We start from the raw sequence: 144,179 nt of genomic DNA on the forward strand, positions 1-144,179 counted from the left end.
AAGTAAGTGCTGTAATATAACTAGCAGGAGACAAGTAATAATTGAGGTAAGTTTGGAGACATTACCTTATTTAATCATTAAATTAATACATATTTTTGTTGTATCTCTTTTCGGTGTAGTAATTTGTAGACAGCCCTAAGCACTCGTCTAACTGCAGGTAGCAGCAGCTATCAGAAGAGAGCAGGCAAGTGTTCATAAACTTCTGGTGTACTTACAAACTTTCCAATCCATCGTTTTATGAGAGCATAACCTATTTGTACTAGTGTAGACCTTTGGTATCATTTCGGGCATTATTAGTGGGGTCATTTACGAGATACAAACGTGGGTCCATTAGCCCCGCGCTAAGCTACTCAGCGGCTAACGCTACTCTACGCTAACTCGCCCAATGTTAGACCCAGGTGAAAAAAGCTTCTGGGGGGGTGTTTGGCTCGAGGTCATGGTGCAAAGGACCCTAGGGTAAATTACTCCGAACCATCACTTTAAGTACACATTCAAGCAGGGGGGGGGGTACCCAAAAAGATGCTGGAATGAATAGCTGTGGATGTGGGGAGGGGCCCGTAGAAAATGCCTTTCTACAGGGCCCAGAATTTAGAGCTACGCCCCTGCATTCATGGTACCTGTACTTTACTTGAGTCTTTTCTTTTCGTGCCACTTTCTACTTCTACTCCGCTACATTTCAGAGAGAAATATTGTGCTTTTTACTCCACTACATTCATCTGACAGCTTTAGTTACTTTACACATTAAGATATCTGCATACAAAACACATGCAGCCACTGTTGCTCTTGGGGGAATCGATGGATCTTTGTAAATTATAGAGTGTGGTCTAGACCTACTCCATCTGTAAAGTGTCTCGAGATAACTCTTGTTATGATTTGATACTATAAATAAAATTGAATGGAATTGAATTAATTTATAAAATACGATGTTTTATTAAAAATCAAACTACCCAACAATATATTTACAGAACAGTTTGGATCGATTCCAGTTTCTAAAATGGGAGTTTTTTTTTCTGCATTGAGCACTTTTACTTTTAATACTTTAAGTACATTTTCCTGATGATACTTACATACTTTAACTTAAATAACATTTTCAATGCAGGGCTTTTACTTGTAGTGTTTTTACAGTGTGGTATTAACACTTTTACTTAAGCAAAGGATCTGATGAATACTTCTTCCACCACAGCCTGTGTATCTTTGTGTGTGTGTAATTGGGTTTGTGCTTCATATTTCCTTTCTTCTCTCTTTCTCCCCGCAAGCACAAAACTAGGGTGGAGCTGTAGCCGTTGACCTCAGAACTGCAGCGTCCTGCAGACAGCGTCTAAGCCGGAGATTATCCCTGACAGCGGCCCCGAGGAGAGGAGCCGTAACGACCATAATGATGATGGAAGATGCTGTAAAACTCTGACAGGTAGAGAGGGATTTCTGAAAGCCAAATGGTCCAGTTTTAGCCTAGAAATCTAGACGCACCCTATCGACAGAAAATGTCATTTGCAGCCAGGGTCAGTCTAACAACTCTCCGTTGGCTTGCGAGCTGGAAAAAACAAACTCTAGCCGGGCCAATCACATCGTGTATAGAGTCGCTGGGCGGTTAAGATAAGGACGGCAGAGTTGCGACCAAGGGGGTAAGCTTCCCTTCAGAACTCGAGCCATCTATGGCGCCATTTTGTTGCTACCTGGCCATCACCTCCTGTTAGCATTCCGCTGACCGCCATTTTTTTTTTTACGTCACTTTGACAGTGAATAACTTTATATCTGAAGCGTTTAAAGACTCTATTTGTCCGTTGTTTATTTCTAAAGAAACACGACAATGTATAAAAGGCTCCATTACCTTGTACCTCACGTTATGGCTCCGTAGCAGACGTTTTTATAAAAATAGGCTAACGATTGTGTCATAACCACGCGACTTACTGTCGCACAGTAGAGGAATTACCGTATAGTACAGGAGAAGCTCGCAGGCAGTTTCGAATTACGTTAGCTGTTTAGGTTTAATTACTAATGTTAACTAGCATGTTAGTTAGCAATAATTAGCCTGTGCTTATGTTATCTCCTTACATATACCTACACTCTCCATCTCTGTAAGATTGGGAATGATTGAGATTTCTCTTGCGCACAGCTACCAGAAGACTTACAACTTTCAGACACGTTGCTCACGCCACATTCATACGTTGTTTCCGTCAGTTGGAGGTCGCGCTGTAAAGCGCATCACCGGAAAAGTGCTTCTAATATCCTTCACTGGTCTCCGTCCAGAGCAACGGGGTCTATTGGTCCATTATATATATGTCAATGGTTGCGACGGCTCCGTGTGAATTCCCTGCTACTTGAAAACAAAGAAGATGGCTGCTGCTGATGGAGAACAACGGTCTTTGGAATCGGCTTTGGCCGCGACCCTGGAAGACTTGGAGTTCAGCTTTTCTTTGAGAAAAGAACAAAGAACGGCTCTGAAGTCGTTTTTAATAAAGGAAGATGTGTTCAGAGTTTTGACGACCGGATACGGCAAAAGTTTAATCTATCAACTAGCTTCTCTTCCTTTTTCATTGCTCTGCCTGGTTGTAGCGCTATCCTATTGCGTGCAGAGGGAATTTGAAAGACAACCGTTTATCCCGCCCCTCGGATTGAGCCCTGCCAACGGTGATTTCCCAGACCCAACATCTGGATGTGGGTCTGGCTTGTCAGGCTAGTCCCGTTTTCCTTTGAGTTCCAATAATAAGCAGGGGTGCCTGGCACTAGGGCTGGGTACCGAATTTGAGTATCGAAAAACGCCTCGTCATTCAATACCCAATTTCAAAACCTAACGAGTAAATCTCATCAGCGTCAGTGAGCCAATGAGCATGCAGCATGCTTCTACCGAGTTCTAATGATGTCTGTGATTGGCTGTTTTGCGTTACACGTCGTGGAGCACGCAGGAAAAACTGTAGGCCTACGTTACACAGAGACGGGACTCATGTAGTAGGAGCTGAACCATACACTAAAAGATTTGTAATTTCTTTTTGTTTAATAAAATTGGTATCGAAAACAGTATTGTTTAGGAAACGGTATCGAAAGTCACGGTATTGGTACTGGTATCGAACATTTTTTAACGATATTCAGCACTAACTGACACCCTTTCAACGTAATTTTTAAAAAACGTTATGCTACTGCGCTGCATTTTAACATCACTTTGGACCATCTAGTCATCTAGATCAGTTGTTCCCGAACTTTTTTCCTTGGCGCCCCCCTTACTCATGTCTAAGAAAATCTGAGCCCCCCCATCGAAACCGAAGTTGAGGTAACTCTCGAGATAGAGCCTTACTTTCTTTTTTAATACAGAGGAGTTATCAGCACTGTTACGTTTCTCCGCCACGTTTCATTCATAAAACAGTGATGCCGTGGCGGCAGGAAAAACGAGGATACAACAAAATATATAGTTTTCATACAGACTTTTATATACATTATATATTCTAGTGTATTATCATAATTTGTTTAACATAACATATATTTTTTTTTCCTCAACCTCAAACCAGATAAAGACTTGTGCCCCTCCTGTAATCTTTGCCGCCCCCCCTGGGGGTGCCCGGACCCCAGGTTGGGAACCACTGATCTAGATCACGATGCTGTGATATTCCTAGAGCAGAACTCCTTAGCTCACAATAGATTAACACAGACTTACTCTTTATATGTTACAATTATATTCTTTAGGCTAAAATTGCCCCTGGTTTTAAGTAAGCCTTTATGCTGATGTATCGCTGAAAAAGAAAACAACATACAATTTTCCCCACACCCGTACCCACGCATGTATTCTTCCAAAGACTACTCTATGTCAGCAATCCTGACCGTTACTCCACTGAGGCCAGCTCTGTTTTGGAAAGACGTCATCACCCAAATGATTGCTGCTGACGATCCCCTTCTCATCTAATAATAGTCACTAATATTATTTTTGCTGCCTAATTGGCCGGGAAATGAAACAACACTGATATGGATTTCCTGCTCTCCCCTCTTTCATTGAATAAATGTTGGCGACCTGCACAAAAGATAGAGCAAAAGAAAATGAAAAGAGAGCGCTAACGAGCATAATTAGCGTAGCCACAGTTAGATCTGGTTATTCCTGTGTGTCTGAGGCTCGATGGGCCTAATTAGCTCAACGGTCAGGAAATGCCTCTCTAAATGAGCTTTCATGCTCTGCCAGCCAAGGGCGTAGGTTTTGTTTTCAACATTGGAGGGGTACTCTCCCACTTACATTTTGAGTGTCAAACACGTGGATGGTTCCATACAACCTTTACTCTTCACAGGTAAAATAAATGATCAGTTCACTACTTTTATTGAATTTGGGTGTTTTATCTAATTTTATAGAATTTTGAAAAGAAAACAAATCAAAAAAACGTTGAAAAAAAGTGACAAAAATGTTGGGAAAAGCTTCAAAAGCGTGCTGGAAAAAAATCGACAAAAACATTTAAAAATATTGCTGAAAAAAATCGACAAAAACATCAAAGAAATCGAAAAAAACAAAAAGTTGTGTGGGCGACAGGAAGCCAACACAAGGGTTAATGTAAAGGAAATAACTAGTCTCCCGTATTGTTCCAAACTTTCTTCATATTACAAACATCACCCGTGTTTCTGGATGGTTTTTTTCTAGGATTCATGGAAACATCTTAACAACAAATCTGGTAGAGAAATGAAACCTCGTTAAAGCCAGATGCTCCAAAGTTTTAATATAAACATAAAAGACATTGTATGACGATGTAGCACACAAGTACACGTGGTTCTTGTTTTCCGAACATGTTTTGAGCCCCCTGAACGGTTATTTTGACCTCATATTGTTTTGAAGGGGACAAATCTACTTCTTTTAAATATTGAGAGGGACATATCCCCTGGATTTTTTTGTATATAAGGATTTTGAGAAACGCTTTTACAGTGCTATAACTAATTATGTCATAATTTGTGGGAAGTCTTACAGAAAAAAGTAAGTAGTTCAGTAGTTTAAAAGTCAGCATCCAGAACTGAAAGAATTTCTGTTTCTGCTTTGACTTGTGGTAGCTAAAACAATATTTTTCACCACCCGTCTTTCTCAGTTAAACTCTACTCTACATAATTCACTGTTCATGACAAATATGTTTAATAGAGTTCAGAAAAGAGCAGGAAGCGTGCAGTGTCCTGTTTAAGCCTCTTCTGGAACTTTTCTCTGTTTCTTTGTGCTGAGGGAGGACAGGATGATAGATAGAGAGATCTTCGCTTTTACAGGAAAGGGTGATCAGATATTTTAATTTGACAGTAATTCATTATCCTTCCACTAAAAATATTCTGCTGAGTAAAGGTGCATTTAAAAGGACAAATCCTCCTGGCTACCACTCTTTGGCGAGTGGTGTGTGATTTATGGCTCACACACACACACACACACGCGCACACACACACACACACACGCTCACGCTCACACACACACACGCTCACGCTCACACACACACACACACACACACACACACAAATACATACACGCACACACACACGCTCACGCTCACACACAGGCTCACACGCACAAACACACACGCTCACGCACGCACGCATGCACGCACATGCACACACACACACACACACACACACATTACACACACACACACACACACACTAACCCCTACTGTTCACACACAGAATAAACTTGATCGATGATTTAAACACACGCTCATGCACTTAAAAAAAAAAGCCCATCCCACTTTACATTTTTTGTCTGAGAAAATTGCAACACTAAAAAGAAAACATAAATCAGGGCAAGAATGGACAGAGAGGTGAAAGAATAGGCATCAAACTATCTCTTTTTTCCATTTCTTATCATCTATCAAACACACCAGACGTGGGGGCAAAACCAAGGAATCCCCCTGTCCTTTGTCAAAGAGAGGACAAGGTTAGGCCTGTTCTCACTGCCTGCGTTGGGCAGTAATCATGCGGGGCGATTGGACCGATGCCCTGCAGGCGCTGCCGAAAATGAAACACACTCCTTTAGGTTCCACCGTCTCGGGTAAAACAGGAGAGTTTGCCCTGAGGGGGCAGTTGCAGTAGTAATTCTTCAGGTGCATGCAAAGTGTTGACTCAAGTGCTTTGAATAAACTGCGCACCGTATTGCTGGAAGGACGGCTGTCGTCCCAAACTGTGGATGACAAATAGTTTGTTGGACACATAGTGTTCAGTTTTACTAAAGTTGTACCAGTTACATGTAATCAAATGTAATGTAAAGTGTGGGGGGGAGGGGGGCGGCCTCTGGGTCACCCAGTAAGAGCCTTTGCCCCATGTTGGCTGAGTCCTGCAGCGGCGCGGGTTGGAATCCGACCTGCTGACCTTTGCTGCGTGTCATCCCCCATCTCTCTCCCCCTTTCATGTCTATCCACTGTCACTTCATAATAAAGGGAAAAGTCCCAAAAAAATAATCTACAAAAAAAAAAACAAAAACAACAAAACCAAAAAAGAATTATCAGCTAAATCTACAGCTCTCTGTGTTTTATAGCCGATTTTAGCACATTTTGTGGGACATATATTGTGTGGTTCAGTCTATCAGCCCTCATCATGACTCAGCACTCATTGAGTTTGTCCTGGTTTGCCAAACAAATGCATGCTGATTTCAGTCCAGCCCACTCTGCTCATATAATACACAACCTCAGTTTGTTTGCTTTCTGCTGCCACTTTGTCTGGTTTTGTAATTGATCAATGATAGCCTGAATAGTTTTCGATCCCTCAGTGGAATATTTTAAAACTCTGAATCAGTGTATTACTTCTAATTTAGATTTGAAGTGATTTCAGGAAATAAGGGGAGAGATATTTGGTCCCAGGATGGACTTAAAGCTTTAGTGCGTAACTTTTTGATATTATTGACCGTCCATTACATTCTAGCCATTGCCAAATGAGTTGCTACAAATCTAATTAAGACTATCGGCTCCACACAACTCTCTGTGGATCTCTCAGTGTGACTATGTTCAGAAGATTGTGGCGTCCGGTGACTTTCCCGCGCAGAAACTGGAGTGAAGATAATGACCTCTTCTGAAGAGTCAATCATGTTTTTTAAATCCTCCGTGTCCTCCTTGGCTACTAGCAACTGCATGGAGGAGGGGTGTGGGTGGTGCACGGTCACGGAAGACTTGTATCATGTGGACGCGCCGACAGTTTTGTTGTCATTACTTAATTCCTCAGGGGGGAGACAGAAACTACGCACTATAGCTTTAAACTGGGGACGTTGCAACTTATGGTCAATGCTATAAAACCTTAATAGGTGTATTTTCAGTGTCTGAGTAACTGAAATCTTTAAACTTATACTGGAATCAACAGTGAGTTACATTGACATTAATCTTATCATGTCACTTTATGTCAACATGTTTTATGTGGGGGCTGTCCCAAACCCTCTTGTATGGAGCTAAATCTGGACCACATTTTGATCATTTGAAAAAAAAAAGCTAAAATTGAAACTGAAAGATCAAATATATGAACTGAGACCAAAACTTGATCTTTCAGTGCAATTTCTTTTCTTCAAATGATGAAAACATTTAGCCCCAGATTTGGCTTTCTGGAGGGTCTCAAACACGGCTGCTGTTGAAAAAAAACAGCTGATTTCGTCTCTTTGCTAAATGGATACCTCATTCCAACCCAAAAGTTAGTTATTTAAATATACTAATGAATTCTCTTCTGCACATGTAATAGCTGAGTCCCAATCCCAAACACGTGTTCACATTTCCATTTCTACTGTGTGAGTTTGAATGGGTGTTAAACAATAGAGCTGGAACAGTCTAGATCAGGGATCTTCAGCAGGGGGCCCGGGACCCCTATGGGGTCCTCAGAGTCAATGCAGGTTTTTTTTTTATTAAAAAATGAAAAAGTCCTAAACTGAATCCAACATATTATTAGCAAACATAAATTCCCACTGATGATACGTTTACTGGCCCATAGGTAAGGTAGCCATCCACAGATACAGTTCATCCTAAGGATTCACTGTGCCACATGTATGTTTAACATTAAAACATAATTCATAAAATCATGCCAACAATTATTAGGCTATTTTAATAGCTTAGTATTCTATGCAAATAACGTATATATAACAACACATTCTCACTCCCATTGCGTAAAATACGGACGCTTGGTCAGGAGCCTTTGGCGTTGTTATTGACGCTAAAAATCTCGGCGTCACTTCTGACCCAGTTAGGTTAAGGAAAAGATGGTGGGTGGGCTTATAAAAGGTACGTTTCCGTGACACACGGTGGGTTTAGGAAAAGAAGAACGGGACAGTTGGGTTTAGGAAAAGAAGAACAGGACAGTTGGGTTTAGGTAAAGAAGAACGGGACAGTTGGGTTTAGGAAAAGAAGAACGGGACAGTTGGGTTTAGGTAAAGAAGAACGGGACAGTTGGGTTTAGTTAAAGAAGAACGGGACAGTTGGGTTTAGATAAAAAAGAACGGGACAGTTGGGTTTAGGTAAAGAAGAACGGGACAGTTGGGTTTAGGAAAAGAAGAACTGGACAGTTGGGTTTAGGAAAAGAAGAACAGGACAGTTGGGTTTAGGAAAAGAAGAACGGGACAGTTGGGTTTAGATAAAGAAGAACGGGACAGTTGGGTTTAGGAAAAGAAGAACTGGACAGTTGGGTTTAGGAAAAGAAGAACAGGACAGTTGGGTTTAGGTAAAGAAGAACGGGACAGTTGGGTTTAGGAAAAGAAGAACGGGACAGTTGGGTTTAGGTAAAGAAGAACGGGACAGTTGGGTTTAGGTAAAGAAGAACGGGACAGTTGGGTTTAGGAAAAGAAGAACGGGACAGTTGGGTTTAGGTAAAGAAGAACGGGACAGTTGGGTTTAGGAAAAGAAGAACGGGACAGTTGGGTTTAGTTAAAGAAGAACGGGACAGTTGGGTTTAGATAAAGAAGAACAGGACAGTTGGGTTTAGATAAAGAAGAACGGGACAGTTGGGTTTAGGAAAAGAAGAAGGGACAGTTGGGTTTAGGAAAAGAAGAACAGGACAGTTGGGTTTAGGTAAAGAAGAACGGGACAGTTGGGTTTAGGAAAAGAAGAACGGGACAGTTGGGTTTAGGTAAAGAAGAACGGACAGTTGGGTTTAGGTAAAGAAGAACGGGACAGTTGGGTTTAGGAAAAGAAGAACGGGACAGTTGGTTAGTTAGGTAAAAAAGAACGGGAGAATTGGGTTTAGGAAAAGAAGAACGGGACAGTTGGGTTTAGTTAAAGAAGAACGGGACAGTTGGGTTTAGGTAAAGAAGAACGGGACAGTTGGGTTTAGGTAAAGAAGAACGGGACAGTTGGGTTTAGGTAAAGAAGAACGGGACAGTTGGGTTTATGTAAAGAAGAACAGGACAGTTGGGTTTAGGAAACCTAACATGTAGGATATGAACTGCGGTCTCTGTTGTTTGATCCATCCATAGCCTGGTCCTACCAGACCTCAATGTCATCGTTCTCAGCCACTCCCTCTGTTCGCTAGCCTAGAAATCTAGATGCACCCTATCGGCAGCAAATGTAATTTGCAGCCAGGGGGTCTAGCAACTCTCCGTTGGCTTGCGAGCTGGAAAAGCCAAACTCTAGCCGGGCCAATCACATCGTGTATAGAGTCGGTGGGCGGGCTTAACATAATGACGGCAGAGTTGCGACAGTTACGCGTGAATTCCCTGCTACTTGAAAACAAAGAAGATGGCTGCTGCTGCTGGCGACCCAACATCTTGATGTGGGTCTGGCTTGTCTGTTCGCTGATTGGACCGCCAAATATTTGGCCGGAGAAAACCCGCGAATATACCGAAAACCCAGACGGAAAGGAAAATGAAAATTGAGCGGAAGTATATGAAAATTTCCATACTACTCGCTAAAAAAACCCGTTGAAGACCCCTGGTCTAGAAGAAAGTTCCCGCCGTCTGTCAGATAAACTAAGGTGAGGTTTTCCCCTCAGGGTCCAGTTGTCATGGAAAGTTTGGTGACGTGTGAAGTCAGCCTTAATGACAGGGTGCTGCTGCTGGTCCAAAACTAAACCCTGACCCAGCTATCTAACATGGCCACGGGGCAGGCAGCGCTGAGGGGGGGGGAGCAGGGCCGGAGCGGGGGGTCATCTGGGGCTCCAGTCTTGAATGTTTTCTCAACAGCACCGAATCTTTGAGGGTTTTAAAATAACTTCTACTTTGTGTCATTTCCCCTCAGTCTCTCATGTCTGGACCGACAAATCAATGCAACAACCCTACCTATGTTATGTAACTCAAAAACTAGAGACATCAGACCGTTTCTGTCTCTCGTTAGGTGTCAGGACTGAAAATGAGTCATCCTCAACATTTGTTGTGTTCTGGTTTCAGAATAAGGAAGACAATCAGAGAACAATAAGATAAAAGATAGGATGTGAATGAGAAAAAGCAACAAAAACGTTGAAAAAAGTGACAAAAACTGTGAAAAGCGGCAAAAGACCAAAAGGAACAACCTTGAAAGCATCCAGAAAAGCGACAAAAACATCGAAAAAAGCATCAAAAACAAATATGTTGAAAAAATGACACAAACGTTGAAAAAACTGACCAATAAAAGCTAAAGAAATCGAAAAAAGTGACAAAAATGGTGACAAAAAAATAGAACGTTACAACCATCATGTTTTTCCAAAATGATGTACAGATTTTTAGGCGTTCTTTTATCAAACGGCTAGAAAATAAATGCATGTATATCTATCTGTTTATAAGGTCTGGCTCTGCCCCTGCAGGGGAGTAAAGCCCCTCTCCTCCTAAATGCCACAGGCCGTGTTCAGGGTGAGAAGAAAGACAGAGAAAGGTATAAAAGACAATAGACGGGGACAAGGTTAGATGTGAAAGGGAGACATGCACAGATAAAGGAAGAGGGTGGAGAAGGGGAAGAGGATTGGGGGGGGGGTAGGGAGATAAAACGGGAGGAGATGGGAGGAGAAGTGAAAGCAGGAGGAGGGATTACAGAAGGCAGCATCTGTTGGAACTTAATTATTAACAATGGCCTTTGTCTGCTAAAATAATGTTTAGTTAAGTTATTAGGATTTACACAACAGCTGTGGATTCATATTTAATGATAATGCATTTGGGACGCTGAAACATAGCATATTATTTATTATTTATTATTAGGCCATTAGACATGAAAGTGGCTTAATGTTTAAAAAACAGTTAGTCTTAGTCTGCCACTGAACATGCTCCTCTGTTATGTTGTTGTGTTTAAGGACACTCACACTTTCTGAGAAGTACATCCATTTTTTCCAAATAACCATTGGTGATAACTTCAAGCTTTTGAAAAAATTATGAAATTAACAAATAAGCACTTCACAATTCCTATGATGAAGGTAAGTTTCGAATGTCTGCAAGCGGATTTGTGCACCGCGTTTCACACCAGCATGAACAGAAACCAGCGGCTCCGTGGAAAAACAAAAAGGAAATCAATCCAAATTGAATTTGGAAAATGTGCAGTGGTGTGAAAATAAATCCAGATAAATTAGATGATGACCTCAGCCATGTTTGGTCGTTTAAAGCTTCAAGCAGCGTGACACTGCATTTCACTTGACAAAGCACACAGCAGATTCTCCTCTGCTCTTTCTCTTTCTCGTTTCTCTCAGGGCCCTATTTTAATGATCTAAGTGCACGGCGCAGGTGCGTTTAGGGCGTGTCCAAATCCACTTTTGCTACTTTGACGGTGGAAAACAAGGGTCCGTGCGCCGGGCGCATGGTTCTAAAGGGTTGTACTTGGTGTCTTCATTAATTCATAGGTGTGTTTTGGAAGCATAAAAAAAAAAAAAAAAAAACAGAAATAATTTTTTTTTTTTTTTTTAAAAGGGGGGGGGGTTTTTTGGGGTGGTTGTTTTTTTTTTTTTTTGTTTTTTTTTTTTTTTTTTTTTTTTTTTTTTTGTTGGGGTGTTTTTTTTTTTTTTAACAAGCATAGTGTATGCTCTGTGTATAAGCCTAGGCACATTTTACTAATTTGCTGTTAAAATAACAATGAAATGCTGCGCTATTGACTTTAGACCAGGTTTTTGTTGGTCAATGGTGCGATCACTTCCCGCTGTGGGCGCACAGATGGGCGCAGGTGCATTTGCTATTTAAACGACGTGGGCGCTGGACAGGAAATTGACAACTGTGTGGGTCTTAAAGGTCCCATGGCATGAAAATTTCACTTTATGAGGTTTTTTAACATTAATATGCGTTCCCCCAGCCTGCCTATGGTCCCCCAGTGGCTAGAAATGGCGATAGGTGTAAACCGAGCCCTGGGTATCCTGCTCTACCTTTGAGAAAATGAAAGCTCAGATGGACCGATCTGGAATCTTCTCCTTATGAGGTCATAAGGAGCAAGGTTACCTCCCCTTTCTCTGCTTTGCTCACCCAGAGAATTTGGCCCACCCATGAGAGAGAGACATCATGGCTTTCAAATGAGCAAAGTGGCAGTTGGTCAAGGCCACACCCCTCCACCTTGCCCCCCCCTCTCTCCTCCTCAATAGCTACAGACACAGAAATGGCACATCCTAAGGAAAGCTCATTGTGGGACTGGCTCTAGTGGCTGTAATTCTGCACCAAGGCTGAATTTCGGGAAAGAGACTTCAGATACAGTATTAGGGGACCACTAAGGTCTATATAAAAGAGACTTCAGATACAGTATTAGGGGACCACTAAGGTCTATATAAAAGAGACTTCAGATACAGTATTAGGGGACCACTAAGGTCTATATAAAAGAGACTTCAGATACAGTATTAGGGGACCACTAAGGTCTATATAAAAGAGACTTCAGATACAGTATTAGGGGACCACTAAGGTCTATATAAAAGAGACTTCAGATACAGTATTAGGGGACCACTAAGGTCTATATAAAAGAGACTTCAGATACAGTATTAGGGGACCACTAAGGCCTATATAAAAGAGACTTCAGATACAGTATTAGGGGCCACTAAGGTCTATATAAAAGAGACTTCAGATACAGTATTAGGGGACCACTAAGGTCTATATAAAAGAGACTTCAGATACAGTATTAGGGGACCACTAAGGCCTATATAAAAGAGACTTCAGATACAGTATTAGGGGACCACTAAGGCCTATATAAAAGAGACTTCAGATACAGTATTAGGGGACCTTTAAACTAGCAAAGACACTTGCGTCGGGCTTTGCGCTGCACTGCGCCGGGTGCAAGATAGGGCCCTGAGGCTACATCTACACTACTACGTTTTGGTTTAAAAACAAATATACTTTGCTACGTTAACGCCTTGCGCCCCCACACCACTCTGGGATGTACCCTCTGTGTGTGGTTTTGGAGTCGTTAAACAGATATCTGTGGAGGGCAGCTTGTCTTTCACTGCCTCAGCAGTACGTTACAACCTCACACCCCCTAAACCCCCCTAAAATAGAAAGGTACTGATTCAATTTACTAATTTATTGCAGACCCTGTCGTTGCTGTTCAAACTGGTAAACTTACTGCACACAGTAACAGGGGGATTCCATCTTTCCTCTCCTGCTCTATAGCTTTTCCACTCTCCCCCCTTTCTCTCTCTCTCTCTCTCTCTCTTTCTGTTTAATCCGCCTTTTGGCAACCACTGGAACAGATAAGTGTGCACCACAGAGAGGTCTATTGAGAGAAGAGAGGGTTCATTGTGGCTGAACTGGGGGCCATTTAGGAATTAAGAGGGGACAAGTTGCATCGCTGCATAACATTCTTCGAGAGAGACATAGATTGTAAAACTCTCTGATGTGCTACAGTATAACCCTCTTCGACTTTATCAAGTGTTCATGTTACATCTCTCTCTCTGAGATGAAGCTAAGGACTTTTATCTGAATGCCTTTTTGAGTAGATCTCTCCCTTTCTGTCCCTCTTCCTTTAAATGATACATGGGTCTTATTTTTCTAGCTTTGGTTATCTACTAGCAGTTAGAACAAAAATCACTCAAGTGATTGCTGAGACCTGGAAATATTGGTTGGTTGCATGTCATACCCCTCTCTCCATCTCCCAGTTTCCTAGATACAGATAGTTACCTATCTATATCTCTACTGTCATTATCAAAAATAAAATGCTAAAAACTAGGGTTGGGTACCGAAACGCGGTGCCAATAGGGCACCGGTTCCGACATAAACGGTAGTAACAAGACCGAATAAGAAGGAACATTTCGGAGCCTGACTTATTTTTTTTCCGAAGCATCGCTGCGTAGGACGCTACGTTACCGTTAGCTAGTAGCTGGATTAAACACAATGGTTAAAAATGCTGACAGCTAACAGTCTGACTGCAGCTGCCATTGTCAGAAAAACAACACAGACGGTGCGTTCACTTGAAACTCGCCAGCCTTGTGGTGCATTCTAAGTTATTGTAAAATACCCTTTTCCCATCTGGTGCTTGTTTTTGTCGTTTAACAGCAATTTACTGGTGAAATAAGTCATTTTTGTAAATTATTGTCTTTACATTATTAATCAATCATTTAATTTTGACCATATGGCCTCAGCAATAAACAAGCCGTTCTGTCGCCATCTGTGGTTTTGTGCTCCTTTTTTATATTATATACATTAAAAATATATTATATATATTTCGGTTCAGGCACGATTTAGGCACCGTTTTAAAAGTATCGGAAAAAGCCCAAACAATACCCAACCCTAAATATACTGTTAGAATAAATCCTGTATAAATGAGATCCAAGTTTTAATGATTTTGAATTATCTTTAACCCTTGTGTTGTCTTCCCGTAGACCGTGAACTTGTTGTCCTTCTGGGTCAAAATAGAAAATGAACTTTTTTTGGCGCTTTTGACACTTTTTAAAAATAAAAACACAGAAATGATCAATCATTTGGACTAATAGTTAAGATCAGAGGATGTTAAGTGAATGCTATAAAATTGAATAAAACACCATTCAATGGAAGGTATGATTAATTTTACCTGTGAAGAATGTTTTATGCCTTCCATGCATCCATGTTATTTTGGGGGCAATTTGGTTGAAATTAACCCATATTTCTGATATAAAAAACTTTGAAAACGGGTCAAATTTGACCCGAGGATAACACAAGGGCTAAGGTAACAAACACCTCCTCTACCAATGTCCTACTTACTGTTATCTTGCTCTTTAAAGTAAAAAGGAAGGTAGCTTTGCATCTTTTCTTTTTTTAAGATAATTTTTTGGTTGCTTTTTTCACCTTTATTTGTGATAGGACAGCTAGGTGAGAAAGGGGAGAGAGAGAGAAAGGGGGAAGACATGCAGGAAATCGTCACAGGTCGAATTTGAACCCTGGACCTCTGTGTCGAGGCATAAACCTCTCAGTACATGTGCACCTGCTCTACCACTGACCCAACCCGGCCACTTTGTATCTTTTCTTTAAAGTTGGACAACCTTGGCTTGAATGGCATTCTTATCTATGCAACTCACAGCTCTGAGACAGATTAAGTTGTGCAAGTGGAAGGCCCCCAGGTATAGCACGGAGGATCAGTGCTTTGCTAGCTCTTCTTTAAATAAGAAAAGTGACAGAAAGGGGGAGAGGGAGAGGGAGGGGAGAGGTGCAGCGATAGAGGGATGCGTGTGTTGAATACTGTACATTAGGAGCAACGGAGATGCAGAGAGACAGACGGATGAATGGGAGGAAATGGAGAGAGCAAAAGATGGGAGCCAGACAGCCCAGTCTGACAATAAGGAGGAGGACCATGACAGCATGGAGCCATCTGGGATCAGCCTGTTGCTACACACACACACACACACACACACACACACACACACACACACACACACACACACACACACACACACACACACACACACACACACACACGTGCACGCACACACACACATACACACACACAATTTTTTTTTTTATTACATTACATTTCATTTAGCAGATGCTTTTATCCAAAGTGACTTCCAATAAGTGCATTTTTGCTTTGTTTCTACAAATGTGAGAACAATATGTCTCGCAAATGTGCAAGATTTGCGTTTGCTAAGTTAACTGACATGGTTACACTTTACTTGAAGGTATCTACATGAAAGTGACATGACACTGTCAGGAACGTGTCATAAACATTATAAACAAGTCATAAACCTTTATGACATAACACTTCTTTTAGTGTCATTTGGTTTTTGTCACGACAAGTTAGGGTTAGAGTTAGGGTTCATGTGTCATGACTTTGTCATGACAGTGTCATGTGTTCATGACAGTGTCATGTCACTCTTATGTAGATACCTTCAAGTGAAGTGTTACCACTGACACATTGAATGCAGTCACCACAGTTTCCTCTTGGGGTTACCACAGCTCCCAGTGACTCATCATCAGTTTGGAAATAAAGGGTCACTCTCCCTTCATACTAATGGACGGTATCCACTCTGACTCAGAGTCTGACTGCCAACTGGTCACTCTGCCACGTAGACGTCCTGCATGATTCATAAGAATCAAGACGATCTGGTGTTGATTTACCAGAGCTAACAGCGGGTGTAAACATGCTCAGGCTGCTCCTAATGCAAAATACATTAGTTAAATGGCATTTCCTTTTGTTTTCTGTGATGTGTGCGTGCTTTGTCTCTCTCTGTCTTTCTCTCCCTGTCTCCTTCAGGTGTTTCTGTCTACTATTGACTGTCCAAGAAAGAAGAAATGCCAACATTTTCTAACAGAAAGTTAGAGGATACCAGTGTCCCCATTTCTCCCCCGTATGAACCCCTCCAGTTTGACTCAGAGGAAGTGCAGGCTGAGTTAAGGGTAGCCGAGGGACACAGCTGTGTCTGAGCACTGGCTGGGAATTCAGCCGGCTCAAAGCCCGGTGATATCACCAGCTCTCTTCACAAGAGCATTTGCCAACATCTTCCCATCTCATGTCCCCATCTGTTATGATGCGCTGCAGACACATGGAAAAAGCTGCAATGCTGCTTTACGTAAGTAACAAGATCAAATGAATAGCTAATTAATATGTGCCAATAATTCGGAAAGTGCATATAACCATGTTTTGCTTACATTATTTGGGAATATTTTCCACATGTAATAGACATTCTCATAGAGTTTTTTTTCATCAGTGTTTTATCAAATGTAGCTATGATACTGGGTTAGTTTGTGACAACCACCCAAGTCATCAAAAACTGTCTAAAAGCTATACGTGCTTGATCATTCGTAAGTGCTTGAAAATCAAACAAACAGGGATGTCTCATATCAACTGAAGTTCATCCAATCACGGTAATTAAACCTACCTACAGTACACATGCACGTGCACTGCAGCCCTGATCTCCGGAGGAGCTGTGTGTGAGGACGCAAATGTCTGAATCAGTTGGGGCGGACATTAAACCGCCTTTACTCTGCCGCCGTCCCCGAGTACAAAGTCTGTGTAATGTCCGATTGAGCCCAAAGTGTAAAGAGAGCAGCTCAGTCCACACAGAATTCCCGAGATGGGAGAAAACGTGCTCTGCTTTATTGGCATTTATTTAAACCAATCACAATCGCCGCTGCAAAATAGCCTCGGGAAGGAACTTGTTCTGGTGGAACGTGTACGTTCAAACAACCTGATCTCACGGAATTCCGTAAAATGAACACGGCCCCTTAACTCAAAATCTGTGGCAGTCTCACGGAATCGCCGAAATTTCCGTGATGGGCCCACGGAAGAATTCTGTGAAATGAATGCGACCCCTTAAGTTAAGGAAAAGGTCGTGGGTGGGCTTACGTTTCCATGACACGCGGGACAACAACGGGACTGTTGGGTTTAGGAAAAGAAGAACGGGACAGTTGAGTTTAGGAAAAGAAGAACGGGATGGTTGGGTTTAGGAAAAGAAGAACAGGATGGTTGGGTTTAGGAAAAGAAGAACGGGATGGTTGGGTTTAGGAAAAGAAGAACAGGATGGTTGGGTTTAGGAAAAGAAGAACGGGATGGTTGGGTTTAGGAAAAGAAGAATGGGATGGTAAGGGTTTAGGAAACGTGACACGCGGGACACAATCCCAGGTCTCCTGGGTGAAAGTCCTGTTTTGTTTGACCCCCATCCACCACCCCAACCAACCTCCCTATGCGGATTTTCAGGATTTCATACTACTCGCTACCGTAGTCGCTCTTAATTCTACATCATCATCATTCCGTGCCACCACCACGTAATGCGGTGTTAACAGTTCGTGATCATTTCATGGAATTCTGTGAGACCAGGCTGGTTCAAAAGTTCTTTTATTTGTGAACACAAAACTCAGATTGGTCACAATCGTCATGGGCGGCGCTAAGCGCCGGACAGAGCCACGGTGCCTCTGCTAAATAGCCTCGGGAAGGAACTTGTTTTGGTGGAACGTGTGTACGTTCAAAAGTAGTTTTAGTCGTGTAACAGAAAACTCAGATTGGACAGATAGTCTAGCTAGCTGTCTGGATTTATCCTGCAGAGATCTGAGGAGCAGTTAACCATAGTCCTCACAAATCCACCGGAGGTTAGAACGCCAATACAAAGAAAGAGGAAGGTGACGGACATCCGGCCGAAAAGAATGAAATTGGGTAGAATTTCCTGCAGCAACGGAGCAATCCCTGAAGTGGAACGTCGTGGATATAGACTACAGTGTATATAACCTCAGGAACATGTTTCAGGTTTCACACAGACTCAAAGTCAAAGTCAAAGTATCTTTATTAGTCTCCCTAAGGAGAAATTCGTTTTGGACACAGAAAGAAGTTGCTGCAAGAGTAACAACAGAGACACACATCAAACACAGGGTTAAAACAATTAGAAAAACAAATGTACATTGAACATCTAGGCTACTCAAATAGCTGTGCAAATTACAATGATGAGTGAGTGCTCTAAACAAATGCAAGTGTAACAGAGGGGAAGTTGCACAACTTCCTACTGCAGCATGATTGAATCTATTTTCAAAATGCTGTTGTCATAGCACCGTGTGATATATTTTTTGTTCAGTTTTGAAATGTTAATTTTTGTAGTGTACACATTGGACATTGTTTCTTAGTTACCAAACAAGCCAAAAAGTCACGTGTCACATTTTCCCCTGAAGTAATGAGTCTTTAGAAAACCATCTAGCACCTGCTACTGAGCTTTCAGTTCAGCTGCATGGACTTCCTCAGCAGTAAATTCACTGCTCTGTCAGCTGCAACACACCCACACATTGTTCAGACTTCCCAGCGGCCGCAGTCACTGGACCCTGTGTGTGTGTGTGTGTGTGTGTGTGTGTGTGTGTGTGTGTGTGTGTGTGTGTGTGTGTGTGTGTGTGTGTGTGTGTGTGTGTGTGTGTGTGTGTGTGTGTGTGTGTGTGTGTGTGTGTGTGTGTGTGTGTAAAATTCCCAAGATGGAGTTGATGTAAAATTTTAGGGGTTGGAAGAAAAAAATGCATAGTTTTGCAGCGATTTAAAAAAATGTGTGTGTTGAATACTGTACATTAGGAGCAATGGAGATGCAGAAAGACAGATGGATAAATGGGAGGAAATGGAGAGAGCAAAAGATGGGAGCCAGACAGCCCAGTCTGACAATAAGGAGGAGGACCATGACAGCATGGAGCCATCTGGGATCAGCCTGGTGCTACACACACACACACACACACACACACACACACACACACACACACACCCTTTTTTGTATTACATTACAGACGCTTTTATCCAAAGTGACTTCCAATAAATTGGAAAAAAATAGATTTTTTTGCAGCAATTTTTAAAATCAATTCTATTCCTCAGAATCGATATTTTTTATTTTTTTTATTTTTCAATGACTTACCTAAATATTTTGTGGTCCCCTAATACTGTATCTGAAGTCTCTTTTATATAGACCTTAGTGGTCGCCTAATACTGTATCTGAAGTCTCTTTTATATAGACCTTAGTGGTCCCCTAATACTGTATCTGAAGTCTCTTTTATATAGACCTTAGTGGTCCCCTAATACTGTATCTGAAGTCTCTTTTATATAGACCTTAGTGGTCCCCTAATACTGTATCTAAAGTCTCTTTTATATAGACCTTAGTGGTCCCCTAATACTGTATCTGAAGTCTCTTTTATATAGACCTTAGTGGTCCCCTAATACTGTATCTGAAGTCTCTTTTATATAGACCTTAGTGGTCCCCTAATACTGTATCTGAAGTCTCTTTTATATAGACCTCAGTGGTCCCCTAATACTGTATCTGAAGTCTCTTTTATATAGACCTTAGTGGTCCCCTAATACTGTATCTGAAGTCTCTTTTATATAGGCCTTAGTGGTCCCCTAATATTGTATCTAAAGTCTCTTTCCCGAAATTCAGCCTTGGTGCAGAATTACCAAATTACCAAATGGGCCAAATTCTCTGGGCGGCCAAAGCAGAGTAAGGGGAGGTAACCTTTCCCCTTATGACCTCATAAGGAGAAGATTCCAGATTGGCCCATCTGAGCTTTCATTTTCTCAAAGGCAGAGCAGATACCCAGGGCTCAGTTTACACCTATCACCATTTCTAGCCACTGGGGGACCATAGGCAGGCTGGGGGAACTCATATTAATGTTAAAAAACCTCATAAAGTGACATTTTCATGCCCTGGGACCTTTAAACCTTCTGTCATTTTTCCTTTCTCTCCAAAATCCTTGAACTTTTAGTATGTGACAAATTACTAGAGCGGCATGCTTTGAACAACCTTTTTGAGACAAGGACTATTGATCACACATAGCCCATGTGCAAATGAAATCTCCAGTCCACTGTCTTTGGACTGTGGGAGGAAATCAGAACACGTAAAGGAAAACCTCTTGGACTCAAGAAGAACATGCAAACCCAACTCTGAAAAAGCAAAGTGAAACCTGGGACCTTCCTACTGAGAGGCAACAGTGCAAACAACAAGGTGAGCAGAAAGGCTCAGGCGCACACACACACACACACACACACACACACACACACACACACACACACACACACACAACACACACACACAGAGCACTCTTTATGCCTCATTACACACTAAGATGTATGTATACTGTAAATCATGTGCACACATTTGAAGAGAGTAACATACAGTGAATACATGCTCATCATTAATGTGGCCCTTTCCTTGCTCTGCAGCAGGGACATCTGGACACCAGTGATGTGAAGACCCGGTGGAAAGCCGAACCTGATATTTGGCTCTGCGTATTTCTGTCTCTTTGTGATGTGGACATACATCTGTGTGTCTCTGCCCAGCCTATTCATAGAACGACCACTTCAGCAGTCTTGAGGGGCCTCCCATCGAGACTGACACATGGTTACAGGATTTAGCGTGCTCCTCTTTCTCCGTCCATTTCTCCATCTATCCGCCCATTCCTTCATTCACCTTAGCTTTCTATATTTGAACGCCTTCTATTTACTGAGTTCTCTTACTGTAACTTCCAAACTAGCCTGAGTCTCCTGCTTTCCCACACTTTGTTGCCAGATCTGTCTCTACAGCGCTGTGGAGTAAGGTCTGCCTCCAATGCTGAAACGCTCTGGGTTGTTTGCATTTCTTTTAAACCAATCACAATCGCCTTGGGCGGCGCTAAGCTCCGGACGCAGCGACGGTGGCGCTGCAAAGTAGTCTTGGTGTGTGTCTTGTCGTGGTGGAACATTTGCACCCCGCAAAAGAAAACGCCAAAAACAATATTAAATGAAGTTAACTGTACAGTAACTTGAGCTATTTAAATGAGCTGATACATGGTTAAACCTCAATAGCTCTTACCAGTGTATCTCTGTGTGTACTTGGTCCACAGCAATCCCACCAATCGGTCCCAAAATGTCCCAATTAGAGAGGAAATCCCCTAAACATATTCTTTGTAAATCTTTACAATCATTCCCTGAAAGAGCCAAGCTGGCCGGCTTGATGCACAATCCAAATTTTCTTCTTCTACGTTCCATTTTCAGTGCGTAGCTTGCTAGCTCGAAGTTCGTGTTGTTTACCGTAACTTTTTACGGATTTTGAGAATGGCAACACACCGAGCAGGAGGTGAGGGGAAAATGTACTTCCGTTGATCCAGACTAGTATACGGACTGACCCCTTGCTGCCGAAAAGATGCCCACCTTTGCCAAGTGGGAAAGTTGTTATAGAAGAAAGGGCAACCCACCCGCTGCCCTTGTGGGATCATGTGTTGTGTCAACACGGTCTCTCAGATTAGTGCCAGCTGATCCGTGGTGCAGAACAGTGCAGATAGGTGGACTCACAGAGGGAGAGTGCCCACAGCTTTTCCTCTGCCAATTGTAGAGAAGAAACAACACAGAGACGGGTGTCTGCATGCCAGCTTCCTGCCATCAGATTAAGCCAGTCTGGCACGCACTGATAGGCTGGGCTGGATCCACTGACTGTGAACAGCAGCCGTGCACAGCTGTGAGCGACTCTCTCTCTGCTGAGGTCTCATTTGAGCACTTCAAAACATGAGACTTCATAGGAAATCAAACCAAAGGCTGCAACACAAATCAGTTCAGATGCAATCAGTAACTTACTGAAGGAAAGGAGGGGCATGATGTCTTCCTTTACAACAGTTAGTGGCCAAGTGAGGACACAGAGCCACATTACAGTAAACATAGTCTCGCATTGCCAGACCTTTCTCCACAGCTCTACGGAGGAAGGTCTGGCTAGTCCACACACCATTCCTGGATGGGAGAAAAAAAGTGCTCTGGTTTATTGGCATTTCTTTAAACCAATGACAATTGTCTTGGGCGGTGCTAAGCCTCGGATGGAGCCACGGTGCCGCTGCAAAATAGCCTCGGGAAGGAACTTGTTTTGGTTTGGAGAAAACTCAGATTGGACAGATAGTCTAGCTAGCTGTCTGGATTTACGCTGCAGAGATCTGAGGAGCAGTTAACCATAGTCCTCAGAAACCCACCGGAGGTTAGAATTACAACACAAAGAAAGAGGAAGGTAACGGACATCCGGCCTAAAATGAAGGACACGCGGCCAAATTTCTGGCGGCAACTGAACAATCCCGTTGTCGATATAGACTACATAAAACATCAACAAAGTGTTAAAGGGGCCAACCACTGATTTCACACATCAGTTTACTGGCTATTAGCAGAACAAAACAAAATCTGCTGATTTTCTGATGATGATCCAGAATTAATTTGACTGTTTTTTTCTGAGGAATCTTTCGTCCCCTTTCTGTGTGGGGCTGGTCATTAGAAGTACTGTTAAGTCTATGGAAACTTGTGCAATGTCTTTTGTGGCTCTGGAAGGAGCTGTCTGGGAATGTCATAGTGATGTAAGTAGGGTTGTCTTGATGTGGAGACTAAGGTCTGATTTATGGTTCTGTGTTGAATCTATGCCGTAGGTACGCGTAGATACAGTCCCTACGCCTTAGCGCTACCCTTCCAGAAATGTAACTTCACGTACCGGCTCTGCTTCTCTTAAAGAGATACCCTAACTCTAGAAAGCCACACAAGTATAAATTCTCACAACGACGTAGGCCAGTGGGGGCCTTAGGGGAATTACTGGAATTGTTGGGTCTTTGTAATTATAGAGTGTGGTCTAGACCTACTCTATCTGTAAAGCATCTTGAGATAACTATTGTTATGATTTGATGCTATAAATAAAACTGAATTGAATTGGTATCCAAACCTTTTTACGTCTAGGACGCCTCCACTGACACTAATTAGTCCACGTATCCCCATTTGATAAGATTTTCTCCCAGGGTCTAACACCCCCTGGAAGCCCCTTCTCACCCCTGGGGGTCCCTGGGCCCCCATTTTCGGATCCATTGACGTAGGCCACGGCATAGGACACTTACGTAACTGGCACTACCATAAATCAGCCTTAAGAATGTGTAACAGGGGACGACCTCTATCTCACCCAGTAGAGCGTGCGTCCCATGTGGGTCCTTTGCAGTGGCCCGGGTTCGAATCCGACCTGCATATAATCTTGGCACTAAAAGTCAGAATATGTTGGCCTCTTTTGCACAAATTTTTACCATTGCTTTTTTCAATCTGTCTTGCAAGTAGCGAAACTTTATGAAACAGTAATGCTTAATTGTTGCAGTATTCCTTTAAGTACATCAAACAGAGTAGAACTCATTCGGTTGCACCTGCTGCACTGCTACCGTGGAAGCAGTGTCGACGCGTATCTGCTCATAGTTAGTGACCTTTGACCCCTGGTGGTCAGCAGATGGAGGGGTGCCTCAGACACAAGATTACTTCAGCCACACCTGCTGCTGGGCCACAAAGGGTCGCAGCCTCCTGTCTCCCTCCACCTCTGGAAATAGACCCTGTTGCTACAGAAGTTATGTAAGTCCCTGCTTTGTTGAGTGCTTGACTAATGAGCACATAAGGTAAGAGATGTGTAATATGTATATCTCATGTATATTTCTTTGTGAATGTCCCACCTCTTCCTTCATGCAGTCTAGTTTGGTGAGTCTTTCTCTGTGGTGGACTAAAGTGCATAACTGCATCCACATTCCAAGAAAGTAATCGTTTAATGTAGATCCCATTTGGTTTGCCTGCCTATGTTTGCAGCACTGTGTTGGCCGAGTTAAGGCTACGTCTAAACAGCTACGTTTTCATTTTTAGGCGGCGTTTTGAGACAAAAACGATCTCCGTCCACACAAGAGTTTTATCTCCAGTGGCAGAACTAATCTCTGTCCATATTAACACGTCTGACAACACACATCACATGACCATTTGCATACGGGAGGACGCAGATATTCTGACGTTACAGACTACAAAGCAACCCCTGGCGTTTTCAAACCACTAGTATTTCCAAATGTCTCCGTTTTAGGGGCTCGGAAACGCCGGAGTAGTGTGGACACGAGGCGTCAACGTACTAAAAGATATTCGTTTTTTTTAAACCATTGTAGAAGTGTGGCTGTAGCTTAAGCCAAACAATTTGGAAGGAGATCAGAATTAATACACATGGGGGCCAAGAGAAGGAAACACCAGGAAAGTGGTGTTGGAGGGTTAAGAAAGTGCTGAGACGTAGAGGAGCCAGCTGTCATTCAAAGATCCCCACTGTGTTACCGCTCCAATTCAGCCAGTCAGCAGCTCCACAGCCTCTGGACGAAATTAATACCTTCTTGTGTGATTTGATTTGAGCATAGATATAAGGACTAAAAAGAGAGAGGGGAATTACTACAGCACATATAAAGCTAAAAATTCTGATTATTGAAAGAACGTGACAGAAGTGCAGAGAAGCATGTGATGTTTCAATGAAGAGAGGAGGCACGTGTTACTAAAAGAACAATATTCCATACTTTAATATCATCTCTGGCAGGCATTAGCTGTATTAAATAGACATATATTGCTTTCCAGTTTTCAGTTCACATTTAAGCATGTAACTTTATTCCAGTCAACGAGCGTCAAAACAATCGTAATCTGACTGTCCTGTTAATACCCAGGCAAACAGAATGGGAAGCCATTATTATTTACATGAGATACAAAAATATATTTCCCCAAAAAAAAGAAGCTCTATAAAATTACAAATATATTTCAATTATAAAAAGCCATTTTTTAAATACTCTTTCAGCTCAAGTTTGGGATGAGGGAGTGTAGCCTGGCCTGTGTGGTGGTTTGTGAATCTGACAATACATTTCCCCAGTGACTTTTTGCAGGATATACAGTATATCGCCACATTTTCATTCCTCACAACATTTCATGGAGTCCATTACATCATGGCTGCTGAAGTATTCTTGTCCTCAGGTTCCCTAGAATTATTTTTGACCCTTCTTGCAGTCCTTACAGCCCAGGAGCCAGGTGGCCTGGAGTTAGTGGAGCTGGGTTAACTGGGCTAGACCTGAAGCCGTGGTGGAGCCACTTTGGAAGTTTGCTGTGCCATCCAGCTGTATCCTGTTGGGTGGTTTTTCTGTGTGTGGGGGGGGGGGGCGGCTTAGCGCATGCAAGCCGTTGACGGGGGTCCAGACAGGCACTCCCTCATGGCTACACTCCAAGATGACTGTGAGCCTCCGTGTCACATGCCTAAGAAGAGACAGAGACAGACATGATTAGAACTGGACTGCCTGGCTCCTTTGCTTGCCAGCTCTATTCTCAGAGCGGCGGACGTTCTGGTTTACGGGCTGGTCATCGTAAACACCGGTGGCCCTAATAAACACACCATTCTCCGGGGCTAACAGGGGGCTGGCTGACTGCCCCGGCTGGCTGACTGCATGTCCAGAGCGACTAGACGCCTGCGAGCTCTGAAAGACGGACATTCAGTGGCCAAAACACAGAACAGAGCCGGGCGGTTGAAGGAATTATAAAAAATAAAATAAAAAATGGAAATAAAGAAAGCGTTTCAACTCCTACTTCTGTGTCATTCCATTCCTGACATTTACAGTTGGAATTTCAGCCCAGGTTCGCACCAGCACACATTCCTTATACTTGGATGCAAGTTCAAACACTCGCAAGCCTCGGAGTAAAGAAAGAAAAAGGTCCAACACAAATGAACCATGTCCGTCTATTACAACGCCCCCTTTTGCATTCTTAAGTTACGCGGCTCGAGGAGAGAAGGACGGGATAAAATTGAAAAACCCAGAGTTCACAGATTGCATGGTGTTGGTTGCAGCACTTTCTGGTGAAAAGGGATACGCTGCCTTTCTCTCCAGCGTAACCCCAGAGGCCTCACGGTCCACATAACATGCCCCGGCTCCGTCGCAGTCCCGACACATCCTCGTTTCTTAGAAACCTAAGGGGAGTGCCTCCTGTGTCACTTTATGAGTGGTCGTTAGCATAGCTGACACAGGGAACAAACGCTGCCGCTAATCCCCGAGTAGCGGGCAGCGCCAGCACATGGGCTAATTCATCAGGGGTTCTGACAGCTAGCTTGCATTAGCACTTACCCTCTAATGTCCTGTCAAGGTCTGCAATGAAGTCCTCCAGTTCCTTAGTGTCGCCCAGTTTGGCTGCAAGGGAGAGAAAGAGATTTAGACTGCACACTGCAAACCTCTGATGTACATGTACAGCTAAAATCTCACAGTCTCTTTCTGGTTTAATGTTATACAGGATCATACTGTAAATGGCAATGCATTTTGGGAGAAAATATTAATATTACATCGCTATCTGCGATTGTTACAGATGACAGGTATTTACTGTTAATATGCAGTCCCAACCCAGTAGACAATGCATCTTGGGAAAATAAAGGATAAGGCAGGAATTACACTGCAGCCAGTATATTACTGTAAATTTACAGTGAAAGTTTTATGGTGTAGGAGCCAAAGTTAACTAAAAATAGGGTTGAGTTGTGACTATATGACTATATTATTAGTTATTGTCTGTTAACGTACGGGTCAGCAGTTGCAGAGTTTCAGACTCACAAAAAAATCTCACATACTGGGCGCCTGGGAGGCGCACCTGGTAGAGTGGGCGCCCTAATACAGAGGCTCAGTCCTTGCCGCAGCGGCCGCGGGTTCGGTTCTGACCTGCGGCCCTTTGCTGCATGTCATTCCCCCTCTCTCTCCCCTTTCATGTCTAAGCTGTCCTGTCAAATAAAGGCCTAAAATGCCACAAAAAAAATCTCCCATACTGTTTTAGCCTACTAAATTTCACAAGCAGCCTTAAAAGAAAATTCTGACTTTAACCCACAGTCTATGCTTTAACCTCACAATACTGAATTTAAACCCAGAGACTTCATTCTCAGCATTCTGACTTTTAACTCAGAACTCAAATACATTTTTCATATGTAGCCCTAATCCTCTTTTGTAGACATCTATTCTCTGGTTCCGCAAATGCAAACTAATAAACGAAAGAGGTGGAAATAAATGTGGGAATGATTCAAGACCAATCCTGCCTACTGCTAACATTCTGACATGGATTTAAGTTGAATTTTGCCACATCATAAGACAGCAAATAAAACTGTGAGATTGATGGTTCTGCATGCCTTACATTATATGATTTATTCTTTGTAATACAGAGTAATTACAGAGATTTGAATCTGTCTGCGGCCCCGGGCTTTGCCACAGTAAATAAACCTGTATTTATTTCATTATTTATTTTTTATTTTTTTGCAATGCAACAAGTCACAGTTGTGTGTGTGCGTCCAAGCATAACGGGGTGTAGCTCACGTTTTGGTGACATAAGAGGAGGTGAGCTGGTGGCAGGGGAGAGCACGGTGGGGGAGTTCAGCCTCTCATCGCTGAAGCTGAAGCTGTTCCTGTTGAGCGACTCTGCACCTGTCAGTAAAAAAAAAAGAAAAAAAGAGAGAGAAAAGAAAATTTGATTAGGTGAGTGTTCACTTTTCGGGGTACCCCCCCCCCCCCACGTAACACACGCAAATGTGATCTGTGTCAGTGGAGCAGCTTCAGGGTGTAGCATTCTCCTCTAATGACAGCCTTCCTCTATGGCCTGTCACACACGTGCATGTGCTTGTATTTGGACACACAGGGGTGTGTATACCAGCGGTGGAAGAAGTATCCAGATCCTTTACTTAAGGAAAAGTATTAATACCACACTGGAAAGAAATACTCTTTACAAGTAAAAGGCATGCAGTGAAAATGTTACTTAAGTAAAAGTATGTGAGTATCATCAGGAAAATGTACTTAAAGTATTAAAAGGAAAAGTAATGCAGAAAAATCCTCACATTTAAGAAACTGGAAACGATAAAACATCGTATTTTCTAAACTACATGTGTTTTGTGTACAGCAATCTCAATTTGTAAAGTAACTAGTAACTAAAGCTGTCAGATGAATGTAGTGGAGTAAAAAGTACAATATTTCTCTCTGAAATGTAGTGGAAAAGACTCAAGCAAAGTACTTCAACATTTGTGCTTAAGTACAGCACTTGAGTAAATGTACTTAGTTACATTCCACATCTGGCGTATACACAAACACATACTTGGACAAAGGCAAAGTTCCATAAGCAGACGTTTTTTTTTTTGCTCTGCTACACTGGATAACACCAAAGCAAAAAAAAAAAGTGTAACTTGAACTCAGCGACTAAATCTCACTTAGTGACAGCAATATAACAGGTTGTCCTGGGCAGAGAGCTCTCTGAAGCCGTGCAACTCTTCCCTCCGACACGTTTAGACTCTGATATCCGAGCAGGGCACGGTCTTGTTCGGTCTCCAACGTACCACCCAAACTCTAAACGCATGGTTACATAAATGACATAATGGCCACTTTGATTCTGCCAGATCCATATTTCAAGCCACCACATAGCAACACATTTTCCGCTGTCTGGTAAGAAATAGAGGAAGGGAAAAGTAGGGCTGCAACTAAGGATTATTTTCATCGTCGATCAATCTTTCGATTACTATAAAATGTCAGAAAACGGTGAAAAATGGCGATCAGCGTTTCCCAAAAAGCCCATTATGACGTCCTCAAATGTCTCGTTTTGTCCACAACTCAAAGATATTCTGTTTACTGTCACAGAGGAGAGAAGGAACTAGAAACATATTCACACATTTGAGAAGCTGGAATCTGAGAATTTATAAATTTTTTTCATTAAAGAAATTACTCAAACCGTATAATCCATAATCAAAAAAGTTGGGAATAATTGTATAGTTGACAACTCATGGATTGATCGAGAAGGAAGTGGAGACTCTTTCTGCAGCTAGACTCTTGAATGACAGGATAGAATTGGGCTTGTCTATCTGACTTCATTCATTCAAAAAAAACTGTCGAATGAATTCAGTGGTGTAGTCTAATGTATTGTAGTAGGTATACTGTACTGTATATAAATATATTGGCCTATATATATATATATATATGGGCCAGAATCTGCCTTTGGGGAAGGGGGCCATATCATAGTGGGGGGTCTGGGTGTCCTCCCCCAGGGTTATTTTGAGCATCTATGACTTCATTTCCTGCATTCGGATAACTTTTATTCACCAATTTGCGGAGGAAATCCCTTTATTTAGCCTATGTGAAGAAGAAAAACACAGATGACAATTCAAAATATATCAAAAATATAATGTAAAGTACGTTGTTGCGTGTCATTGGGCATTTTGAAGTGGATATATGGAAATCCTGGAGCTTTCTTAGTGGGTATATCTGCATATACCTGCGTATCACCTAGACTACACCGCTGAATGAATTGTAGATTCTCTGAGTGTGAAGTTTGTGTGACATAACGAAAGATTATGGAGCACTTAAAGCTGTCCTTGTCTGTCTCGCTCGTCTGTGCAGATCTCTGGTGGACCTTAACAATGTCTCAGATGTCGACCACTTACCCCCCCCTCACAAACACACACACACACACACACACACACACACACACACACACACACACACACACACACACTCTGGGATCTGTACCACTCCCACCTCTCAGCACTGTGAACACAAAGCGGGAGATAGGAGACACCACACACAACGGTCCGGCCTCACACACACACACACACACACACACACACACACACACACACACACACCAAAATGTACCTATTTGTCCTCTAGAAAGTTTGTTTTAATGGATAAGGCTGAAGATATTCTATAGTAGCTTATTGTTAACAAAGCCTTTGGATAAATCAACAGTTAGTGACTCCACTATCAAGTACTGCATGTGTAGCCAAAGTCTGATATCGCTTTGAGCTATAGCTTCATGAGCCATTATGTTGCACTGGGTAACATGTTCCTACATTATGGTGAACAATGGGCTGTCTTAAATTCAAATGCGTATGAGTCTGCAGCTGAAAATAGTCCCCGTCAGATTGACTCCTTTTTGAGTAATATTTGCCAAAAAAACTACAGTGCCCAGCTGTTTTGGGAAATGACTGAGCCTTTAAAAAGATTTAATTATGCATGTGTGAGCCATTTTTCAAGATTTACAGCTGTATTAGGAGACGAATGGGCTGAGAGCACACACGCACGCATGGACACACGGACACACACACACACGCACAGAGCTGTGGCCTTAACATGACTTGACATTTCTCAGTTTTTATTTCTGCTCTTATATTCTGTTCTGTTATTCACACTCTGGCTCTTCTGCCGTCTTTCTGTGTCTCTGCCCCCCTGCTCAAACATGGACGCTCTAGCGTGGACCTATAAGACCCTGTGTCATTTATCTGCACGCCAGTTCGCCAGTCTGTCCATCCATCACGCTGCAACACAATGGGTTGTCCCTGCGTGGGACAGGTCCCTCTTCATTAGACTGCCATGGAGAGGGCAGAGCTCATGCAGGAATCTGATCCCCAGAGCAAATCAGCAAGCTCATTAGCACCACAGACAGAGGTTCCAACAACTTCCCCTGCTTTTATTACATAATGGTCCTCAGTGGCAATGTGGTAAATACATAAATGCATAATAACTGAGGTTCCAGTGGGTTTGTGAGAGCGTCATCAGTGCCCACGATGTTTTGTATAGAGCTGCAACGATGATTTTTTTAGTTTCTTCTCTCCTCTGTGACAGTACACTGGATATCTTTTGAGTTGTGGACAAAACGAGACATTTTAGGACGTCATCTCCGGCTTTGGGGAAACCCTGATCCACATTTTTTTTAACCATTTTCCTGACATTTTATAGACCAAACAACTAATCGATTAATGGAGAAAGTAATCGACAGATTTATCGACACTGAAAATAATCGTTAGACGCAGCCCTGGTTTAGAAATGACCAAAATTAGTGTGTGAATCTCTCTGGAATGTGACTAAAAGGCAGTCTGCATTTCCCCCGGAAATGCCTTTCCAGAAAACTGAAGACCTTAAAGATCTTTCCACATCTTCCCCATGGACGTCCCAACCCACTCAACACGTGTCTGTCTGGGAAACTCTCTTTGCTCATGGGGGGAGCTGAAGCATATTTTTCTCTCTGCGTATCAGCATATGATCACATTTTGGGTAAGAGGCTGCCCGAGGCCAGCTCTCCAGCTGGGGAAGCGCACTTTTAAAAAAAAAAAGACTGTTAGAGAAATAAAGTAACGCACAACAGTAAAACTTTAGAGAAGCAGCCACAATGGGGGGGCAGGTGTGCCAAGATATGCAGCGGTAGCTTAATCTGACGCCCAAATCTCTGGACTTTGATCAAGGATCTCTCTCGCTCTCGCTCTCTCTCTCTCTCTTTCTTTCTCTCTGTGTGTGCGTTCATGTGCGAGCATGCATGGATGGATGCATGCATGGGCCGCAGTTTGCCGATAACAGTAACAGAAAGAAGTTATAAGACTTCTAGAAAAACGTTCTTGCGACTGTATCTCACGTCAAAGTTGGGAAAAATCCTTCAGACTGACAGCCATAAGTGACTAGATGCAGAAAACAAAACCATAACTCATAACTACAACATGTCAGAGCCTGATCTCCATTGGAGTCATAGTTTGTGAAAAAAATCTGAGACTTTTTATTGGACAATTTTAAGCTCCAGTCTGGAACCGTCCCTGGTTTTAAGACTCCTAGATGTATCTCCATGACTTTTATTGATCCATGATACAGATCATAGGGAGTTTATCAGTTTTATTTTTGTATTATAATGATTTGTATGGTTTGAAACATTTTACATTTTACAGTTTTCTTTTCTTGATTTTTAACTATCAATATTGCATCCATATTTGAACTGTCTTAGTGTGCATTAGTCCACTTTTTTAATCTTTTTTTTTTGGTCTGCTGTTTTACAATCACTCTGCAGCCCTTTGAATTGAATGTCGTTATGTGTGAAAGGTGCTATCAGCGGTGTAGTCTAGGTGATACGCAGGTATACACAGTATAGCCACTAAGAAAGCTCCAGGATTTCCATATACCCACTTAAAAATGCCCAATGACACGCAACAACATACTTTCCATTATATTTTTGATATATTCTCAATTGTCATCTGTGTTTGTCCTCTTCGCATAGGCTAAATAAAGGGATTTCCACAGTAAATGGGTGCATTAAAGTGTATCCGAATACAGGAAATGAAGTCATAGATGCTCAAAACTTCCCTGGGGGAGAACACCCAGACCCCCCACTATGATATGCCCCCAAAAAATGCAAATTCTGGCCAATACTGTATACAGAACAGTTCACGTCCACACGTACCACACGTAGGCTACTAGGCCTAAGGGCCTAGACTACACCACTGGGTGCTATGTAAATTAAGCTCGATTGAAGTGCCCTATTTGTCATTGCATGGTCCAAGGAGAATATTTTGACAATATTTTTGTTGTCACGCCCAGGAGAGCTTTACGGACAACATGATGCTTCCTAAAATCTGCTGAATATACATTTTGATATTTTGGTCACCGACTCACTTTCGGAGTCGCTGATGCCGCTGTCGCTGACGCTCGCGCTGCTCCTCCTCTTCATGGTCTTGAGGTGCTCGTCGTACCGAAAGTGTCGCTTCTCCACCGGGGACGTGAAGTCCTCCATCACCGCGTCGAACTCGCACAGCACGTCGCTCAGGTCCTCCTCGTTGGCCAGCTTCGCTGCAAGAGAAACAAAAAAAAAAAACACGGAGAAAAAACAGGGACATTAAGAGAGGCATTTTTGGATCGACTGTTAACTTTTCTATGGTCTTAATTATGTGGCTATGTGATAGTGAAAAGTATTGCGATAGCCTATAAATAGGCTAAAAACATTCAACAAAATAGTTCCTATTGTAATAAAATATTCCTACATTAATGTTATTGGAGCTGTAGAGTCTCATAGGCTGCCAATTACAAAAAAACTCATGTTTGGGAAGGCTATAAGATTATATGACTCGAGAAGTAGTAGTGGTGAAAAGTATTGCAAAATAATAATAAAAAAAAACAACATAAAAATGCATTTATAATAAAATATTTCCTACTGGAATATTGTAATTGAATATCCCTACAGGGATGTTATTGGAGTACGAAGTGACAAATAACAGCAAGCAAGTGTTATTATGCTACAAATAAAGATATTTTGAGAACAAACTCATATTTACCTTGAGGTTTCAGCTTTGGAGACTTCATTATTCCAGTAATCAGGTTGGAGATGATCCGAAATCTGTTATATATGTTAAATAAATAATAATGTACTGTATGTCCGTCAGTGTAAAGTCCCACTAGGTCCGGCTGTGTGTACAACTCCTGCAGGTCCTGAACTAACCCTCGAGCCCGAGGACTGCCGCCTTATATCAGCCCTACTCAGAGGGGGCGGGGCGTGTGTGTGTGTGTGTGTGTGTGTGTGTGTGCGCGCCAGTGTTTTTGTGCGTGTGGGTGTGGGCGTGTGCCGCGTGTGTGCGCTCTCGTGTGTGTGGGTGTGTGTGTGTGTGTCTGTCTGTGTATGTGTGTGTGTGTGTGTGGGTGTGTGTGTGCGCCCATGTTTGTGTGTGTGTGTGTGTGTGTGTGCCGTGTGTGTTTACGTGCGTGTGTGCGTGCACGCGCGCAGTGACCAATAAAAGTTGTCCTGGTAGCAGTTACACCCCCCTGACGTCTCCCTCATAAAAGTATGTTTGTAAACAAGTCGTGTGCCGCCTGCCAGGCAGAGCTGAGAGATCCAGAGATATTAATAATCATGACCCAGTGCTGGTCATGTTGTATCACCAGGCAGATCATGCCAGGGCGAGACCAAACTGGGACTGATGACAGACACATCATTTAGGAACCAACCGTTTCTGCACTATTGATTGTTTTTTTATTGATATGTAAGTTATATAACTAAACTAACTGAATGTTCTCTCTGTAGCTGTGGTGGAGTGTAAAACACAGCGTCGTCCTAACAACCATTTTAAGTTGCCAGTACAATAATTTTACTTCATATCAGAAGCAAACATTGTTCTTCTCTTATACTCTTAAGCAGTGGTAGAATGCAACTGAGTACATTTACTCAAGTGCTGTACTTAAGTACAAATGTTGAGGTACTTGTACTTTACTTGAGTCTTTTCTCTTTTCATGTCACTTTCTACTTGTACTCCGCTACATTTCAGAGAGAAATATTGTACTTTTTACTCCACTACATTGATCTGACAGCTTTAGTTACTTTACACATTAAGAATTGTTCACACAAAACACATGTAGTTTATACAATATTATGTTTTTTTATAATTTAAACTATCCAACAATATAACGGCCAGCTGAAATGATTAGAACGTTAATCACATATGTGAGGATTTTTCTGCATTGGGTACTTTTACTTGCAATACTTTAACTACACTGTCCTGACGATACTTACATACTTTTACTTAAAGGCCCAGTGTGTAACGTGTGTAGTTGTTCATTATCAAAATCTGTGTAGCCCGTTCACAAACTTGTCCTTTTTCATGAATATTTACCGCCACCATCAATTCCAAGTATTCCTTTTGGCTTGAAATTTTACATTTGTGTACGCATGAACTGGGGTAGACGCTCCATATTGAAATACGGTAGCTGGTAAGGGACATACAGGACATACTGCTCCACCTTTCACGTTTTCTCTGTCACATGATAAACTCACAGCTGCTGCTAATGCTGCTAATGGGTATCGTAGCTTCCTGCCCCCCGGCAAGTTTGAAGAAGGAAACATGGAGGACCACACGTATTCAAAATCCAAATTTCAGGAACAGGAGTCTTCTTCTTCGACCCAGAAAAAAGAAAAAGGATATTGAAAAGAGCAAGAGAGCGGCTTTTTGAAGGGTGAAGGCTACCGTAGCTGTAATACGTACTGTGAACCACGTGGCGAGAGAGAGCTGATTGCGATATTTGATCTCAACGCTAGATGGGAGAAATTCCTACACACTGGACCTTTAAGTAACATTTTCAATGCAGGACTTTTACTTATAGCAGAGTATTTTTACAGTGTGGTATTAGTACATTTACTAAAGTAAAGGATTTGAATACTCCTTCCACCACTGTTTACTGTTTACATCAAAAGCATCTTCTCTGATAGGCTACTCTCTGAGTAAAAGAACAGCAACATGTGCTCATCAGCCAACAGGTAAAAGCAGGGTCGGAGCCAGACGTTGTAAACATCAGGGGGACCCACCCCGGGGGGGGGGTTCTTTCCCAGCACAAGCAGCTATACGTACACTTTTAAAGCCATTTGAGATAGTAGAATGCCTAAAAATCTGTAATCTTTTTCAGAAAACCATGACAGCTGCCACAGGAAAAAAAACCTACATCCTGTTTTATATCTAATTGTTCTCCAACTGTCTTCTTCATTCTGAAACCAGAACACAACAACTGTTGCCACCTAAAGAGAGGCAAACATTATCGGATGTTACTATTTTTAAGGTACATACTGTAACATAAGTGGGGTAGGAATTTGGCGTAAAGAGCATTACTAATCTTGAACCCTATTTTTGTTACACTATGCTGGAGTAGAGTTCAGTTCACACAACACCATGAATGTTTAGCTGACAAGTCAGCTGGATCCATCCCATGATAATCTGGGCTGCTTTAATTGTAAATCAAGGATCCCCCAAAAGAATATATATTAGATATATAGCCTACGCCATACGCCATATTAGATTTCTTAATAGCATAATAGTAATGTGGAACAGGTGAGAGAATTTTGAAACCCTAAAGAACCTGATCGTCTGCAAAGGCGAAGTCAGAGCGACATCTGGTGGTGATCTGCCACAATCGCATCTGATGTTTTCAGCCTTTGGATTGCTTTGTTGAGTGGTGGAGTGATTTTTATTTCGCACAAAATGCTCGGAAAAACAAATAGTTTAATAGACAAAACAATCTCAACTCATTGCATGCCCTTTCCTCTTCCATAAAGTTTCTTCATCCTACTATGGATGTAATTTAACTCTGGTACCGCTAAGAATTTAAAATTTTTCCCCCATTGGGGATCAATAAAACACTACACACAGGCCTGAAATACACAAAAATATGCTCAGGTCCTTAGGAGTGGGCTGCGACTGCTAAACAGAAGGGTTTGGTGACTTGCTCAAGAGCACCTTGGCAGTGCCCAGGAGGTGAACTGGCATCTCTCCAGCTACCAGTCTACTTCGGTCCGTATGGGGGCGACCCTCCAGTTCCCAACCCAACTCCCTACAGACTGAGCTACTGCCACCCTAAAGAAGCTGTGCACTGTCCCTGTCAAGTCAGGTCAATACGTAAAGAAATTGTTACTTTTGCAGATTCAGATTATTATTATTATTATTAATATTATTATTATTACAAAATGTGAATCAACTAATACATTCTGATGTATTATTATAGGTTAAGCTACCCACGAGTAAAAGAAGACGTTAGAATGAGCTCCACCTTTACCAGCTGCAACATTAAACAGATGAACACATTAAGGCATCACTGTAATTCAGTGATATGTACAGTGCTTCTTAAACATTTGTTTTTTCAAATAATGTACCACCTTTGAACTATGTTTTATCCAAGTACCCACTGACCTGCACAAAACAATTTTTGTTAGAAATCAAAAGCCTCACTATATAAAGAGGCACAATACAGCGCCATCAGTGTCTGATTTACAAAACAATATTGTAACTGAAAAAAACACTTAAATGCTACATTGTAAATGTTTAGAATCACTAAATGTATTAATATTATTTTAGGAATTATGCATGATGATTTTTGTTTTTATTAAAAAATCTCACATACCCCCTGCAGTACTCCATAGTACCCCCTATTTGAGAAACACTGATATAATACAGTATATATGATTCTGAAACGGGCCATTCTGCATGATGAGTACTTTTGTTTTCAGTTCTTTTAAGTATATTTTGATGCTAATACTTTTGTACTTAGATTATAGTAAGATTTTGAATACAAAATTATTTTTAAATTATAGTGTTGCGACTTTTACTAAAGTAAAAGGTCTGAATACTTCTTCCACCACTGATTTTGCCTTGATGTAGTTGTACTTCCCCCCCTCTTGACCACCATATATTATTTTGTAGAATATTGTTTGTCTTTTGTTTAGATGTATTGTCTTGATTCTCAGCCGTGAAGCGAAAGTAGGCCTACTCCCAAAGCAGTCGACACCATCTTATTAACCTGTACTGCGGCTGTTAATATTGTATCAAGATCTCCATCCATTTCATTTTTTTGTGTGTCATTGTTGCTTGCTGGAGGAAGATGGCTCTAATCGGTTTTGCTTGGCTGCGTTTTGTTGCTTGCATGGCTCCCCGTACTGAATGTGGATACTGTTGATGTGTGGAACTGTACTAATGTCTTGCTTCTTCCTGTCACTCTGCATGGCTTCTTGAGAAAGCTTCTTTTTTTATTAAGATTATTTTTGGGGTCTTTTCCCCTTTATTTGATAGTGACAGTGGATAGACAGGAAAGGTCGGAGAGAGATGGGGAATGACATGCAGCAAAGGGCCGCAGGTCGGACTCGAACCCGGGCCGCACACTCTTACTGGGTGAGCTAGAGGTTGCCCCAGAAAGCTTATTTTTTGCTCTAGCTGTCGTTATGGTGTCTTATTGTCTCCTGTCTGTACATTTTAACCTGTACTAAAGTCTTATCACACTGACATGAAGATATTTAGTCATAGCCCCGATCTTCTGCTAAGGCGACATCTGGTGGTTTGCTGTCACAAATGCATCTGATGTTTGCAGCCTTTGAATTAGTCATACCCAGTGGTGGAAGAAGTACTTAGGTCATTTTTTACTTAAGTAAAAGTACTAATACCATAGCCTGGTCCTACCAGCCTCTGGTCCATTTTATTTGTACAGAGAGTCTGGCCACTCTCCACTGACAAGTGTTAACTTCCTTGAAGACGTGTACTCTGTTGAAGTTTAAAACTATTGGATCAGCCCAGAGCCACTCTGGTAGCCTGGCTCCACTCTCCTACGTACTGTCTGGTAGGACCAGGCTAACAAGAGGTGAGACGACAACAAGTATCGGCTTAGCATCCCTAGCGTTAGTCTTAGCCAACTCCTTCACCACTAACGGAGAGAGCTGTAAAATCAAACTGTTCCCTGGATATTCGGAAGCGTTGCCACAACGGAACGCATCCTTCTCCGCCGCCATTACGGAACTACAACTCAAACTAGCGCACGTCATGACCTCAACGTCATCGTTCTCAGCCACTCCCTCTGTTCGCTGATTGGACCGCCAAATATTTGGCCGGAGAAAACCCAAGAAAATGCCGCAAACCCAGACCAAAAAAGTCCTGCATTGAAAATGTTAAAGTAAAAGTATGTAAGTATCATCAGGAAAATGTACTTAAAGTATTAAAAGTAAAAGAACTCAATGCAGAAATATCCACACATTTTAGGAACTGGAAATAAAACAATGCGTTGAAAAGGTAAAAAAATGTTGATTAATGTGCGTTGTCCTTTATAAATGAAATAATTGAAATGAAATGAAATTTCCCCCTTTAGGACCACCATATAGTATTTTTGTAGCATATCGGCTTGGTGTTACTTGTTTCTCAGACGTGAATCGACAGTACTCCCAGACAGCCAGTCGTCCAATGCAGCTACCTGGGAGTGGATTTGTCTTCCCAGATCAGCAGCACGCAGGGCAGCCATGCTGAGACTTTCACACCTCCGGTGCCCAGTTTCACATGATCAGCATTTGGATAAACACACCATGTGTTTGCAGCTGCACGTGTCTGTTGATTCAGGAGGCCCCAAGGTGCTGCTTAACGAGGGGCCTCGGCCTCAGCAAAGGTGCTAAAAGTGACACCTTCGAGACACCATGAGAAGATATCAGTCAGTGCGTTCACATGCACTGCAGTAATCGGGGTATGGTCTTATAGTGCGTTCCATTTGTACTCGGAAGTCGGATTTTTAGGAGGTCAAAGTGGGAAACACGCCCCCTGACCTCGGATATCCGAGTTCGGAACTTGGTGTCAGTGTTGTCGGTACACGATCCGTTCTGCCTGCACGATCCGTTCTGCACATGCGCAAGATAATACTGTTTTACCGAGGATACGACCTGCACGATCTGTTCCACGCTAGCCTCCACTGGGAAGCTAACGTTAGTTTAGCTAACAGCTAATTCGGCTAACTGCTAGCTGACAGCTAGATTCAGTCTAAAATAACGTTAAGTCAACCTTAATGGGAGAAGCAGGCTACAGCTACATTAAGACTTTACAGTAATAACATTAAAGACAAATATTGAGTGATTGTATTTTAAATGAGCACAAGTAAAGTAGAACTGACGTAACAGCTGTTATATATTTTAACGTTTATTTTCAAGTTTTATTTTGAGGGTCTTTTAAAGTTATTACATGCTGTCTCAGCTAGCGGTTAGCCGAATTAGCAGAACGGATCGTGTACCGACAAGTGTCACTACCCGATGTGAGTAGAGTGCCGATGTGAGTCGCCCATGCTCAGATTCAAACAGTTTACGGCATAACGTGTCATACCCGATGTTAGCCGAGTCAGACCGGCTCTGGTCGAGTGCAGATGTGAGTCGCGCATGCTCAGATTTAAACGGTTTACGGCATAACGTGTTCATGCTGAAATTTGTGAAATCCGTAAAATAATAAACTTTTCTCCTTACGTACAATAACAAAAGATGGAAATCGTTTCAAAAACGTTTTAGCCATCTATGATTGTTTGATTGCTAATGTTAGCTCAAAACGCCGTTAGCATCTCGTAGGCTACTTGTCGCAAAGTGACGCATGCGCAGCTCACATCTGCACTCTACTCACATCGGGTAGTGACACTAGTCAGCCTGTGCGGTCCATTAAACTCGGAACTCAGAAGCCGAAGCTGGGAATGACGTCACACCCGAGTTGAATGCGTTCCATTTACAAGTCAGATTTTCATTATGGATTTTCATTGTTTTCATTAGCTCCAGCCAGGTTAGCCATTGTTAGCAATGGCAGTTTATAACAATGCATTACGCTGCTTTATGTGCATACAAACAGCATAACATGTCCACAGATGAGTTGGACAGGACTGCGTGTACGACTGATTTAGTGAGACACAAATAACACAGAAGTGCTCACAACTGTATGTTACTACAGCTTTCACAAGTGTTGATGCACGGAGCAGCCATGTTGGATTTTGAGCTCAGTAGAAATCTGGCCCCATCAGTAGATGGCGCTCTTTCAACACACAACAGGGCTTTTCTTCCGGTTGACCAATGTCAAAATTACACCGACTGGCTACTAAATTAGTAAAAATGTAGTACACTCATACTTTGGATACCGAGACAAACAGAATCAAAAATGAATTCATACCCATTCGTACCCATACATCACTAAGACTGACAATGAGAAAGTAAGAATGGTAATTATTTTTATTAAAAAATAAATTACATCTGTACCTACATATTTACATTCATTTATAGTCATTTCTGATGTCATATATCAGCTTAAAAATGCAACTAGTATTTCAAAAACTGTTGCAAATAACAAATAACTGTTGACAAAAGGGTTAAGGGTTAAATTCATGCGTACTGCACTTACCACTGAGTTTTATAACTAATTTAACTGGGCATATATTTGTATAATAAAAGCACTTTGCACATAGGATGAGTTTGACATGACTAAGAAATAAATGTATATTTGCGTTTGCCTGCACACAAGGGCTCTGATTTATAGGGATGTGACGAAGCATTGTGAATTGGTTAAATCATTATAAATGTGTAAAGATTATAACCGAATCAAATGCAGTTTTAGTGTCTTTTAAAAAGAGAACACGTCACTTACACTACATGAGTAATGTTTCAGTCTGCATGTGCATGGTTGATTTCGTATAGGTGTGTGTGTGTGCGTGTGTGTGTGTGTGTTTGTGTGTGTGTGTGCCTGTGTGTGTGTGCGTGCCTGCGTGTGTGCGTGTCACTCAAAGTCACAGCCCAGTAGTTCTATTCTCATAGTGATGGAGTTCATCCAGCTTATTGGGATGATTCGGATGAAGCGGGAGAAAATAGGAGGGTAGATGTAGTTTTTCACGTGGTCGTTGTTATTGGTATTTCCCAAAAAAGTCTGGATTTGGTGAGAGAGAGAGAGAGAGAGAGAGAGAGAGAGAGAGAGAGAGAGAGAGAGAGAGAGAGAGAGAGAGAGAGAGAGAGAGAGAGAGACAGACATTGGTTAGAATCACTTCTCTTGTCCACTCACACACACTCGTGTTGACGTTCCACTTCCGGGATTGCTCCGGTACCGCAGGAAATAATAATGAAATGCATTTCCCATGTGGTTTAGCCACCCCTCACCTTGGAAGGGATGCTCTCATCATCTGTGTACTGCTTCCAGTGGATCCCATTGTTGCTGTACTGCAGAGCGTAGGACATGACGTACATCTCTTTCCCCAGAGACTTGGCTCCTTGCGTCATGATACCTGTGATCTTCTTAATTGTGGGAAGCTCCACCTGAAGCCACTGGTTCATGTTCCCATGCTGCGGAACAGACAGAGAGAGAGAGAGAGAGAGAGAGAGAGAGAGAGAGAAAAGAGAGAGAAGGTTTGACTTGTAGGATGCCTTTATGACCCACTGAAGGAATTTGGGTAATATTTTATTTACTGGGGCTGCTCGACTATATAACAACCATTTCTTGTTTGACTTTTGGAAAGATGATTTAAATGTTGCCTGACTTAGTTTAGCCTTCGGTAGGAGAAAGTGAGCGTGTCATTCAGAACACAAGACAAAATAAGAGTTTACTTACTGAACTGTAATGTAATTGTTAAGGAGGGTTCAGTTTTAGAGGTTGATTGCCATCGTCATGGGCCATCGGTCAGAATGCATGATTAAGCCAAAGAGAAGTTCAGTCCATTCAATGAAGATTTATTTAACAAAAGGGGGTGAGGCAAATGATAACGTAACAGAACAGACCAGACCAGACCAGACCAGACCAGACACACGTGGGTTGGAGAATCAGCTGCCGCCCCATGTGAAGGTGTAGAAAAGACGGACTGAGAGGGACGGCAGTCTTTAAATAAGGAGTGAACAGGTGAACTCAATCAGATAATTAGGGTGGAAACAAAAGCCAATCAGTGGCGATGACAGGGGAGGAAAGGAAGTGAGGTAGGTGTAGAAAGCAAGTGCCAAAATAAGATAAAAAATAGGGATATTTAGTACAGTAATGAAGTACGTTTTTTTTCTGATCGTTCGGAGCGGAAATCAAAATCCTGAGCAAAATTTGATCAACTGCACAGGCATACAATTCACACGTTTTCAAGGGTTTTTAGGGGCTGCTGGGTGTGGGTATACTGCTAGCAGGTCACTCAGATCCTGTGTTACAGGAACATAACATTCTACCTGATGCTTACTAGGAATTTAAATTAATTCATTTTGATCTGTCATGTCAGTTTTAGGATTTGTACCTTGGCCTGCCATGCATTGATGGTTCCCTGTGTGTTGAGGCGTGCCAGAGAGGCTCTCCAGGGTCCAGAGTACCAGCTGGTAGCTGTGGAGCTGGCTGTGATTCGATGGTCTTCTATCAGTCTGCTCTCCATCCCCAGAGGCACAGAGCAACCTGACACAGGAGATTAGAAAGGTCACATTTACAGAAACCCCAACTCTGTGTCACTACTGGAGGACATACTGTGTGTACGCTAGGGCTGGGTATCGGAACTCAGTACCTTTAAGGCAGTAGTGTCAAGCTAAACCTCACTGGAAAATGAGAATCACATCAAGGGCCAGACATGTATAGTTTGTGGACATGCTTTTATTTAGAAAAAGTCAAATATCTTTGAGTCTTCTCACTCACAGTTTGGTCGACACAAACCCCTAAAAAAGTCAGCGAAAAAATTCTTTAGCCATCATAGAAAAAAGTGGCAAAAAAGGTCGAAAAAAGCAACAACAAAAAAACGTTGGCAGAAAAGTGGGAAAAAAAAAATCGCCAAAAGCGTCTGCAAAAGTGACAGAAAACAGAAAGCAGGCTGAAATTTATTGTGACCCTAAATTGATATGCAGGCCTGATCAGAATCTGCGAGGGGCCTTGAGTTTGACACATATGCTTTAAGGTATCGACCAAAATAACCCAGTATCAAGTAATATCGAAACTTCTCTAGTCAAACAATACCTGCATTTATTAACTTTTGTACCCAGGTCTAGAAAAAAAAATGCAGACAATCACTGCAAGCGTTCTTTGACTGAATGCGACGTGTGATTGGCCCACTACGGCAGCAGCTGCAACCCATACAGTGTAGTGTGGTGAAGTTGAGCGTGGCAGTATTTGACTGAGTATCAGTTTAACAGACCGAGATGCCACCAAAACGTTCGAAAAGTATGGCTTTACTACACGTTTGTCTGTGGCCTCTGATAAAAATAGTTTTTTTTTCAAATTTCAAATGAAGTATTCTTATTGGTATCTGTGTCACTAGGGGTTTAAGAAAAAAAACAATACACTTGAGTATCGCAATATTTTATTTTGCAATACTGTATCAATTTTCAAAAAGGCAATATCGATTTTTGCAGCTGTAGCTATGGCTGAACTTTGGCCAACTTTAGCATATAAACATTAGCTCACTAAGAACCTGGGAACCACAATCCCAAACTGGCAGTTTGATTTTCTCTGTACTGAATTGTTTACCTAAAGTAAACTTCTTTGACTTTTATGAACATCATGTCTTCTTTTTAATATTAGTTTTTCTAAAATTATACTTAAAAAAAATACCAATATATCGCCTTACGCACAGTATCGAAATATATTGCAATATATTGAATCGTGACCCATGTATCGTGATACGTATCGTATTGCCAAATTCTTGCCAATACACAGCCCTATGTGTCACTTTAAAGGAGAATTCTGGTCAATTTCAACACGTAGCTCTGTTGTTTGTAAATTTAGATTGCTGTTAGTAGCGAGAAAAATGAAAACAATCGGTGTTGCCTACACCGTGTTATCCTCCTGTTATCCTAGCGTTAGCACCCAGAACACTGAAACGGGGCAAGTTTTAAATGTGCTTTTAGCCTCTTAACATGTTCGATATGTCATTACAAGTGCCTACCCATGTGAAGTGATTCCTTCCGAGTGAACACAGTGAATCTGACTGCAGTAGATGTGAAAGAAATGCATACAATTTCTGCTAATTCAGCTCTGTTTAGTTCCGGTGTTGAGACGGCAAGATGAGTGCTTAGGGACCGTCTACAAACTACAACACCGAAAAGAGATACAAAAATATTTCAAAAAATAGGCATATGCTTATTTTTTTTAAAGTAAGTGCTGTAGTACAACTAGCAAGTTATAATTGAGGTAAGTTTGGAGACACTACCTTATTTAATCATTAAATTAACAAATATTTTTTTGTGTCTGTTTTCGGTGTAGTGTGTTTGTAGACGGTCCCGAAGCACTCGTCTTGCCGTCTCCACACCGGAACTAAACAGAGCTGAATTAGCAGAAATTGTATGCATTTCTTTCACATCTACTGCAGTCAGATTCACTGTGTTCACTCGGAAGGAATCACTTCACATGGGTAGGCACTTATAATTACATTTTGAGGCTAAAAGCACGTTTAAAACCTGCCCGGTTTCAGCCTCCTGGGTGCTAACGCTAACAGGAGGATAACACTGTGTAGGCAACAACAATTGTTTTCGTTTTTCTCGCTACTGACAGCACTCCACATTTACAAACAACGTTACAACGCTACGTGTTGAAATCGACCGGAATTTTCCTTTTAGGGTTTCCGGTACTGGTATTGTACATTCTTTCAAATTTTGCCTAACAGCTGGAACACACCAGGCGTGCAAGTGTTGCGTAGCGTAAATACGTGCCTGATCTTGTGCCTGGCCATTCATACCAGACGCGTATTTCTACGCGCCGGTCACAAAGTCACAATGTTTAAAATCGCAATAATATCGTATCGTGACGTGAGTATCATGATGTTATCGTATCGTGAGGCCTCTGGTGATTTCCACCCCGTAGTGGCTGGTGAACAATTTACAAAACCAAGAATGTGTGAAATAAATACTGAGGTTCCAGATAATATTTGACACCAATTTAGCCACTCAGCGCCGAAAAAACACAGTAGAGTAGAATCCAAAAGCGGATTATGCATATTTTGCGAATTTGAAAAAAATTAACGAATTCCACGGCACGCACGTGTACAGTAACAGTAACATCTTACCGTCGAGCTCACAGCCGTAGAACTCCATGCGGACTGTGGCTTTGCCGTACCATTCGATGGGATGGAGCCTGATAAAGCGTCCAACCACAGGAGGAAAGAAGGTGCTTTTCTTTTCCTCGTAGGCTTCCTGGTTCCCAGAGAATATCTGGTGAAAGAGGGAGGGGCAGACAAATGGTGATCACACACTCTTCTCTCTTAGTTTGTATCTGGTGGCGTTGGCATTGATCAAAAGCGATCAAACTTCTCCCACCTTCCTGAGGTCCCTGCTGTCGCCCTTATAGAAGATCCACTTCTGGCGGTCGGTGCTGTAGGAGATAGCGTACTTGACCACATATTGGGAATATAACATCTGCCTGGCTCCCTGTGTGGCCACCTGGCTGATTACAACTGGCCGCTGGAAGTCCACCTGTGCAGGGGGAAGTCCACAGGTAGCAGAATGTTTTATATATATATATATATATATATATATATATATATATGAGAATGAGTGTGAATGAGAAAGGGTGTTCAAACTTTTGACTGGTACTGTACATTAACAAAACAAATAATTCAAAAGTTGAACTCTTCACTTCCCCGTCCCTCCCTTACAAATATATTTATATATTTATATATATATTTATATATTTATTTATATATATATATTTATATATTTATATATATATATTATATTATGAAAATATAATCAAGCACGCACGCACGCTAGCACGCACGTACGCACACACACTTCCAACATTGACAACACATACCTGAATCCAGCTCTTGTTCTGCTCTGTGCTCCATGCGTTGACTGTACCCCGATTGTTCAATCTGGCAAGATGGGGCTTCCAGGATCCTTCAAATATGGAAATATTGTCATTCCTCCTGTGACATTTATAGCAATAATTCATTGTCAACTATTAAATTAAACGCCAACTATTTTGATAATCGAATAGACGGTTTCAGCCATTTTTTTTAATCCATTTTAAATTCTCTGATTCTAGCTTGTTAAATGTGAATATCTTCTAGTTCCTTCTCTCCTCTGTGACAGTAAACTGAATATCTTTGAGTTGTGGACAAAACGAGACATTTGAGGACGTCATCTCGGGCTTTTTGGGAAACACGGATCGACATTTTTCGCCATTTCCTGACATTTTATAGACCAAACAAACAATAAATAATAATCGACAGATTAATCGACAACGAACATAGTCGTTAGCTGCAGCCCTATACAATAATTCCAAAAGTCATTGTGATTACCTCTAGTGTTGATCGCTGTGATCTGGTTGTCTTTCACACTGCCTGATTCCAAACCCAGCGGACGGTAGCACTCTTGGAGGAAACATGATATAATATCTCAATATAAAAGCACAACATAACAGTATGTCTAAATGCTGCAGGGTCTTAGTACCATTATCTAGAACCAGAAAGAGGGTCTGCATGCCCTTCTGTTGGTTGAAACCAACTTCCGTCTCCAGCTGCCACAGGCCAGGTTTGGATGGAAACATCTCCAGAGTAGCGAAGCTCCCTGAAAGACAGTTTGTAACATAAATTTACGTTGAAACACACTGTGTCTGTTATGTTTGTTGACATCCAATATAGCCGGTAGATGTTCTCTGCATTCAGTGGTGGAATGTAACTCAGACGTTTACTCAAGTACTGTACTTAAGTACAAATGTTGAGGTAGTTGTACTTTACTTGGGTCTTTTCTTTTTAATGCCACTTTCTACTTCTACTCCGCTACATTTCAGAGAGAAATATTGTACTTTTTACTCCACTACATTCATCTGTTACAGCTTTAGTTACTAGTTACTCTACAAATGAAGAGCTTTGCACACGAGACACATGTAGCCTATAAAATACAATGTTTTATTTTACGTTACAAAGGCCTACAAGTCCAGCTGACATGACTAGACCATTAAACACATGACAGAACAGTTTTGATTGTTTCCAGTTTCTAAAATGTGAGTATTTTTCTGCATTTTACTTTAATACTTTAAGTACATTTTCCTGATGAAACGTACATACTTTCACCTAAGTAACATATTCAATGCAGGACTTTTACTTGTAACGGAGTACTTTTACAGTGTTGTATTAGTACTTTTACTGAAGTTAAGGATCTCAATACTTCTTCCACCACTGTCTGCATTACAGTTTTGAGCTATTGTCGATTAAAATACTGTACACCTCTTGTGCTGAATTCCCTGAAATGCTCCATGTGACAGCCTTCAAATATCCCTCTGAGTTGAAAGCAGTATGGCCGTTTGGTCAGTAGGGGGAGCTGTTGACTGTGCAGTTGCCTTATCAACATGGTTATTAAAGGTGTAGCAAGTTATGTTAATCCAATGCATTTTTTTGTCAAAATCAGTGAATATCTCCTCACGGTCACCTAGCTCTCTGTTTTTTGTGTGCGTTACAAAAAAATAATAATCCAGTGTTAATACACTGGCTGTGTAAATTGAAAACAAACAGAAAGGAGTGCACAAGCCACAAAACAATATTCCAGCCAATCGGCAACAGGCAGCGACAGTTGATGGCGGGGGAGGCAGTATTTGAATGTGCCGGCCAGTAGTTCTCTGTCTGTGTGCGTTCATGAAGAGTGTAAGTAGGGCTGGGCAATATATGAATATATATTGATATCGTGATATGAGGCCAGATATCGTCTTTGATATTGGATATCGTAATATGACATGTAATAAAAACATATGTTTTTCTGGTTTTAAAGGCTGCATTACAGTCAAGTGATGTGTGATTTTCTTAACTTACCAGACTGTTTTACCTGTTCTGTTATTTGCCTTTACCCACTTAGTCATTGTATCCATCCAAATTACTGATGATTATTTATCACAACATCTCATTGTGTAAATATTTTGTGAAAGCACCAATTGTCAATCCAACAATATCGCTGCAATATCGTTTTCGAGGTATTTGGTCAAAAATATTGTGATGTCTGATTTTCTCCATATCGCCCAGCCCTAAGTGTAAGCTATATTTTCATTGTTCTTCACTTCTATGAGACATTAACATGTTTATTTTATATTTTAATGGTTTGTTTTGTATATTTTTGCATGTTCACCAACTTTTTCCCTGTCCTAGGCTACCGACCGCATGGCTCATTACGCAAACCTGCTACATTGTATGTTTGACAAAAATGAGAGGTCTGTTTTCATATGTATATTATGTATATTTGTTTTAACAAGAGTTCCACTGTGGATGAAGTTCCAGAGCAGTTTCAATACCTCTATTCAAAACTTGAAAGCACAAAAGCAACAGAAGATGTTATTCTGAATTTAGCAAACAGACGTGGTGTTGCTCACCGGGCAGCAGCGGGAAGACGGCCTGTCTGTAGTTGGTGGTCTTCTTGTGGAGGAACGTCTGTCCGTGGAAGTGGACGCTCTGGAAGTCGTTGGGAGAACCCATGTTGATCAGGTACCAGCACACCAGCTGCTTGGTGTACATCCTCAGGCCCTTCAGGTTGTATGTAATGCCATTAATGGCTTGGGAACAACAGACAAAAAGATAGTTTTATCAGTTTTGGTCCGGTTTTTCTGTTCTGTAACTGATCAATCTTGAATGCATGGAAGAAAAGATGTTGCAGCTCAGTTATACCTACATATGTTGACACAATGATATATTACCAAAAGTCTGTGCACATACTCTGTGCGTTTAAATTTGCATGTGATATAATCCTAGGTTATCAAAAGATTTTGGGTGGAGGATCATTTAAAGCAGGCTAGTCGGAGGTACATAATGCATTACTGTGGAACTTGAGGTTCTCATTGGGGTTGGTATCCATAAATCTCCTTCGGCTTTTCCTCTGTATCATCTCATGGTTCTCCTTGTAGTACCAGCTCTGCGACTCATCGAAGGTCATGAAAAGCAGCGTGAACTCCCTCATGTCAGTTAACTTCCTGTCCAGGGTGCCCTCTCGACACACCAGCAAAGGCCCAATCAAGCCAGAGTGGATGTCTCTTTCCTAAGAGACAGATCATACGCTAGGTTAAATATTGGCTTAAAAACAGCCGAGTCTCGCTTGCTCGGCTCGCTACAGTGCTGCAGAGTAAGGTCTGGGTCTTTCACACATACAGTACGTCATTAGCTCTTACCAGTGTATCGCCGTGTGTATTTTGTCCATAGCAAATCCCTGCCATTGGTACCAAAGCGTCCCAGATAGATAATAAATGCCGTAAACATATTCTTTGTAAATCTTTACCATCATTGTTTAAATTTAATTATATTTGCCTTTTTAACTGTAAGGTGTCCTTGCGTGCTATGAAAGGTGCCCATAAATAAAATGTATTATTATTATTCCCTGAAAGAACCAAGCAGGCCTGCCTTGTTGCACAATCCAAATTTTCTTAATAAATTGCCATTTTCAGCAAATAGCTTGCTAACTCAAAGTTTGTTGTTTCCCTGAAACAAACCCAGTTTTGCAAGGTGAGGGACATCCGCCAGAAGATCCCGACAGATGTTAGTAAATTAATTTTCGTCGATCCAGACTACTACCAGTTCCACAGTGGGTTGTGTATGCCGCCGCTAGGGGGTGCCACATTCAGAAACTCATTCTATACACAGTGGCTTTAATTTGTATTTGTAAATAGCATTTATTTATTGCCTGTCATACTAAACAATTGTCTACAAAGGACATATTACTCACAGGATTAACGCCTGAATAGTAGGCCCAGGTCCGACAGTGAGACTCGTCTGACATTGGCCCAACCATAGAATTGACCTTCCATAAATATGTGAAGGTGGTATTGGGTTGAACCTCGTTGTCATATTTAAACCAGTACGTAGAGCCGTCTTCATAGGACAGACCCTCTGTCTGCTTGGTATAGGAAACCCCGTTCGGATGTAAGGAGTACGAACGGTTGGCTTTGTTCCTGAACACCACCTACAAGACAAAAAGACACCACTTATTCATTTTTCTGACGAGAGGTATAGATGAAAAGAGCAATATCGGTAAATATGAAAGCCAGAAGTCAGTTAGCTTAGTTTAGCACAAAGACTGTAAACGTGGGGAATCAGCTAGCCCCCTGCAGCAAGTTACTGTTTCTGGCCAAGAATTAGTTTGGCAAAAATAAAACCCATGAAACCAAAACTTATCTTTTTTGTCATTACACTTTGGGTTTTAGTACGGATCAAACTAATGAGATTTAACAAGTCCATTAGTGAGCTTTAGATATGCTGTAGACAGATTTTGTTACATGGAGCATAGCTAGCTATTCCGTTTTCAGTCTTTGTGCTAAACTAAGCTAACCGGCTACAACCTCTAGTAATTCTAACTCTTTGAAAGAAAGCCACTACGTAGATATCCCAAAATGTCAAACTATTCCATTAAGGCATGGTTGACATAACACAACAATACAAACCATGTAAATGCTACAATTGATTAAAAAAAAAAAACAGAACAGAAAATACAATTTTAAAATGTGAGATCCCAGAACAGTTATACAGATTTTGGCTTTGCAGTCGATGCTGACCGTCTTACCATGATGCTTTGCCCAACCTCGGCCTTGATGACAGGTCCCAGGATGCCGAGGTGCTCATCGAGCTCTCCACGGACGTCAGGTGTGCTAAAGCTACTGTCCATGTAACCTCGGAAAACCACCTTGGTGAACTTAGTTTCTCTGCTGTTTGGTTGCGATTCGTCCGTCCTCCTGTTGCGATAACAGGACAATATTTCATCATTGCATGTGCTGTGTACCTGATAGGGCTGCACGATAAATAAAAGGCACCATTAAAAAATAGAGTCAGTTACATTTTAAAGTGCAGTTTTCTATTGATATTTTCTTATAAGACGAGTGTCTTTCGTAATATGTTCGCAGCCTGTTGGGATGTGTATGTTAAGGCGCAAGTGGATATTGACGATAAAAGAAACGACCTAGAGCCCTAGAACCTGCTGTGAAGTTTTCCAATAAAGCCATAACTAACTATGTGGCCAGGTTAGCTCAGGTGGTAGAGCAGGCGCACATATACAGAAGTTTACTCCTCCACACAGCGTCCCCGGGTTTGACTCCAACCTGCGGCCCTTTGGAGCATGTCATTCCCCCTCTCTCTCCCCTTTTATGTATTCATCTGTCCTGTGGAAATAAATGCCTAAAATAATCTTAAAACACTAACTTAATTGTATCTCTGAGCTTACCTCTGTCCGTAGCCAGCATAGTCCCACTCAACCTCCTCTGCAGCGAGGAAATAAGTCTTGACATTCGGGCCTGATAACTTTAAGTAGTATTTGGCGGTGTCATCCATGTTGAGATTCTTGACGTCTTCACCACCCTTGTAGGGGTCTATGTGTGACACATACTCGTATTCATCTACCTTCACATTTTCCTCCAACCCTAGATGATCTGGGTTATCTCCAGGAACATACAGCTCGTAGTCACTGAAATCAGGCCGGGGCACACCGATGACCACAGGCTCGTTAATGAACTCCTCCTCATCAGAGACGGGCTGTGTTGAAAGCGGTCGTGCCCCACGTGGGGTTATGCCTGGATTGAACCCCCGGGGGGAGAATGGTAAGCCACTCTTGGCCTGAGGCTTGTATTCCTTCCTCCTCTTTGTTTTCATGCCTTGGCCCTTCTGAGGCCTCTGTCGGAGTTGCACCTTCTTGATCTTTTTTGGAGTTGGCGTCGTTTTAGGCATTTCTGTCCCGAAATATTTCATCATGTAGTCAGGGATCTCCACCGATTCCATTTGGTGAGTTCCCTCATAGGTCCAGTTGTGACCCTGCGTTTTGACGTTGGTGGTTTTAATCACGTGCGTTTTGTTTTCTGTGAGGTAGATTAGTACTTCTTCGATGCTGTCTAAAGTGCTTAGCTCCTCAGAATTGCTCTTTCTTACTGCATCGCTTGAGAGGTACAGCCCAGTCTCACTGGATAAACGTTTTGCAGGAGATGTGTGGTTCAACTCACCAGGAAGTGCTGTGACATTCTCCCAAATCTCTGAACTAATCTCCTCTGATAAATTTGATCTTAATGTATTCTCTGTTACATTCTGTAAGGGCCCAGTTTTAAGCAAAACATGTGTTACATCTTCAAGGCTGGAATTGGCTAAAATAGGTACACTTTCAGCGGAATTCATTTGAAGTCCATACTCTGGATCTGCTGCAGTAACCAGGGAGTCATTGTCACTCTCCACCTCCAACTCAAAGATGGTCAAGTTGCTTCTCTCTGTGCTGTTGATGCTAACCTCTACAACATCAGCCATTGGAATAGATGGCTCTGTTGTGGTGATTAGGGAGTCATTATCACTGGTTGTGTTGTCTGTGGCCTCCACTTCTAAATCTAAGATGGTCAAGTTGCTTCTTTCTATGTTGATGATGTTAATCTCTTCAACATCAGCCAGTGGAACAAACGACTCGGCTGAGAAGATCAGGGAGTCATTGTCACTGGTTTCTTTGTCTTTGGCCTTTACTTCTAAATCTAAGATGGTCAAGTTGCTTCTCTCTATGCCAATGATGTTAACTTCTTCAGCATCAGCCAGTGGAAAAAATGACTTGGCTGCGATGATCAGAGAGTCATTGTCATTGGTTTCTTTGTCTTTGGCCTTTACTTCTAAATCTAAGATGATGATGTTAACTTCTTCAACATCGGCCATTGGAATAGACAACGAAGGGTCTGTTCCGTCTGCTGACACGTTAACATGGTTAGCTGCTGTGTTATTCTCATCTTCCTTTTTTACACTGCGTGACAGAGAGGTGGCGTTGCTCTCTGGTGTATTGTGGAGATTGTTTAGGCTGGAATTGGATAGAGGCACAGAGTAAGAAAACACATCCCCTCTGGTGAATCTTTCCTCAGAGTCCTCTGCCAAGGCCAAGACCACGCCCACGGAAGTCAGGTTGTCACCAGTCAGGGTTATATGCACTTTTTCAGTCTCCAAGATGGAACTTGAGTCTCCTCTTAAAGCTACACTAAGATTGGTAGTTTCTTGTAATGTTGCAGTAGGATTGGTAATCTCTGCGGATACATTTTGAACCACTGATAAAACCGTAGCATTGTGAATGGTTGTGTTGCCAGACACTGAAACATTATCAAGATTTGATACAGATGCACTGCTATCTGTAGTTATGGTGTCATTCTTTAGTAATATATTTGGGCTATAAAATATGGTTGTGTTCTCTGTTTTATAAACTGATGAATTGTCAAAAGCTGATGGCGCACTACTGTTCTGCATATGTGTTGTATTCTCGCTCATGCTTTGGTTTAGCAAATTAACCGCTGTAAGGTTCACTTCATCCACCTCTTCCCAATTTGAAATCAATGTCTCATTTAGTGTATTTGGCTTTGGAATAGAGGTCTCACTTTTATTCTTTGTCTCCTTGAAATTACGGGTGATATTCATATCTCCGTCGGGCACATCAACAGTATCATAGTCGAGGAAAGAGAGGTCCAGCTGCTCCTCACTCGATGCCCTCGATTGGTTCTTCAGAGACCTGAGACCTAATTCATCTGCAAACATATCTGTGTAACTGTCTGGCTCATCTGGTGTTACTTCCACAGGTTTGAGCTTCTCCTCATCCTTCTTGATTTGATCCAAGCTCAGAGGGTTCCACGCAATAAAGTCCACTAATTCGTCACTGTACTCATACAGGTTGTCACGAAAGCACTCGACATCCTGAAACTTTACACGCATTGCTTTGGTTGTCTCATGGGAATTTAAGGAAGCCATGAGCCAGACACCTGGTTCAAGAAAGACACACAAAAACCATCCATGAAAAAACTATGCAACTTTGCACATGCAAAACTTTAAGATGACGGCATTAAAGCTACATTGTGCAACTATTCTATATTAATGAACTTCAGTTACAATTAAGCCATTGCCAAATGAGTTGATACAAAGCTCATTAAGCCTATCAGCTCCACAAAACTATCTCTGTATTCCTCAGTATGGCTATTTTTACAAACTGGTCTAACCTGGGCGCCTGGTTAGCTCACCTGGTAGAGTGGGCGCCCATATATAGAGGTTTACTCCTCGAAGCAGTGGGTTTGACTCCAACCTGCAGCCCTTTGCTGCATGTCATTCCCTCTCTCTCCCCTTTCAAGTCTAAGCTGTCCTATCCAAATAAAGGCCTAAAATGCCCCAAAAACATAATCTTAAAAAAAAAATTTAAAAAAAATGGTGTAATCTGGCGACATCAGCGCGCAGCAGCTCAAATGCATTTTAAGCCACTGCTGAGAAAGGACAACAGCAGCGTTTTGCGTAGGAAACGAGGAGGAAATAAAAATTACAAGATAATTACCTCCTTTAAAGAGTCCGATCAGCTTTCTTGGAGGACTATGGTTAACTGTGCCTCAGATCTCTGCAGGGTAAATCCAGACAGCTATCTAGACTATCTGTCTAATCTGAGTTTTCTTTTTTGCACGACTAAAACAACTTTTGAACGTACACGTTTCACCAAAACAAGTTCCTTCCTGAGGCTATTTTGCAGAGGCACTGTTGCTCTGTCCGGCGCTTAGACGATTGTGATTGGTTTAAAGAAATGCCAATAAACCAGAGCGTATTTTTCTCCAATTCCAGAATGCTGTGTGGATGTGCCGACAGTGTTGTTGCCATTAGTCAAAATTCCTCATGGGGGCGCTGAAACTAAGCAATATAGTAACTTATATATAACTACTATATACTATTTAACTATTAACTCTTTGCTGTAACAATATTTTCTTAAAGTAAAAGTAACCCTACAGATGAAATATTTGGATACATAATCTGACATAAAAGAAGGCATTGTAAGCCCTGACTGACCAACGTTGTCCATGTTCATAGTGATGGTCTCGCCAGTCATAGGGTAGAGGCTGAGGAAGTCTTCTGTTCGCCCATTCACCTCAAATGTATGGCCGTAGAAAGTAGCTGTCTGGATGTAGTCCTGTGCTCCAATGCTGGACACATGCCATGTTGCAATCTCGCTATTGCAGAAGCCCAAGAGCGGGCCACTCTCAAACACATAACCGTTAATTGCTGTGAGGACATACACATGAATATTAGTTGTTGGACAGGCAGTTCAAGACATTGCAGTCAGATGTATAACCAAATAATGGAGTGAATATAGTATATATTTTTAGGATGAGCTTTTATTAGCTTCAATCCGATTGTGGTAAAACTTACAGTGCATGACATTGGACTTGTAAAAGTCTGGGTCTGCCTTGTTGACTTTGGATCGATCGCAATATTGGCGAATGTTTTCATCCAGGTACCAGCTCTTGTTCTCATCAAATACAGCCAACATAGCATGCTGCTCCTTGTCTGCTTTCAGCTGTAGAAACAAACCAAAAGTAAAACTTTGACTCTGACTTTTAATCTAACTAAAATGAAAGGAGTCTCTGTCTATCTGTCTTTTGATTTTCTCAACAACCGTTTATCTGATTGAATCTGCATCTGGCGGGTGTATTTAAATGTGTTGGATGTACCAAATGTATGGATGGACCAACTGATCGACAGACAGACTAACATTAAACGACACATAGAAATTAATGTACGTAGAATCCTCTTACCTGCACCCCCCTGATATTGAGGGACCGATACTTGCAGATGAGGATTTGTCCTATCAGCCCTGAGGCGATGTCTCGCACTGTGTCCACTGCACTGTGATACAGTCGTGTCAGACATCGTGAGTCTCCTTTGAGAGGCTCGTCCTCCTCGACCACTCTCCATATGTAGGTGTGTGTCTCACCTGGCTGAACACCATGAGACTGGTTGCCTGGCAAACACATTGGGAAATACCTCATGAAGTTAACTGTAATCCTTTTATTTAATAAAACCAGAGTGGATACCAATACCCAAGTGTTACTGTGAGGAGAGATTTAGTACCTCCTGCTGGGTAGTTTACTCCCTCGTGTGACTTCTCTATTGTCAGCCCATGTGGATAGATGCTGTAGGGCCTGGAGGCCATGTTCTTAAAAACAATCTTTAAAAAGGGACAGGAGGATGTGAGAAGACATGCCGTTTGTCGACAGTGATAAATGCTGGATGATTATGCTGGATGAGCTGAAGGCCAGAAAGAAAGTATTAGAGTAACACATGATTTTTGAGTTGGCTCTGTGCTCAGAGTCATTGTTTTAAAATACCACTGACAACGAGGATTCTGGGTGTTATTCTATGCTTATGCAGAACCTGGGGGAATGGAGCCTGCACAGCCCTCAAGAAGACATGGGAAAGGGATTTGAATATTACACTGGATAATGAGGACTGGGACACAATTTGTAGGAATATTAAAACGTCAAGTGATGTGAGGGTGTGCCTCACGATTCAAGTTTAAGCATTGATTCTATTGGACTCCCTCTAGATTGTTTAGACTTGGTTTGAAAGACGCACCAAATTGTTGGAAATGTAAGACAGAGGACGGCCAATTACTTCATGTCCTATGGCCCTGTAATAAGGTCCAGGAATTTGGGACCGGGATATAAGATGTCGGATTGCAGCGACCCAGGTTCCATTCAGCCCAAGTTTATTTGTCCTGGGAAATGGGTCAGTCCTAAATGGGATGGATAAGCACATAAGAAGCTGGGTCCAGACTTATTTAATAATAGCCAGACAGATTATTTTAAGGGGATGGAAGAATGAAGGGGTGAGTCGAGGAGTGGGCTTGTGAGATGGCTAGGGTGGCAGCGCTTGAGAAAATGTCATATAAATGTTTTTCCAGACTGGATGTCTACACTAGGAAATGGAAAAGAACCTGAGCTTCCTGGAGGGCTCCTATGAAGCTTCATGCTGGGGAGAAACTTGTATGATGGGCTTATGGCGTCTGTCCACAGGTTTAAACCAAACGTTAAAACAGCTCTTTTAGCTTAGCATTTACAGTGCAGCTCTTTTTTGTTGTTGTCTTATTCTCTTATTGTTTCTCTGGTGTTCTGTAATGAAGTGTGTTATGTGAATTATCATTTTGCAGACAAAGTGCTATAAACTTAGATTCATTTAAACGTGATCTCACCTTGATGACGTCTCGGATTTGCGCTTTGATCACTGGGCCCAAGATCCCAAGCTCATTTTTCCTTTGCTTGGGCTCTAACCTTTCAGTGAATGACTCATTTGTGAACAGCCTGTACACTGCCTTCTTGTACATCCCACCTATGCGTGTTGGTGACTGTCTCAGGTACTGCAACATGAAGTCCCTACACAAAAGGATTAATGGATTTATATAATTTATGAGACATTGATTTATAACTTCCATGAAATAACAAGACCATTTAAAACACTGCACTTCAAGCCGTGTGGCAACTGCGTTTTTAATCGGTGCAAAACTGTTCTTCTAATTCAAATAGAGCTTAAAGAGTTGAGAGATTCTCTAAATGGATGCAGCAGAGTGAAAGACGGAAAACAACTCCTAATATGTTTAACCTCTTTAGTGAAGCAAAAGTTAAAAGAAAAGCAGGTTTAGTGTTAAGAAACACACTAATCAGCAGCACTATCATAATCTCCCTTTGACAACAAACACAGCAATGTATATAACTTCAAATGCCATAGCGACATATGAAAATACTACTTAAAGGACAATTCCGGCGCAAAATGAACCTAGGGGTTTATAACATATGTGTACCGAGTCGACCATTCTCTGGGATATTTTTTCATGCTAATCGAATGTGTCTCTAGCTTGAAACAAGCTACCGCAAACTGGTAATTAGCTTATAATGCTAGCCTTCGGGGCAGAGGGTAAATCGCTATTTCTACACCACTAACAAGGCTCAAAATAGCACCACACTTCCACGGTAGCATAATGAGGGTCCCTACGTGTAAACCGAAGCATTGAGAACATTGTGAGTGTACAGACAGTTTATTAAAAAGAGAGTTTAGAAAGACAGTAGCGTTCATGTATACATGCGGGCGAACGCCGTGTTTGAGCTATGTTACTGGTTACTGGTTCGACTGGTCATGACTGTTTCCCAAGATGGCGCCCGCATGTATACATGAAAGCTACTGCCTTTATAATCATAATAATTTTAATAAACTTTGTGTAATATTACAAAGTTCTCAATGCTTCGATTTACATGTAGGGATCCTCATTATACTACCGTTAAAGTGTGGTGCTATTTTGAGCCTTGTTAGTGGCGTAGAAATAGCGATTTACCCTCTGCCCGAAGGCTAGCATTAGAAGTTAGCGCTAACGGGTTTTAAAGCTAGATATACATTCGATTAGCATGAAAACATATCCCAGAGAACAGTCAACTAGGTACACATATGTTATTAACCCCTAGGTTCATTTTGCGCGGGAATTTTCCTTTAAATTAATCATAAACACAAAGAATACATGTTGCTACAGAGGGATGTCTGATTAGTTTGCATGTGCACCTTTAGAAATGCTATGAAACTTATGAAATATTTAAAATGGGTCCGTAAAAGCTCCTTACTCGTCGATATGTTTGTGCATATTAGGTGCATAGTCCCAGACGATTTCCTCTGCAGCTATGTAGTACGTCCACGTCGTGCTGTAGCGTTTTTGTTCGGTGGTCATCCTTCGCTGGGGTGCTTCAAAGTTGTCACACTTTTTCACATCCACGAAACCATGCATGCCAGCTGTAATTGCAGAAAGACATACATTTAGTTATCTATGTCGGATGATGGGTCTAATTATCTTATAACTATGGCTGGGTATCGTTCAAAAAATGTACCAATACCAATACCATGACTTTGGTGCCGGTTCTAAACGATACCTTTTTGTTCGATACCAATTTTATAAAACAAAAAGAAATAACAACATTACGGCACAAATCTTTTTATTTATTTTTGCGGTTCCTACTACGTGAGCCCTGTTTCTGCGTGACGTAGAGTTTTTCCTGCGTGTCTCTACGACATGTAGCGTTACACAGCCAATCACAAACATTGTTAGATCTTGGTAGAATCATGCTGCATGATTATTGGCTCACTGACACAATTAGGTTTTGGGTATAGAAATTGGGTATTGAATGACGAAGCATTTGTCGCAATTCAGTCTGTGCCTAAAAAGTATTGAATTTGGTACCCAGCCCTACTTATGAGTGCAGAACCACATACCCTCCATGTGCTTGACGGTGTGTGAGGAGAGCAGCCAGCGGCCCGTGTGCAGAGCCACCATGCTGGCAGTGGCCGAGGAGCCGCTGATCAGGCCCACTGATGACACTTTGTGACCGGCCTGCTGCAGCACTTGCCCGTTCATATGCACCGAGAACACCTCGGGCTCTGAGCTCATACCCACCAGATGAAGGCTCACAGAGGCGTAGGCACACACACTGACATCTGGACACAAAAGAGAAAAACTGTTGGCGACTTGTGTGTGTTTTGTCTTTGAATTGTTATGCAGGACATTTGGTGAACGTCTCTGCACTGACTGTACTCTCAATCTGTACATGTGAGCAGCGATGGAAGAAGCGTTCAGATCGTTCATTTGAGTACAAAGAGCCACAATAGTAAACTACTGCAATACATCACTAATGATCCCTTGTTTCAAAGTAAAAATGAGGAAGTAGTACGATTAAAATTTAAGTTTAAAGAGTAAAGTCTCATCCCCAAGAGTTCCCCCTGTTAATGTTTTGATGGATAAACTAAGATGTACACAATGAAGTGTTCTGATATACAAAGATAAAGCACAATGTGGAGGCAAAGATTGCCAGTATGTTACATATCAGTGCATTATTCCATTTATACAGTCAGCGCATATCAAGTGCTAAAACAATTCTTTGATTAGTCACATAATAGAAAAGTAATTCAATCTTAATAAAAAAAATGTAATCAGCAAAAAGTTGTCCAAAGAATTGATCTAATAAATGTTTAATGATAAAACTTGTGATTTACACACCTAATGGCTACTTGCTGTTAAGTATACTTTCTGCACTGACTTAGAACAGATGTTTCTCTATTGATCAGAACTCAGTCTGACGTGTCCTGATGTTTTAACAAAATGACTGGACAGACTAACCAGGTAGCGATCCCATTGTATATCCATTGATGGTGTATTTCACATGGTTGGCATGGCCTTTTGGCTTGTACTTGCTCACATTCTCATCAAAAACCCCAAAGAGGAACACGTACTCCTGGTAGACGCCGACCTGCTTCCCCGACTCATCCAGACTGCCTGAGAGAGAGAGAGAGAGAGAGAGAGAGAGAGAGAGAGAGAGAGAGAGAGAGAGAGAAAAGAGAGAGAGAGAGAGAGAGAGAGAGAGAGAGAGAGAGAGAGAAAGAGAGGGAAAAATCCACTTAATGACCAGGTCATTTCAGATTCAGAGATTCCGATTCAGATAGTTTATTGTCATGTAAGCATATTACAAACAATAAGGGACTATTTGTTACTCAGACTTAGCAGCGTACACAGTAGTCTATATCGACGATGTTTCATTTCAGGGATTGTTCAGGTGCCGCCGAAAATTTCACCATATTATTCATTTTAAATTGAAAATGTCTTAACATGAATCCAACATATTATTAGCAAAAATAAATCAGCCTATTTGTGAAAAAAAACAGTGATGATAGGCTTACTGGCCATACAGTTAATCCCAAAGGATTCACTGTGAAACATGTATGTTTAATATTATGACATGATTTATAAAATCATACCAACAATTATTATTTTAGTTGCAGTTTTCATTCTATGCACTAAAAAGGTATGTATAAAGGCTTTACGCCACCCTGCATCTTATTGTAGACCCAGTTTAATATGAAACTTAATTTTATACAATATATATCTATATATCTATATATAGATATATATAGATATATATATATCTATATATCTATATCTATATATATATATATATATATATATATATATATATATATATATAGTAGGGGGTCCCTGCTCTGTCTCTCTTTCAGTTAAGGGGTCCTTGGCTTAAAAAAATGTTGAAGACCCCTGGTTTAAAGAAATGCCAATAAACCAGAGCATGTTTTTCTCCCATCCCGGAATGCTGTGTGGACTAGCCACACCCTCCTCCGCAGCGCTGTGGAGGAAGGTCTGGCGATGCGAGACTACGCACACAGTAACACACGGCAACTGCCATTTTGAAACACAAGTCGCTTTTCGCCGCTTACCAGGCTTGCAGATGAGTAAAGCACCAATGAGGCCTGAGTTGTAGTCCTCGACAACATTTGTGTGGGAGATGTAGGTGTAGGTGAGACAGGCAGGGTCGCTTGGCTCCGGAGAAACCTCTTTCGTCACCTCCCAGTAGTAAACGTGTTGACAGTTCGGCCGCACGACGTCATCCTCTTTCTCTTTCTGGGACGTGTTGTCAAAGTAGTTGGCTCCTGCAAAATCACACAAAGCAGAGCAAAAAAAACTGTCTTCGTTATGGACAAATACGGAATCGTGATGGGACAATCAAATTAATTGGATCCCATTGCCGAGCAATCTGAGGACACTACTGACTATCCTGACAAACTGTGAGATGACGTTCCTCTCAGTTCCCAAAAAGATTGAAGACTTAAATTTAAGAAGGGTTTCCCGGGCACCTGGGTAGCTCACCTGGTAGAGCATACGCACATATACAGAGACTCAGTCCTCAGGGGCAGGGGGTTCGGTTCTAACCTGCGGCCCTTTGCTGCATGTCGTTCCCCCTCTCTCTCCCCCCTTTCACGTCAATGTCCTATCTAATAAAGGCCTAAAATGGCCAAAATGTAATCTTAGAAAAAAGCTGTTTAATTTTGAAGTACTCTGCACTCTGATTTTTTCATTAAGAGCGAAATTAAGGAGCATTTAGTGTTCATTTCCTACATTAACGACAACAGTAATTTCCTGTTATTTCTCTCTACTGGACACAGACGGTGGTTTCCTCAGGCTTAGCAACGCTTCCTGTTGGACTTCAGTACCGTCTACTTTGATAATCTGTCCGTCCTGGTTAATATTTTAGAAAAAGACAAACAATGTTTGTGTGTTTTGGCCAATCTTGTGTAATAATTGAAATGAGTAACATCATGAGCACCCACAATGACCCTAACAGACAGCCTGTGCTGCAGAGTGGTACTGTTACTGTCTTTGGGTTTGAAAGTGAGAAAAAAGTGTTGCACACTCTGGCTCAAAATGCATTTCTTGATGTTATTTAGACTGCAAAACAATTAAATTCAATTGGGACGATGCAAATACAATAAAATGCATGATTTTTGAACAAATGAACTATATATATATATATATATAGTTCATTTGTTCAAAAATCATGCGCAGGGGCGTGCCTATGTTCCCACATTTCGAGAAAAAAAACATTTTCACTGAAAATTAGGCCTATGTTCCCACAGTCCTATGTTCCCACATTTCTAAGATTTCTTTCAAAATTAGGCCCTATGTTCCCACATTTCTAAGATTTCTTTCAAAATTAGGCCCTATGTTCCCACATTTCTAAGATTTCTTTCAAAATTAGACCCTATGTTCCCACAGTTCTAAAATGTTTTCCAAAATTTGGCCCTATGTTCCCACATTTCCTTTTTCAGGAATTTGTATCAGATTGTATCCCCCTAACCCTAACCCTAAAAAATGTGGGAGGATAGGGCTGAAATTGAAGGGAAATGGAACACAAGACCTAATTTTGAAAATGTCCTAGAAACAATTACGAATGTGGGAACATAGGGCTGACCCTGAGTGTGCAACACTTGTTTCTAACTTTCAAGTCTACGTCCAGTGATCAGCACCTCATGACAGCCTTAATAATAATAGCATTATTTGTATGGCACTTTTCAAAACCAAGTAACAAAGTGCTGTACAGTAAAAACAATAAAAAAAAAAACATAAGATCCATAATTAACCCTCATATTGTCTTTTCGTCGACCATATTTTGACAATTTCTAGACTTTTTTTTGTCGCTTTTGACTCTTTTTTTTGGACAATTTTAACTCTTTTGATGCTTTTTTTATGACAACTTTTCATGCTTTTTTTTGACGGTTTCAACGCTTTGGAGGCTTTCTTTGACACTTTCAACGCACTTTTCTATGCACTCACCTGCTGCCCTTCTCTCGTTTGCCTGTTTGTGAAGCAAAAAGTTTGAATTATTACCCAATTCTGTGTTACATCCAGGCTTCTAGCTGAGTCCCCCTAAAGGTCTGATCCTAGAACCGCCCCTGGCCACAGCTTCGACATTCATCATTCATGCAGCATGGGGTTAACAGCCTCTCTCACCCTCAGACTGTTTCCCATAAGCGATGCCGTGTGGGTGGATGCTGTACGGTTCAGTGGCCAGGTTTCTGAAAGTGACCACAATCGTCTCGCCCTCCTGAGCCCTCAGTGTGGGTCCAAGCAGACCTGAGGGAGGAAGACAAGCTCGAGTTTATTTGGAATCCCCAGCACTTGTGTATTTTGGTAAATCATCCTGACACACCAGTCACATACCGACTCATCTGACCGTTATTGACCAGCAAATATAAATTCACCATCGGCCCATATAACGTAGGTAATACTTTCCTAAGAAGGAATTAATATGTTAACTGTAATTTTTCCGTAAATTTACATGAAAGATTTACAGTGTAGTAATACCAAACGCAAACTGCATTTCGTCGTCTTTGTACTTGTACTCTGCACAATGACAATAAAGTTGAATCTAATGAAGACCATAATATGATTCACACCATATTAATACACATTATTCAGTGAACCCTCGTGCCTGAAGCATCTGCATTTGTTTTTATTTCTACTGTACACTCATTCATTCAGGTTTGTCCTTTAGTTTCTCACCCCGCTGTAAAATCTGGATTCTTTTGTTTTACTTTGATTTACAAAATGAAAGGAATCAGCAGGTACTTACTGAGTGAACACGTCTCTATTTCCCCTTAATGTTTAATGTTTGTTTGTTTACGTACCGTATGCACCTTTCACCAAGGCAAATTCCACATACGTGTACTTATTGTGGCAGTGAAACCTTTTCTGATTCTGATTCTAAGCTCATCTGAATAGTCTTGACTCGTGTAGAAACAGTGCAGTCTGTCTTTGTTTCATTTCTCTGGCTGCATGTTCTTCCTCCTATAGCATCAGCGTTTCTCTAAACACACACTTAGACACACACTGGGTCACACTCATTAGTTGCAACATGTAGGAAAAACGTCATATCTTGGAGTCCATATCTTGGTATGGTGTGCCGGTGTGTACGACATGTGTGTTCTTGTGTGCTGAGTCATGTTTTGTGTTTTTCCTTTTACTCCTTAGGTTTGGGCCCACCTATAAGAAAGTGGTCTTTCGGGAGTATGATGTGTTTTCGGTTACACTTTACTTGAAGGTATCTACATAAGAGTGATATGACACTGTCATGAACGTGTCATAAACATTATGACATAACGCTTCTGTTATTGTCATTTGGTTATTGTCATAACAAGTTAGGGTTAGAGTTAGGGTTAGGGTTCATGTGTTCATGACAGTGTCATGTAGATACCTACATGTAAAGTGTTACCGCTTTTTTTTTCTACAAAAATCTAAATGTCTTAACATGAATCCAACATATTAGCAAATATAAATCAGACTATTTGTGAAAAAAAAAACATTGATGACATAGGATTAGTGGCCTATAGGTAAGGAAATTACTTAGGTAGCCATCCACAGATACAGTTAATAAGGATTAACTCTGCCACATGTATTTTTAACATTATAACATAATTAATAAAATCATGCCAACACATATTTTAACAGCTTAGTATTCTATGCACTGTAAAGGTATGTATAAAGTCTTATTATGTATAAACGCTATTGTAGTCTCAATTTAATATGCAACTTAATTATATATAATATGTAGTAGGGGGTCCCTGCTCCGTCTCACTCTCAGTTAAGGGATCATTGGCTTAAAAAACGTTGAAGACCCCTGCTCTAACACACACTTAGACACACAGCGTGTCACACACATTAGTTTGCAACATGTAGGAAAAACGTCATATCTTAAATTAGGACCAAAGTACATAGTTCTAACCCTTCCTGTCGACCGTGCAACTTTTTTTTTACCAACTTATTACCAGTTTTACACTTTTTTTTCTGAAACTAATGGTCAATAAACCTAATTTATATGAACTTATATTTAACTTTTGAGTTAAAAAGCTGAAAATTGTGAATTATTTTGACTAATAGTTAAGATCAGAGGAAAGTATGAAAAAGTTTAGTCAGGATACCATTTCATTGTTTTTCCAAATGCTATAAAACACCCACAATTCAATGAAAGTAGTGAACTGATCCTTAATTTTACTTGTGCAGAGCGCTCTATGGAGCCATCCATCTTATTTTGGGGAATTTAGGTTGAAAGAAACCCAAATTTCTGATATAGAAACCCGAGGACAACAGGAGGGTTAAAAAACCCATGTGAAATAAGTATCATGTATGTATGAATTCCTTTCTGGGAAATGATAAGGGAAAAAGAAGTGTGTGCAGAAATTAGAGCCAGACAGACTGTGTGTTCATGGTTTACCTAACCAGGAGGGATGAGGCTTAGGCTGTCTGAAGTCTTTGTCATCATACTCCCGAAAGACTACTTTCTTATAGGTGGGCCCAAACCTAAGGAGTAAAAGGAAAAACACAAAACATGACTCAGCACACAAGAACACACATGTCGTACACACCGGCACAGCATACCAAGATATGGACTCCAAGATATGGACTCCAAGATATGACGTTTTTACTACATGTTGCAACTAATGAGTGTGACCCAGTGTGTGTCTAAGTGTGTATTTAGAGAAACGCTGATGCTATAGGAGGAAGAACATGCAGCCAGAGAAATGAAACAAAGACAGACTGCACTGTTTCTACACGATACAACTTCAACTTAGAATCAGAATCAGAAAAGGTTTCACTGCCACAGTAAGTACACATATGTGGAATGTGCCTTGGTGAAAGGTGCATACAGTACAATTTGGCACATCTAAAAAAAAAATCAACAATCACCTGTCATATGCCTTAAGACCTTAGTTCATTTTAGCAATAAATTAATTCGCGATTATGTTTTAAAAGAAATTGACAAATGCGTCATAATTGCTACAGGCCTATCATCAACACCATGTCTATTTGTTGTCATTTAATATCACATATGCTCCTACCCGTATGTGTCATTGCCAGCGTAGTCCCAGTCTATCTCAACAGCAGCGATGTAATAGTGTCTCTCCGTGGGTTGCTGCTGGTCTGCTTTGACGTGGAGGACAGACAGAAGAGCCAGGACAGGCAGGAGACGCCAAGCTCCAGCAGCCCGGCCACAGAGCCTCATAGCTGGAATCGGTCCTCCAGGTGAAACCGGTCTGCTCTACAAGTGAAGAAGCTGTGATCTGACAGAGAGGTCCGCTCTGTGCTTTATCTGTCACTGACACACACACACACACACACACACACACACACACACACACACACACACACACACACACACACACACACACACACACACACACACACACACACACGCGCTCTTGTTTAAACATTATGTCCCAGGGCAATGAACTGTGTCTCGGCATATTTTTTCCCCCTCCCTCCTGTGATTGAAACCTCCTGTGTTTTGCTGTGAGTCATCCCCAAGGGGTGTGCTTATTCCCATCATATCGGAAAAAGCAAAGTGGGGATGAGTGTTGACAATTACACACAAAAAATGTCCCTGACCTCACAATGTCCCAGGAATATCATGCCACGAAAACATGTCGTGAACATCTCAGCGTACATTTTTCATCATGAGCGCCTATCAAACTGTTGTAGGTTATCTGGGTGTTTTTAAACAATAACTGCACTTGCCATAAACTAAACAACAAAATAACTATGTTAGCAATAACTCTCTTTCATTCCGAACTATTGCTAAATGTGAGAACTCAACCACTCTCGTCTTGCAATCCTCGTTGTGGAGTCAGCTGTCAGCCTTATCTTAGCTGCAGTTCATCCAAAATACAGGCCAAAAAATCTGAAAACTGATACCAGGAGGAGACAGTGTACTAGTGGCCTCCTCGGTGGCCATGCTCCGGGAAGGTGCAAATTCTGTGGAAGCTTATCAACTGGGACTTAATGAGGCCTCTGTATGTGTTTGGGGTGATAGCTGGTCTTATGGAGAAGGGCAATGCGGTCGGTGTCCTTGAAATAAACTTTGGTGGTTAGTGTTTTCGTCTGGTCGCCAGAGCTGCGGAAGAAGGTCCAGGAACTCCACTGTGACGGGTTGTAGGGTATATTTGAGTTTTCTTTTAGGGTGATGTGAGTTGAGGGTGTCCAGAAAAGTCAAAAAGGCCTGTTCGGTGTTATCCCAGAGGCCGAAGATGTCGTCCAAGTACCGTAAATAAAGCAGAGGTTTGATGACTACCAGGTGAGCTACCCAGGTGAGCTAGAGGCCGCCCTGAGCTACCCAGGCGCCCTTAAAGCACTGTTTTTGCCATTCGTCATTGTAGCCATAAATAGTAAAGGGCTGAGTATCGGTAATGATTTCTAGAATCGATTTTGATTCTGATTCACATGGTCCCGATTCGATTACATAGGTCAGGGAAATTTTAATTACAATACCAATTTTGCTTGGATATAAAAAGAGATTCTCAGGGGCGGCCTCTAGCTCACCTGGTAGAGCGTAGGCCCAATGTAGGCTCATTTCCTGTCAACATCTTAACCCTTGTGTTGTCCTCCCGGCTAAAGAAATTTTGACACTTTTTTCAAAAAAGAAATTCCCTAGGCTTCCGACACTTTTTGTTGAAGTTTTTTTCCGCTTATTGTCGCATCTTTTTTTTTTTTTTTTTTTTGTTTTTTTGACATTGTGTTGCTTTTTTCTAAGTTTTCTTTCCAAGTTTTTGGCCCTTTTTTCCGACACTTTTGTCACTTTTACGTTTGACGCTTTTTTCCCAATACTACCAACTCATACAACGAGTTTTACACTTATTTTGGAATTCATGGACACTAAACCTAATTTTTGAGTTCAAAAAGCAGAAATATGCTATAAAATTGAATAAAACACCCAAAATTCAATGAAAGCAGTTTACTGATCCTTCATTTTACTTGAGAAGAGTGTTAAATGGAACCATCCATGTTCATTTTTTGCAATTTGGTTGAAAGAAACCCAAATTTCTGATATAGACATTTTTTGAAAATGGGTCAAATTTGACCTGAAGACAACCGGAGGGTTAAAACAGAGTTTCTCAGAGAACTTCTGCTGTAAATTGTACAAGCAAAAAGAAACCCTCAAATATTTTTATTTATTTTGTATTATTTTAGGCTACATTGAGAACTTACCACCAAACGGTTTGTTTAGTAACAGGACCAACATTATATTAACATAATTAACATTTCCTGCATGTCTGCCACCCCTCTCTCTCTCCTTTCATGCTGTTCTGCTGATTAAAGGATTTCATTAATTGCAATTATTTCACTCTAACAAAGATCAATTATTTGAACCCAGCCCTGATAAATAGTAGCCTCGTGAGACCGTCCTGATGTCGCGAGCTCCAGTTTTCCACCCGCAGATCAGTCTGGCATCTTGAGATAGAGAAAATTTGGAGCCGTTCGCCAAACGACCGACCAATCAGCGCTGGTTTTGAGGCGGGTTTAGGTGTGACGCAACGAGAAGCGACCGTTCAGTCTAAACAACGTGGCAGCTTCCACGGATGAGATGAGCGTAGCTATCGCAGCAAGTTTTATCCGAATTAGAAAGTAGTCCTTCATTGAAAGAAGAGCAAAAAACGGCACTGGAGGCTTTTCTCGGAGGAAAATATGTTTTTGCTCTTCTCCCGACTGGTTTCGGCAAGAGTTTGATCTGATTGGTTGATTTGGCCCCGTCTATCACCAATTATAGGTGGTGATAGACAGATGGTTTATCCAATCAGCTAACTAGGATTTTCGCCCCTTCCCAAAAGTTCTCCAACGGAAAGTTCCCAGATCAGGAAAGTCAGGTTAAATAAATAGTGGATTGATGTTGATGATGCATCCGTCCACTCTTGAGTTTGGAAGGCGTAAAAACACAGCTGTGCTGTCTTCTTTGGGTTGCAAGTCAGAAGTCTCTTGAACATCTGGCCACAGTGAACGTCATAGCTGGGTGTGCTCTGTGGGAAGTGTAAGCACACCGAGCTGTGATGGTACTATTGTGCCGCATTACATAATTAAGTAATGTGGAAAGGGTGAGGAGAAAACATGTTGTCTGGGTGAAGTTTAACATTTGTGATGTTGGCTGATGTGGAGTCAACACATTAGTTAACTACTTTATACTAGGGCTGATTTGCGATTACGAATCGATTTGCAATAAAAAAAATTACAAAGTAAATCCATATTGTACCTTCTACGATCATGTTAAATAAAGTAATAAAAAATAAATGAAAGATCCATTGAAAATAGGAACTATCTATGATATGTAACATTATTCCAAAATTTATCTTATGAAAAAACTGTAAATATAATAATGAAGCTTCCTGTTTGGAGAGTTGATGAAATGCTTTATAAGAAGACTTGCTGAGGCTGATTTCCTCCTCTGAGGCGTTTTAATGTAGCCTGGATGTCAGACAAACAACGTTTGAGGTCGGGAAGTTTGGTCTGGACTTGATCCGTTGTGGAGCAACTATGCTCGAACCAGAGCTGTTTGGACCAATCAAATTGTCAGGACGGGCGTTATACAATGATGGACAGATGATCAACAGTAACGTAATCAACCACGTCACCAAAGAGAGCTGGGGGCAGGGGCGGATATAGAAAAATATTTATGGGGTGGCGAGAGGAGGGAAGGAATTTTTGAGGGGTGGCAACATATGGCAGACGTATATTTACTGAATTTAATCACAGTTATCACAGTTTGATGAGAAATAGTATGTACACACAAAAGGGCACAAGCTGCCATTTACAAACTCATACAGACAAACTTAATCTCATGCATCAATGTCTTGCATTTGAGGCGACCATACAATGTGATCTCACTTAATAGGAGATAGAAGTATGATAGAAGTAAGGGGCATTATCACAGGAAAGGCATTACGGTGAGACACAGGTGATGAGTGGCAGATGTGTGAGAGGGGAAGCAAACAGTTGCAGTCGGACATTGGAGATTCGCGCTCGTAAATTGTCAAATTGGCCATAACTTTTAATTTGTTGCTGCCAACTGGCGTGGCAGCAGGGGTGGCAAGGCTTTCTGTTAGGGTGGCATTTGCCACCCTATGCCCACCGGGAGATCCGCCTATGCTTTTTTGATGGTTTACTTTTTTTTTTTGTGGTGTGTTTATTGTGAATTAAAAAGTGTCAGTTAAATAAATGTAATGTAAAGTAAAACACCACCACAGCACATGACGACGACAATCGATAGTCTGCGTGGTTGACGTACAGGGGAATCAAACAAACGGACGAGCAGTGCGTGTGGGATGACGTCAACACGGCACCTGTGACAGTACGCCTGCGCGGGGTTAACCAGGAAGAGCAATGCTTTAGATATGGCACTTCCCAATAAATCTAGGAGAAAAGGGAAAAAAGAACAACAAGTAAGTCTCACTGTTTCATTTTCACATCTTTTTGACGATCAGGAAAGTACATGTAAGAATGTTTAATAGACGACGCGTACTGCTTTTAATGAAACAAACACGAAACATGACGGTTGTTGTTGTTGTTGTTGTGGTGCAGAAGATGCTAGCTCTGAGCTCGTTGGGCTAAATTCTTACAGTAAATTCTGGGTCCGCAGATTTACTTGCGTAAAAATGTGACTTCGGTCGATTAATATCTCGCTTGTTATTATTTTGTATTTCATAAAATGTCAGAAAATAGTGTGAAATGTCCAATACGACTTCTCAGAGCCCAAGTAAACGGCTTCAAAGTGTTTTGCCTACCCTAACCCTTGAATACATTTGACGTTTAGAAACAGTCCAACGTTTCTAAACGTGAAATGTATTCAGTTTGCAGTGCAGAAAAAGCAGCAAGATTTCACATTTGAGGAGCTGGAACTGGACATGTTGTAGTTTAAAGAGTCCGTCCTTGCAGCCTTGCCTGGAGCTTTGTGTTGTCTGCTAAACAGTTTTTATGACAGTAACAGTAACTTCATTAAAAGTGATTGGAGTCCTTTCCAAAGGGCTCTGGCTGCAGACCGAGTCAGGACAGAGCAGCAGTATGCCGCCTCTAAACTGATTACACGGTTAAATCATTGAATCAACAACTCTCTAAAAACTAGGGCTGCTCCCTCTTAGTCGATTAGTCGACTAATCGGTCGTTTTGGTCTTAGTCAACTTAGATTTCTTTAGTCCATTAGTCATGTTTGATGCTTTTTTTCATGCTGAATGACTTACTTCCAAGAAACGTACGAGCACATCTCTGGTAAACACAATAATTAAAGTGGTGCTTTTGCATGACTCTTTGCGGAGAAACTCAGATTTACAGATCTGTCGATTAAATCAACTAATCGATTAGTCGATACAAATGAGTGTTAGTCGACTAAGAATTTCTTCAATCGAGCACAGCCCTACTAAAAACACGTCCAACATAAAAGCTTTCTATTCTAAAATCCAATTAAATTTTTTTAGCCACATGAACTTTGAGATCGGGCTGCACGATATGAGGAAAATATGCGATAACGTTGAATATCGCAACAACGATATTACTTGCGATAAATAAACAGATATTAAAGTGTACTCAGTTCTGCCTTTCTGCTGCTGTCAGTATTCTGCTGAAAAAAATCTAATTGCTTGTTGTAATTAAAACAAATGAAAGGAATATCATTTCCAACATTCTTTTATTGAACAAATCGAAGATTTAATTGAATATACAGTAAAAGGCACCACTTAAAAAAGAAGGTTAAAGGTCCAATGTGTGGGAATTTCTCTCCTCTAGCGTTGAGATCATATATCGCAATCAGCTCTCTCGCACCACGCAGTTCAAAGTACGTATTACAGCTACGTCTTCACACTTCAAAAAGCCGCTCTCTTGCTCTTTTCAATATTCTTTTTCTGGGCGAAGAAGAAGAAGACTCTTGTTCTTGAAATTTGGATTTTGAATAAGTGTGGTCCTCCATGTTTCCTTCTTCAAACTTGCCGGGGGCCGGGAAGCTACGATACCCATTAGCAGCATTAGCAGCACCTGTGAGTTTATCATGTCACGCTGAAAAACGCAAAAGAAGGAGCTGTATGTCCCTTACCGGCTACCGTATTTCAAGATGGCGCATGAATATGGAGCGTCTACCCCAGTTCCTGCGTACGCAAATGTAAAATTTCAAGCCAAAAGGAATACTTGGAGTTGATGGTGGAGGTAAATATTCATGAAAAAGGACAAGTTTGTGAATGGGCAACACAGATTTTGAGAATGAACAACTAAACACGTTACACACTGGGGCTTTAAAGTGCAGTTTTCTTTCAACTAACACAAAAAAATCGAAATGTCTTTTTGCGATATGTCTTTCACGGTGCGTTTATCGTGCCAGTTGATATCGCTATGACAATTTAAAAATATATATATATATAATATGCTGCGCAGCCCTACTTTGAGCTATGGAAAATAAACTGAGTATTCTGAGATACTGAGCACCAGTCTGATCCTAGCAATGTGTGTGTCTGCGCTTGTGTTACAACAGGTTTGACTGCTTCCACCTCCAGTCCTAGCCATGGTGTCCTGCCAGTCCTGCACCAGGATGTGCTCCCGCTCGTCGGCCTACACTCTGGCCCTCGGCCTGGGCTTCGTAACTCTGGGGACCAGTCGCATCCTGCTGCTCAAATTCTCTGCAAATTCTGGTGACTTGACAGATAAGAACTGTTTGTTTCCCACAGAGAGTTAACACGACGTGCTAAGCCTGTCTTCAAGTCAGCACACATTTGAACGACACGCTATGAAAACGGTTGTAATGTTTTTCAGCAGTGCATTCCACAGAACATCTTGTTCACCGTGTCTCTTTGTTTGTGCTTAATTTGCAGAGAACAAGTACGACTTCCTCCCTGCGTCCGTCAATCTACTTGCTGAGGCGCTCAAACTGCTCTTCTGCCTGGCTATGTCAGTCAGGGTCATAGTCCGAGGTAAACGTTGGAAGTCACAGCGTGTTTGCTCCACAGAACGTGTTGAGATTGTTTCTCAGGTTACATCTACATCGCTACGTTTTGAGTCAAAAACGATCTCAGTGCACACAGGTGTTTGTAGCTCCAGTAGAAGAACTAATCTCTGTTTAAAGTAACACGCCCAAACCAAAATATCTCATCAACATTCTGGTATACTGGGCATGCGCATGCCGAGGGTAAACAGGAGGCAGCATGCAGACTCTGCCCGTTGCTGGTAGTTGCCATGGTAACTTTAGTAGCTTAGTCTCAGAGAACGAGACGTCATGACCCAATCAGGCGGCGAAACGTTGGCGTCGGCCGTTGAGACTGCAACACAACCCCGCAGATTCCAAACCAAATGTCTCCGGTTTAGGGGCTCGGAAACGCCACGGCAGGGGGAAACGCAGCAAACCGTTTTAAAACCAAAACGTAGCAATGTAAATGTTGCCCCGTTATAAATACTTGGGAACCACTATTGATAATACATTTTGTTTTCAACCCCACACCGACGCTGTTTGTTGAAAAAAAAAAAAGTCCAGCTTTTCCGAGGCTTTTCTTTATAAGAAAAACGAAGTCATTCAACGTGTGCTATGTTTTTATGACTTGGTTTTACCAGTGTTTTATTGACGCTGTCCTCATGTTTTGCATGGTGGCTTGGTGTTGCAGTCTTCCATTGGCTGGTCAAAGTGGCAAATAAGGTGATCGGGTTGCAGAATATCTAATGTAAGCGTGTCACCTGCAAGGCTCCACAAATTCTCGACTGCGTGCGTGCGTTTTATGCCTGGGCATTATATCGACATATGGACATCGATATATGAGACTAGATATCGTCTTACGTTTTGGATATCGTTATAAAGTGAACATAACATATGACTGTTGTAGCTGTTTTATTATTTGCCTTTACCCACTTAGTCATTGTATCCACGTTATTGGTGGTTATTTATCAAAAATCTCATTTTGTAATTTTTTTAATGAAAGAAACCAAAAGCCAACCCTACAATATTGCGTTGATATCTCCATATCGCCCTGTGTGTTTGTGTGTGTCTGGTCTGTCTGATCTGTCTGGTCTGGTCTGGTCTTGTCTATCTTGTCTGTCAGAGTGTGATGGTAAGGTGTGTTTATTCGCTCCTTTTTGTCTGTTTCTTCAGAGGGACGATCCCGCAGAGAGCTTGGCTGTTCCTCCAGCGCCTCCTTCCTCAACTCCCTGAAGTGGGCCATCCCGGCTTTCCTCTACTTCCTCGACAACCTCATCATCTTCTACGTGATGACCTACCTGCAGCCTGTTAGTTCAGCTTCCATGTTTAGTTATAAGACCTGAAGGAAATTGTGTGTGTGTTAGCTTTACATCCACACACAAAGCATTAGGGAGACAATTGTGTTGCATAAATTCCAATTATTCAATCCCCCCCATAATGTTAACTCTTTGAAACAATCTTTTAATCCAGTGAAAGACTGTGTCTAACCTTATCATATCATCCCAGCTTTTACAAAGTGTCCTGCTCAAAGACTTTGTGTTGAATATGTTCTGCTATCACTCTGCTGTTTAATCTCTAAACCTAAGCTGTTCTTCCTCTTGTCCCCAGGCCATGGCGGTGTTGTTCTCCAACTTTGTCATCCTGACCACAGCTGTACTCTTCAGGATTGTTCTGAAGTAAGTGGCTCAGTTAAAGAGCCTGTACTGTCTTGTCCTTCAGTAGGATAGTGTGTGTTATGTGGGAGGTGGTGATGAGCATGTGCATCTGCTGAAAACACTTTATCTCATCCCCTGTTTTTGTGCTGTAGCTTCTCCGTTCCTTGTTTTTTGACTTGTTTAGAAGAGAAGTCTTCTATTTTAACCAAATATTTTAGCTTTTTCTTTTTCTGAAAATCTGCTCCTAGTAGTGTCAAAGTGAGCTTTTTCACACTGTAGGACACTATTACTGAAGAATGTATTGTAATTTGTTCCAAAGTTTCCCTTTTTAATTGGTAAACCATTTCATCAAATTAGACATCTTATGCATCATTTTTTATACAGCATTGAAATGTAACGAAGTACAAATACTTTGTTACTGTACTGAAGTAGACTTTTTTTCACGGATCTGTACTTGACATCGTTATTTATATTTCTGGAAACGTTTATGTTTACTCCACTACATTTCCTGAATAAAATCTTTACTTTTACTCCGATACATTTCTCATAAGCATCTTCGTTACTCTTAGCTACAAAAATAAAAATCAGAAGAAATTTGTTAGAGTGCAAAAAAGCAGGTTTGGTGAATGGGGGGGGGTTAGGGGATAAAGATAACGTTAAATACCTGCGGCGCTATTTGCAAGAAATGTTTTCGTTTATTGGAGTTCAAGATTCTTTGTCGCACACAAAAATTCAGTTTCTGCTTTTCTCTCAAAATATGCAGCTTTTGGTCCTTTAACTCGGGAGCCACAATCACGTTCATAATCAAAGTTATTTTTTACTTTTACTTCTAATAGATCAGTACATTTGTTATCCAAAAGTTATTTTTGATATTAACTGAAGGATCCGTAGTACAGTAAATATCAGATACTTTCAGACTTTTACTCAAGTAATATTCTAAAAGGAGACTTTAACTTCTACCAAAGTCATTTTCTGCTACTTTTACTTAAGTATTGCTTTCAAGTACTTTATACAAGACTGTTTTTATTAGGGATGCACCGAATCCAGATTTTTGGGGTTCGGCCGAATACCGAATCCACTGGTTAAGATTCTGCCGAATCCGAATATCGACTCCTCCTCCCATCCTCAGTCCATTAACACAGTAAACAACGTCCACAGCGGTGTAGTTTTAATTTTATTTTATTTTAACTGTAAAAAAAAAAAAAAAAAAAAAAGGTAATGGTCATCTGGTTAACACCAGTTTTTAGCTGTGACTGTCCTTCCTTTGCCGTACCTGAAGTTGCTGCATTCTGGCTGCTGTCTGGAGATTCCTTCATGCACAACTCGTATTCTTTCGGATGTTTCGTACCAAATGTTGTAACAGCGGCGATGTTGTGTATTGTTTAGGGTCCTCGCCACCACCAGACAAATCAGCATTGCAGATTGAACATGTAGCTGGACTTGAACGGCCTTCTTTTGACTGAAAGTACTGCCAAACACCAACTTGTTCTGCTCACGAGTTCCATTTCCACTTCCTCACAGCCTGCTACGTAAACAACTTCCCGTAATCAACGGCGCCGTCATTAGGTCGACCAGCTTAGCGCGCGTAGTGCAAGCGTAGGGTTCGGTTGGGTGGAAAAAGAATTCTAAAAAAGCCCAATATTCGGCCGAATCCGAAGCCAAATCCTGGATCCGGTGCATCCCTTGTTTTTATACCCATTATCGTGTAGTTCTACATATTTAATACTTTTGGAAACCTTGAGATCTCGACACACAATGAAGCTCACGCTATATTTTTTTGGGCTGTAGCTTCTCCATGAAGCGTTGTCCCTTTTGTGACTTGTTTAGAAGAGAAGTCTTTTATTTGTTATCTTCTATTATTATATGTCAGAGTTTTTTTTCTGAAAATCTGCTTTCACTAGCTTCAACGTGGGCTTTTCTCACTGTAGGACAGTATTACTGAATGTATTGTAAATGTTCCAAAGTTGCCCTTTTTTCATTTGTAGTGTTAAATCACAGCCTAAGTTATCTCAGGACACCTACAGATAGAGTAGGTCTAGACCACACTTTATAATTTTATACACATAACCGTGTAATTCTACATACATGTATGTAATACTTTTGGAAACCTTAGGATCTCGACACTAAGCGCAGATGAAACTAAAACTATCTCTCTCCCTTTTCCTGCAGGAGGCGCCTGTCCTGGGTTCAGTGGGCAGCGTTGTTTGTCCTCTTCCTGTCCATTGTTTCCTTGACGACCGGATCGGGGGGTAGCCAAAACTCCATAGCTGTGCCAGGTCTCCACTCCAACCCCCACTCCACCCCCTCCAACTCCTGCCTACTCTACACTCAGCTGCTGGAGCAGATGAGGAACAGCAGGTGACGTGATGAATGCGTGATGAATGAAATCATGAGGACTTCACCGATGTAGCATTGCACTCACAAAATTTTGTCGGACATGAGCAGTTCAAAACAAAAAAAGGGATCAAAACAGATGCAGCAGAACCAGCAGTATTAGTCTATATCCACGACGTTCCACTTCTGGGATTGCTCCGGTGCCGCCGGAAATTCTGCCTGATGTCCCTCATTTCGGCCGGATGTCCGTCCCCTTCCTCTTTCTTTGTGTTGGCGTTCTAACCTCCGGTGGATTTGTGAGGACTATGGTTAACTGCTCCTCAGATCTCTGCAGGGTAAATCCAGACAGCTAGCTAGACTATATATCCAATCTGAGTTTGCTGTAGCACGACTAAAACAACTTTTGAATGTACACATGAGCCTCCAAAACAAGTTCCTTCCAGAGGCTGTTTTGCAGAGGCACCGGGCTCCATCCGGCACTTAGCCCCACCCAAGACGATTGTGATTGGTTTCAAGAAATGGCAATAAACCAGAGCATGTTTTTCTCCCATCCCAGAATGTTGTGTGGACTACCCAGACCCTCTTCCACAGCACTGTGGAGGAAGGCCTGACAACACGAGCCTACAGCGCTATCTACTCTTTTATTCCATGCTCTCTTCTTTCCTGTCAAGACCATAGACTGTAAATAAAGATGGACGACGCGTCTCCACTTCCTCACACTTTACAAAAGTGAAGCCAAAATCTCCCAGATTTAGGCGCTGCCATCTTGTGATTTTGGAGCCTGCGCAATAGTGATCGGGCAGTGGAGACGCGGTTTCCAATATCCAAGACTCGCCCATACACCCGCCCGACCAATCACGAGTCAATCACAGCTGTCAATCATGACGTTTCATCCCGTTTTTTGATAGCATCAAATAATTGACAATAGAAGCAAACCTATCAGAAAAATCAGTTCAACATCAGAGTGATCAGAACTAACCAAAATGACAGAAAACATATTTGGGAAAAATGTATTTGAGGTATACATTTATTATACTGTACATGGAGGGAGTGTGGTTTATGACCTATACTGCAGCTATCCACCAGGGGGCAATCCAGATATTAATATTAGCCTTATTTATATAGCACTTCACAAAACAAATTTACAAAGTACTTAACAAGACAATAATAACAGGGCAGACCAACAATGATAAAAACTATTTAAAACAAATTAAAAGTTTTACATTATTAAAAAAGGAGCAACACAAGAGAGTAAGTAAGATAGATAGATAGATAGATAGATAGATAGATAGATAGATAGATATACTTTATTCATCCCGAGGGAAATTGTAGGCATCCAGTATCTTAGACAACCATAACACAACAAACACACATATATCTCACATACATAAAAATCAACAATTTCTGAAGTGATTACAAAGGTCAGGTATGGACTGACCGTGTGATGCAATGACCATGATAAGGTGCCATATGGTAGAGTGTGTGTGCAATGGCGGTAGTGCAAAAGTGAACAGTGCAATAGCTTATTATTAAATATTAACAATGACTATGAAAAGACAAGAATGTAAACATAACAGAATTGCTTGACAAACCAGAAAATAAATAATATACTTTTAGAACAATATATAACGGGTAATAAGTTATAAGATGTGGATGTTATGACCACAGTCCAGATTATGTAGGAGGGCTAATAGCCTATAAGACAGGTCAGGTGTACAGCAGACAAAGTGATATAATGGTAGGGGCTGAGAGAGACAGGCTCATGCTGAAAAGTCCATTTCTCCCCTCCCCCTTTTGTGTGGTATTGAAGATACCACAGAACAATATGAACTAATTAAAATAGTCGAAAGAATAAAGGTTAAGAGAATGCCATTACATGTGAACTAGTTTTGTTTTGGCTTCACATATTGAGTCTATACATTAACCCCTGGTCAAGACCTACCTCCATCAGTACCTAATAATTTGATGATTCTCCAGGCTGCAGTGATTTGTCTGGCACAGTTGTGTTGTTTTATTTTCCCCTTGTTCATATCTTTTCTCTTCTCCTTCCGTCCACAGTGCCAGTGCGTCGTGGGTGTCGTCCCTGCCCGGGCAGGCCTGGAGGGACAGCGTAGTGGAGAAGCTTCGGTCTCTGGGTGTGGGTCACATCCTCCTCCTCCTCCAGTGTTTCATCTCGGCCATGGCCAACATCTACAACGAGAAGATCCTGAAAGAAGGAGACCAGCTCACGGAGAGCATCTTCATCCAGAACAGTAAATTGTGAGAGGCGACTTGTGGAAAAACAAGGCGGAAGACAAAAAAAATTCAACTCTTCCATTCTAATCTCAGTCCTTTTTTTTGCTTTGTGGTTTTTGCAGGTATGCCTTCGGCGTGGTGTTTAACGGTCTGACCCTCGGGCTCGGCAGCGAGGCGCGGGGCCTCACCGTGCACTGTGGCCTCCTGCATGGACATAATGTCTACTCCATGTGTCTAGTGCTGGTCACTGGTGAGTTAGTCTATATCAACGACGTTTCACTTCAGGAATTGCTCCATTGCCGCCGGATGTACTTCATTTTGGGCCGCATGTCCGTCCCCTTTCTCTTTCTTTGTGTTGGCGTTCTAACCTCTGGTGGATTTGTGAGGACTATGGTTAACTGCTCCTCAGATCTCTGCAGGGTAAATCCAGACAGCTAGCTAGACTATCTGTCCAATCTGAGGCTGTGCGTGATCACAGAAGGCTTGTATGCATGTGGATGCTCCGACAGTTTTGTTGTCATTACTTAGAATTCCTAGCTTTATATTTCTATAGCTTTAAGTAACATTTTCAATGCAGGAATTTTACTTGTAACAGAGTATTTCTACACTGTGGTAGTAGTTCTTCTAAGTAAAGGATCTGAATACTTCTTCCACCACTAATCATGCTACATCCAGCCTAGCTACTAAATATAAACAACAACCAGTGCTTTAATTTTTGTTGAGCGCACAGACATTTTTTGGCTAATTTTTAAATTGACTTACTGTAGGCCACTTGTCAGGTCATTTTAAGCTTTTGAGCAAATATATAATGATGTTGTTTACATAGTAAGGTCAGTGACTGGATAATTCCAGTCTCCAAATAAGTTATTCAAATCAATAAACATCATTAAGTGCACATTTGAAAATAAATAACTCCCACTCTTCTCTGTCTTCTCCTCAGCTGCCCTGGGTTTATCTGTGGCCTTCATCTTGAAATTCAGAGACAACATGTTCCACGTGCTGACGGGCCAGATCAACACGGTCCTGGTCACCGCCCTCTCCCTCTTCCTCTTCGACTTCCGCCCTTCGCTGGACTTCTTCCTCCAGGCTCCCACAGTCCTGCTGGCCATCTTCATCTACAACGCCAGCCGGCCCAAGGACCTGGAATACACCCTGCAGCAGGAAAAACTGCGGGTCATCAACGGGGAGGTGTTCGAGAGGTCCAGAGGGGTAGGGAGCAAACCGCTTCGCTCAACTAACCTCCATGTAAAGCCTCTTCCTTTCCCTCCCACACACATACCAAGCTCTCTGTAGGGAACTCGGCTCTCCTTTCTCTCTAATGTGATTTCTTTAGTGCAGGAGGAAACCTAATTCCCTGCTATGAAAACAGCATTCAGACTCATGCTGGTGCATTACCTCACGTAATGTCATTAGGGTTATGTTAGGTCTATTGGATTTCAAAAGAGGAAGCTATTAAACAGAACAGATTTCTACGGCAGTTAGCAGGACTGTGAGGTAGTTTCCATGACTATTTTTGTGATGACACTATGTTAATGAGATAAGATGAAGTGAGATATCATGTTAATGTTAGGCTAGTCTCACATAGCCAGCTGTATCTCCACAGCGCTGTGGAGTAAAGGTCTGGCTACTCCACACATACATTCTAGTATAGGAGGGTGTATTCAGTTTCTTTAAACCAATCACAATGGTCTTGTGCGGCGCTAAGCTGCGGACGCGGCGGTGGTGGCTCTGCTAAATAGTCTCAGGAAGGAACTTGTTTTGGTGGAACATTTGCACCCTGCAAAACAAAACGCCACATACAATATTAAATGAAGTGAACTGTTGACACAATACAGTAACGTGAGCTATTTAAATTATCCGATACATGGTTAAACCTCATTAGCTCTTACCAGTGTATCTCTGTGTGTACTTGGTCCACAGCAATCCCACCAATCGGTCCCAAAACGTCCCAGTTAGAGAGGAAATGCCCTAAACATATTCTTTGTAAATCTTTACAATTATTTCACTGAAAGAACCAAGCAGGCCTGCCTTGATGCACGATTTACATTTTCAGTTACACATGAAGGTATCTACATATGAGTGACATGACCCTGTCATGAACGTGTCATAAACATTATAAACAAGTCTATGTGTCTACGTTTATGACATAACGCTTCTTTTAGTAAGTGTCATTCGGTTTTCGTCATGACAAGTTCGGGTCAGGGTTCATGTGTCATGACAGTGTCATGACACTCTTATGTGGATACCTTCAAGTAAAGTGTTACCAAAATTTCTTCAAGACTTGCCATTTTCAGCATGTAGCTCGCTAGCACTCTGGCACTGCCTACTTCAACTGCTCGCTAACAACTGCTATCACCAATGCATGCACATGTGTGTGTATTTCCTGTGTGTGTGTGTGTGTGTGGGATTTTTTAAAAGTGAATGAATTTCACCAAGAAGGATTACTTAGTAAGGGCCAAAGAGTATAGAAGTACCAAGAGGCGAAACTCAATAGAGCGTTGTGTTGCGTTCAGTCCAAGATGGCGGAGCTGCACTCAATAGAACGTTCCATTTCAAGCTGCAGCTCGGTCATGGGTGCGTTTGTTGCAATGGAACGTTCTATTGAGTGCCGCTCGTCTTGGACTGAACGCAACACTGACGCTCTATTGAGTTTCCCTCTTAATCTCTATACTCTTTGTAAGGGCTGCACAATATATCGTTTTCTTTTCTTTTTTTTTAGTGCTGCGTTTTATATTCAAGTCAATGTTCAATTTGTTCAATAGAAGAACCTTAGAAATTATTTCCTTTCATTTGTTTTAAATTCAACGAGCAGTTTGTTGTATTTTAGCAGAAGACTGAAAGCAGCAGAAAGGCGGAACCGAGTACACTTTAATATCTGTTTGTTTTATCGCAAGTTATATTGTTATCGCCATATTCAACAACGTTATCGCATATTTTCCTCATATCGTGCAGCCCTAATTAAAGTTCCCACCAGTGGTGTCGGCAGGATTCTATTTCACAGTACGCACAAGAACTGCCCGCCCGCTGAAGCGGTTTACTGCGCCAGAAATCAGCTGTTCTTAAAATATTTAATGTGTATGAGAGTGTGCTCCTAGCGTAGTTTTATCATATCATAATGACCAGTGTTTGTAAGAGAGAGAGAGAAAGAGAGAGAGAGGTGGATGAGCTCTGAGCAGACAGCTGTCAGCGAGCCTGTAGGGAGATATGAATAACATGATTTCTCTGTGTGTAAACATCATATCCCCAATATGATCAAAAACTGGAGAAGCCTCATAACAGCCATATTCATGTCCATGTTAACACACACGATTCAAACACCATGCTATAGCTCCGTCTGTTGGTTCAGCGATACTCAGTGTCCATAGCAACCATCTATCTACCGACGGAGTCCTAAAAATGAACATTGTGATTAATGGCGGATGGGTTGTTGGGGAAATAAGGTATAATTAATGAGAAAATGATGACTGTGACCAGAGCAGAGCTGCTGCTGTCGGCTGCTGCTCCTGTGCACATTAACCCATCACTGTCATTAGAGACGTGTCGCGTGTCTCACAGAAGAAACAAAATGTACGCACTAGAGCCGACCGATAAAGGATTTTTAAGGCCGATATCAATACAAATATTTGGTGATTTGAAAATCTGATATTCCGATATATTGGCCGATATATATTTAAAGGTCCCATGGCATAAAAATTTCACTTTGAGTTTTTTTAACATTAATATGCGTTCCCCCAGCCTGCCTTAATTTGTAATTCTGCACCAAGGCGGAATTTTGCGAAAGAGCCTTCAGATACAGTATTAGGGGACCACTAAGGTCTATATAAAAGAGACTTCAGATACAGTATTAGGGGACCACTAAGGTCTATATAAAAGAGACTTCAGATACAGTATTAGGGGACCACTACGGTCTATATAAAAGAGACTTCAGATACAGTATTAGGGGACCACTAAGGTCTATATAAAAGAGACTTCAGATACAGTATCAGGGGACCACTAAGGCCTATATAAAAGAGACTTCAGATACAGTATTAGGGGACCACTAAGGCCTATATAAAAGAGACTTCAGATACAGTATTAGGGGACCACTAAGGTCTAGATAAAGAGACTTCAGATACAGTATTAGGGGACCACTAAGGCCTATATAAAAGAGACTTCAGATACAGTATTAGGGGACCACTAAGGTCTAGATAAAAGAGCCTTCAGATACAGTATTAGGGGACCACTAAGGTCTATATAAAAGAGACTTCAGATACAGTATTAGGGGACCACTAAGGCCTATATAAAAGAGACTTCAGATACAGTATTAGGGGACCACTAAGGCCTATATAAAAGAGACTTCAGATACAGTATTAGGGGACCACTAAGGTCTATATAAAAAAGACTTCAGATACAGTATTAGGGGACCACTAAGGTCTATATAAAAGAGACTTCAGATACAGTATTAGGGGACCACTAAGGTCTATATAAAAGAGACTTCAGATACAGTATTAGGGGACCACTAAGGCCTATATAAAAGAGACTTCAGATACAGTATTAGGGGACCACTAAGGTCTATATAAAAGAGACTTCAGATACAGTATTAGGGGACCACTAAAGGTCTAGATAAAGAGACTTCAGATACAGTATTAGGGGACCACTAAGGTCTATATAAAAGAGACTTCAGATACAGTATTAGGGGACCACTAAGGCCTATATAAAAGAGACTTCAGATACAGTATTAGGGGACCACTAAGGCCTATATAAAAGAGACTTCAGATACAGTATTAGGGGACCACTAAGGCCTATATAAAAGAGACTTCAGATACAGTATTAGGGGACCACTAAGGTCTAGATAAAAGAGCCTTCAGATACAGTATTAGGGGACCACTAAGGTCTATATAAAAGAGACTTCAGATACAGTATTAGGGGACCACTAAGGCCTATATAAAAGAGACTTCAGATACAGTATTAGGGGACCACTAAGGTCTATATAAAAGAGACTTCAGATACAGTATTAGGGGACCACTAAGGCCTATATAAAAGAGACTTCAGATACAGTATTAGGGGACCACTAAGGTCTATATAAAAGAGACTTCAGATACAGTATTAGGGGACCACTAAGGTCTATATAAAAGAGACTTCAGATACAGTATTAGGGGACCACTAAGGTCTATATAAAAGAGACTTCAGATACAGTATTAGGGGACCACTAAGGTCTATATAAAAGAGACTTCAGATACAGTATTAGGGGACCACTAAGGTCTATATAAAAGAGACTTCAGATACAGTATTAGAGGACCACTAAGGCCTATATAAAAGAGACTTCAGATACAGTATTAGAGGACCACTAAGGTCTATATAAAAGAGACTTCAGATACAGTATTAGGGGACCACTAAGGCCTATATAAAAGAGACTTCAGATACAGTATTAGGGGACCACTAAGGTCTATATAAAAGAGACTTCAGATACAGTATTAGGGGACCACTAAGGTCTATATAAAAGAGACTTCAGATACAGTATTAGAGGACCACTAAGGCCTATATAAAAGCATCCAAAGAGCACCATGTCATGGGACCTTTAAAAATTATATATATATATATTTTATTTATTTTTTTAATCCAGAAACGCGTAACAAAACATAAACAGATTCCCTAACATTAGTTATTTATGAGTCCTCACTAAAATAATATGATAATGCAGTTTAAAAATAAAAAGTTTGTTTTATTGTCACAACAGAACAGTGGAACATCAAAATATTGTTCTGATAAATAAAATGTATAAAAATACAAACTTAACATATGCAACTTAAAGTCCTTTGAACAAAAACACAATAAGAACAAACAAAAATCAAAGAGTGTTGCCAACAGGGACGCTGTAGAGCGCCCTCTGGGGGACAAACTACGCAACGCCAACACTCAGAACATGGTTGAAGGGTGTTTTGCCCGTTTTTATTTAATTTTTTAAATATTCACGTATCGGGCCATTATAAACGCTGATAGCGATAGTTTGGAAAATGCCTAATATCAGCCCGCCGATATATCAGTCAGTCTCTAGTACGCACGGCGCGTACAGGATAACGGCTGCCGCCGCCACTGAGTTCACCCATGAATGTTTTGACTCTGCATGCGTTCTGATTGGCTCTTTGTGTGATTTGTGTGGCAGGACGGCGAGGAGCTGGAGCTCCTGACAAAGCCCAACACAGACAGCGAGTCCGAGGAGGAGTCTTTGTAGTACTCACGGACAAGACACAAGGTATTGTTCTTCACCGCTGCCAAACCGCACAGACTCACGGAGGCAGCACGCTCGCTGACTCTTGTCAAAGCATTTATTCGAATGACGTGACTGGCAGCGATGATAGGGTCGTCTGATGAACTCTGTCCAACTCTTGAGATTCCTCCGACTATTGTGTATATTTTGAAATGTGCCTGTCTGTAAACGAGCGCCGTCATTTACAGAGGAACATCAGTAAGACATCAGTGAATGTTAGGGCTGCACAACGTGAGGAGAATATGCGACACGCGATAACGTTGTTGAATATCGCGATATTATTTGCGGTAAATAATCAGATAGAGCTGGGCAATATATCGATATTCTATCGATATTGTGATATGAGACTAGATATGGTCTTAGATTTTGGATATTGTAATATGGCATAAGAGTTGTCTTTTCCTGGTTTTAAAGGCTGCATTACAGTAAAGTGATGTCATTTTCTGAACTTACCAGACTGTTGTAACTGTTCTATTATTTGCCTTTACCCTCTTAGTCATTATATCCACATTACTGATGATTATTTATCACAAATCTCATTGTGTAAATATCGACACTACAATATCGTTGTGGTATCGATATCGAGGTATTTGGTCAAAAATATCGTGATATTTGATTTTCTCCATATCGCCCAGCCCTATAATCAGATAGTGTTCTCAGTTCTGCTGCTATCAGTATTCTGCTGAAACACTGTACGACAAATTGCTTGTTGAATTTAAAACAAATAAAAAGGAAATCATTTCCAACATTGTTTTATTGAACAAATTGAACATAAAAGGAACCACTAAATAAAGTGACAGTTAAAGTACATTTTCATGCGCGGTTTCTACTCATATTTTATAAGTGTCTTTCGCGATATGTCGCAGCCTTTCGAGATATGGTTATTGTGCCAGTTGATATTGCGATGCTAAAAAAAAACAAGAAAACGATATATTGTGCAGCCCTAGTGTATGTGCTTGGAAAATAGTCATCACAGTGTTTGGCATTCGGGATCATTAAAGGTGTCTGTTATGGATAATTGTATTTCTTCTAATGATTCCTGTTTAATGTGCAGCTATTTGACAGCTCGCAGGTAATGACCAGCCACACAGTTGTACGATTGTATTTGGCTTGTAATTGTTGTGCAATTACTTGTTGTAAAAGTAGTGCGTATTCAATCTATGGTCAATATTTAAATCCCTGTGGAAAACCGAGGCGCCACTTTCCAGTACAAAGTCACAAACTACAGCTTCAACTATACATTACCAGGAATGTACACGCACAACGGGACTCATGTTTCCATTACAGTGTACGGAGCTTTCTATTTCTCCCGCTCACTCAGTGTATTTTCTTAAACATGAACGAGAACCATGAGCAACTACACAACTGACCAGTCAGTACGCCTGCATTTCTGAAAGCACAACAAAGATGCTCTTGGTTCTCCAACTTCGCCTCAAACTTTTTTTTTTTTGTCATGTTGATGTGATTACAACTGTGAAATATAATTCTTTTAAGATTCTTCTTGTGCCATTAAATTTGAATGCTTGTTCTGAAATAAACTTCAAGTAAATTGCTTTCATTTTGTCTAAATAGAAGTAAGGGGTTTAAGGGGAGTAGCTCAGTCCGTAGGGACTTGGGTTGGGAACTGGATGGTCGCTGGTTCAAAATTCTGATACCATGCACTGGAATTGTTTAAAAAAAAAAAAGTGGCAGACTGAGCATATAGAAAATCTGTTTTGTATTCTGAAATACAATCTTTTCAACAAGTGAAACTAATAATGAATGTTAGGTTTTATTTAGCAGAATTACATTATGTTGTTCTATCCTATCCAATATTTCCTATATTTCTAAGCAGATTTTCTATGCTGTGTTCTGATAACCTCCTTCCCCTGTGCCACCCCACTTGAAAAAAAATCCTGGAATCGCCCCTGACTGTTGTACAGCACACATTTATCTAAATATAAAATAGGGATGTCTTCATGATTAAATGGCCAATAAAATCTAAGTTTTTCCCTTCATCATCTTGTTGGGCCACTAGGAGAAGATGTAGCTTAAATGATTCTTGCAATGCACAAGTTCAGAGTGATGTGTGCAGCTGAGTATTGATACTCTGTGCTCATAATCCAAAGACCATCACTGGTAGTCAACAAATCTTTTATTTGTCATATAGCAACAACAGAGTATAAATTAGAACATTATATAGCAACAGAAACTTTACAAAAGAGAAAAAAATGTGACAGCTTCTTTTCATAAAATAATCGATAACTGCACCTCAAATGCAACAGAAGTCCAATAAATACATATATGTCTTTTTTTTTTTAGCCCATTATCTACAAAATACAGGTCTGTGCTGACAAAAATGAACATGTAAAGTTGACCCAGAAGGCAAGTGAAGGAGACATGACATGATAACGTGCAAAACACTTGTTGTTCAAAGTCAGAAATAACAAATCCATAAAACAAAAACTAAATCCACAACAGATCCCTGATCCTCCAGGCTCATCTACACATTTATTGATCGATTAAAGCCCCCTTGCAAATTACAGTTACTTGCAGCATACTATGCTATACGTGTATTTGTCAAAGATCTGGATAGGTGAAAGCAGCCGTTTCCAGGCTTTCGCTAAGTGCTACAAAACATTCGAGGACCTTCCGGTAACACTTTATAATAACTATCGCAAATAAATGGTAGATTGATAGTTAATTCAACTTAAAGTTAAGTTATTTTACTGTTTCAAACAATGAAAGTATGATCAATAATGTTCAGTACTTATTAGTTTAGCTATAAAAGGTGCTGTAGGTAGGATTGCGAAGATCCAGGACTTAGTCAAAAAATTTGAACATCGACAACTTCTCAGTCCCTCCTCCCACTTTCTGCTAAAGCCCAAAACGGTCTCCTAAGCCCCTCCCCCCACAAGGGAGAATGAATGCGTGTGCATGAGCAGTGATTAGGCTCGTTCGAGATGAACTGCGCCTCGCCTGTAAAGTAGACGAGAGCAGGCGGCAGCAGCCGGGGGCGGTGACAAAAGTCCGCTCTCAAGTCGGACAGTTTTCCAGCTGATTCCAGCAGCCTTCAGGATGAACAGGAAGTGACAGAAACACTGGTGGTCCGATTCCGATTTAATAAAATGTTATCAGACCCCTATATCAGCTCCTACACAGTCTCCAGCTGTTTTTATTATGACAGAGTAGCTGTCAAAATGCTCTACATGCGATCTGTTGCTGATTTTAATTAACAACAGACTGTAGATGATCTGTAATCTGAACAGATTTAGTCTCTCTGACTTCTAAACATAACTACCAGCCACACAACATGGGTTCTGTACAGAATAAGCCTTTAAATCAGACAAATCACAGTTAAAATCCCTCCGATTCAAAATCAATAAAAGATATAAATGCTTTAAGTTTTTTTTTAATCATATTTGTTTTATAAAAGCTCGCATCGAAACCAATCAGCTGTTCGATCAGCTGAAAGGGGGCGTTTCCCAGCATGCACTGGGTCTGCCTGTGTCCGCCTGGGTCTTGCAGTTGGAGAAAAGCAACTGCGCTACCTGCGTCTCAAACCTGCGGCCGCCTTGGTCTCGTGAGATTATCGTTGCACACGTGTGCAAGATGTCAGAGCAAGTCGGGATCAAGTCGGACAGAAATCTAACCGGCACGCATTGGGCGGCGATCGCCGGTGATCGATTCTGCGCAGGCCTGGCTCATCTCGAACGAACCTATTGACTGGTGTTAGACACCCCCCCCCTGGCCCTGATTGGTGCATCTGAACAGGGAGTGGTGGATTTTTGCAAATCTCACTACAGGCTGTAGGTGGAGCCAGAGGAGCCGGATTTTTATTTAATGACCTGCTTCATGTAGTTCTACTGGAACATAGGGTCAGTTTCAGCAAATATGACAGAAAGTTAGTTTTCTAAGTCTTACCTACTGCACCTTTTAATGTTATTTTTACAGTTTATTGTTGTTCACATCATAACATTTTTATATTTTAAGTATTTGTTGATGATTAAAACATTGTTTATAAGCCGTCAATAAATGGATGAATGAGTGGCTATTATGAAGTTGCATCTGACGAATATAATACCTTGTTAATGCTTAATTAAGACTTTGTAAAGTATCTATAAACATTATTTAGATAGCTGTCAGTGTACAAATCATCTCTTTTATAGATCGCTAGAAAAATATTTAATGGGGCCAAATTAATGTTACTTAATGCTTTTCAAACCACTATTTCCATTATGAATTATTAACTTATTTTCCGTATTGGTTTCAACTTCTTAAAAGCCGCTCAAACAATGTTTATGGATGTTTTGCAAAACAAGTATTAACCATTGACAGAGTACTACTACTACTATCTATCTAAATGTCTATCTAATTACATACAAATAACATAACAAATTATAATATTTCTCATAATTAGTCAACATTATAAATTATCTTTTTTGTTTGTTAACAGTAAAATAACTATTAACCACAGTGTAATTAGCTATCAATTCACCAGTTGGAAGTGATGGTTATTATAAAGTGTTACTGACCTCCCTCCATCTGAGCTGCAGGGGCGGGGCTAGAAGTGGGGGCACGGGGTGGCACCGCCCCACACTGAAATATTATTTTTATTGCTTTTCAAAAAAGTGGCAGACTGAGCTTATAGAAAATGTGTATTGTATTCAGATATACAATTAGTTTAAAATGAAAACAAGTGAAACTAATAATGAATGTGATGTCTTATTTAGCAGAATTATGTTATGTTCTATCCTATCCAATGTGTCCTATATTTCTAAGCAGATTTTCTATGCTGTATTCTGATAAAATGCCCCCCCCCCCCTCTCCCCCGACTGATTATTAAATCCTGGAATCGCCCCCGCTGAGCCCACTGCCTCGTGGAGGATGGGTAGGAAAAGATTAAAGAAGTTAGGAGTGAAAAGGGACACGAACAGTAGGGACGAGTTAGTAGCCGTAGCCCTGGTGATAGCCGTCCTGGTAACCGTGTTCGTATCCATGCTGATGGTAGCCGTAGCCGCCGTACTCGTCCTCAGGGCAGCGCATCCCCAGGGACTGCTGGATGGCCATCTCCTGCCTGCGGAGCTGCATGGAGTCCACCAGCTCGTAGATAATAGCCATGGACCACATGGGAGAAGGGTACCAGGACTTGACGTTGCCGTCCTTCCCGACCAGCAGCATGGAGAAGTATTCTGGGCTGATCTGGAAGTAGTTCCTCATGTCCTTCACCAGGCTACCGGACAGGCCTTCGCGCTCCACAGTAGCACTCCCTGGATGGAGCAGAGACTCCGTTTAGGAATAAAGTATTCAGGACAGATATCTTATTCCTTTAAGAGGAGAGAGTACAGCCATGTTGTCCTTTAGAGATTTATTTGACATTTACTTTAGCTCCATGTGCTGAGCTCAAATGCCCAAAGCAGAAACCTGAAGAGCTTCAGTCCACTGGCAATAGCTTAAGTTTAGTCTTGCATAACTCCCACTTCCTTTCCCCAGTAAAGTTTGTTTAGTTTTGTGTTGTCCTCGGGTAAAATTTGACATTTTTTTTACATCCGAAATATGGGTTACTTTGAACCAAAATGCCCAAAATTGACATGGATGACATATACCAGTCTGTGATCCACTCAACATCCTCTGATCTTAACTTTTTCAGTCAAAATAATTCCTAATTTCTGCTTTTTTTCCATTTTCTTTTCAACATTAGGTCATGTCATATAAATTAGGTCTATGGACCATGAATTTAAAAAAAGCGTTGAAAGAAGTGACAAAAAGTATTTAAAAAAAGTGTCAAAAGCATAGGAAAAAGCGAAAATACTGAAAAAAAAGTTCATGGTCGTCGGGAAGAGTTCTCTTGAGCAACATCTACCAGGCCATATGAAATAAAAAATAAAGACATGATTCACATTTTGATTAGAGCTGCAATGATTAATCAATTGTTTATCAACTATTACATTAATCGCCAACTATTTTGATCGTCAGTCAATCTCTTTCTTTTCAAGTTCTCTGATTCCAGCTTGTTAAATGTGAATATTGTTCTAGTTTCTTCTCTCCTCTGTGACAGGAAACTGAATATCTTTGAGTTGTGGACAAAACGAGACATTTGAGGACGTCATTATCTCGATCAAAACACTGATCGACATTTTTCCCCATTTTCGGACATTTTATAGACAAAACAACTAATCGATTAATCGAGAAAATAATTGAGGGATTAATCGACAATGAGTCCCCTGCCACTGCAGCAGCTGCACACCATGGTGTCCATGGTAATAATAAGATTAATATAATAACTTTTTTTTTATATATAGTGCCTTTCACAGAACCAAAGGACACTTTAAAGAATCTTTAAAGGTTCCTCTGGGGACATAGCGGAATAGTAAGTGGACCTTTAAGCGTAGAGTCTCTTTACCGTATCTTGGATTACTGGTGAGAAGTAGGATACTAAAACACTGGCTTGTGCAGGTGAATTTGTGGAAAGACTGGGATTCTGTTTTTGCACAAGAAGGATAGATCTGGGCAGGGGTGGTTCTAGGATCAGACCTTTAGGGGGGGCTCAGCCCCTAATGAGAATGTGACACGCATATAGTGCCTTGCAAAAGTGTTAACCCCCCAAATGCTAAATCAGTAATTTCATTAGCTAATCATCTCTGAGCTAGCTACGGAACAACAATGTCAGCAAAATTTTTTTGACACTATGATGGAACTAAACCTGATATTTTAAGTCACAGCAAGGCCGGCTACACACTGTCTGCGTGGCGTGAGCGTGTCAGCTGCGTTGCACATCCGTTTTTATTTGGGCTCCCATGTTAACCGGTTAGAGCTTCCACACTGCCTGCGTTACACGCACGTCTCAGGGGCGGCTCGAGCCGCGTCGAAAACACGTGCCTCCTAGAAATAGAACCGGCACCTCTTTTTCACATGACACGCAAGCGTGTTGGAAGTGTTTCCAGGCAAAATAGAATAGGAAAAGATGTTTATATGTTATTTTGACACATATACTTATTAATAAATGACATGTTGATGTTTGAAAGTCTCTAGGTTTTGACATAAATGCTGATCTATAAATGTAATTCAAAAGAAATTATAAATAATTATCGATTTTCAAATATTGCACCTGTCAATACAGAACAAAATATTCTGTAGCCTCTTTTACCGTCAATACTGCCGACGTTGTCCTTGCTGTAATCAAATCAGTATATATTTAACATGCCACATTTATGTTTAACATGAAGTATATTACTGCTTGAGTGCAGTAAATCAATGGGAAACATCCATGTGTACAGACAAGGCTAGCAGGTGCAAGATTTTTTTGACCTGTAGCGTGATGAAAGATGGCTGTTTGGAGGTGAAACAAGTGGACTGAATGTGGACATGGTCTTAGCGTTCAGTCACAGAAGGTACTATGTGTACAAATAGAGGTACTTTGTGTGTGTTAGTGTGTTCCTAACCCACAGTCCCACTCATGAGAAAGTTCTTACCATTGATAGGATAGAGTTCCAAGACTCCGCCCATATCCACCAGCTCCGTGCCAACCAACTTCAGAATGGCGATGTGCCTCAGACCTATGTCGCCAAGGCAACGACAAACCACATGGACAACACACATCAGAGAGAGGCAAATACAGTATGTTACAGTAAAAGCCGTTCTTTAAACAAGAACACTGTGTTCTGTAATATGCTGACCAACTGTTTTGTATCCACCAGTCCTCTAGCTTACACAAGCTGATCTCACTGCGGTTGCTCATTATTGGAACCATTCTGAGCACTGGGTTTTTAGGTAGAGGGAGGAGAACGGGGTGGTCCGGAGAGTCCTGCCAAAAAGCTGTTTCCTCTGAAGCGAGAAAGCCCACATTAAACACAGGAGAACGCTGGCTTTACTTGGTGAGAGAGCCAAGTGCTGAATACCAGGATCAAACCTCTCAGGCCTTCAGCCCAGTCAGCAGGACTGGCCTTTGTCTGGGGCAGCGAGGGAGGGAGCAGCCCTCGGTGCCCGCCCAGCCAAGAGCAACAACAGAGGGTTAGCACGGTGGCTCAGTGGTTAGCACTTCTGCCTCACGCTGCAGAGTTTGATCACCGGTCTGGGCAGAATTTGATCCCCGGTCCGGGGCAGGGCCTTTCTGTGTGGAGTCTGCATGTTCTTGCATGTTTGTGTGGGTTTCCTCTGGGTGCTCCGGTTTCCTCCCACCATAAAGACTTGCACGCTAGGTAATTAGGACTACAGTTGAAAATTAGCCATCTGGCTAACACTGGCACAGTCACAGAAATGTTGATTAATGTGCATCGTCCTAATCTAATATAAATCTAAACACATGAGGGGGGAAAGTCCTCACAGACCGTGGGTCTGCTGACGAGCGAGACAAGAATTTTTTAGTAGCCTACCTTAGGCTCACATATTTTGTCTTAAACTCTAGTTGAACGTGTGGTAATTTCATCCTGAACTTGTTAACTGTGCCCTGCCACACAAAACCGTTTTTCCTTGCATTTTTTGAAATCTGTTAGGTCCGTATGTGTTTGTGTTATGTCGTGAATGTGGAAATGAACTGCTCCTCTGTCAGCTCTAGCCACTGAAAAGAAATAAGCGGAGAAATCAGGCCAATTACCTAAACTGGTCAGTCTGACATTATGTACTATTCATGAGCTCGCCCAGTTGCGCTGGGTAAATGATTCTGACAGCTAGGCTCTCATTGGGTAGCTGTAGCCAATCAGAGTCAAACAGCTTAGCTTGTTGAATATTAATGAGAACTGGCAGAAATCGAGCTGAGTCTTCCTGCAGGCTTTCTATACCACGCTCGAATAGCTTGAAACAAGGTAAACAAGGAATTCTTTTTCCACAAAAAAATTTTACAGAGTCCATGGTAGAACTTCAGACATTACCACAAAGTCATGAAATACATGTGGCAGGGCACCTTTAAGAATAAAATAGCAGATGTAAGATTCAAAGTCATAAATTTGACAAATAAATCTGCCCCTGACCATCTTAAGCATCACAAGAGAGTGCTAGGGAGAGAGCCAGAAATCTTGAATTCCTATAAACAAGACGGGAACATTAGGTTCACGCGGGGGAGGAAACTCCAGATGACAGCATTTATTTGGTTTTTACTGAGAAGTGGTGTTCGCTGTGGGCTATTCAAAGTTTACATTTATCGTGCGTAAATCTGTGAGACACGGCAGGTTGTTGAGATTTGCAAAGTCAAAATTAATGTCTCTTTTTGAGATATACAGTAATAACATTGAATTAACCGTGGAAAGGTTAAATAACTGGCAGACTGAAAAGGCCATCGTCAGGGAAGGAAAAGAGCCTCAGATAGAATAGAACAGTATCGGTCGATGTGCAAGTTCAGGTATCAGAATCAGTATTGGGAAGCAAAAAATGCTATTGGACCATCTCTATTTCAAATATCATTTATCATTGATCGTTTTGAGATTGTGTACTTCCCCTCCTTTAAAGTCACTTTCCAGACATCAGGGAAGTGAATTAATTGACCGGTCACAGGTTAGTTTTGGAGTAGTCTATATCCTTGGCGTTCCACTTCCTGGATTGCTGCCCGAAATTCCGCTGGATGCATGCATTTTACGTTTCCTTCCTCTTCCTTGGTGTTGGCGTTCTAACCTCCGGTGGATTTGTGAGGACTATGGTTAACTGCTCCTCAGATCTCTGCAGGGTAAATCCAGACAGCTAGCTAGACTATCTGTCCTATCTGAGTTTTCTGTCGCACAACTATTTTACAGCCGCTCTGTGCAGAGCTTAGCGCCCAAGACGATTGTGATTGGTTTAAAGAAATGGCAAAAAACCAGAGCACGTTTTTTTCCCCATCCCAGAGTGGATGTGGAGTAGCCAGACCCTCCTCCGCCCCGCAGCGTGTGGATGGTCTGGCAAAGCGAGACTAGTTTTGGAGTGAAGTGACAGGTTGAATTTTAGGGGGCCTCACCGAGGTTGCAGGCCTGGCTGTTCAGGCCGTAGAGCTGCTGCTGATAGGCCCACTCCTCGTCGTTAGGGGCGGAGATGATGAACAGGCGACGTCTCCAACGGAACCTGCAATCACAGAAAATGTCAGCCCCGAATTTAAGTGGCACTTTTGGTGCAGCACTGGAAGCTCTGTGCTAAGACACGGAGTGTGTGCTTGTACACCAACATATTCCCATACTATTACTGCCAGAGGGTGACAACCCCGAATTATGGTTAAAATATTGCCACATCTCAGCACTGTGATCTGAAGCTGAAATTCAGGTCTCCATGGTAACAAAAGACAGCCTGCCCGGTTTAGAAATCTCAGGAATAATGGGACTGCAATGACTCAACCTTGAGGTATTTTTTATGCTACTTATAATATCCATGGAACATACGCACACACAGGCTGCCAGATGCTGCTTATAAAACGCTGTAAATTGTGGTGCAGCTGATTATTGAGCAAGCAACAGCTGTTTGATGGGAGCGGAAACAGCCTGGTGGGACCACCCAATAATTCTAACTGCCAACTCCTCAGCAGAACACATATCTACGACAATATCTAGGATTCAAGGAGATTTTTCAGTCCAACTGCTCTATTAAAGCCAATTCCAATAAAGAGATATTTATATACAGTGTGCTCTTTCAGGTGGTTGGTAGTCAAGATCAACGGAAGTACATTTCCAGGACAAAGCCTGACATCCAGCGCGTGATATCCCTTTGCTTTCGCTCTGTGTGTGTGTCGCAGTCCTCAAAATCCCTTCGCTACGGGAAACAACAACAACTAAAGCTAGCCAGCTACACGCTGAAAATGGCAAGTTTTGAAGAAAATGCGAATCGTGCAACAAGGCAGTCCTGCTTGGTTCTTTCGGGGAATAATTGTAAAGATTTACAAAGAATATGTTTAGGGCATTCACTCTCTTAACTGGGACGTTTTGGGACCGATTGGTGGGATTGCTGTGGACCAAGTACACACGGAGATACACTGGTAAGACCTAATGAGGTTTAACCACGTATCAGCTCATTTAAATAGCTCACGTTACTGTGCTGTGTCAACAGTTCACTTCATGTAATATTGTATGTGGCGTTTTCTTTTGCAGGGTGCAAATGTTCCACCAAAACAAGTTCCTTCCAGAGACTATTTAGCAGAGACTATTTAGCAGAGCCACCGGCTGCGTTCGGAGTTTAGGGCCGCCCAAGATGATTTTGATTGGTTTAAAGAAATGCAAACAATCGAGAGCGTTTTTTTTCCTCCTATCCCAAAATGCATCTGTAGTGTAGCCAGACATTAGTCCACATAGCTGTGGAGATAGAGCTGGCAATGCGAGACTAGGTGGATGGTAGTTGTTTTTATGCATGCTAAAAGAAATACTTTACGGCCATACTTGTGTATACTTAAGAGGCTTTTTCCATGGTTTGGGCAAGTTGTAATTAAGCAAAAACTTAATGCTACATCAGTGATATTTTAGACAATAGTGTGCTTCCAACTATGGGGCGACCGTAAATCGTTAAACATGACAATGGTCCTGTACAAAAAGCCAGGTCTAAGAGCAGGCATATTAATACCCATGGGTGTAATGTTGGCTGTCCACATACTCTTGGACATGGAGGGTATTTCAAACCTTTAGAAACAACTTTACCTGGAGAGGAAGTTCTCCAACGATCTGGGCTTGTCCTCTTTCTTACAGACCACCCCATCTCTCTTCTGCTGCTCCATCTCTCGGATGCGGGAAGAGAAGGTGTCGATGTAGTTGAAAACAGCCTTCATGGCGATGGGAACCTCATAGGCTTGCTGACAAAAGATCATGGACAAGAACCAGTTACACTCTATCAAAAGGCTGATTCAAAAATGTGGATAAATAAATAAAGTAATATGTCTGTTAAAAAAAAAGAATCTGGAAACGTGGACATGAAAATAGAATCCCATGGCTTAAAAAAAAAACAATGTTGAAACTGTTTCCAACAAAGTGATGGAGTGATGTTTTGGAACATGTTGGTAGATGTGGCGTGGCCATTTTCCACAAACATTCTTCAGAATAACTTCTGGGAAGCAGCATGAGGCATAAACACAACACAGCATCAGGTTTAATTTACAAAATCAAGCAATCTCAGCATACATATCTAACACAGCCAGCCACACACACACACACACACACACACACACACACACACACACACACACACACACACACACACACACACACACACTCACAAACACTCAGACCTTCCTTGGTCTGGTGGAATTTCCAGAAACACCAAGTTGTGGTATGATCATGAGACCAAGGGAAAGCTTAGACAACATCAGGTCATTCATAGGTCACAGGTCAGGGGACGAGAAGATTCGACCAGTCTCTAATAACCAAACCGGTTCATATGTAAATATGTTTGTCTCTCTACAGATTCCAGGAATGTAGACAGCAGCATGATAAGGGACTGTTTTTGTTTTCAGGACAGTCCCTTTGGAGGTCGGTGGGCCTGCCACACTTTAGTATACTTCCAGAGAGAGAGAGAGATAGGCTGAACTAGGCTTTAATATCTGATACTTCCCAGAGAGAGAGAGATAGGCTGAACTAGGCTTTAATATCTGATACTTCCCAGAGAGAGAGAGATAAGCTGAACTAGGCTTTAGCATATTATACTTCCCAGAGAGAAAGATAGGCTTAACTAGGCTTTAGTATCTGTGTTTATGGCGCCTGCTGTATATCTTTGTTTACCTTAAAGGTTCAGCTAAACCTAACACCTCCAGCAGGAGTTTAAATCCACCTTCAGGAGGACAGGAACTTCAGAGAGTAGGGACGGCACTGCACAGTAACACATGGTGGTTAAACTGTACTGCCTGCTAAACTGTCTCCTCTATTGAGAGTTTATTAAATGATCCAGTGCGAGCCATCAAGGTCTCCCCAGCGTTCTTCACGTACGTGAAAGGACTTTTGCTGCTCCTGAGTTGTTCCTTAACACCTCGGGACGTGCTGAATCTGCTTTACGGCTCCTTCTAACTCTTGCACACCTCTCTCTCTCTCTCTCTCTCTCTCTCTCTCTCTCTCTCTCTGCCACTTTCTGTCTCGTACCCACACCCACATCCTTGTACGTTTACAGACTTCCATGTCTCTGCCTCTGTCAGCAGAGAAGTGAACACTGGCCTCTTTGATGAATCTGTCCAAAAACAGCCTGGTGAGTTACCTTGCACGCACACACACGCTACCACACACACACACACACACACACACACACACACACACACAGGTGTGGGCCAAATGTCATGTTGTGTTTCAGTGAAGGCAGCGTGTTGGCAGTACGAGGACAGGTCTGTCCACCTTCAAAAAGAAAGAGAGGATGAAAATGTTGGGCAGAAGGGTGGTGGACCTGTAAACAGAGAGTGGAGACCAACTTCAGGGCCAGGAATAAAGCTGGGAAACAGTATTTTATCCTTTGAGGGGAAAGTATGAATAAAATACTGTTCAGATTGTTAAAGGTAAGTAAGTAAGTCAACCTTATTTATAAAGCGCCTTTCAAAACCAGGGTCACAGTGTGCTGTACAGTGCAACATCGAATGAAAATAGAAAGTTCAAAACAGGAAATAACAATATAAAAACAAGCAAAAACAAAGTCATGATATTAATTAAAAGGCAAACCCAGAAGTTGAACACGTAAACAATCAAAACCACACAGGGGGCACAACACACATTACAGGACAAAGTGCTTACGAAACAGATGAGTTTTTAACAGCTTCTTGAAACCATTAACGGTCTGCATTTTTCAATATTCTATATCAACAAAGTTTAATTTCCGGGATTGCTCTAGTGCCGCCGGAGGTTCCGCCGGATGTCTCCCCGGATGTCCCGCCAGCTGTCCCTAATTTTCGGCCGGATGTCCTCTTTCTTTGTGTTGGCGTTCTAACCTCCGGTGGATTTGTGAGGACTGTGGTTAACTGCTCCTCAGATCTCTGCATGGTAAATCCAGACAGCTAGCTAGACTATATATCCAATCTGAGTTTTCTCTCGCACGACTAAAACTACTTTTGAACATACACATGTTCCACCAAAACAACGGAAATCCGGTCGAAAAAAAGGATTAAAGTGCGACTCGAGTCCGAGTCTCAAACTCGAGTCCCCATCTCTGCCTCAACATATTATGTCTAAAAGGACTTCCAGCCCCTGACTTTGGGACACAGCTATAGAGAGCGAATCCTTACCTTGACTCTCATATCGGTGTCGGTGAGAATCATGTAGAAGTCCTCATGGGTCATGCTAAACTCTTTCCTCAGCTCTGTGATCAGGTCCTGATTCACCAGGTCCTCCTGACGAAGACCCTTCATAGGCTTGTCATTTTCTGGAGAGGCAAAAGAGACGGTACCGTTAATTCAAACTATTTTGGTTGTGAAGGTAAATGAACAGGGACGCTTTTTGAACGTTTCCTGCGGAGAAAAGGCTTGTGTTCATCAGGGTGTTAATAACTTCTGACATCTCAGCTTTTGCTTTGATATTTCGCTCCCAAGCGAAAAACCACAAAACTGACAAATGGTTTGTTCATAGACTAGTCAATTATCCCATCTGACAAATAAAAGCTCTTACAACAACTGTGACAAAACGTCTCTGAGAAAGTGACATAACTGTCAGACTGTCTTACCGTGAAATGAAGTACAATCTGTGATGATTCCCGTCAAATAAACACAATGTGATTGTGCAGCTGTGAAAAATAGGTTTTTCTATTGCTAAAACTTAATAACAATGTTCCTTTTGAAAAATGCGTCTGACATGACAGTGAAGTAGACTCTGCGGGATACAAACATGCAGAGTGAATCAGGGACAAACTCCACAAAGAGCAGCTTTTATTCACGGAGCTCTGCCATTGGATTAAGACCTCTACTGTAGCTGCCGTTTACACAGACCAAAGCAAAAGCCTTTAATCACCACTCCCTCCATGTATGTGTGCACAATCACACACACACACACACACACACACACACACACACACACACACACACACACACACACACACACACACACACACACACACACACACACACACACACACACACAGTCCACAGAATAGTGTTTTTTTTGGTGGTTAGTTGGTTCCCCCACTCTGTGCCGTGTAATGCGTACGAGCAATCAAATCAGGAAGACTCCAGCACATGCTGGAGGCTGCAGACTCAGACTGTACACAACAAACTCCAACTCCCATACAAGACATGCTGTTGGCCAGCCAGCCATCCTAAAACACCATGAGGTCACCCTAAACTGAGGGAGGGGCAACACTGAAAGAACCATTTGTTTGTATACAGTACATGCTCACAATACATTCGACACGTACAGTACATGCCAAAAGTTTGGACACACCTTCTCATTCAATGCGTTTCCTTTTTTATTTTCATGACTATTTCCATTGTAGATTCTCACTGAAGGCATCAAAACTATGAATGAACACATATGAAATTATGTACTTAACAAAACAGTGTGAAATAACTGAAAAAATGTCTTATATTTTAGATTCCTCAAAGTAGCCACACTTTTGCTTTTTTATTAATAAGGGAAAAAATTCCACTAACTAACCCTGACAAAGCACACCTGTGAAGGTAAAACCATTTCAGGTGACTACCTCATGAAGCTCATTGAGAGAACACCAAGGGTTTGCAGCGCTATCAAAAAAAGCAAAGGGTGGCTACTTTGAAGAATCTAAAATATAAGACATGTTTTCAGTTATTTCACACTTTTTTGTTAAGTACATAATTCCATATGTGTTCATTCATAGTTTTGATGCCTTCAGTGAGAATCTACAATGTAAATAGTCATGAAAATAAAGAAACACATTGAATGAGAAGGTGTGTCCAAACTTTTGGCCTGTACTGTACACACACAAACACACACAAACACACACACACACGCTGACCCGCTGGCCGGTAAATGGAACAAAAGTGGAACCGAGTCCCAGCGTGGGTGGATGCGGGTGACATCACCTTTTTTCCAGCATTCCATCTGGATAAAACCTTGTTGCCATGTGGAGTGGCAGGCTCATAACGTTTTACAAAGTGGGTTTGCATGTCCTGAAGTTAACACACACTAACCCAAGCCTCGGCTTTGAGACAGCTATAAAATGTCTCAAAATACAAGCGCCCGCGATGCACAAATGACACAGCGCATTTCATATAAATAGCAGAGGTCTTGTTCCTTTCGAACAAGCAGCTGTTCACTAAAATTGATTTTTTTTTTTTCAAAAAGGGGATCTCTGATCTCTTAAAAGCCACCAGACTCCTTTGACAAAAACAGTAGACAGTCTGGGATGTGTATACTATCACCCTGAGGTGAAATGAGTCTGGCTAAACAGGAGATTTCGTTTTTTAGAGCAGCCCGAAAAAGAGTTACAATATTGCTTTTAATAAGCAGCCTAAAAAAAGAGTTAAAATACAGCTTAAATTGGACATTTAAGCCTTTAATTTTAAAATCCTATGTCAGAATGGTCCAATATTAGGCTAGTGACAATCTGGGATGTGTATACTATCACCCTGATGTGAAATGAGTCTGGCTAAACAGGAGATTTCGTTTTTAGAGCAGCCCGAAAAAGAGTTACAATATTGCTTTAATAAGCAGCCTAAAAAGAGTTAAAATACAGCTTAAATTGGACATTTAAGCCTTTAATTTTAAAACCTATGTCAGAATGGTCCGATATTAGGCTAGTGACAATCTGGGATGTGTATACTATCACCCTGATGTGAAATGAGTCTGGCTAAACAGGAGATTTCGCTTTTAGAGCAGCCCGAAAAGAGTTACAATATTGCTTTTAATAAGCAGCCTAAAAAAAGAGTTAAAATACAGCTTAAATTGGACATTTAAGCCTTTAATTTTAAAATCCTATGTCAGAATGGTCCAATATTAGGCTAGTGACAATCTGGGATGTGTATACTATCACCCTGATGTGAAATGAGTCTGGCTAAACAGGAGATTTCGTTTTTAGAGCAGCCCGAAAAAGAGTTACAATATTGCTTAAATAAGCAGCCTGAAAAAGAGTTCAAATATAGCTTTAATTGGACATTTAAGCCTTTAATTTTACCACGCAGAACACAGGAGTTGCTGCTCTACCGCTGCCTCAATCGGTTAGTTTGTTTGTGTTATTGTGTGACTTTTGTACATCTGAACAATCATTTTAACACAAGAGAGCATAGAGCGATATACAGTACAGCCTTCAGTACCCTGCCTGCCTCTCCAAACTGGGGGCGTGCCGACCGCCATCTACTGTAGGCTATGGAGAAGTAGCTCGTACAACCCCACTTCAAAATATCCAAACTAGCCCTTTAAGTACAGCGCAGTGCTCACAACATCAAGCTATAGCTCTCTTCACTGTAGGATTCAAAGTGGAAGACATTCACTGAGACTTCACATTCTCAGTAACAGTTATTTTGGGTCGATGCATGGCTCACTAAACTGCAAGGACCACTGACAGCCCAGCGGAGGATGCGTTTGCCCGAACAGATGGGAAGTGTCAGCTGGGGTTAACACCGGTTCCTGAGAGAACTGCCAATCATCTATTCCACAGCCTGTTTGAGCAGGGGCGTAGCACTACATTCTGGGCCCTGTAGAAAGGCATTCTCTATAGGCCCCTCCCCGCATCCACAGCTATTCATTCTGGCATCTTTTTTGGGCCCTTCTCACATGAGGGCCCTGGGTACTCAGTCCCATTTCTAGAGCTGGGCGATATGGAGAAAATTAATTACCACGATATTTTTGACCAAATACCTCAATTGATTTTGCGGCGATATTGTAGGAATGACTATTGGTGCTTTCACAAAGTATTTACACAATGAGATTTGTGATAAATAATCATCAGTAATGTGGATATAATGACTAAGTGGGTAAAGACAAATTAGAGAAATTTACATTACTTTACAGTAATGCAGCCTTTAACCCTTGTGTTGTCTTCGGGTCAAATTTGACCCGTTGTCTAAATGTCTATATCAGAAATATGGATTTCTTTTGCACTACCTAATTTGGATTACCCTAAAAATAACACAGATGATTCCATACAAAGTGCTTCGCAAGTAGAACAAAAGATCAGATCTCTACTTTCATTGAATTTTGGGTGTTTTGTTAAATTTTTTAGCACAAGAAAAAAGTATCCTGGCTGAACGTTGATCCTTCCTGTGATTGTCCTTCCTTTAATGTTAGTCTAAATAATTCATAATTTTTACTTTTTTAACTTAGAAATTAGGTATAATTTCCTATAAATGAGGTTTTTTATTGACCATGAATTCCAAAAATAAGTAGTAAGTGTAAAACTAGTTATGAGTTGGTGTTGGTGGTGTTTATACATGGTAGTGAAAAGAAGCATCAAACGTCAAAAAAGTGCCAAAAAAACATTGAATGAAGCGCCAAAAGTGTCGAAAAAAGAGACAGAAACGTCAGAAAAAGTGTTGATTTTCAGTTTTGACCGGGGAGGACGATGCATGGTCGAATGGAAGACAACACAAGGGTTAAATACAGGAAAAGACAACTCTTATGTCATATTACGATATCCAAAATCTAAGACGATATCTAGTCTCATATCAAAGTATCAGTTTATATTAGTATTGCCCAAGCCCTTCCCATTTCCACCCCCAGTCCGACACCTCTGTGTCGGAGTTACAAAGAAATTACTTTTTGTACCTTCCCGTACCCTGATGAGAGACGTGAAACTGCGCGCTAGCACCGCGTGATCCTTACCCAGCTGGTAGTGGTCAATTTTCATCGTGGAGTTGGTCAGGGAGCCGAAGATGGTGATGATGGAGACTTTCCTGATGGCCATTTCACACACAGACTCCAGGTACTCGTCCCGCTGCTGAACATACATAGTGCTCTCCTCGCTGGGGGACGTAATCAGCTGGAGGAAGGGAGGGAGGTTAGAGTGGCATGTATACGCAATCACACACACACACACACACACACACACACACACACACACACACACACACACACACACACACACACACACACACACACACACACACACACACACACACACACACACACAGTGTGCTGCAGAGGTGATGTTTACATTAACATGCAGGGGGAGGATGGGGCATATTTTCCCAGCCACTGCTGTGATAAGAATCTATACTGGCTGCAAAACAGAGACAGTCTGTTAGCACACAGCTGTGTGTCAGATAGCTGCTCCACATACTTTATGCCTGTCCATATTACAAAAAATCTTTTTACCCCTAATAAACAATTTCATAATTATCCCACTCGAAAAGCCTTTGCAGATTTACTGTAGATCCGGCCAATATATCAATTTAGGTTCACAATAGATTTTGGCCCGCCTAGTTGCGCGCCAAACCAAAAACCCGGGGAAAGTGTTTTTTAAAACTGCAATTACGTGACATTCAAAGCAGAATATGGCAGATTTGCCGACTTTGAGACTCCGAAAAGTCCCACAGAAGCATAGAGAGTTTTCATATTCAGGCTGTGAAACAGGTTGTTGTTAAAAAAAAATGTTTTGCTTGATTTGCTAAATTCTGTGATGGTTAAGGAACTTTTTTTCCTGACTTGTGTAGGGCTTTATGTCGACAAAAAGCATCAAATGTCAGAAAAAGCGTCAAAAAAGTCGAAAAAAAACAACAACAAAAATGACGAAAAAAGCCACAAAAACTGTCATATTTGACTTTTTTAATGAAACAAAAGCAGGCCATTAAAAGTTAAATGTCTGGCCCTTGACGTGATTCTCTTTTTCCAGTGTGGCCCTTAGTGAAAATGAGTTTGACACTACTGTGCTAGTAGATCAGTGCAGTTAGTGCTACTGTATCTGAGCACTTCCCTCTGGCTAAAGCGTGAAACAGGAGCTTTGCCAGACGAGAGAGGCGGCGAGCGTCTTAATGAAGTGTGAGGAATGTCATGCTCTCACCAGAAGCCGCCTCCGGTCCTCAAAGTAGTCCAAGAAGGAGGCCAGAGATCCCTTCGGAGGGGGCGTCGGCTTCTTAGCGGGCTTCGGGTAGTCCTCTTTCTCGGGGTACTTAGACAGCTTCTTTCCATTTTTCTTTCCTCCGATCTTCCCTCCCTTTCCTCCTCTCCTGTCCGCCTTCTTGGCAGCCTTGTCGTTCTTTTTCTTCTTCTTGTCGTGCTTATCGAGCTTTCCCTTGACCTTCTTGGTGGGACTGATGTCGGTGAAGGTTTCGGTCTCCTCAGGATGACTGACTGTCGGCCTGCCTGGTTCATACTTGTCCTCGTACTCATTAGTTAACACCTGCACAGATAAATATATATGTTGTTAATGGAGTAATAAGAGGAACTGTCCAGAACATTTCTATGTTAAAGCCATAGTGCGTAGATTCTGTCTCCAGACTGCAGGCAAAAGTGGCCCAAATCAGATTTTTTTGGGGGTCAAGTGACCAGGTCAGACTTCCTCAGAAGTAGTGTGAACACTTAAATCTTGCCCAGATCAGATTTTTTCAAATCAGATTTAGACCACTTCCACATGTGGTCCTGAATCAGACCCAGGTCTGATTCTTTTTTCAATGCGGCCGCAGTGTGAACAACCGAGGCGGATTTGATTCGACTTTTACGTCAATCTACATCGACATTTGTCATAATTATGAGTTAGCCCTAGACGCAGACAGTACAATTAAAAACTAGACTAGGCCTACAAAATGGAGAACAGTGATGGAGCAAGTCAATGGAGGGTGAGTGAGGTGTTAGACCTAATTAGTATATCGGGGAGATACTTCAATTCAGAGTGCGGTAACCTGCCCCCGTCGGCAGCCAATACAGCCCAACTTTGTCACGTTTCCGCGCGGAGATGGGTCGCCTAAATTGAGTGTCCTGCAGTAGGAGTTTTGAGGAGAGGCGCTGACAGAGATAATCAAAAGTTGACATCTGACCGTTTTGAATAAACTGCGTCTCTGTGAAGCTTATTCACGACGCAATTCACAAAATAGCCAATTTGGCTCTCTTTCTCTCCATTCTTCTCCTCCTCAGCACCTGCACATTAACGTTACGGCTTAATTATTTTTCACTTTTGTTCGTCTGCTCTCTCCGAGCGCACTTCCAGTTTAATGTATAGTTTTAGTACGGATTTTTCCCACAAGTTCGGTAGGCTACAGTATGTGCAAAATGAACCCTAACCCTTTTACCTCACCTTCTCTCCCCCATTCTTCCTCTTGGCGGGTTTGATCTTGGAGGGTTTATGTGTGGCAGGCGCCAGCTTGCGGCCGTGCGGATCTCTGTTGTCCTTGTCGGTGCGGTTATCTCCAGCCGGGGTGGTTTTAGCCGCGACCCGCTCCCTCTCTCTGCGGTTGTAGTAGGAAGGGTCGGCCGTGGTCCTGGGGGCTGGGAGCCACAGGGCTGGGGTGTGGGCTCTGGTTGGTGCCTGGGTGGTGGTGGTGGTTCGTTTGGTGGTGGTTCTTCTGGTGGTGGTGGGTTTGGTGGTGGTTGTTGTTGCCTTGGTTGTAGTTGTGGTGGGGGGCCGGGTTGTAGTAGTGGTGGTTGGTCGTGCAGTTGTTGTGGTGGTTGTGGCAGCGGTGGTGGTTGTTGTGGTTGTTGTTGCTGCTGTTGTTGTTGTTGTTGTGGTGGGCTTTCTCGGGATCTTCTTCCATGGTTTTCTTTCTGCTGTTGTATCTACTGGTCCACACACACAGAAAGGCAGACAATAGATCAGGGATCGTCAACGTTTTTTAAGCCAAGGACTACGGCGGCCGACAGGGGCAAACGCACCGCAACTTAATGAAACACGCAAATAGACCAAACACAAGCAAATTAAGGAAAAACATCTTCATTCATTTGACAACACATGCATTGAGCAATACACACAGCACAACCAAATACACACAACACAACCAAATACACAAACGCGCTGCAAATACACACCGCACAACCAAATACACAAATGATGCAAAAAGAAAAGCACACAATCCCCGAAAACAAATGCAACAACAACAAAACAACGCTGCAAACCGATTACACAACGGAAGTTCTCCAGGCCTCTAGGGCAGGGGTCTTCAACGTTTTTTAAGCCAAGGACTCCTTAACTGAAAGAGAGACATAGCAGAGACCCCCTACTAAACATATTGTATTATGAAGTTGCATATTAAACTGGGCCTACAGTAACGTGTAGGGTGGCCTAGAGCCTTTATACATACCTTTTTTGCATAGAAAACTAAGCTATTAAAATAGCCTAATAATTGTTAGTATGAGTTTATAAATCATGCTTTAATGTTAAACATACATGTGGCACAGTGAATCCTTAGGATTAACTCCTAAGTGACTACCTTACCTATGGGCCAGTAACCCTATCACCAGTGGGGAGTTATATTTGCTAATATTTTTAATTTTTGAAAAAACTTAAAACAATTAACAAAAAATGTGGAGTCCCCCTTTCATTGACTCTGAGGACCCCCCTGTTGAAGATCCCTGCTCTAGGGGGAGCGCTAAGTGGAACAGCTTGATTTTTGCATTTTTTTTTACTTTTCTTTTTGCATCATTTCTGTATTTGCAGCACGTTTGTGTATTTGGTTGTGCTGTGTGTATTTGCAGCGCGTTTGCTGAATGCTGCGCATGTGTTGTCAAATTAATGAAGATTTCTTCTTAATTTGCTTGTGTTTTGTCTATTTGCGTGTGTTTCATTAAGTTGCAGTGCGTTTGCCCCTGTCGGCCACCGTAAAGGACCCCTTAACTGAAAGAGAGATGGTTTAGGGACCCCCTACTACATATATTGTTAAAATGAAGTTGAAGTTGTTGTTTTTTAAACTGCCAAAAAACGCTTTAACCACATTCATGTTCAGTTTGAAAATCTTCGATTAGTGATGTCCCTGATTGAGAGAGCCAGTCCAGTTTTCAGGAAAGCAGGCCAAGAAGTCAAACAGACTGTTTATTCAAGGCCGATACCCATTATTAGTAGTTAATAAAACCGATAACCAATATTTATATGCGTATAAAGTGAAAATGAAAATCTTTAAATCAAAATTAAGATTTTGGAATGTTACAAACTCCAAAACAAAACTTTGTTTAAATGCTTTAAGCAATTATTTAATAAATGAGAAAGTTTCAACATAATCCCCAGTAACAGAGAGTCAGATAGTGTTGTGGGGCGGGACATTAAGTCAGACTTAGAGCTGTAGCCGTAGCCTCGTGAGACCGTCCTGATGTTGCGAGCTCCAGTTTTCCACTCGCAGATCAGTCTGGCATCTCGAGATAGAGAAAATTTGGAGCCGTTCACCAAACGACCGACCAATCAGCGTTGGTTTTGAGGCGGGTTTAGGTGTGACGCAACGAGAAGCGACTGTTCAGATCAACATCACAGCTTCCACGGATGAGATGAGCGTAGCTATCGCAGCAAGTTTTATCTGAATTAGAAAGTATTCCTTCATTGAAAGAAGAGCAAAAAACGGCACTGGAGGCTTTTCTCGGAGGAAAAGATGTTTTTGCTCTTCTCCCGACTGGTTTCGGCAAGAGTTTGATCTGATTGGTTGATTTGGCCCGTCTATCGCCAACTATAGGTGGTGATAGACAGATGGTTTATCCAATCGGCTAACCAGGATTTTCGCCCCTTCCCAAAAGTTCTCCAACGGAAAGTTCCCAGATGGATATGCCGAGCAAATGCGAAGCGATCCATCATAGACTGGATCCATCTGGCGGAGTCAGGTTACTGTAGCCGAGCCAAAGTAGAACACTTTTTAATTAAAGGTCCACTGTGTAGGAATTTCTCCCACTTAGCGGTGAAATTCTGTTTTGCATTCAAACGAATAGTGCTCTCTAGAGCCTCGCTTTTTCGTGTGTTGCAACTACGGTAGCCATTATGTACCAAGAAGCTATGACAACATGTCTTCTTCTTTTTTGGCGACGAGGATTCCTTCTGCTGTGGCTCAGCATAATTATGATCCTCCATTATGAACTAAAGTGCAGTGCAGGCTTTCAAATGTGCCGTGGCAGTAACAAGCGCCTCTCACTGATCTCCTTCTCCGTTTCAGCTGGTTTTCAGTCACGTGACGCTGGCTCTGAACGAAAACGCGTTGTGGATTAGCTAGACAGGTCGGCTAGTGCTTTATGTCCCTCTCAGCGATTATAGATTTTCAAAATGACGAAACGACATGGAAGCCTCCTTGGACTTGCCCGTCCAATGTAAATACAGATAAGAAATTCTTCGCTTACGAGGATAAGTCAGATCATTGGATGAGGACATATTTATAAATGAAGACATTTTAGCTAATAAAATACTTAAAACACTACACAGTGTGCCTTTAATTAACTTTATCGGTTATCAGGCAAATAAAACCCCGATACAGATAATCTGCAAACTGCCAAAAAAAACGGCCCGATAATCGTCCAGGGGCGATACATCGGTCTATCCCTATCACCTGTGAATGTGCCCTCCTCCACTTGGCCCTCCACGCCGGCTGCTCGACACTTCTGGACGAAGCCTTTCTGCCGGAGCTTCTCCAGCTTCCTCATGGGCGACTGGTCGATCACCTCGTACATGGCCTCCATCCTCACAGGGTACGGGTACCTCTCCTCCACCTGCAGGGTCTTCTTCAGCAGCACCATCCCAAACTTACCTGCAGAAAAAACACACCGCGGATCACAACTGGGATTCAAACAGTTTCAGGTATTCTGTCATGTTGAGCCGGGAATTTCAAGAGATACAAGCACCATCATTTAACTACAGGTCTGCAACTAACGATTCATTTCATTATCGATGGATTATTTCCTGCAGTAATCGTTTGGTCTATAAAATGTCAGAAAATAGTGAAAAAATTTCCATCCCTGATTCTGAAAGTCCAAAGTGATGTCTTTAAATGTCTTGTTTTTTAACTCCAAAACCAAAAGATTTTCAGTTTAATATGATAACAAACAGAGAAACACAGGAAAACCTCCATATTTGAGAGGCTGAAAACATCAATTTTTTTTGCCATTTTTGCATGAAAAATTACTTTAACGACTTTGATTAATCGATTATCAGAATAGTTGCCGTTGATTTTTCTGTCAATCGACTAATCAATTAATTGTTTGTGTTACGTTCCGATAGGGATCAGGGAGTACCAACTGATGTTTAGTGGCTGAAGAAAGGATGGGAGACGCTTGTTAAAATAAATACAATATGCTTCAAGCCCAGCAGACACATAAAGTTATCAACGATGAACTTAGTGGAGCATTAAAGGGTAACTACCTTTTTTTTCAACCTGTTTTTGTGTCTAAGTGACTGATGGGAACAACAATCCTTGACATTGGTCCAGTATTAAGTGAGATCGCTGCAGTCGGCAGCGGAGAAACAAGCTACAATTTAAGATAATAGGGCAAATGTCCAGCTTGTATTTACCTTCACAAAAGTGCTTGTTTTGCAACTGACAGGCTCAGATTAATATTCTAAGTGTCTGACTACATTATGGAAAGGATCCCTTCAGAGATAGACCTTTAAAACCTCTCTGAGACCTTTCTGTTTAACCAGAAACAGCTCTGAAGTCGCTAGCTCTAAACCCACCAGACTCCATTTAAAAAGCAATACTTTTAGTGTGTGTAGAGCCAACATATTTTCACATGTAAATCAGTAAACTGTGTTTATTTCAACCAAAACTAGAGTTGTGATGGTTGAAAAAGTGGAAAGACGACCCAAAGCGGCTTTTCATAGTTTTATTTTGTTGCTGTCGACTTTGAATGAAGTGTATTTTACGATGCTAAAATGACTGATTATTTACATGGAGTCTGGTGGGTTTAGGGAACGCAATTTTGCGGATGTTTTTATGTTTAAAAAAAAGATCTTACTCTTTAACAGAAAGGTCGACCTCCTTAGAAATCCTTTCCAAAACGAGCACTTTTGTGAAGGTAAATACAAGCTGGACAACTGTCCTATTAACTTACATTGTAGCTTGTTTCTCCGCTGCCGACTAAAGCGATCTCTCTTAATACTGGACCAATGTGAAAGATTGTTGTTCCCATCAGTCACTTAGACACAAAGACATAGGAAAATAGGTTCCAGGCTGAAAAAAAAACGGTAGTTACCCTTTAAATGTCTTGTTTTTTGAGTCCAAAACCCAGAGATACTCAGTTATGATATAAAACAGAAAAGAGGTGAAGACCTCCATATCTGAGAGGCTGAAAACAGCAAATGGTTGTGGTTATTATTGCATGACAAATTACTTATATCAATTAATCGTTTGGTCTATGAAAAATATCAGAAAGTAGTGAAAAATGTCTATCCCCTTTTCTCAAAGTCCATGCTAATGTCTTTAAATGTCTTGTTTTGTCGGTCAAAAACCCAAAGATATTCAGTTTAATATGATATAAAACAGAAAAGGGCCGAAAAGAGCAGGACACATCACTTTTGCACGAGAAACTACTTTAACGATTAATCGATCATCAAAATAGTTGCCGATGATTTTTTCTGTCGATCTTGCAGATATACACTTAACTCTAAGTTGCTTAGGAGAAAAGGGAACATGAGGCCATTACAAACAAATGCCATCACCTGGGCTTTTGGGGAGGGGGGGTACAGGTACAGATGGATGTACCTTGTAGGCCTATGTTTATGTGCTTATGGTATTTTATATGTGGCAATGCTATAAATGCTGTACACTGGAGGTTTGTTGCACACACTTCTATGTCGTTTAGCATATGTCCCTATTCAAAATAAACCTGAAATGAAATGAAACCTCCTTCAGGATGAACCCATGCATGCGTCCCTCACCTTTCTCCAGTTTGAGGAAGCTCATGAGCCGGGGGATGAGCGCTGTGTCCAGCGGCTCCTCCATCACCTTCCCCTCGCCGGTGATCCTCCTCACCTTGCCCCCCATCTCTCCCTCCTGGTGGAACATGACAATCTGCTGCACGTGTCGCTCGGCCAGCTCGCAGTACACGTCTGACTTCAGAAGAGACATCATCAGTCGGTAGTAGCCGTCTGAATCGTGCGGCGCCGATATCACCAGGACGCGGTTCTTCCCTGCGAAACTGGCCAGCAGATTCGGTGACCCGGCGCTGTTGGGCATCCGGGTGATCCTGCTTCTCGCTCCTTGGGCGGCCTCGTCTTGCAGCATGTCCGCCCCTCTCCTTGGCACTACGTCTCCCGCTCTATTGCCCGGCACAGTCCCTGTCATGGCGGAAACTGGAGCGCCCTCGTCCGCCTGCACATCTTCGTTCTTCCTGGAACTGTGCACCGAGATCGCCGAACCAAACCCGGGGCGCACTCGGCCGACGAGGCGCTCCTTGTCCGTTGCGCCCAGCTGCACGCGTCTGGAGCGTCTGTGTAACTGCACCCGCTTAATGTGAGCGTGTTTGTCGGCTTCGCCAGTCCAGGTGAGCAGGTAAATCAGAGCTAAACTGAGAACAAAAGCCCTGCGCATTGTGGCGATATGTTAGATATGGTATAGGCTCACTGAGGGGGGAGATAAAGATCCAGGTGGCGGAGCCGTGATCCTGGCGCGTCTTTTAGTGCATTTGAGGTTTGTTAATTAATCAATTAATTCCAGATGAAGACAGGGTCGGGACATAACAGTCTGCCAGTGATGTGTTTTTCAGAGCATGAGGGAATCCACTTCACTGTCTGCTCTGTATCTGACAGACAAGGCGAATAAGAGTTACAGTGCGTAAAAGTTACATCCAGAACTTCATGTCAGAAACACTTCCCTTTCCAGGTATGATCCCATGAGATCAGGAGTAAGCTTTAGATCATCTGTCATACAAACATCCCAAAACTCTGTGATAATTCTTCCTCAGCCCTTAGGGGGGGGGGGAATGAATGGCGAAAAGTTCGGAACCGCGTCACATCTCCAAAACACACGCACGCTTACCTTAATACCCTCATACGTTAATGTATCCAATTAATCCTCGAGCGTTTGTTTATGTCCAACAAACCGTGAGAAGATCATCTGCGCTCAGGAAGGGGAAAAAAACCCTCCGACTCCGACAAAATGCAAGAAATGTGCAAACTGCGCCGAGTCTGCGCAGAAACACGCGGCTGTGCTGTGCTGTGCTGTGCTCCTTCACAGGTTTCTTCTTGGCAAACTGAGCTTTTGGAGGATTTCCCAGAAATGTTCACACAAACCTCAGCCTCCGGACTCTTGGCGACGCGAAGGCAGGACCTGCCCCGGGACTGCCGGTTGGCAGTTCAGTCTGCAACACCCATTTCATTAGAAAAAAGAAAAAAAAACTCTGTACAAAGTCTGTCCCCGCTCTGGGATGGTTTTAGGTTTCACTGAAGGACGACATATGAAGTAGCTGACTAAAAATCACATTTCAAAAATGTGTAAAGGAAAGTAAAACATGTTGCTCACCTTGCTGGACAGACTATACCGGGAAGAGAAATGACCATAATCAGACTAGTGTCAAGTTCCTCCTTTGGAGCCAATAGAGAAACGCCCACACATCCCATCCATCTCTGTCCAACATGGTTTTCACCATTTTGATCTCCTTGGTGTGCAGAAACTGTACAGAAACAGATGATTTAGAGGGGAATCCAGTGCTGGTGTCTATTTTAACTTAAATGCTGACCATCCATGTACTCTTCTTTTACTGTTTATAGGGGGAAAGCAAAAATGAATGTTGTCTTTGCATGTTTCAGGCCAAAAATAGCACAATTGCAATGACTGGCTTTGCTCTTTTTTATTATGGCTCTTTTAGCCCAAATCAGACCATTTCCATTTCCTCTAAGAAAGTTCCCCAGATTGGCTTGTAATTAAAGCCTAAGTAAAGAAAAGTAAACCACTAGGTCTGAGCCACATCCACTCTCGCTGCGAAGGCAAAACATTATACAGTGTGTCCCATTGCCTCTGCATGTTGTATAGCTGCTAGTTTAAAGTAGGCCTACATTTTGCACCTGAATAAAACATATGATGTAATGTGATAACCAGTGGCAGTTTCAAGACCATTTCTAAAAGAGGGGCCAGGCTGGGTCCACATGCAATTTTAGGGGTACCACATATATCAAGCTCAAGTGTTCCATACCACCAACCCTCCATAGGTTTGTAGGGTTCAACAATAAGGGTTCCACAATGGCCCGGGGAAAGTAAAACGCCACATCGGGTAAATAACTATGACAACCCATTTGCCCATTCGGGCATCATCATATCATAAATGACGTTTTATCGTTCTTTTGCACCCGTCGGAGAACGCTTGTTGAATTATTTGATTTGAATGTGCTGCTGGCCAATCAAAAATAGAGTTGGTCCCAAAGGTTGTTTTTTACACTTTTGATGCCTTGACGTTTTTTTTAGACTTTTGTCATGCTTTTGACATTTTTCTGATGTTTTTTTTGTTGTTGCTTTTTTGATGTTTTGTATTGAAGTTTGAAATTTTTTGATGTTTTATTTTAACTTTTTTGAAATTTTTCTTTTCTTTTTCTAAAACAATTTGTATAGGGGCCAGTAAAAATGGACTTTGGGCAAGTAGAATAAAAATAAATAAATAAAAACCTTAAAGTTGAACCCTGGCTTGGTTTTACAAAAGACTAATGATACACATATAACAATAAACACAAGAATACTCATTCAGTGTTAACCTACATTTTATTTATCACTGCACATGAATAATATCCTCTCTTTGGGGATAAAGGTGGGGTTAAGATTGTATGAAAATATTTGCTACAGTTAGGGGGGGTGTCAGAAGGGCTTAATGTTACCCCCCTCCCCCTCCAGAACCGCCACTGGCGATAACAACATCTTATATTTTTTATAGCAGTTTCATCACTTATCTTCATTTTCTCTTGGCGCTGCAAGTGATATTTGTCAGTGGTGGATTTGAAGCATCTGGAATGAATAGACGTTAAAGTGATGCTAAAACAATTTAAAGTCTCCCCGAACGCTCTCGGCTGTCAACCAGCTTCATCCACTTCCAGTCCGACTGCCTCAACCTATAAACATTACATTGCAAAAAACTCTTGACCACGTCTTGTGCCTCGAAACGTCCAACTAGGGTTGCAACTAACCATTATTTTCATTGTCATGTTCTGTCGATTATTTTCTAGATTAATGGATTGGTTGTTTTGTTTGGTCTATAAAATGTCAGAAACATGTTATCCAAAGCCCAAGATGACGTCCTCAAATGGCTTGTTTTGTCCGCAACTCAAAGATATTCAGTTTACTGTCGCAGAGGAGAGAAGAAACTAGAAGATTTGATCAAATTAGGAAGCTCGAACTGTTTTCATAGAAAATTACTCAAACTGATTAATTGATTATCAAAACAGTTGCCGATTAATTTAATAGTTGACAACTAATCGATTAATGGATTCATCTTAATTTAATAGTTGACAACTAATCGATTAATGGATTCATCTTTGCAGCTCTAACTTCAACACAAACGACCATGACATTGGGAATCAACACATCTACAGGCTGCTGGGTTGAGTCTAGAAAACAACAACTGCTCCTCCGTTTATATCAGAATCACATGCACGTTCCCCAGGGAAACTAACATGGAATAGATATTTCTTGCATGATGAGGGCAGCGAAAGGGCCTGTAGCTCCTGCCGATGTCAGCGGATTTAAACAGCTGCAGGACAGAGGCAGATGGCTCATGTGATTTCAGCAAGTCAACAAGAAGACACAGTCGTGTTGCTCCTGCTACGCTGGGCTGAACTTCCCAAGATGGGCTTGGACATCAATTTTATTTATAGTGTCAAATCATAACAGGAGTTATCTCAGGACACTTCACAGATAGAGTAGGTCTAGACTACACTCTATAATATACAAAGGGTCAGGGTTATTATTCTAGTCACAATAAAGATAATAGAACTATGACTAGAAATAATAGGTGTACTGTAGCTGTGCAGGGCGTAGCAGGGCGTAGAGCAGGACCACGGCAGCAGCTGCAACCGCGATCCAGGAGTCACCACAATCCAAGGCAATCTGCAAGGCGAAAAAAAACATAACTGGTGGTGGCGGAGGACGCAATAGTAATATCTGTTCACCTGTTTGGTTTTGTGAATGAGAGAGGGGGTGACGGTGAAATTCTTACTTTTGTTGACTGCTGTTTTCATGCTTTTCTAACGCCGTTTAATGCCGTTTATCATGACTTTCGGACACCATTTCGTACGCCAGTGAAACAATTACGGAATGTATTAGATGCAGAACCTTGTTCGTTTCTCATGCAAATGAATCTACAAAACGCAGCACATCTGGCAAGTTAGTTATTCCCCTACTCAGCCTCTCGGCGACTAGACAAACGAGTTTTAGATAGGTCTTTATGATACCTTGTTGGGTTGTAAGCATTACACAGAGCGCTGTCCTGTTCCAAAGTCTGCAGAAGTCACTACAATTCACTCTGTAATTACATTCTCTGTATGCAAAATCACTGCAATCGTCTGTTCACTTCCCTCTGAGTGAGCCGCAGTGCAAATCATTCCCAGGACTGCCAGCTCAACTATGTGTTTTACTTCCATAATGCTCTTTATTACATTCAAACAAACCAGTAAAGTCGCATAAGCGGCAGTCCACAGTCATATGCAAGTAGACTACACATCACATCAAGCATGAGGGAAGCAGATGCATAAGCCATAACAGAGGATTAAAACATATTCTGCATGTGGTGTTCACATGTGCAACAGATACTGACCCACTGACCCTAACGTGCCGCACCAAGCAGATCTGATAAATAATAAAGTGTTCTTCTATTTTCTGAAGTTCCCAACATGACTTCTGTTCCCTAAGGACATGCGGCACATTCTGCACATCAGATATGTGTCTCTATAGCAGCCTTCTTCTTTTTGCTTTTTATCCACAAAGAATGTCTGTTTGTCATTAACCTGACAGAAACATATCTGGATTGTTTTAATTGGAGACTATATTTGGTGGACGCTATCGTCCCACAAAGCGCAAAATGGCCAAATGGCGGAGCTACTTACAGCTGGAAAAAATTTAAACAAAACTGCAGGTGGTGGCAAAACAACTCCGGGAAGACCTTGGAAAACAAACAACAAATTATGAACTGAATAAAATTGTGTAAACTTGTATTCAGTATGGAACTTGGCACAGCTCAGGACTGAGTCTTAAGGCAAACATCAGGAAACTTTGTTTTCCAAAGAACATTTCTGCTTTCTTGCTCCACCCTTCTTCTGTAGAAATCAATACACAAAGTCTGACATCCGACCCTGCCCATCTGCGTCTCACATGTTCTGTTCAAAGGCTTTCTTGGTGAGCGTAATATGTCTGAAACTTTACTGACATCTTGAGTTCTCTTAAAGCTCAAAAGGTCCTGATAATCCTCATATGTCCCATAAAACAGTTAGCGGTGTGCGGATGAATGGCAGCCTGCTACATCTCTAATCTTCAGACCGGTCCGGGCTCAGAGGATGTGGCCACACCTTGGCGTTTCATCCCACTCCGTTTTGCCCCAAAATGTGTATTTGGCATTACTTTGACACAGTTTCAAACACATAGTGATGTAATCTAAATGGACGCTTTCTGTATTTTGGAGGTCTCACTTCAAGATGTCCACCAATCACTTCAAGCTTAGTCTGGATCAACGGAAGTACGTTTCCAGGATAAAGCCTGACATCTGGCACGTCAGGCTCCCTCTTTCTCTGTGTTGCTGTTCTCAAAGTCCCTTTTGTTCGGGGAAAATAACTTTCGAGCTAGAAAGCTACGCTGAAAATGGCAGGTTGGGAAGAAAATTTGGATTGTGTATCAAGACAGGCCTGCTTGGTTCTTTCAGTGAATGATTGTAAAGATTTACAAAGAATATGTTTACAGCGTTTCCTCTCTAACTGGGACGTTTTGGGACCGATTGGTGGGATTACTGTGGACGACGTACACTATTAAATACACTATTTAGCAGAGCCACCGTTGCTGCGTCCGGAGCGCTGCCCAAGACGATTGTGATTGGTTTAAAGAAACGTAAACAACCCAGAGCGTTTTTTTTGTTGTTGGTCCTATCCCAGAATGTATCTGTGGTCTGGCGTGGCAATGCGAGACTACTTCAAGAATAAAACCTGCTGATCAGAGTTTAATTCGGGGACATTTGAACATATCTCGTACGCCAACGCTGCTACGTAGCACTCTGGTGGAAAAACGAGACACGTTGTCTCACTCCACAGTGACATCCTGACCCTAATGAATTTTAGTTGACGCAGCATGTCCGTTCTGGGGCTGCATTCATAAACACCAAGACCTTTGACCTTTGACCCTGGCCCTTGATCTTTGACACTCGTCTTCTGTTTCATCAGCCCGCTAACAAGTCAGTGAGAAGAGAACCTGTCACGCTTTGCACACATGCACCTTCACATGACACATGAGTGTGCACAGACGAATCTACTTCGATTTTTGAATGCTTTATTTTTTCAGACAATAACATAAGCTGTCATCTCAGGGTACTAAAAGATAGAGAAAGATAAGGAATACTTGAAAGAAACAAAGAAAAAAAACAACAACAAAACATGATAATCGTGTGTTTAAGCATACATAGGACAGGCCACTTGTAGAGTTATGAGTTTACAGATCCAGGAGCAGCAGGTCCAGTCTGGGGCTGCATTCAGAAAGACTTATAAACATAAATATATTCAAGAAACATGCAGTGACCATGTCATGCAACTGCTGAGTTAGGGTAACGGTAGTCTATATAGACAACTGTTCATTTACAGGCAGGGGTTTTCAACGTTTTTTAGGCCAGGGACCCCTTAGCTCAAAGAGAGAGAGAGACCCCCTACTGCATATATTGTAAACAATTGAGTTGCATATTAAACTGGGCCAAATGGATGAAAATAAATGGATATTATTTATATGTCATGTTTTAACCTTAAACATACTTGTGGAAGGCACAGTGAATATTTAACCCTAACTGTATGGCTACCATCGTGGCTACCTTACCTATAATAAGCTTATGTCCAATATGTATTTATTTTTTCTTCATAATAGGCCAATTTATCTTTGCTTTTATGTAATATGTTAGATTCATATTGATGTATATTTTTTCATTTGACATTTTTCATTTTTGAAAAAAGAAACTTTCAAAAAAATATTTTTTTAAAGATAATTTGGTGGCCCTGCTGCAGTAACTCTGAGGACCCCTTTGGGGGTCACGGACCTCCTGTTGAAGATATCTGATTTGGATCGTGCAACCAAGACAGGCCTGCTTGGTTTTTTCAGGGAATCGTTGTAAAGATTTACAAAGAATATGTTTAGGGCATTTCCTCTCTAACTGGGAAGTTTTGGGACCGATTGGTGGGGATTAACTATGGACAAAATACACACGGAGATACACTGGTAAGATCAAATTATGCTTAACCATGTATCAGCTAATTTAAATAGCTCACATTACTGTATTGTGTCAACAGTTAACTTCATTTAATATTGTATGTGTCTTTTTTTTTTTTTTGCGGGGAAGTTCCCGAGACTATTTAGCAGAGCCACCACCGCTGCGTCCGGAGCTTAGCGCCGCCCAAGACGGTTGTGATTGGTTTAAAGAAATGTCAATAAACCAGAGCACATTTTTCTCCTATCCCAGAATGTGGTGTGGACTAGCCAGACCCTCCTCCGCAGCGCTGTAGAGGAAGGTCTTGCAATGCGAGACTAGGGTACTGGCCCCCTTTTTTTTGGTCCAATTCAGACACTGACTGCATCCATAGAAACAGGACGAACATGACCAAAGCTGAGCACACACAAAAAGTAATTCAAATGTTGATTACAGATATAGAACAAATGTCCTTTCATTGGTATCTGCTGTGTTCCTCACACGGTCTCCCAGCATGCATCAGAAGCAGACTCCTTGACCGCATCGACCCACAAATGTTTCAGCTTGGCAGCGCATGAAAGAGAGGACCAGGTTTAAATAAAAAAAGGGCAGTGCTTGCATCCGACTGAAATAACCTAATGATTCTCATATGTCATCATTTAGTGGAGCTCAGCAGGAACATGAAAACATTTTGACAGCAGCACGCAGAGGTTGATGCAAGTCAGACACCTTGTGGGTTGAGAGTTGATCGAAGGGCAGATGAGGTTTTCTTTTTAACTCCCTGATCTTTTGTCTCATGCTGTCACTTTTTGTCACCATCTCTCCGTTGTTCTTTTCAGGGTTGTGTCCTCTGTTTTAATGTGTACTACTGTTTTTTTCCACCAGACCATGAGTTCACATGTAAAAACACAGGGCAGCTGTGAAAGTGAGCGTGCTTACGTGTGTGTGTGTGTGTGTGTGTGGGGGGGGGTGTTGTGTGTGTGTGTGTGTGTGTGTTGGTGGGTCCTGGGTGTGGAGTTCAAAAAGTGTTTGTGTGCGGAGACCCCATCCACTCCTTTTGTGCACACCCTGTGCAAACAGCACAACGTGAAGACCTGTTGCAGAGTAAAAGAATGATTTATTGCACTTCTTTTATATTTTAACACTCATATTGCACTACAGAGCGAGAGAGAGAGAGAGAGAGAGAGAGATATTATCCGAATATTTGGACATATTGTATGTTGAAGCTTTGGCAACATTGTTATTGAAACTTTCCTGCCAATAAAGCCCCTTTGAATTTGATTGAATTGAATTGAAAGAGAGGGAGAGAGAGAGAGAGAGTGAGAGAGAGAGAGAGAGAGAGATAGAGAGACAGAGAACGGTGAGGCCGCAATCCAGGATAAATGAAGTATTAACAGCAAAGATCAGATGTCTGACGATTCCGAACACTTAGTATTTTACTTCAAAGATTAGCTAAAGCAAAGTTGGCCCGATCGTCAGACTGAACTGCCATGTGTTTTTTTTATTTTTTTATAAATGTACTATTTGATTCACTTTAAATATTAGAAAGGTGTAGGATTGTGTGATTCAGAAGTGTGGAACCAGGCTAAAGCTAATTGTCTATGTATTTTAAGCATACTGCAATTTTATCTTTGCATTATCTGTGTTTTGTGTGTGTTTTAGTTTTGTAAAAAAAAAAAGCCCATGCATTATTTCTAATGATTACACGACGATAACCCTTGCGTGGTCTCTTTCTAAGCAGCACATAACACTAAGACACAAACCTTCACATTTCCCTGTGTGTCTGCCTCTCGGCTTTTTTTACCTGCTGTTGGCCATCAGAGGACTTTTGAAGTGGTCCGATGTACACGGATGAAACTGGGAGAGAAAAATGATTTATGATATTGTAAATGTGGTATTTAAAAACTTTACGAGCACATAAATTTGCACAGAGAAAATACATGGAATTCATTTCCAGTACCAGTTCTCAGGTGCAGGATCTTCACCATTCTGAAAAGCCTTTAGTTATATGGCAGACAAACTACCCATTGAGACATGTGAATAGATTCTTTGGTGAAGTTTGCTCAGCTAAGTAGCCTCTAAGTGTGTTAACCCACGATGGGTGTGTGTGTGTGTGTTAGGCTGATTATGTTCATGTGTAAACCATGGCTTGGGCCGATGACCTCCTGGCCGTGACTCGGTATCCCCGTGTGCTGCACCGTGAGGCTGAAGCCATTCATCATGTCAATAGGGAGCCTTTCATAGAGGGCCTGTGGTGTAAGGGGGGACAGACTATGAGTCACTCCCCACATGGGGCTGGCCCGGCCATGGCTTCTTCCGCTAATGACCCCAACATGTGGAGCTTTCAAATCTCACTTGTTTTGTGGAGCACATATCAGATATATTGTAGAAATAACTTTCTTTTAAGGGTGCACCTGAGCCTTTAAAGCCGGTGGGAGAGATTTATCTGCATGGATGAGGCGGTTATGGGCTGAAAATGATGTATCGCTCACATTTTTATGAGAACTTTGCGCGTGGAGTTTTTCCCCTCATCTGAATCGAGGGTCTAAGCATAAAAGGTGTGGTGTGTGGTGCAGATTGTTAAGCCCTCTGAGACTGCTTTGTCATTTGGGATTTCGGACTATATACTTGATTGATTGAGTGATTCTTTATTTCCGTGTCATGTACACTTACAGTTAAGTGGCCAACCCTGGTGGGTTAATAAGACACCAAAATGTCTGTTGCAGTGTTCAAACATTTCATCACGTTTCACAAAATGATTGGTTATTTTACAGCTCGTTCTTAAACAAAGTCATTTGTCTTCTCTCACAGGCATTTCCTGGGTGAACACTTTGCGCACTGATGCCTTGATCAAATGTGGCAGTTTAAACTGTTGCCTCCAATCAATACCTGGCAGCAGAGGGAACACTGAGCAGAGTATGCTGTCATTCAGTTGAGAGATGTGTGTGTGTGTGTGTGTGTGTGTGTGTGTGTGTGTGTGTGTGTGTGTGTGTGTGTGTGTGTGTGTGTGTGCGCTGCGGGTGTAATCGTGTCCAATTCGGCAAAAGCCAATTGCAATGGGCCGCATCCCCAAAACTCAGCGGGACAAAGCACATTCCTGCATTGCATTAGTTTTGTATAAAACAGGGGGAAAGAATGTTGCCTAATTCATCTTGGGTCTATGAGCGATACGCTGAGACCACATTGTATCCCAAATCCATTCCATGTGCAGTTTTGTCACTGGTATGCTAATGGTTTTTGGTGCTGTGAAACCCCGGCTATGTGCGAAGGAAGCTGTGGAACAATAACAAGGCTCTCTTTTCAGGAAAAAGGAAGACATTAGCATTGTTTTAAAAAGCGTACTCGATGCATCGGTTACTTTACAAACTGAAAATCCCCCCTTGCTAGTGACCGCTGAATAGTTTTATTAGAATTCAAGTTTGCTCCAAAAGAAAAAGATGATTTTGAGATATGTTGACACTTTAATGACTCCCATGTGGACAGTGAGTCATCCCGGCGATGAATAGTACCAGGATACAGCAAAACTAAATACAACATAAACATACATCTACACAGAATATGGAGTAGTCAAAATCAAAAGGCATTTACTGAGACGAAGACAAAGGAATTCAGAGTATGCATGACAAGAAACTGTGCAACAGATATGAAATATATGCATTTTTAAATATGTATATATGCCACATGTGCCGTTTCTGTACTCAGGAGTCTTGTTGTTAGTTATACCGCTGCACAGATTGGATAATGACTTGCAGACTTCCATGTTGGGAGAGCACGGGGACTATTAACCTTGAATACAAGCCACATAACACGCACGCATGCACACACACACACACACACACACACACACACACACACACACACACACACACACACACACACACACACACACACACACACACACACACATGCAACATAATGCATTACACACACACACACACACACACACACACACACACACACACACACACACACACACACACAGCTCAACATTTCTAAATCCAAACACATATCAAAATAGAAATCCCATGCCTTACGGAAGGAAATAGCAGAGATATAACAGAGCACAGATGAGGATGATATTGAAATCTGGCTACACTGCAGTGTAAAGAGATCCAGAGAGGACAATCAGATCCAGGCTGGACAGCGGATGTGTTTCTTGGAATTTAAGGTTGATGATGCTTGATGGGCCACTTTAATAAGCCTGCAAATGCGTTAGGCCTTTAAGCTGTCTGAGTCTTTGGATAATTATAAGTCAACTGAGGAGGAAATGTCCCTCTTCCTAATTTTGATTTAATAATTCCTCGTTGTTTGGATAAAGTGTCAGCTTGTTTAAAAGATTAAACATTGTTATTCGTTTCCTCATGTAATCCTGTTTGTCTTTGCTATTAGAACAAGCAATTTTGGACCTTCCCACGTTTTTCAGCATCATAATGTGCTCCCATTAACCTAGGCATTTACAACCGGCCTAGCTTAAGATTCCTGATTTGCGGTAAATTCTGCACAGGTATGGTGCAATATGGTCGTTAATGGGACAAGTCTTGCATTAAATGCTTTGAGGTTCAAGTAAATGTAACGTTGGACCACTGTGTAGGTGTACTAATAGGCTATGCATCAGGAATGTAGTTTACAAGCAAGTACAGGTCGAGGATCCAGAGAACTCAAACGGGGGTCAATGTGTTATATTATGAAGACAGGATTAGGATATGGTGTGGGCTTTTTCTTTTAAACCAATGCAGGGGGCGATTCTAGGACCAGAGCTTTAGGGGTGCCTGGCACCCTTTTAACGTAATTTAACATTATTGTACTGTGCTAACTGTGCATTTTAACATCATTTTGGACCATCATGGTAGGGGAAACACAGAATTATGTAACTAGAAAGAAAGACACAAACAATTCTGAGAAAACTTACTTTGATGCTGAGTCACAGGGCCATTACTACAAAGGTGAGGTGGTATTATAAATTAAATTGGAAATCTATTTAAAGAATATGCAGTATCAATAACTTTTAAAAGTTAGAGATTAATGTGATTTTGACTAATGGCTGACAAGCACTTTTTATGTAAATGGTTCTGGGTTTAGTTTCATGATTCTGTGATATTCCTAGAGCAGAACTCTTTTTAGCAATTGTCTTTTAAGGGTGCAGGGATCATCTTGCGTCAGCACCCCTAGCCAATCAGTATGTCAGTATTCAGGTGATTTAAAGGTCCCATGGCAGGAAAATTTCACTTTTTTTTGTTTCACTATGTTTTTTTTAACATATGGTCCCCCAGTGGCTAGAAATGGTGATAGGTGTAAACCGAGCCCTGGGTATCCTGCTCTGTCTTTGAGAAAATGAAAGCTCCTGAGTAAAATGAAAGGTTACCTCCCCTTTCTCTGCTTTGCCCGCCCAGAGAATTTGGCCCACCCATGAGAGAGAGACTCTGGGCCCTATTTTAACGATCTGAAACGCAAGTGTGAAACGCAAAACGCAAGTAGCTTTGTGGGCGGATCTTGGCTGCTGTTGCTATTATACCGGCGGGATAGATGACTCTTGCGCCAGACGCAAATCTAAAATGGGTTGGTCTGAAGTAGCTAGGTGTGGTTTGGGCGTAACGTGCAATAAACCAATCAGAGCGTCATCTCACATTCCCTTTAAGAGTAGGCACGCTTGTTCCATGGCGGATTGCTATTATGATGGCGGATTTGCCTGGTGCACGCCAGCGGGAGCTGTCCGGGATGCGGCAAAGTAATAAATGCCCGTCTTGGCCGGGTGGCGATGTTGCTGCGGCCTTTCGGGTGCATCTCCTCAAGTCTGGAGAGGATTGCTGCAGCCATGGAGCGTGGGCCTCCAAACGCACCACCTGCTCCTGTTGTGCCCCTTCCTCCTCCCCCCACTCCATCTCCATCCACCCGCTCTGTAGTTCAACATCACGTCTCCTTAAGTCCTCTAATATTTCCTCATTTATATCATCAACACATCCATCATTCATGGAAATGTTGTGTAAAACACAAGCGAATTTTCATTAATATTTTTCTTTGTAATTATGTATGGTTTTCAAAAATGGGAACTGCTGTAGATGAGAGAAGTGTATGCGCGTTGTGCACACGCTACATTATGGCCAAGCATTCGTCCCTAAAATAGCATCTGAATAACGCGCTACTGACTTTAGACTAGCGCCACTGACTTTAGACCAGGTTTTTCCTGGTCTGTGGCGGAATTGTTTTCTGAAACTGCAAAATAGGACCAAGTAACGTTTGCGCCGGAACACGCCTCCTCTTTTCGCTGAACCGCCCCCGGGAGCGCAAATTCATTCCCTAATTTACCGACGTGCGTCTATGGAGGGAAAAGTCCGCTGTGCGTCGGGTGCAAAATAGGAATGATACATGCGTCGGTGTACAAAGGCAATTGCGCTGAGTGCAAGATAGGGCCCATTATGGCTTTCAAACGAGCAAAGTAGCAGTTGGTCAAGGCCACACCCCCACCCTCCACCTTGCCCTTGACTTCAGATACAGTATTAGGGGACCACTAAGGTCTATATAAAAGAGACTTCAGATACAGTATTAGGGGACCACTAAGGTCTATATAAAAGAGACTTCAGATACAGTATTAGGGGACCACTAAGGTCTATATAAAAGAGACTTCAGATACAGTATTAGGGGACCACTAAGGCCTATATAAAAGAGACTTCAGATACAGTATTAGGGGACCACTAAGGTCTATATAAAAGAGACTTCAGATACAGTATTAGGGGACCACTAAGGTCTATATAAAAGAGACTTCAGATCCAGTATTAGGGGACCACTAAGGTCTATATAAAAGAGACTTCAGATCCAGTATTAGGGGACCACTAAGGTCTATATAAAAGAGACTTCAGATACAGTATTAGGGGACCACTAAGGTCTATATAAAAGAGACTTCAGATACAGTATTAGGGGACCACTAAGGTCTATATAAAAGAGACTTCAGATACAGTATTAGGGGACCACTAAGGTCTATATAAAAGAGACTTCAGATACAGTATTAGGGGACCACTAAGGCCTATATAAAAGCATCCAAAGAGCACCATGTCATGGGACCTTTAATGCAATTTATCCACACCTTCCGATACAGGAGGGGGCGGTATAGGCACCTTTTACATTGGTTTGCAATCCGCCAACAATTAAACCCAAAGTTGACTAAGTTAGCTAGCTCTTGGCCACAACTTAAGCCCTGTATTTTTAAGCTATATGTGTTCACATTTTGGCAAATAAGCAACATTAAAAGTATGCCGAATTAGCTATTAGCAGTTCCTGTTTGCAGTGCGCCCATTAATGTACAGACAACTATCCCTGGATTACTAAAATACTGAATACAACTTAAAAACGTGAGGATTCTCAGGCAAGTTTTAAGAAGAATGTTTTCTAAACGGATTTATGAATGTTTGGACATTATGGACATCGAAGTAATTGATATCTTCTGGAAATGTAAGTTACACTGAATCTAAAAAAAAAACTGTGTATCATGTCTGTGTGTTCATATTTGACCGAGTTAGGATGCTAATTGTTTAAAAGTAGGCTACCTTAATTGCCTGCATGGTGTTTCCAGATTGGGCGGTTTTCCGTTCAAACAATTGGGCTACTTTTAATTTAACTGGGCACATGTACACACACAAAACTAACTTAACTGTTGACACTGGTTTCTATCTTTGCCTTGCATCTATATATCTGTATCCCCCCCACCAGCAAACTCTGCTTTGTACCAATAGACACAACATTATTGCACCATTCAACACTATATCATATTGCACAGTCCCCCCTGGCCAAAGTGCTCTATTTCTCCTGCGCTGTTTTTTGTTCTGGCCTTAGCTCCAAGTGAATAAGGGTAGATGAGTAATGCCACAGTCTCTGTCTGTGTGTGCTGTGGGGTTAATGACAACCAAACCATGAATGCCTCTGTTTGAGGAAGGGCTTTTTTGTTATTCTGAGTGAGAGAGGAGGCAGAAAAACCGCAGTGCAGCCAGGTCATGGCCAACCAAGCAGAGAGAAAACCTCCCTGAGCTGAGAGGGCTGTGGGTCAGAGGACAAGGTCTCTATGAAATGAAGTAACTGTGAGAGAAATACCCAGCTCACAGTATGTGAAACACACTGTACGTTTACTGTGAGAAGCAGAAAAGCCCTCAACCTGAGGAGTAAGCCATGTGTTGGAAACAGCGTCTGGCTTTCTCCCAGAGAATTTTTTGGGGGGAGAGCTTCAGGTTGTGAAATAAGATAAGAAACCTGCATATTGCAGGAGTTGGATGTCCAGCATGATAATACCGACTATCAGTCAACACAGTTGTAATGTTAAGTGAAGGCAAGAGGTTAATGCATTTTAAAGAAAACGTCTTCAGGAAATTCAGGAAAACTCAACTAGGGCGTTGTATCTGATATGTACATCATAAAAACATACTGCATTTTTATTCTACAAGTAATTATTACAAGTAAGAATGTATTGACTTGCGCTAATAAGAAGCAAGCTTTTACTGTAGTATGACAACAACATAATAGGGAGATATCCGATTTTTTTTTATTATTCTTAAAGGTCCCATGGCATGAAAATTTCACTTTATGAGGCTTTTTAACATTAATATGCGTTCCCCCAGCCTGCCTATGGTCCCCCAGTGGTTAGAAATGGTGATAGGTGTATTAGGGGACCACTAAGGCCTATATAAAAGAGACTTCAGATACAGTATTAGGGGACCTCTAAGGTCTATATAAAAGAGACTTCAGATACAGTATTAGGGGATCACTAAGGTCTATATAAAAGAGACTTCAGATACAGTATTAGGGGACCACTAAGGCCTATATAAAAGAGACTTCAGACACAGTATTAGGGGACCACTAAGGTCTATATAAAAGAGACTTCAGATAAAGTATTAGGGGACCACTAAGGCCTATATAAAAGAGACTTCAGATACAGTATTAGGGGGACCACTAAGGTCTATATAAAAGAGACTTCAGATACAGTATTAGGGGATCACTAAGGTCTATATAAAAGAGACTTCAGATAAAGTATTAGGGGACCACTAAGGCCTATATAAAAGAGACTTCAGATACTGTACAGTATTAGGGGGACCACTAAGGTCTATATAAAAGAGACTTCAGATACAGTATTAGGGGACCACTAAGGTCTATATAAAAGAGACTTCAGATACAGTATTAGGGGACCACTAAGGTCTGTATAAAAGCATCTGGCGATGTGGCAAAATCCTTACATTGGAGTTCAACAAGGTAAATGACTTCAGTAGGCATATGATTAGGAAGTTAACCCTCTGAGGTCTAAGGGCATTTTTTACATATTCTTTGAAGTCTTATTGTAAGGGTATTTGCATATAACCTGATCCCCGTCATGATGTGTTTCATATCAAAATGTTCAAAACAAACTCGGCTTTCTGTCTAGTGAAATATTTATTTCAATGAAACTGTATGGCAGGTCAACACCAGGAAGCACTGGAACCTTATAAAATCTAATAAGAGTTAGGCAATGACTTTATTAGATTGCGTTTCCCCTTCCAGTTAAGTGGTTAAGATGACGTTATTAGATAAGGGGGCGGGGGATTTGTTGACAACTTGTGTTGCTTTATGGAGTCCATTATAGTGATGTAATTGCTCTGCTTTCACAACTTGAGGCCTTTTAACCATGACCACCATCTTTCCTTAACCTAAGTTATTTCAACACAAACTGGGATCTGTCATTTTTGCCGATCTGTTTTTTGCCTGTGCCTTTTCAGTCACATATTAAAAAAAAATTAAATAAAAACTCCAGATCCTCAGCACTTGAAAGAAGGCTAACACAACCACAAACCTGCCTTCTGTGGCAGCGTTCAAGGACTGTGACTGTGTAGGTCTTTGACCAGGTATGTTATGGTGCATGAATATGTATGCACATGCATGCTTTTTGAACGCTCCAAACCATGTGTGATATTTTCATATACTGTATTGACCATGTAAGACATTTTAAGCAAACATCGTATTATACTACAGAGGTGCCACCCTGATGTTTTCAATCAGCATGTGAAGGGAACGTAGTGCAGTGTGTGGGTAGGTCTATAGTGTTTGAATAGTGCATTCCACAGTCAGGCTTTAGAAAAACATTCCCTTCATACACAGCTACGGGTACAAATAACTCCAAGTCCCCCGTCAGCTAATGATCCAGGCCTTTTAGACTCTTATACACACATACTGTACCTGTGCCCCCACATGAGTTCAGTTTACTCACTGACACAATCCAGAGTGTTCCCTACCATTGTCAGACCAAGCCGTTTTGGCACCACCTTAGCCGATTTGAATGTAAAATATAATGGTAGCATCAAAACTAACTAAATAGCTTTTCTAGGTTCTAATGATTGTAGTCGGCCCCCCAGTGGACTTTTTTTAGCAAGTTTTGTCTTTAAGCTTTTTGAGTGTTATTTCTTTATTATCTGCTCTGGCTTTTCTCAGGTGACAGACCATAATCGATTATCACCTACTGATTAGGCATGGGCCGGTTACCAGTTTCATGCTACGTTTACACGTGGCCGGCTATTTTCATAAACAAACATTTCAACCTCTACGTTTTCAAAAATAACATTGTGCACAGCTGTCAGTTTTCAGAAGAGTGTTAGTTTACACGTACCTGTGTACATATGCCGTCAAGAGCACGCCGAACCTGTAGGTGGCAGTGTAACGAGAAGCTCAAGCCCACATTAGCCAATCAGAATCCCGAAAATGGCAACAACCGCAACAAATCACTTCCTCTCTCTTCTCTACCTCACTTCCTTGGCTGCCTAAACCTCTGTTTTGTCTCAGTTTACACGCAAAAATGCAAACGATGATTTAAAAAATCTCCACTCTGGCCGGAGTTTTTAGAAAGACTCGTTTTCAGAGGCGAGTTCTCCATTTGTGTGTAAACGAAAGGCACAAACGAAGGGAAATGTCTCCGTTTTGCTAAATAACCATATATGTGTAAACAGGGCCTCAAGGTATACCACGGTTTGGAAAAGTCAAGGTTTCAAAACCACTAACATTTTCAGTCATGCCGTTCCTAAGGTATGAGCTGTTGTATGAGTGGTCAAGGAGAGAAACTGCAGTTATAGTAATCCGTCTCCCTGCCAGGCTGCAGTGTGTTTAAAAAATAAAATACACTGTGTTCAATGGAGAAACAATTCTGAAACAATTTTTTTTACCCAGACATTTAAAAAAATAATACATTTTATACTGCAATACCAAGAAACCAACTACTGATGTTACTTGTTAATTGTTTCCGGTCACTGATTATTTTTTTTTTGTTTCTACCTGTTGTCTGCTGTGTTCAGACTCCGCTACATTCAGGAAGTGTCTTTTTTAAAGGTCCCATGACATGGTGCTCTTTGGATGCTTTTATATAGGCCTTAGTGGTCCCCTAATACTGTATCTGAAGTCTCTTTTATATAGGCATTAGTGGTCCCCTAATACTGTATCTGAAGTCTCTTTTATATAGGCCTTAGTGGTCCCCTAATACTGTATCTGAAGTCTCTTTTATATAGACCTTAGTGGTCCCCTAATACTGTATCTGAAGTCTCTTTTATATAGACCTTAGTGGTCCCCTAATACTGTATCTGAAGTCTCTTTTATATAGACCTTAGTGGTCCCCTAATACTGTATCTGAAGTCTCTTTTATATAGACCTTAGTGGTCCCCTAATACTGTATCTGAAGTCTCTTTCCAGAAATCCAGCCTTGGTGCAGAATTACAGCCACTAGAGCCAGTCCCACAATGAGCTTTCCTTAGGATGTGCAATTTCCGTGTCTGTAGCTATTGAGGAGGAGAGAGGGCCGGGGGGGTGTGGCCTTGACCAACTGCCACTTTGCTCGTTTGAGGGTGGGGGTGTGGCCTTGACCAACTGCCACTTTGCTCGTTTGAAAGCCATGATGTCTCTCTCTCATGGGTGGGCCAAATTGTCTGGGCGGGCAAAGCAGAGAAAGGGGAGGTAACCTTGCTCCTTATGACCTCATAAGGAGAAGATTCCAGATCGGTCCATCTGAGCTTTCATTTCCTCAAAGGCAGAGCAGGATACCCAGGGCTCGGTTTACACCTATCACCATTTCTAGCCACTGGGGGAACATAGGAAGGCTGGGGGAACTCATATTAATGTTAAAAAACCTCAAAGTGAAATTTTCATGCCATGGGACCTTTAAAGCTGTGATTGCAATACCATGAAACTAACTACTGATGTTACTTGTTGATTGTTTGCAGTCGCTGATTTTTTTTGTTTCTGCCTTTTGTCTGCTGTGTTTAGACTCCACTACATTCAGGATGTGTCTTTTTTTAAGAGCAGATACAATGATAAGGGGAGTTCCTATATTTCTGACTGCTTGAATTTGTTGATGAAAATCATGTGTAGCAATATATAATAATATTGAGGAGGTGATGCATTGAGATTTTGAATCATTGACAGGATAATCGTAATCAAATTTGTGAGACCAGTGGAGATTCACACCCCTAATTTAAGGCACAGACATATACAGATATTTTGATAATAAAAATTTTTTTTTTATTGAAAAACAACATTTTCTTGCGGGAGTGCCCCTAAACAACCCCGCTAACACTGCAAACGTGTCCATTCTGTATGATGCAGCGTGTAGGTCAGGACGTGCATACCCAAAACAGGGTACATTTTCTCTTCTTTCATTCTTCACCGGTTACATCATAAGTATTATTAGTAGGAGTATATATATTTAGCTCGTTCTTTAGTTTAATACATGGTGTAGGGTTTACAGCATTTAAACTTTGTATTTTAGGATCTGTTAGATTTCCAAATCCAGTAAAATGTCCATTAGAGCTGCAAAGATGAATCGATTGATCGATTAGTTGTCAACTATTAAACTAATCGTCAACTATTTGGATTATCCGTTTGAGTCATAATGAATATTATTGTATTATTATGTATATGAATATTTTCTAGTTTCTTCTCTCCTCTGTGACAGGGAACTGAAATTCTTTGAGTTGTGGACAAAACAAGACATTTGAGTACGTCATCTCGGGCTATGGGGAAACACTAGTCTCGCTTTGCCAGAGCTTCCTCCACAGCGCTGCGGAGGAGGGTCCGGCTAGTCCACACAGCATTCTGGGATGGGAGAAAAATGTGCTCTGGCTTTATTGGCATTTCTTTAAACCAATCACAATTCTTTACAAGATTAATCAACGATGAAATAGTCGATAGTTGCAGCCCTAATGTCCATGTAAATAAACAAAAACAGCGTCTCTACATGCAGATCCTTATCTACATGAAGTGACCGTAAATGGAAATATTAAAACATGCCAAATGAATCTTCTTTTACAAGAAGAGCAAACATCTGTACTTGGTTGAACTAACATTTTCCAAACAACATGCTGGAGACCGATTTTATATTTATGGCCTGAGACTTGTCTCAGCCAGACCACAAATATATCAATATAAAATGGGCTTTATAAGAGACTGTCTGTCAACACTTTGAGGCAGCATGTGAGACTTGTGACAGTTCATATGGCTAAATGACGTAATTAAATTGCAATCATTTGGTGCAACAAAACAAGAACTTGCACCCTTTGTGAAGTATCGTTTGATAAGATTTAGTTGATGATGGGATTCATTGTTTAACTTCAATGTGTGTAGTGAAAAAAAGTTTTGAAAAAAAGTTTTTTATTGCTTCTTATATTTTTTTTTATGTTTAGTTTTTTCTTCCTTCAGTGCCTCTTAGATTTGTTATTTATTTTATTATGTTTTGAAATGCCCCTTACAATTTCTACTTACTGTTTTTTTCTTTAACACAGCCTCCCAGCAGAAGCTTTTGGCACATTTGTATTTGTTTAACCGCTGTGACAATAGATGTACTGTAAGAGCCAATTAGTGCCCTTGGTATAAATAGGAAACATACACACACACACACACACACTTACCACATGCACACACCATGTTGCGGCTGTAAGCCTAAAAAGTGCTGCAGCGAGGGACTAAACACAGAGATGAAAAACACACGTAAAATACAACTGGTAGGCTTACTGCAGTTACCAAATGTAACGTTACTTTGTGATGTGATATAAGTGCGTGAGTGCGGTCAACAGAAACCCCCTCTCTGTCAAAGCCCAAAAACCTACAATATCAGTGCATAATACAATAATAAATGAATAATATAAATAAGACCATAAAGATAGTGCTGGGCGGTACACCGGTTAATACCGTATACCGGTATTAAATTCCCGTATGATATACATTTTTCATATACCGTAATACATTGCATTGCCGCAGAGAGCACTACGGCCAAAGTAATCTGCGAGTGAATTCAGAACGGGAGCCGTGTTAACTGTGTACCCTTCTCACTCATGGTAGTAACTTTATAACACAACAATTAATAACCCACAACTAACTCTCTTTAACAGGATAAAACACCATAGCACACAACAATTTGTGACAACAATTTCTAACACTAATCATTTTACATTTTAAACTGCTGGACGGCATGTTGGGTAACATTATAGCTGCTAGCTAGGCAGGTAGCATAACAGTCGGTTAAGCGGTCGGTATGTACAGTCATCACCAGAAGTAGCTTAGTAACGAAAAAGCGTGCTCAAGAGAGGAGCCGTCTGTTGTTCCCGAGTTTTTTGTTTAAAAAAAATCTGACATAATTTAGCGACTGTTGTTGCCCGTCTCGTTAACATTACTTGGTTGCGCTAATGTTACTCAGCCGTGCTAACGTTACTTGGCCGTGCTAACGTTACTCGGCCGTGCTAACGTTACTCGGCCGTGCTAACGTTAAAGACATGTCACTTCAAGGATGCAGCGAAGCAACATTATGAACGCAATAACAATCCACCTACGGTCCCGCTACAGACCGTTGAGAAAGACGGGAGAAAGACGGGTTCAGAGCAATGACTAAAACTCTGGATTTAAGATGTCTTGCCTTGCTGAAATACGTCCGCCAACCTGCTAACATTATTCAAACAGCGAAGGAGGCTGACAGCGGAGCTACGTTCACTCTCCCACTTTTCTACAACAACCTAACTTACCTGTGGCCAAAGTAGTGTTCATACAACTATCTTACTTACAACTATTTTGTTTTGAAAGGGAAACAATGTTAAAGTTGTTTGTATTTGTATTCATTCGATTTAAGTTTATTTTACTACTTTGTAGTTTGCACAATAAAAATGGTTTAGATTCTGTAACTGTTTCATGCATTCTCCTTCATATAAAGTTATTGTATAATGTTCTGGAGCCAAGCAAACCCTTTAGTAATCAGAGCTTTTAGTAAACATGATGACATTAAAATGTTTTTGTGATATTCTATGTACTCCTGGCAGTAGAATACGCCAATATAAACCTATATAAAGGCCCCGTCAAGCAAAAGAAAGAAAATACCGTGAAACCGCCGGTATATCTTAAAAAATACCGTGATACAAATTTCTGGTCATACCGCCCAGCACTACATAAACACACATACAGGAGAAACTTGTGGCTCCTACACACCACTACACGGGCACACATACATGCCGTAGTTTGTCCGGGGAAACGATGAAGATTTGATGGAAATAAATGAAAATGCAAATACGACTCATACAACTTTCATTGATCAAAAAGGTAAAAAAGTGCGTCAAATATTCTACCCGTGGTACAACAACTCTGGGGCTTAAAACTTGGGCTTAGCCTCTACACATCTGAATCTTGAATTTTTGTATATTCAAATATTGTGCTGTGATTTGTTGTCTTACAGTGTTCGACGGCTGGACTACGGACTGAAACAGATATGACCAGTGCCGGCTCTCCTCTGTATGCCCATCTCCAGTTCATGTGGCTCCCTGTTGGCCGGCTCTCTGCAGTGCAGCTTCCTCTCCCAGCATGCTCCACCCAGGTCAGTGCTCATGTCGTTGGAAACTGAAACATGAGGTGAAACAACATACAACTCAGGCGTGTCGCTTTCTCCCCTGCATACACACCCATATGCACAAGCACTTTACACCACAGATGGTAATAGTGCGTTCCATTTGTACTCCGAAGTCAGATTTTTTTAGGTCAAAGTAGGAAACATGCCCCCTGACCTTGGGTTTCCGAGCTCAGAACTCGGGCAACCTCCGAGTACCCCAAATTCAAAATCCAACATGGCTGCCCCTGTATCAACAGCAGTGAAAGCTGCAATAACATACAGTTATTAGCACTTCTGTCTTATTGTGTCTCACTGAATCAGTCATACACACAGTCCTGGGCAACTTCTATCTGTGGACATGCTGTTACGCTGTTTGTATGCTCCAAAAAATGGCGCAATGCGTGTTTACCAACTGGTATTGCTAACAATGGCTAACCTGGCAACAGCTAATCCTACAATGAAAATCCGACTTGTAAATGGAACGCATTCAACTCGGGTGTGACGTCATTCCCAGCTCCGGCTTCAGAGTTCCAAGGTTAATGGTATGTGTCGGTACACGATCCGTTCTGCCTGCACGATCCATTCTGCACATGCGCGACACATGCGCGATCCGTTCTGCACATGCGCAAAATGTTCACGCATGCGCTGTTGTACGAGGATTCACGACACTGCACGATCTGTTCCACGCTTCCGGTCGACAGCCAAGCTAACGTTAGTTACGCTTCCGGTCGACAGCCAAGCTAACATTAGTTTAGCTAACAGCTAATTCGGCTAACCGCTAGCTGAGACATGTGATAACTTTAAAAGACCCTCAAAATAAAACTTGAAAATAAACGTTAACATATATAACAGCTGTTACGTCAGTTCTACTTTACTTGTGCTCATTTAAAATACAATCACCCAATATTTGTCTTTATTGTTATTACTGTAAAGTCGTAATGTAGCTGCAGCCTGCTTCTCCCATTAAGGTTGACTTAACGTTATTTTAGACTGAATCTAGCTGTCAGCTAGCGGTTAGCCGAATTAGCTGTTAGCTAAACTAACGTTAGCTTCCCGGTGGAGGCTAGCCATAGACTAGCGTGGAACAGATCGTGCAGGTCGTATCCTCGGTAAAACAGTATTATCTTGCGCATGTGCAGAACGGATCGTGCTGGCAGAACGGATCGTTTACCGACAGTAAGCACTAGAAAAATAGACATATAGATTTCCGTTTATGCCATGGGGGGAAACAAACTATTCTAATTAACGAGCGTAGACCTTGGTAACAGTTCAGCTTTGCTCTTTGTCATATTTACGCTTGTTTTTTTGCTTGGTACAATGCCGAAAAGCTGCTGTGTGGCATTCTGCGTAGTAGTAAAAAAAAAAAAGGAAAAAAAATCCTGATCTTAAGTTTTATATACTGCCGAATAGACGGACGTAGCCGGTGTTAATATCGCTAACGTCGCTGCTACAGTCCAAACTGTAACACTTACATGGAATTTATTCATTTAACATGCTAAGACATACCTGTCTTTAGTGTAGCTTTAATGAACGTGGGACAACAGTCAGAGTGAATCATCCAAGATTAGCTAACGGTTAACGTTAGCTTTCTCTTACCTGGAGACTCAATCAGGTAGCTACTCCGCCACATGCCACGCCCCCAGCCATGACGAGTCACCGACCAAGTTTATAGGTTCCGTCTGAAATCGCATACTGTGCACTACATACTACTACTACATGTATACTATCGTTCAACATACTTTTGTGTAAATAAGCAGTACTGTGTATCTTTTCGGATGCCTCCCTGAGAGCCTTGCTGTTGAAGATGCATAACCATGGTAACCCCTACCAACCGTTGCTCTAGCGACATCGCCAGATAATGCTCCAATTTCTAAAATAGGTAAATAACTAGACCAACAGTTGTTTAAATATGTAGAAATGTAATGAAATGAGTGTTATTGAAGTTACAGAGTTGCCCTGGTTTCTGTCCGTTTGTCTGTAGTGAACATTGTCGTTACTACCGCATTGCATTGTGGGATATTTATGCTGGCGTAGCGTCCAGTATTGCATACTGTAATATTTTACCGGAAATAATATGCAATTCGCGTACTGTTGTTTCATACTAAGGTTTCGGACGTACTAAAAAATCTCCCCCACTGTGTTAGCCTAGTAAATAGCACGTTGGTAAGGAATTTCTGACGCAACCATACTGCATAAACTTTACTTTCTGTACCTGCTTTGCAACTTCCACAAAAGGGGAAATAAAAAGTCTAAATCTTCCCCAGGTCAGTTTTGAGCTGTCAAAACATCTCCAGATAGACATTAGAGCACATTAACTTATCTAAAGGAAGTAGGAGGAGGTGTTAACATCCTGTCTGGTGCGCAGTGTCCTCAAATCTGGTGCTCAAGTTTACTTTGGGGAGGATTAAGGATGAGAATGTTTGCTCTGTGACTAAGCACGGCTAGAGTCCTTCGGCGTCCCTCCGCTCGCCCCAGCCGGCGTCTCCCGGTGCCAAAACCCCCTGCGGCTGAAAGGTCTGACGAAAACTGGACACTAAAAAAATCCCCGATGTCTGCAGTAGGCTGAATAGAACCCAAATACCAGGTTGGAGATCTTATGAAAGAAACTGGCTCTGTAGACATCATCATACTGTACACACACAGACTCGCAGAGGCACCTGTGCAAACACACACACACACACACACACAGAGACACACACACACACACACACACACACACACACTTTTCAGTGCACATGCACCTAGAATTAAAGAGTTCAGCAGTCAAAACTAGATGTTCAGCCAAGGACCACGGAGAAATTGTACCACGGATCATGTTAAAAAAAGCTTTTTATTACTTAAGACACTGGCAGCAGTGCACCCACTAGTTAGATCCTTAAATATAAGCCATGCATGTCTTTCTTTCCCCGGGGCAGTAATGATAAGTAAACGTTCCAGACTTATTAATCATTTTGCTTAACCACAAAAGCAAATTATTAGACTCCTACTTCTCTGACTCATGACAAATGTTTCCAGACAGGAATGGAGAGTCTGTATAAGGAGAACTGACAAGATGTACAGTACACTTTCTTCTTTACTTCTTTCTTTTCTTTTCTTTTCTTTTCTTTTCTTTTCTTACTACTAGTGCGTGCATGCGTGCGTGATCATTTCAACTTGCAATATTGTAGAAGTGAACGTTGTTTACCGTTCTATTTGAAACCGAGCCCTTAAAATTCCATAAACAATTATTCTCAAGTTTTTTTTTTTAAGATGAGAAACAGCTGTAATTGTTAGTTCACAATGTTTTTCTTGGAGTTTAAACATAATACAGTCATGCAGCCAATCCATGTGGACTGGATTATGATGGGCAAAATCACAATATGTAGATATATTGTTGATGTTTGGTGTGCAGGTTCTGGGTGTGTTGGGTGGATGTTGAACTGAGAGCACATTGTGTAACTGAGCTCTCGAGTCGTCTTCCTACAGCTCGCAGGCTCTGTTCAATTGATGTCAAAATATTTTGGCATGATATCTTTCTCAAACATCTTATATAACCGAGGCAGTCTTTGCAACAATTTAAAGAGCGGCTCTCTCATGTTTAATTCATCCATGAATAGGGCTGGGTACCGATTTCAATACTTTTTAGGCACTGACCGAATTGCCTCCTTAGTATCGAGTATCGAAAAATTTCCCCTGCATTCAATACCAAGTTTTAATACCTAAGGAGCAAATCTAATCATCGTCAGTGAGCCAATCAGCACACAGCATGCTTCTACCAAGATCTAATAGTGTCTGTGATTGGCTTTCTAACGTTACACGTCGTAGAGACAGGCAGGGAAAACTCTGTTAGGCACAGGGACGGATCTCACATAGTAGGAGCTGAAACATATATAATAAGATTGGTGCTGTGATGTGTCATTTTGTAATTTCTTATTTGTATCGGAGAAAGTATCGTTCGAAGTCACGGTATCGGTACCGGTTAGGACTGGGCAATATATCGATATTATATCGATATTGTGATTTCAGACTGCATACCGTCTTAGATTTTAGATATCTTAATATCGTAATACGGCTTAAGTTTTGTCTTTACCTGGTTTTAAAGGCTGCATTACAGTAAAGTGACTAATCTTCTGAACTTACCAGATATATATTATATTATATCCACATATCTATATCCACATTATTGATGATTATTTCTCTAAAATCTAAGTGTGAAGATATGTTGTTAAAGCACCAATTGTTAACCCTACAATATCGTTGCAATATGGACATTGAGGTATTTGGTCAAGAATATATAGATATTTGATTTTCTCCATTTCGCTCCCGCTCATTGTACTACCAGCAAACCAATCAGTATCTGGTAGCTACGGGTGTGTGTGACGGCCGAGACCGTTTGTTTAAAACAATGGTGGACGTGATAGAAGGATGGTTCATCCAATCACTTCCCATGTATTTTTTGAAAGTGACTGCCCTTTTCCAAACAGTTTCCAATGGCCGATTCTCAGATGGTTCTCCGATAGTAAAGTATGTGGTCTAGTGCTTCTAAACAAGAAATTAAAACGATCCAGCTTACGCAGAACCAAGCTGCCGTTCTTGCTCTTCACTGCTCAATGAGCAGTGTTGAAGGGATGCACGCCAGGCTATTAGGGATGACAGCAGAAGAAAGATGACGGTAGAAGTAGAGCTGGGCAATATATCGATATTATATTGATATCTAGATATGAGACTAGATATCGTCTTAGATTTTGGAATACCGTAATATCGTGATATGGCATAAGTGTTATCCTTTTCCTGGTTTTAAAGGCTGCATTACAGTAAAGTGATGTCATTTTCTGAACTTACCAGACTGTTGTAACTGTTCTAATATTTGCCTTTACCCACTTAGTCATTATATCCACATTACTGATGATTATTTATGAAAACTCTCATTGTGTAAATACAAATGTACACTACAATATCGTTGCGGTATCGATATCGAGGTATTTGGTCAAAAATATTGTGATATTTGATTTTCTCCATGTCGCCCAGCCCTAGGTAGAAGAAAGACTTTCTTACATACTGGTCCAGTATGTAAGAAAAATCGGTGTCTCTAGGGAACCTACACTCTTACGGCCCTTACACAACCGGGGGCGTGACGAATAAGTGACGCGAAAATGTGAAATAATCGCCTGCGGATATTTCGCATTGAATTAGCAACAGTTTCCAATAATTTTTTTGGGATATGAGCGCCATCGTCCAGGTCCGCATCGCGATGCATCGAGGCAATGATTAATTCCAACACCTCTAAGTTTTAGGAGAATATTGTCTGTAACTAAAAATGAAGATTTAAATTCCCTTGTTTTGTTTCCCTGAGCAGTGCTGCTTTGCTTTGGTAGAAGAATGGCATCACAAAAAGTCAATTTGGTTCTTGTAAAAACCTTGGAAGATGCCCACTCGCTGAGTCTAGAGAAATATTGACATCCGACGCAGCAATACTGTACAGAGATGGGAGGATTTCTCTTTTACTTAGAAACGTGGGCATATGGAAAACATAATCCTTATCTGAAACGTGTGGTCTAACATTTTTGGGTTGGCCATTGATCTTTTCATTCCAATCTGCTCGGTCTCAGATGCAACACAAGATCCAGTGTGGATTCATTTACAAGCTTTCAAAGAAGTGCAATATCCGATCCTTATGCCAGATATGCATGAGAGAGAATAAGAAGAGAAGGGTGTGTACTGTATGACTGAATAATAGTTGTTTCACATTTCCAGGCTTTAAAATGATCTTTCATGTAGGTCTGATGTCTGTCATTTCAACATAAAGCACATTTCGGGCATGGCAGCAGAGAGGCTGGGTGTAATTATGCCATTGAAAATACATATGGAGACAGATATGGTTTTCGGCTGGGAGAACCTGGCATGCATGACATGCAACAGAGCTTTAAAAATTTTAAAACCGAGCCAAGCTAAGCTTTCCCAAGTGGCCCGACTTTAAAGACTTTGTCGTGTCTTTGACACTGATACAACAGTCCCATTGTGGAGCGGAGAGGCAGACAGTCTGTGTTGTACTAATGTTGACATTTCGCAGAGACAACAGCGGTGTAACTGCGACAGTGACAGTTCCAGTGATCACAAAGTCTCGGAAGCACAGACTGTGCGGCTTTCTCACACAATTGCACACAATGAATGTGTGAAAAAATATCACTAAGGCATCATTCGAGATCAAAGTCGAGCAAGAAACGACCTTTTATGTAACGCGTGAATTCATGAGAATCGATGGAATCGCCCCGATGTCTTCCGGGTAGACAAATGGCAGTTGGCAGTTGATTTGAACTGTGAATATATGTGAAATATATGTGTCAATTTCACCCGTAACGTAACATGTAAATGTATATAGTTAAACATGTGTCGTCTCTGCTGTGCTTAGTTTCTGTGCTGTGTTGCTTTGCTAGCGTCTTTGATAAACCAAAGCTAGCGTTACGAACAGCGCCATCTTTTTGCTGGTCGGACTGACTGCCAGTTTGGGTGGTGTAATTTTCTTTAGTATGTGGCCCAAAAGCTAAATTAGCTCCCCAAGCTAATGTTAGTGAAAGTGTTGACACATAAAAGCATTACACATATATTTGAGATGAAGGAGAGGAGAGTATGTCCACATGTTCCTCGTCCTCTGGAGTTTTTTTTTTTTTTACACAATCACTGTGTTAATACAGTATGTTACTCTAATATTGGTCTAATTTTATAGGTCTGCACGATATGAGGAAAATATGCGATAATGTACTTGCGATAAATAAACAGATATTAAAGTGTACTCAGTTATTTCTTTCTGCTGCTTTCAGTAATCTGCTAAAATAAAACAAATTGCTTGTTGAATTTAAAATGAATGAAAGAAAATAATTTCCAACATTCTTTGATTGAACAAATTGAACATTGATTTGAACATAAAAGGCACCGCTAAAAAAGAATGACAGTTACATTATAAAGTGCAGTTTTTTACTGGTAATTTCTTTCAAATAACACAAAAAATCTCTTGAGTGTCGAAATGTGTATATTGCACCAGTTGATATCGCAATGACGATTTAAAAAAAAAAAAAAAAAAAAAAAAAGATATATATTGTGCAGCCCTACTAATTTAGGTGTATTATTTAAACTACTTCTCTCACTAGGCTATAGAAAATAGAAAAGCAACCAGCGAGGGTTGCCCATACAGCCAATTATAGAGCACTTTTGAGACAGGGAAAGACCAAATGAATGATGGGGAAACTATTTTGTCCCATGCTTATTGGCTGGCCTCGCTGTGAACTAGAAAAGAAAGTCAAGGGTCAGTGTAAGAAGCTGTCAATCATTTGAGGTTGCTAAAGCACCCTGCTAAGTGATTTGCGGTTGATCCAGTTCAGCAATCCCCTCAAAGTCCTCCTCCTTCCACACTAAAGCAGCTCAAGCTTGAATGACAAGATTCTTGAGGGTGTATTTCATGGAGTGGCACCAGTGGGTGGGTTATTCCCATACGCAGTCATTTCCTGGCCTTTCATCCCTCTCTCCCAGGCATCCGTCTCTGGAAGAATACAGACAGGAGCTGATGGTCTGTTGAGATGAGAAAGAGCTCAGATAGGAGAGGGGGTGGGGTGTTGTGGGGGGGGCGGCAGACAGTTAAATCTCCAAGATGAATAGCAATCAAGAGCTTTTGGGAGTTTGTGAAAGAGCTGGGATCCAGCGTTAGTCATGGGGATGGATCCCAGTGGTGGACTACAAGAAGATAAAGTGATTCACAGTAGCACCAAAACATCCAAATCATCTGTAAAGTCTAACTGGAAACAAAGGTTTGGCTACATTTAGACGGAAGAGCCTAAACAGTGTTTTGATCATGGGGAGGTAATCTTTAGAAAGCACGTTTACAATAAAATCAGTCAGGGTAAAAAAAAAATCACAGCTTTTTAAAGCTTAAGTACGTTAACTTTTTTATATTAATGAACGTTTGTTACATTCAAGCCATTGCCAAATGAGTTGCTACAAAGCTAATTAAGACTATCAGCTCCACACAACTCTCTCTGGATCTCTCAGTATGACTATGTTCAGAAGATTGTGGCGTCCGGCGACTTTCCCACGCTGAAACTGGAGTGAAGATATTTTTTTTTTTTTCCCTCTCTTTTTTTCCTACACTACTACTAATTTTTTAAAAAAAATTTTTCTACGTTCGATCAATGTAGGCTTGTATCATGTGGACGCGTTGACAGTGTTGTTGTCATTACTTAGAATTCCTCATGGGGGAGATAGAAACTATGCACTATAGCTTTAAATCAGGTCCAATGGTTGTAGCCAAGGGGGTAAGGGAGCATCTGCAAAGCGTACCTCCTATGGGGAGATTCTGAGGCTAACAAGCCATCACTTTCCATTAGCATTCCATTGACTCCCATTCATTATGACGTCACTTTGACAGCAAATAACTTTACATCTGAAGCATTTAAAGACTCTATTTGTCCATTGTTTATTTCTAAAGAAACACTACAATGTATAAAAGGCTCGATTACCTTGTATCTCACGTTATGGCC

At 41.5% G+C, this 144,179-nt stretch overlaps 4 protein-coding genes across 6 annotated transcripts; 1 reads left to right on the forward strand and 3 right to left on the reverse strand.

The window, feature by feature from the left end:
• Positions 1–24,993: 24,993 nt before the first annotated feature.
• Positions 24,994–33,744, reverse strand: rgcc (regulator of cell cycle). The gene is made up of 5 exons (XM_039818742.1): positions 33,571–33,744; positions 32,915–33,088; positions 27,821–27,928; positions 26,600–26,662; positions 24,994–25,739 (listed from the first exon to the last, which is right to left on the reverse strand). The coding sequence occupies exons 1-5, from the start codon at positions 33,596–33,598 to the stop codon at positions 25,732–25,734; spliced, it is 381 nt and encodes a 126-aa protein (XP_039674676.1). The 5' UTR covers positions 33,599–33,744; the 3' UTR covers positions 24,994–25,731.
• Positions 33,745–41,231: 7,487 nt separating this feature from the next.
• f5 (coagulation factor V) lies at positions 41,232–66,685 on the reverse strand. Its single transcript, XM_039818099.1, has 25 exons — positions 66,461–66,685; positions 65,836–65,921; positions 63,576–63,698; positions 61,505–61,717; positions 60,396–60,551; positions 59,495–59,716; positions 58,852–59,017; positions 57,438–57,618; positions 56,318–56,414; positions 56,002–56,207; positions 55,616–55,763; positions 55,256–55,468; positions 51,660–54,195; positions 51,006–51,174; positions 50,172–50,408; positions 49,274–49,490; positions 48,832–49,011; positions 46,926–47,042; positions 46,775–46,846; positions 46,285–46,370; positions 45,789–45,944; positions 45,539–45,683; positions 42,794–42,945; positions 41,688–41,870; positions 41,232–41,460 (listed from the first exon to the last, which is right to left on the reverse strand). Exons 1-25 carry the CDS (start codon positions 66,622–66,624, stop codon positions 41,314–41,316), a joined length of 6,372 nt encoding a protein of 2,123 aa, XP_039674033.1. The 5' UTR covers positions 66,625–66,685; the 3' UTR covers positions 41,232–41,313.
• Positions 66,686–70,695: 4,010 nt separating this feature from the next.
• On the forward strand, positions 70,696–86,156 carry slc35a5 (solute carrier family 35 member A5). 2 transcript variants are annotated; one of them, XM_039818887.1, is made up of 10 exons: positions 70,696–70,825; positions 72,898–73,054; positions 73,235–73,333; positions 74,500–74,633; positions 74,935–75,002; positions 77,151–77,339; positions 79,374–79,574; positions 79,673–79,800; positions 80,491–80,795; positions 85,693–86,156. In XM_039818887.1, exons 2-10 carry the CDS (start codon positions 72,928–72,930, stop codon positions 85,759–85,761), a joined length of 1,320 nt encoding a protein of 439 aa, XP_039674821.1. In that variant the 5' UTR covers positions 70,696–70,825; positions 72,898–72,927; the 3' UTR covers positions 85,762–86,156. The 2 variants fall into 2 exon arrangements, with proteins under 2 accessions (XP_039674821.1, XP_039674822.1); XM_039818888.1 differs by having other exon boundaries at positions 70,697–70,825; positions 80,491–80,759.
• A 4,455-nt stretch (positions 86,157–90,611) lies between these two features.
• ccdc80 (coiled-coil domain containing 80) lies at positions 90,612–113,934 on the reverse strand. Of its 2 annotated transcripts, none has more exons than XM_039818891.1 (10): positions 112,354–113,934; positions 110,030–110,227; positions 106,816–107,294; positions 105,586–105,924; positions 104,409–104,565; positions 99,908–100,044; positions 97,356–97,507; positions 95,699–95,802; positions 93,249–93,332; positions 90,612–91,046 (listed from the first exon to the last, which is right to left on the reverse strand). In XM_039818891.1, the coding sequence occupies exons 1-10, from the start codon at positions 113,003–113,005 to the stop codon at positions 90,724–90,726; spliced, it is 2,625 nt and encodes an 874-aa protein (XP_039674825.1). In that variant the 5' UTR covers positions 113,006–113,934; the 3' UTR covers positions 90,612–90,723. The 2 variants fall into 2 exon arrangements, with proteins under 2 accessions (XP_039674825.1, XP_039674824.1); XM_039818890.1 differs by having other exon boundaries at positions 106,816–107,297.
• Positions 113,935–144,179: the final 30,245 nt, after the last annotated feature.

The sequence above is a fragment of the Perca fluviatilis genome, chromosome 12, assembly GCF_010015445.1.
Source record: "Perca fluviatilis chromosome 12, GENO_Pfluv_1.0, whole genome shotgun sequence".
Lineage (NCBI taxonomy): Eukaryota > Metazoa > Chordata > Actinopteri > Perciformes > Percidae > Perca > Perca fluviatilis.

Bases quoted from the DNA above. Each gene is read 5' to 3' on its own strand.
- ccdc80 (XM_039818890.1), bottom strand. From the start codon at position 113,005: ATGCGCAGGGCTTTTGTTCTCAGTTTAGCTCTGATTTACCTGCTCACC. The intron at 110,228-112,353 runs GTGAGGGACGCA...TTTTTTCTGCAG, and splicing joins CTTCCTCAAACTGGAGAAAG to GTAAGTTTGGGATGGTGCTG. The intron at 97,508-99,907 runs GTAAGGATTCGC...ATCTTTTGTCAG, and splicing joins ACACCGATATGAGAGTCAAG to CAAGCCTATGAGGTTCCCAT.
- rgcc (XM_039818742.1), bottom strand. From the start codon at position 33,598: ATGAAGTCTCCAAAGCTGAAACCTCAAG. The intron at 33,089-33,570 runs GTAAATATGAGT...TTTCTCTTGCAG, and splicing joins TCCAAAGCTGAAACCTCAAG to CGAAGCTGGCCAACGAGGAG. The intron at 27,929-32,914 runs GTGAGTCGGTGA...TTTTACTGACAG, and splicing joins CGGCATCAGCGACTCCGAAA to GTGCAGAGTCGCTCAACAGG.
- f5 (XM_039818099.1), bottom strand. From the start codon at position 66,624: ATGAGGCTCTGTGGCCGGGCTGCTGGAGCTTGGCGTCTCCTGCCTGTC. The intron at 50,409-51,005 runs GTAAGACGGTCA...TTTGTCTTGTAG, and splicing joins AGGTTGGGCAAAGCATCATG to GTGGTGTTCAGGAACAAAGC. The intron at 49,012-49,273 runs GTAATGCATTAT...GTTGTTCCCAAG, and splicing joins TGAGAACCTCAAGTTCCACA to CCATTAATGGCATTACATAC.
- slc35a5 (XM_039818887.1), top strand. From the start codon at position 72,928: ATGGTGTCCTGCCAGTCCTGCACCAGGATGTGCTCCCGCTCGTCGGCC. The intron at 73,334-74,499 runs GTAAACGTTGGA...CTGTTTCTTCAG, and splicing joins AGTCAGGGTCATAGTCCGAG to AGGGACGATCCCGCAGAGAG. The intron at 77,340-79,373 runs GTGACGTGATGA...TTCCGTCCACAG, and splicing joins GAGCAGATGAGGAACAGCAG to TGCCAGTGCGTCGTGGGTGT.